The sequence below is a fragment of the Leptosomus discolor genome, chromosome 1, assembly GCF_034619465.1.
Source record: "Leptosomus discolor isolate bLepDis1 chromosome 1, bLepDis1.hap2, whole genome shotgun sequence".
Taxonomy (NCBI): Eukaryota; Metazoa; Chordata; class Aves; order Leptosomiformes; family Leptosomidae; genus Leptosomus; species Leptosomus discolor.
In genome coordinates, this window is record NC_141391.1 from 1988948 (window position 1) to 2129470 (window position 140523).

A 140523-nucleotide genomic window follows, 5' to 3' on the forward strand; every position below is an offset into this window, starting at 1 on the left:
GGAAAAGGGAATGCCCCAGCAAAGCTATTCCTGTTCACCTATCCTAGAAAACCTCGTCCTCGCTCCCAGCAGGGTCTGCTCCTTGGCTTTCTCCTGGCTGTTGTCCCATGAATCCCACGTGTGAGGGGGAGGACCAGCCCTGAGCACTCCTGCCAAGCTGCAGAGTCCCACCGCCCTACGTGAAGTCCCTGCAAGTGCTCGCAGCATCGCCCTGGGGCAGGTGGCAGCACGACTGAAAGTCTCCTGTAAATATTGACTATCTACCTGGGGAAAGCCAACAGAGATTGTTCTTTACTCTGGGGGATTGCTTCTTCTGTTTCTCCCAGGATCTGGATCTCTCCCACAATAACTCGCCCCCTCAGGACATCTGGACGTCGGGAGATTTGTCCCAGCTCAGTCCTTCGCTTGATGGCTGAGGGACTTTGGTCTCTGCCTCCGGACCTGGCAGGCTCGTGGGAGGAAGGGTGTGCAGCTTCTTTACGCTTTATCCAAACCTTTGCTTTATGCTTCTTCACGGTGGGGAGCTGCCGGCGTGCCGGCGGGATGCGCCGGGCAGGGTGATGGAGCGATGGGGCTGGCCAGGCAGCGGTAAGCGGCGAGGGAGGGCAGCCTGGGGTTTATCAGCAGAGCTCTTCCCTTGCAAACTGGAAGACCAAATAACCTAATTGTTGGTGCTGGGTGGCAGGGAAGTGTTATCCCAGCTCAGCCCCACATCCCCCAGGGTTATCTGCTGGCATCAGCAGCTTGAGAGGAACCTCTCGACAGTGAGTCAGCAGCCCCGTCGGGCGGCTGAGCCGTGGGAGTAGGATGCTTTTTATTCAGTCATTTATTAGACCCTTCACATAGAGCTTAGCCACGGTTGCCGTGCCGAGGTATCCACCGTTTGCTGTTGTTGGGAGACGAGATGCTGAGCCAGGGGGTCGTTTGGACCGATTCAACCCAGCTGCTTCCAGGTGGGTACCAGTTGGCTTTGAAAAGAATGAAAACAGCCCCAGTCCCATCTGCTGGCGGAGACATCTACCCGTGGTGACAGCAAATGGGGTGTTTTTCACCTCTCTGTGCTTGAGCGTGTTACTCATGAGCCTCTTTGCATCCACAGCTCTGCTCACGTACCGTTTCCATCTCTGGAGGTCTTGTCGCTGGCTGGCAATCGCCTGCCAGACCCGAGCGTCCTTGCAAGCCTGTCTCGGCTCTGCAGGTAAGGAAGCACCCGGCGGCGGATGGCTCTGGCTTTTGGGGGCTGGCAGCTGCCCCTGTCAGCTGTGGCACAGGAGCAGGCTTGAAATGAAAACCAAAATCTTTGTGATTCACCTGGATGCTTCCCTGTTTAGCCTCTCCAGCATCGAAAAAGAGAGTGAACGGAAGCAAAACAACCTGCTGCAAAGCCCAAGCCAGCCAAACCCAGCAGGTGGCTGGTAACTCAGCTCCTGCCCTGGGTGATCTCCAGGTCTGACTCGAGAAATGACAGTCGCTTTCTCCATTTTATCTTCTTCGCCTCAGATTCGTCGTTATTTCAGTGCAGCAGCGCCAGGAAAAGCTGCGGATCGGCTCCCTCTGTTTCGTGTGGGCTTTCGTGATTCAGCTAGAGAGGAGTCACTAGGAAGGGGGGCAGCTCATGTGCCCCTCAGCTGGGTTGTGCTGGGTTTGGGGACAGTGCAAAAGCCTTCTGATGTTCCCCTGGTGCTTCCAGTGCTGCGAACTGGAGGTGGGAACTGGGTCTGGCTTGTTGGCCAAGACATTCTGGGAGGAAGCTGCACATTTTCCTCAGCATTCATGAGCGAGGAGGGGGAGTGGGTGAGGTTTAGGCATGAGACCGCAGGGCTGGAGCACGGAGGTTTGGGTTTCTGCTCTTCCCTGAGCTATCTCGTGACCTTGGGCAAGCGCTTTGGTGGTGATACGCTCCCGTGGGGAGGTGGAACGTTGTTCGGGAATCCCAGCAAGCCCTCAGCTCATCAGAGCCCTGGGGGGTTGAATGAACTGCCAGGATGTCCCCTCGTCTGTTAAACTCTCACCGAGATACGAGCTTGAGCGAAGTGACCCTTGGGCTGGTGTGAGGGACTGAAGCCCCAGGCTTCAGGGGCGATGCCGGGCTGTGCCAAGGACTGAGCCTCTGGTTGGGATTGGAAGAGGAGGGGGAACGGGGCAGCGAGAGGCAGTTGTTGCGGATGGCTCCGTGGTGCTGCTGGTGGGAAGCCCAGCGAGGAGGCAGGTCAAGGGCCACCTCTCTGCAAATCGTGGAGTTTCTCACCCATTTCCCATTCCCGTAGCCTCAGGGGAGCTGAATCTGGACAGGAACAGGATTTCAGCTGTCCCCTACCCGCACCAAGCAGAGAGCAGGCAGTTCTTCCTCCACCCGGGGACGGCGACAGCTTCAGGGCAGAGTGGGACAAGTCCCCCAGCAGCCTCTGGCAGTGGCCCTGGCCACCACAGCAGGAGGACACGGAGGTGCCAGTAGAGCTGGAAGCGAAGAAAAAGGCAGCTTGACTACGTGGGGCTACAGACCGGCAGGGATCCGGGCAGGACGGGTGAGCAGCGCCTGCCTCTCCCTGCCAGCTCTGAAACCCCGGGGGGGTTTCAGGGGGAGAGGGCTCCATTCTGTCAGCGTGAGGATCTGCTGGGTGTTTACTGGTGAGGGAAGCAGCTCGACAAAATTAAAGCAGTGGGGGAGGGATGCACGGAACCTCAGCTCAACCTGTACAGTCCCACTGTAATTACTGGGAGCTTACTGGACAGGAGTTGCCCTAAAGCAGACAGCTCCCGTCGTTCAGACAGAAATGTCCCTTTCCCTCTTTTGGACTTCTCCAGGGTAGCTTGCTCCAAAGGAGAAATTGCATGCTGTTTGGGAGGAAAACAGGCAAAAATAGGGAAAAAAAATCAGGTTGGGAAGTGGATTACTGTGGATCCTGGGCAGGCAGAGGGCAAGGAGGTTGTGTGAGTAGGCAGCCCAGGCATTCCTGGGGTAGGCAGCTCTCCCCTCTGGACGTCCTTATCGAAGTGTGATGCACACACCACGCTGGGCCACGCGATGGGATGGCTCCAGAGGCTGCCTGGTGTCTCCTGTGTGGACTGGGCTGTGGTGGAAGCTGCTGGTGGGGCTCCTCCAAGCCCTTCTCCTGTCCCCCCAACTCGCTGCAGCAGTCCCTGTCGTTAAGAGTGGAGCAGACAACGGTGCAACTTCTGGTGCTGGCCTGGTGGTAGCAGCACGATGTGGGAAAGGCCTCGTGCTCACAGGCGAGACCCCAACCCAAAATCTGCCTGCAGGGAGCTCCTGGCTGCCCTGAGGCCAGTAGCAGGGTTTCTGCTGTGCTGGAGGGACGTGGACCTCAGCTGGAGCGATGGGGCTGTCAGCAAGCCTGCTACAGTGAGCCTGACCCCCCTCACCTTGGGCATGTCTTGCCATTGAGCCAGATCCTGCCTGATTTCCAGGATAATTCCAGCCTTGCCACGGCGGGGGCTGTCCCAGCGCTCGGCTTCACGTAGAAACCCTCACTTGCTTGGGTTTCGTGGCAGAGGTCGTTTTTAATTCCACCCCTCAGGAACACCCAGTGTTGGTAAGAACCGTTGGCTGATCTGGCGTGTGAGCTCCAAAACTCCCCTTCCCCAAGCCTCTCAGCTGAGTTTCCACAAGCCTGTGGGTGCTGCTGGCGCTCCGGGTGCCCGCAAGGCTTGTGGCGAGTCCCGTCCCTCATCAGGGAGATCAGGAGCCGATTTTCCCATCACCAAGGGACACTGGAGCTTGAATTGGCATCACTCTCAAATTAAAGTTTTCTGGTGACCGTGTGCCCCCCTGCGTGGGGGAAATGTGTTCTGAGGCTCAGGTGGGGCCTGAAGCTCAAGAGCTGGGAGTTTATTCATTTATTCTTAGCCCTGTAATCTTTTCCCCCAGATTTATCTACACGATGCTCTTCAGAATCAGGTGTTTGAAGCCAAAGACCCTGATTTTTTTTGTCACAACTTGAGTAAGGGGCTGAGCTTCAGAGGTGCTGAGCACTTGCAGCATGTTCCAGCATAACACACTGCTGCTTCCCCCTGAGCCCACGCACGTTTTCAGCGCGGAATGATGGAGTTTGGTGCATTTGACGTGACTCTCTCCCACAGTAAAGCAGAGGCCAAACCAAACTGCCACGAGACAACCTCTGAAGTGGGTCTGAACCAAAATCTCTTCCAATTCTAGCTCTGTTTGGGCTCGGGAGGGTGGTATCCTGCTGCTGGAGGTGTCTCCTGCCACTGGAGCCTCTGGAGCCCTGTCTCTGCTCACCCTCTTCCTCCTCTCTTCTAAGGAAGGAGTTCTGCCGGCTCCCTCCACACACAGGGACGTTTGTGCTCCCTTTTCTGAGCCCAAGTGTCTCAGCCTGGACTTCAGCAAGGTGATTTGGGTCCTGTGGCTCTGGGTAAGTGTAAAGACTCAGCTGCTTGAGCCCGGCCTTAGTCCCCTGGGAGACACCCTTGGCCTTTAGCTGCCACTGCAGAAGGGCACAGCTCTCCTGGGCTCCCGTGTCCATCTGCCAGCCCAGGGGAATGTGTCAGATACCCAGGATCTCTCGGGTGGGATAGGACACCTATTTAGGCAGCTGAGTTGCACCCAGCTTGTCTGAATCCTTGCCTATTCAGGGATTTCATCAGAGAATACATGAAGGATGGCTCTCCCCCTGGACTGGTCCTTTGCTGGAGCTGCTGGGTGGATGGTGATGTCTCACCAAGGACTTGGAGCGCCAGGTTATGCCTGTCTGCTGAGCCACATCGGGTTCTCGGTGTGTCCCGGCGGACAAATAACACGCAACCGCATTTAAGCTCCTCTTCCTGGTGCTTTTGGCTCCTGCCCAGGGCCCACCTCACGCTGCTGCCCAGCCAGGTGAGCTGGCGGCGCCCAGGTTACCGCTGCTCGGCCAGGGGCAGCCCCCTGGGACGTGACGGGGCGGCTCTGCTCGCTCGCAAAGCAAGCTCTGCCGCCCTTCCCTGCGTGTCACTGCCCTGGTTTAGGTCACTGCCCTGTCAGTGAGGTGATTTCTGGCCGCCATACTCTGGCCAGGATGTGATTTGGACTGCAGGTTGGAGAGGTGGGACTTTTTTGAGCTGCAGCTCTGGGCAGTCTGAGCAGGAGGAAAGTCCTGCCTCTCTACCTGGCGGCTCTTCCAAGCTTTTGAGGCACCAGTCCTCCGGCTGCAGCGCGCAGGAGGGAGAGCAGAGTGCTGCCTCTATAATCACAGGCAGCAGAGCTGCTGGGCATCCCTGGTTAAGGGATGCCATCTCCCTCCTCCTCCTCCCCACTGCGTGTACCTGCCCTGCAGTGCCAGGGTCCCCACACATTGGAGGGATCGCGCTTCGGTGGGAGGAGTGGGATGAAATTCTGCAGCCTCCGGCATGACTCGGTGCTTAGAGCAAACAGCAGACTATTTTATCTTGTGGATGGCAGACGAGACAGCTCTTCCCCATGGCTTTCTTCCCGTGCCTGAAGGAGCTAACCTTTCACAACCACCCTCTTGCCGCCACCCGGAGCGGTACAGTAGGAGCCCAGCTCTGCGGGGAGCTGCTGCTCTGTCCCTCCGTCACTCTGGGACACGTTGCCTTTCGGTGTTGGGTCACTCCTGCTGTGCTGGCCCAGGCCCAGGGAGGTGCTTTAATCACTGCTCCTCTCTAATAAGCAATTTTTGCAAACGCTGTTAGTGCCCTGCTGCTGCTCCTGGCCCCATCAAAGTCTGTAACAGCCCGTCCACGACCGAGGCAGTGCAGTCTCAGGCTAAGTTTTGCTCCCCAAATGGTGTTTATCCCACAAAAGGCTCACGTGAAGCTGGTCCAGGTTTCCTCCTGCAGCAGCTTGCTGAGCAGGGTGGATAAACCCCGAACGCGCCCGTGGCCTCGATAGGCGACGTTTGGAGGCAGCCACACGGACGCTGATGAAACGCTGCGATGGCGTTGCTCCCTGCGTGTAAACTGGTAAATAAACCCGATCGGAACCGCTCCTCTGGCCTTGGCGACACGTAGCCCAGTCTGGTGCCTGTCCTTAGGGCTAAAGCATCTCCCTACTAAACAAGGTGGCTTCTAGTCAGGTCCCTGGGCAGCGCTGTGCTCTGAGCCGAGCCTGGGCTTAGTTGGCACGGTGTAAGGAGCGGGGGCACGGGCTCTCCTTTGGGGAACCTCTGCTCCCCGAGGCCGCCTGCCTCTGCTGACCTGGCTCCTCCAGCACCATCTGGGAATTAAACTTGTCCGACAGAAGAGCCTAGCCACGGAGAGGTGGCACTTCTCCGTCCCGCTCAAAGCCAGCCGCAAGGTAAGGAGGGATGTGCCGCGGGGTTTTTCCTGCCTAAGGCAGGGATGAAACCCTTGCTGCAAGTCTCAGGGCAGGATTGCCAGGAACTGACCTGCTGGGGAGCATGGGAGGAGCTGGTGGCACACGTGGATCCCAGTGGGGTTGGAAGGATGGAGGGAAGAGTGGGAAGAATTGGAGGTATTTCGCTCAGGATGAGGTTGGGGAGTCCAACCATCCCCTTATTGCTGCCCCAGGCAGGGTTGGTCACCGGGTTTTGGGGTTCAGCCCTGCCCCTCAGCCTTGGCTGAGGGATCCTATGGGAGCAACGATGCTGCCAGAGTGGCCCTGGAGCCAGGCACTCCCTGTCCCGTAAGGATCAGCCTCCAGCTGTCGGACCTGACCCCACGCTGACACTTGTGGCAGCGTGCACGGACGTCCGTTGGGTCCCTCCAGGTTCCCATCGCCTCTCCCCAAAGTCAAGAAGCGGCCGCTGATGCTGGAAGCTCCTGCCAAGACCCTTGTTTGTCAACAGCTCCCGGCTGCGGCGGAGGCTGCGAGAGATGCTGCACCTCCGAGTCCATCCCGGCTGCTGCCCCCCATCAGCTCCGTGACCGCAGCCGGCGGACGGTGCTGGAGGAAGGCGACTCCAGGCCTCCTCCCGGCGCAGCTGAGGACGTTGCACCCTTCTTCGTGAGGCCAGGACGTGAGTTTCCAGGACTTTGGGGCTTGTCACAGATGGATCTTCGTTTCCTGAGTGAATGAACGGTGTGGACGTGCTGTGGACGCCGACGGTTGTGACCCTCCTTCGACTGCAAGGGATTTTAAGGAAGGAAGCACTAGCAAGAAGCATAAATGCAACGCTGTGACCAAGAATGAGTGGCCAGATTTTCTGGCACAGGGCTGTGCTGGCTCCGTGAGTAGCCCTGTGTGGAGGAGCTCATCGGTCCAGTGTTGTCCTTGCAGCATCTGCTGGAAAACTCCCTCTTAGGGCTCACCAGGGCAGCTTTTTGACCTGATTTCCCTAAAAATTTGGGGATTCTCAAGGGAAAAAAAAGTCTTCCCTGGGATGGGGATGGCCCCCCTCTCCTCTGTGCTCGGTCCCGCTGAGCAAGATGGGATGAGGTGGTGACTGTGTGGTTCAGTGCTGCTGGGACAGACACAGCCGGACAGGCTCTGGCTGACTCCACCAGCTTGACTGGTAAGAGAGGGCTGCTGTGAATTCCCTTTTTTTTGCTGCTTTGAGGTGGAGGATGAGTCCAGACCCCTGCCGAAACCCATGGCAGAGGGCAGGCTGGAGAAGAGGAGTGAGCAGAGGAGGGAAAGGAAGCTCCTAGGTGGTTCCAGCGAGATACAAAGGCTACGAGGAGCTGCTCGGTGGGGACACAGACACAGATTTTATCGCGCCAGTTGGTGAGTGATGGGAGCAGAGGGCTCCTGCTTAGAAAAGCCTTGGCAGGCTGATGAGCAGCACGGTCCACTCTGACCAAGAAAGAAGCAACAACGGCTTTTGTTGTCCTGTTTTCTCTCTGGTTCACAGGGAACGTGCAGGCGCTGTACTACAACCTGAAACGCCCTCTGGTTTACTGGGATGCCAAGCCACGACCAGACCGTGTGCCGAAGCCCCACATGCCTCAGGAAAAGGTTAAGAGCCAAAGGGAGACTGGTTGCAGCTGTATCTGGATCAACCCACGTGTTTGGATGGATGCTGAGAGCCTGAGCGCGGCCAGGGCCCCAGCTCCTGATCCCAGCACCTTGCTGTTCCCTCTCCCTCACGGCACGGTGCGTGCAGCCCCCGCGCAAACCAGCCTGCAGGGCTGGGGCAGCTCAGCCCACTGGGGCTGCCCCTGGGCAGGGCGAGGGGAACGGCTGGTCACCGACCCCCTGGAGAAAGCCAGCCCTGTCCCGAGGGAATTGGAGGAAACAGCCTCTGAGCTGGGTCTGCGGGGTGGGTTGTAGTAGAATTACAGTCCCTGAATCCACTGCGCTGCTCTGGGGTTGTGGAAAGCGGACCCAGACTTGCTCAATAATCTTAAACTGGCGTCTAAACCGGACCAGCTTGGTCCAAAAAAAAAAAAAAAGAGACTGGCTCAACCCCCATCGTGCAGAAGCTTGGGCCTGTTTGGGAGAGGGGGCAGGAAAAGGAGGTGGAGGATTATCAGCCTGGAGGGTGGAGGGGAGCACGCTGCAGCCTCCTGGTCTTCCTTGCAGCACGGGAGGATGCCCGATCCTCCTGCCCGGCAAAGCAGAGGTCCTGGAAGGAATCCTGGTCACAGAATCACGGAATGTTCGGGGTTGGAAGGGACCTCAAAAGACCATCTAGTCCAACCCCCCCTGCCAGAGCAGGACCACCCAGAGCAGGTCACCCAGGAACGCGTCCAGGCGGGTTTGAATGTCTCCAGAGAAGGAGACCCCACCACCTCTCTGGGCAGCCTGTGCCAGGGCTCTGCCACCCTCACAGGGAAAAAGTTTTTCCTCATGTTCCTGTGGAACCTCCTGTGCTCCAGCTGGCACCCGTTGCCCCTTGTCCTGTCACCGGCCATCACCGAGAAGAGCCCGGCTCCATCCTCCTGACACTCGCCCGTTACGTGTTGATAACCAGTGGTGAGGTCACCCCTCAGCCTCCTCTTCTCCAAGCTGAACAGACCCAGCTCCCTCAGCCTTTCAGCATAAGGGAGATGTTCCAGCCCCTTCATCACCTTTGTGGCTCTGCACTGGACTCTTCCCAGCAGTTTCCTGTCCTTCTTGAACTGGGGGGCCCAGAACTGGACACACTATTCCAGATGGGGTCTCACCAGGGCAGAGGAGGGGGAGGAGAACCTCTCTGGACCTACTGACCACCCCCTCCCAGTACACCCCAGGATGCTACTGGCCTTCTTGGCCACGAGGGCACCTTGCTGGCTCATGGTCACCCTGCTGCCCACCAGGACCCCCAGGTCGCTCTCCCCTATGCTGCTCTCCAACAGCTCAGTCCCAGCCTAGACTGGGACATGGGGTGGTTCTTGCCCAGATGCCAGACTCCACACTTGCCCTTGTTGCCGTTCATCAAACGTCTCCCCCTCCAGCTCTCCAGCCTGTCCAGCTCTCGCTGGGTGGCAGCACAGCCCGCTGGGGTGGCAGCCACTCCTCCCAGTTTTGTGCCATCAGCAAACCTGCTGACAGGGCACTCTGTTCCCTCGTGCAGGTCATGGATGAATATATTGAACAGTACTGGTCCCAGTGCCGACCCCTGAGGGACTCCACTAGATACAGGCCTCCAACTGGACTCTGTCCCATTGACCACAACTCTCTGACTTCCTTCCTTCAGCCAATCCACAACCCACCTCACTACCCGATCCTCTACACCACTTTTCCTCAGTGTAGCTGCGAGGATGCTGTGGGAGACGCTGTCAAATGCTTTCCTGAAATCAAGATAAACCACAGCCACTGCACTGCCATCATCTGCCCACCTGGTTGTGTCTTCATAAGAGGCTGTCAGGTTGGTCAAACATGACTCCCCCTTGGTGAAGCCATGCTGACTGCTCCTAATGATCCTCTTATCCTTGATATGCCTAGAGACAGCACTCAGGACAAGTTGTTCCATCACCTTTCCAGGGATGGAGGTGAGGCTGACCCGTCTGTAGTTACCCGGGTCCTTCTTCTTGCCCTTTTTGAAGACCGGAGTGACATTTGCTTTCCTCCAGTCCTCAGGCAGCTCTCCTGTTCCTGATGTCCCTGAGAAACACCTCGACCATCAATGAAGTCCCCTTGGGTACATTCCTGCATTCCCAGTCTCTCCCGTTGATGGCACCACAGAGGAAGGGGCAGGATCTGACCATAAATGTGTCCCTGAGCTGGCGGGGCCCCGGGGTGCAGCTGAGTTGGGAATGAGGGTCCCCCCTGTTGCAGCAGCCTCCCCCCACATCCCTGCAGAGAGGACGGGGGCTTCACCTGCTGAACACCCGCAGCCCACCACAGCGTTGGACCCCGATGCTCTGGCTCCTGGTTAACAGAGGGGTAAATGCAATACAGGCACTGCTGGGGTCCCTTGGATCCATGGCGGGAATAACCCCACCCCAAACCCAGCTGTTGGGAGAACGGCCTTGGAGTAAAAGTGGTTTTGCCCCCGAGATGAACCATGACTTGGGTTTCTGAGCACTGGCCACGTTTTATCTCCATCCCAGCCCCGATAGTGGTACAATCCTGAATCGCTAGTGTAAGCAGGACTTGGAACTCCCTGGTGCTGCCTCTTTTTCCCTGCATCAGCTGAGGAAGAGAGGAGAAAAGAGAGGGAAGAAATTAAGCCTGCACTTTTTGCAGTTAAGAGCCACCGCCCAGGCTTAAACCCAGCACATCTGTCTTCACTCTGGAGTTGCTCGAGACCGCTGGTGCCTTTGCTTTGGGGGTCCCGTGTCTCGTGTGGGTGCCAGGCCAGAGCTGCATCCCAGCGACTGCCTTTGTGTCCCTGCCACGGTGACGTCCCCTGCGCTGTGGGGAGAGAGCTGGGGCCACCGGTGGGCAGAGGCAGGGGAGGGAAGATCAAGTATTGCAGCCAAGGAGCCACCCCACCGCTCCGCTCACGCCCCTGGCCTTTTCCAGCCAAAGACGAAATCCAGCCCCAGAGGCACGGAGGCCGATGGAGGAATTCCAGGAGATGTTCGAGATCCTCCCCGCCACTGTCGGCGAGGAGATGGCCAAGACGTCGGATGAGGCGCCGGCGGTCAAAGCCCTTCTCACAGAGCCAACGTGCAAGCAGGGGGGCCCCAAACAGCTACAGCTGCCAAGGCAGAGAGTGGCCAAGAAGGTGCCCAAAGTTTAGTCCGCAGGGGCTGAATAAAGCATCCCACACCTTGGTCCTCTTGGACAAAATGTACATTCTTTCGTAACTTGTTTGGAGCCTTTTTCCCCCCTCCCGAGGCTGGAAAATCCAGCGTGGCGACAAGATTCATCTCAGGCTTCCAGGCAGCGACTTCCAGCTCGAAAGCACCGATACAGCCCCAACGCCGCGATGGCGGCACGTGAAAACCACGTTCCTCTCGCTCTGGTGCCCTGCGGTTCTTGGGAAATAAGGGGAGGGGTCACCCATCCCCGCCCAAAAACCGACTTGGAAGAAAAACTCCTGCACCCTCTGGGAGGTTTTGGCCAGCAACGGGCCGTGAGAGCGCCGTGACCGCCCTGTCCCACGACGAGCACAGCTCACGGCGGGGCTCTGCCGTACATGGAGGGCTCGTGGGCGAGCAGCAGCACCACCACCGTTAAGAGGGGCGATCTAGGACCAGCCGAGCTAGGCACAAAATAATTATTAAACCCCCAAATCCACCCCTTGGTCTGGCACCCCCACAAACAGCTTTGTCAGTGCAACCGGAGGGGTTGGGACAAGCGACGGGGAGTGATGGAGGATGCTCACCTCCCACTGGCTGCTTACCTACGTGAAAAATAGGTCATTATACTCACCTTCACCTTCTTTTTTTTTTTTTTTGTTTTCCCTGCAAAACATTAACCAACAACTTCATTCAGCCAGGGGCATCTGTAACCCGTTGGGGATAGGCAGCAGAAGGATCCTGCTTGTTTCCGAGAGCAGCAACTTCAGCAGAAACAGGTACTTCACTGTCAGAACCTGGTTTTATTCTGTTTTAACCTCGGCCTTTGTCCTGCAGTTAAAAGTCCTCGCTGCTGTTAAAACGGACACGTTACTTGTACACAGTTGGCATATTTCTGGTTTGTGACAATTTTTTTTTCACAAGCGGGATTTACTCTTGTTCCAAACAACAGAAGCCACAACATGACAGACGCCTGCATGTCATTTTACCCACACATTTTACACATGCAAGTCAACAGTCCTCCAGTAACTTCCACCGCTTTTCAAAACATTCAGATGAAGCCACGCTGGTTTAGCCGAGACCCACAATGACCGTAAATCTTTTACCGCCCCGGTGAGAACAAGAAAGCACGACGATTGTAAGCGTTACCGGAAAAAAAAAGGGTAGCAACACCTAGATTCGTTTTAAACAGTTCGACAGCAAACACCAAGGAAACCAGGCGTACGCAAACCCCCTTGGTTTGCTGAAGGTTGTTCTGGTTGCATAGTGAAGAGCTAATTCTAGAGCTGATGCTTCGCGGTGTTTTACAGACACGGGGAAAGAGAAAGGTTTGTGTCAGCTGCGTGCAACACGTGGAATCCTCCCAGCTTCCGCGCTGCGGTTCGCACCGGCATCACGTCCCCGTTGTCACCCGCGGGGACACCCCACGGGGTCTCCGTCGCGGTGCCACGCGAGACCGTCGCGTCCAACAGTCGTTGGTTTTCGCCTCGGGTCCCCCAACGGGCGAGAGGGGCCGGGTTTTCACCTCTCCCGCCGCGCAGGGGACCTTGTCACCCTTTTCGCCGGACGCCCGGGAGACGCCGCGGGGTTGTTGGGAGAGTCCAGGCGGAGCCCTGGGGTCCTGTCCTCGGAGCATTGCTAAAGGCTTGTTTCGAAAATCGGTGATAAGTCTTTAAGGCTTCGACCTCCCCCTTGGCTTTCGTTGAGGAAACACAAAGAAGCGCTCGTTCAAGCTACGCTTTGTGACTACCGTGCACGGCATGTACAACAGCATCTGAAGAAAAATACTGACGATATAGAACAACATTATACAATCATCTGGCACGATCCCTTCTTTTTTGGCACTTTTCCTTCATTTTTCTGACTCCCAAACACGGACCTTTCCGTAGAGCTTTTCCCGGGCAGAGCGCTCCGGAGGATCAGAGAGCAACTTTCCAGAGTCGGTGGCATCTTTGGCAGACACGGTCCTTCTGTCGTCAGACCCCCCCCAGCCCCTCTAGTGCTACTGGCAGTGCAATCTTTTGACCTTTGTTTTGTTTTTTTTTTTTTTTTCTCTCCCACAAGAGAAGACAGCTTCACATTTTGGGAGGATGCTCGCACACCCGTGCCGTCCCAGAGCCAGCAAGGACTGCCTTCATCCCGGGGAGAAGGTGGCTGCAGGAAGGAGGAGGGTTAGAAATGACTTTCAGGTACATGTAAAGAAATACTGGGTTTCACCTTAGGGCCCCTGTGGATCTTGTGCTGCATCCACCGTTCAGCAAGAGGTATGTGTTTTACTTCTCAGCTGGCAAAGGTAGCGTCCTACCCAACTTTTAAGGGTAGAGGCTGGGATATTCCTGCTCTTTTAAGAGTGATTATATACAATTCTTTTCTTTGTGCAAGCTTACACCAACTTACAGAGTGTTAAATTAATAAAACATTCATCCTAGCTTCACATCCCCTCAAGTCTCGAGCCCGACACTGCCTCGGGTGGACTTCAGCTGAGGGCAGGCGCGCTGTGGCTAGCTCGGGAAGAAGGCAAGAGGGTCGAGGCGAGCCGGCTGGAAACCGGCCCCTGTTTTCCTCAGTCCTGAAGCAACGAAACGGAGAAGCGAACGTCGACAGGCAGCCGGATGAAAACCCCCTGCGAGAAAACCTCGCGAGAAAAGACGGATCCCACCCCGACGCTTCGCGGAGAGCTGCTGCCGTCGCAAAACCGTCCACGACACGACCGCGGCGCCACGTCCAAGGGTCTCCCGCAGCGCGGGTGCAACGGGCTGCGGGAGCCGCGCGGTGCTGGTGGGACGTGGGTTCTCTGTTTCGGGGGGAGCCGGCGGCGCTGGTGGGATGTGGGCTCTCCCGTTTCGGGGGGAGCCGGTGGCGCTGGTGGGACGTGGGTGAGACGTTTCAGGGGGGAGCCGGCTGCCCAGTGAAGGCGAGGTTCGGGAAGCCGGGGGTGTGAGGGGTCCTGTTAAGCTTTTCTTTTGGCTGGGGACAAGCTCCAGCTCAGGCATTGCCTCCCGCACTTCTGCCCAGCTCCGATGGAGAAAGAGGAAATTAACACACAAAACCCCTAAATATTTATGCCACCTTTTAAAAAGAAGGTATTTAAGACACTGGCCTGGCGCATGGGACTGCAAAACCTCTTTTAAGAGGTGAAAGAAAGGATACATTCAGCGTGTAAATCTAGTTTTTTGTGGTGCAGGCTTGCTCAGAGGGCGCCCAGCAGCCCAAGCCTGGATGAAACCCACACAAGCGCCGTGAGAAAGGAGGAAACCGTTTCGGGAAGCCCGATCCGGGCTCAAGGGATGAACCGCAGGGAAGGGGCAGGCAGAAGGGGATCTGCAAAAATAATTAACATAGCTAGATGCGCTCGGGAAGCGCGCGCTTTCGCTCAAACCACTGGGGAAAAACCGCCGTGAATTCCGAGGCGAAGCCGCGGGTTTCCCTCCTGAGCTTATTTCACCGCAAAAAGCAGAGCCAGGTCATCGCTGCTTCTCTTTTAGGTCTGGTCAAGGTTCTGATGACTTCCTTTCCTTTCAATTCACAGCTGGGTTGCAGGAGTAGGATTCGGTTTGGGTCCGAAGTGCCTGCTTCCGTCAGCACCTAACGAGGCTGCGGCACGCGAGAGGGGACGGAAAGCCATCGCCCCCCGCGCCGCAGCGGGTAGGCAGAGCAGGCCAGGTCTAGCTGGCCCTAGGTACGACTTTAAACATCCAGTAGTTTGTGTGTTAAGGAGATACAGAGATAGATATATATATTACGGAATCATTGCTATAAGATCTCTCAAAACGAAAGTGTCAATCTGTTGAAATATAGTATTTAAAATATATAAATTTTATCCATTAAAATATAAGATTTCTTTTTTTTTTTTTTTTAAAAAAAAAAAATCCAGTTCAATTAGGAAAAAAAGCGCCAGGGTCCTTGCAGTTATGCAAGTATGTCGGGAGAGAAAAAGAAAACCACGTTTTTGGGGTGGTTTTTTTTTTTTTAACCGTTTAAGACGGAGGGAGAAATTCAACCGTTTTGTAGATGGAGGAAATGGGGCAACGCCTGTTCTCGCAGATCAGATCCCCCCGTTTCAACGCGTTGGCTGCCCTCCCTTCACGCCACGGCTCACGGCAAGTTTGCCCCAGCGCCGTGCTTCCGTTCCGTCCCGAAAATACCCCTCGCCGTCTGGCCCCACGGGGCAGCGAGACGGTTTCACGCCGCAGCCTCCGCCCCGGCCGGGCGCCGAGGGTCCCCAGTGAATACCCTGCAAGGCAGCTTGTCAAGTATCAAGTCGAGCTGCTGGTTTTTTGAGCTTGATTACTGGAAATAACCCACGGGATTATCACGCTGCTAATGGATGGTGGGGAAGAGCGTTAGAAGCGCGAAGAGCTCCGCGCCTGGGCTGCCGCGGAACGGGCAGACGACACCCGCTCTGCCAAGCCCACGCTCCGAGCTAGTTCTGGGTCCAGGCTGCCGTGCCTTGACTTTATGCCTTGAAGTGGAAATTTTTAGTGCATTGCTCACCTGAGCTTTCTTAGTGGTTTGAACCTGAAGACAACCAGCTCGGAGCAGGGGCAGGGCAGGCTCGCGTCGCCCCGAGCGCCCGCGTCCGCGGGCCGGGCTCCTGTCCCGGCTCTACTGCCAACCCGTCGGGTGTCTGGGAGAGGACAGCGATGCATCAGGGAACTCGGGATGCCTCCTCGGGCTGCTCTTGGACGTGTCAGGACAGGTCTTGGGTGCGTTGAGAGATCTCTTAACTGAGCAAGATCCTGCAGGGTACGTCCCAGCAAGAACGTCCTTCCCCAAAGCACCCGGCCAGCGTTTCCCTTTCTAGATTTCAATGTTAGTGGGCAGAACACGAAACCCTCTGGCCTTGGAAGAGGCAGGGACCAGGAGAAAAGCTGCATTTGCTCCTTGGGTCACGGCACGGCTCCCAGCTGCTCTACCCGAGCTCTCTGCTGTGCCGTTCACGTGAATGTGCAAGTTCCTATAAGGCTTTTCAGTAAAATCCTGATTTTACATCTTTCTTCACTGCCTTTGGCTTTCTACTTCAAAGTCACCTATGATCTGTACTGCTGGTGCAGACAGGGAGATACATTCATTTGTAAGTACTACGGGTGGATCTATTTGGTACTTCCTAGCAGGAATCCGGACCAGCCTCCCTCCCCAGCAGCCCCCAAGTCGGGCCACTCGAACAGGGTGACACCGGCAACGGCCTGACCACCACAGCCGGCTGCAGCGTGAGGATGAAACCGGGGCAGGCAGAGAGGAGAAGGCTGTTCCTGGGACAGAAAGAGCCTACTTTCCACGAGCAGAGCTCCGCTTTCTCTTGGCATACTGAAGCAGCAAGGCAAGGAGCGGATCAGGTCCTTACCCCGTACCCCGTGTGCTGCTCACACGACGCTCCTAACCGGGGAACCCGAACGTCACCGACTACCCGTGGTGCGTTGCAGTGTATTCACAGGGACGACCGACGCTTCTTTCAGACCAACGGACCACAAAGCTGGAGGATTTTTTCTCTCTCTCTCTCTCTCTTTCTTTTTTGTTAATCTGAAAGGACTCTGGCTTCACTCTGAACTGGACCGACAAATGTCTTACCACCAAAATGAAAAAAACAATTGTGTGGGTGGAAGTATGACAAAAAATAGTTTTCCTATAAGATAATCTGATAAACCTCATCGTCCTCTAGAAAGGCAACATCGTCCACCAGTGCTACTTAGCACCCAGAGTGCTCTTCGACCGCAGCAGATACCGATCGACTCTGACTTTCCGCCTATCCACTGTCCTATTCTCGCTGTCAAAAATCCGCTGCAGGTGCAGGGCCAACCTCCTGTCCTCCTCCTCTTGCTGGAGCTTCTGCTCCATCTCCCGTACCAAGCGATCCTCCGGAGGCAGGCCCACCTCCCCTGCCGCGTGCCTCAGTCTCTTGACGGAGCCGTTGTGCTCCAAGTGCTTCGTTTTGCAGCGTCTTTTCCGGCCCCGTCTCAGCGACGGGGGCTGTTCCCCGATGATGTTCTCCACGGAGTTGCAGGTGCTGTTCTGCACGTTGATCAACTCGCTGTTGTTCAGGTATTTCAGCTGCTTTTTTCCTGACGTCTTGACGGGGACTCCTAGTGTGCTGTTGTCAGGCAGCGAGGTGCTGACCCCCATGAGTCTTCTGCTCAGCATTTTCGGGCCAAGACTAAGACAGGATTTGTCCATGAACGCGTTCACTTTTAGGTCGGGGACTTCGGACACCCGTGTGTTTTGGAAGGTGACGGCTGATCTCGCATCTGGTTCGGCTGCGCTGTCGTCTGTCGTTAAGGCTTGTGAACCTCTGCTCTTCTCACTCCCTCTCCCCGCCTTCGTTTCACTGATGGAAGGAAAGAAATCCAGCTCGGGGCGAGGGTCTCCCGTTGCGTCAGGTGGAAGGTGGTCATCCTGCATTTGTGGGTGCTCTTTAGTGCAAGTGCTGGAGTTGGTGATGTCGGGAACCGTAACGTCTTCCCCGGGCTCTGAAGCCAAGGACGTAAGGGTCGCTTTAGAGAGAGTCTTTTTGATCTGGCGCTCCTGAAATATCTGCTCCCATTTTTTCAGTATTCTAGGACTGGCCTCGTAGGTGGTCGGCTTCTGCAGGCTCCGGTTCAGGTTTCTTGGGGTGGACTTGATAATGAGGGGGCTCAGGACTCTGCCGTCAGGAAGCCTCTTTGGGGGAGTGCACGGGGAGCAGACGATAGGCTTAAAGTGGTTGAGCTCTTCCGAGATGCTGTCGTTGCTCTCGGGGCTGATGGATCGCTCCGGCTTGTGCAGGGCCGAGAGGGACGAAACGGGGTTGAGAACCAGGCGTTTCTCTGCCGACAGGTCCGGGGCGGAGAGGCAGCGGTTGTTTTGGGTGGACGACAAAACTCCAACCAGCGGCGCTGACGTGCTGGTGATGGGTGGCACCTGCAAGGTAAGGCACCACAGCTCAAAAACACGGTCATTCAGAAGGACACGGACAAGCATGCAAGAGGAGGACAGGAGAACGTGCGGCCATCACGCTCAGCTCCTGCAGCAGACCAGCTGGAGAGCTCTCTGGAACAGCCACGGCGCCTGTCATGGCCAACACACAACATAAGCTGGGGACACCGGTGTCCAGCACGATCTGGGTCTCCAATTTATTTCCGTGCGAGAGCTGTTCTGGCCACAAGTGGCAACGCTCCGATGGCAAAATGCTTGAAGCAAGGCAAGACAAGGAGAAGCTGGGAAGCACCACACCACCCTGGCTGAAGGAAGCCACGCTCTTCAAGGGAAATGATCTCCAAAGGATTTTTTGCTCCCTACCAAGCTGCAGGAGAGAAAGAACAAACACTTGGCCCAAGTTTAACACACTGTGCTGCAAAATGTCACGAGAAGAGGCGTTCACGTGTCTGAGGCAGAACAACCTAGATGGGTGGTCCCAGGCCACACCACGGCCACCTCACTGGACGCTGCCCGAGACAGCCTCTAGGAGAGCTTAAGAGCAACATTTCTTGTCATCTCTGAGACCATCCCCCAACGCTGTAACATTTGGAATGGGACAGAATCCAGCCACAAATGAATCAGAAATAAAAGCTGCACGTACACAACAGCACATGGTATTATTCTTAGCTCTAAGATGGAATGATTTTACCCAGCAGCCAGTTTGAACAATGACAGCCTCGCCCTGCTTAGCCTGAATGGGAGATGTCTCTACTCGCTTATTTTGAGGTCAAAATACCTTTTTGGAACAGCCTTGTGGTACAGCTCCGAATTGGTCAGCTCCATAAGCCATCTACTTTAAAAAAAACAGTCCTGGGAGGGAAGGTCAGTTATAGACCTTTGCTTTGAGCTCAAACCAGCTCCTATCTTAGATGGGAACTCGACCACGGTCTGTGCTCATAACCTCAAAGATGTGTAGGTAATCACTGGGGTCAACTTAGCATGGCCCAGGGGAGATTTTACCATTTTCCAAGTAAATTCCCCCAACCAAACTGACCTTTCAAAGGATTCCAGAGGCTTTTGTTCCTTATGGGATCTCTGGAATTGAACCCTCCCTTTCTGCACCTGGGATGAAACCGAGCCCAAGAAGGAGGGGTGTCAGCAGAAGGAGGTGGAATGTCCCCGCGAGCGGCCCCAGCGGAGCAGCGCTGGAGTCGTTCCAGGCTGAGAACTCCCAGCTCTCATGGTTTAAGCTGCTGCTGCTGCTGCTAGCCACCAGGATCCCACAGGCCAGGGAGGCCCGTTGGAAAGGGGGTGGAGGACGGCCTCAGAGCCAGAGATTAGTCCAAGAGCAAGCGTGCAAAGTTTGCTTCTGCCGGCAGGGCCGACGAGAGGGGTCAGCGGTGCTGCCAGGCACGGCGCAAGGAAAGGCGCTGGCAAAGGTCACCTCCAGGGAGTGGAAGGTGCCGGCAATGACTGCTGCAAGAGCCTGAAAAACCTCCAGCTCAGATTTTCAGTGGTGCTTTGTGACCACCACCGCTCGCTCTGAAGCACTGCGGTGCCCTGAGAGGTCAGATACGGTTCATTCCTTCGGGCTGCTGGATGGGAGGGGAAGCAAGAGCGGGGCCAGCTCTTCCCATAGCGTGGAAGTGTGGAAGAAAGTATCCTGACATCAGGAGAGCAATGAGTTTTGCTCTGTTTAAACAGGTTTGGAAAGAACAGGAGAGAAAGGGGGAGGAAGAGAGGAATTTTTTCTAAACCTCCAAAAGATTTTTCTTTAATTGGCTGGGGATTCAGCCTCGAAAAGAAAATTAATTACAAAACAAAAGCATGATGAGTACCCTTCCAACTTCTAATTATCCTCCAATGCTAACAAACAACCCCGTAAGCTGCCTACTTTCCTGCTTAGCAATTTCTAACCTGGCAGGTTTTCATCGTGAGCTGCGAGGAAGTGATTGACCCCCCGGTGGTAACGCAGCACCAGCAGCACCACAAACACGGTGGTTTGTATCTCCAGATTACCGGCGCTGTGTAACCTCAGACAAGAACATTGACAAACACAAACCCCGTGTTTCCAGACGCAGCCGGTACCTTTGTTTTGTTGGCTGGGGCTGATCTCTGCCTGCTCTTTGATCTCTCCTGAATGGTGTCGTTGCAGCTCCGACTCCTTTCCACCTTGGTGGTTAGGTTCCTGAAAAGCAGATGGGTGAAAACGGGAGATTGGTCACGACCTGAGGAACAACCAGCCCAACAGCCCTGGCAGCATCTACCTGTGGGGGAGGCATCAGCCCTGGCAGCGCCCTGCTGTAAGAGAGGCCTCCTACGCCCTCGGGGTAAAGGGATCCAGGAATTTTGGACCTGCTGAAGAGCCCCGGTCTGTGTTCGAGGGCTCTGCACTAAACCCACTGATGCCTCCACCGACGGCTTAGAACTTATCGAGGTCAGAGCTGTGGAAACCCCTGCGCTTCTCACGTGAAAACACAGTTACTCAGCCACTTCCACTACGTCATGCAACAGCTTTCACTGATAAGCTGTTGGGGGCTGACGCTATCTCTTCATATCTGTGCTGGAGAAGGATCCAGCGCTCTTGAGCTCACCACACAGAATATTGTACTTCAATGACTTCTGTCACTGAAATCTACAGGCAATGGTTTTTCTGCTTCGTGGGATCAACACCAACTTTGTTAAGCCCTGGGATTTTGTAACAGGTAGGAAGCAATCAGACAGATGCTATATTCCACCAATTAGCCTCTTCTAAAATTCCAGAAAAAATTATGACTTGTTTTGGATTAGAACAACCATTTTAATCGACTTTAAAGCATCTCAGGTATGTTTAGAACAACAGTCAAAAGCACATTTGTAACGGACATTAATCAGCTTGAATAAAGTCTCAGCATCTCACCCTGAAAGGAAAGCAAAGGAGTAGGCACTGGTCTTGGAAACAAAAGCCGACCGATGTGTCTGCTTGCCCTGGAACGGTTCTTCGTTCTCTGAATCCGAGAGACGTTCAGGAAACTGAAGTCAATCAAGGAAGAGTTAGCTGACACGTACAACAAAAAGAATCACTTGGAAAATAAAGCTCTTCCTTGCAAAGATATTAAAGATCCCAAAGGCCCCCGTGAGAAAATCCTGAAAGAAAGGCACTACGGGACGCTATGCAGTACCCACGTATCAGCCTATCGGTCTTTTAAGTCTTAAGAGCTTTTCCTCTGGAGTCTCACAACTGATGTGAGGAAGAGGCAAAACTCAGCATGAAGAACCTGCTGGACTACAGTATAGTACACCTGCACCGTAGAAGATTCACGGAGAAATGTTCATGGAAAAGCTTATACGCCTGAAGACCAAGGCTCCTGACAGCAGAGCGGTCACCTCTACGGATTTAACTGGCGTGTTTGGAAAAGCTGCACCTTCAGTCAGGAGTAAAGTGGGTAAAAGGGGGGACAGAAACCTCTAGAAAGAACATCTATAGTCACAACAAACCTTAGAAGATGGATCTTGACAATCATGGAGCTTTACAATCTGTTAGCTCATAGCCTCCAGGGGCTATAAAGAAGTCAATCAAATAATCCTGGAAAGCTCCCCATGTCAAAGGGTGAAAGCTCCCAGTTTCAACGGGCAGGAACAGGAGACACTCAGCTAGTCAAAGTCTTAAAACAACTAGTTCTTGTTCCAGGACAAGGAGCATTTCACCCACCAGTCAGTGACTACGATGTGGATAGGAAGGAGAAGCACAAGCTCACTTACACACTCTTGGTTCACTTTAAGCACTAAAGATTCATCTTTTTTCTGCTGTTCCTCCATTTTTCTTTTTCCTACTTCCATGTCATCTAGAACGAACTTGTGAATCAGATCCTCCGAAGCTTTTTCTTCTTGGAGTTTTTCTTCTCTTAGCTGGAAATAATAAAAAGAGACAGCGCATTTAAAACGTCTTAAGTCCTACACTTGGTTGCCAACAAGCGATTTCCAAGAGTCTGGCCACATAATTTAATTGCTCTGCTCTAGAGTAGAGCCACTGCCTCTCTCTCGCAACAACGTGAAGATCGGTTTGTTTCCACGACGCTTTCACATTCGTGCACTCTACACAAATATCACCAACATTATCATCTTTGCAAAACAGCAAAGGCACCGTTAGGCCCAGGGTTTGACAAAGACTTCTCTGCCACACTAGTTTCTAAAAGAGACAAGAGCTTTTGGCTACTTGTAGATAATCATACTAGAAATAAAAACGTGAAAACCAGTAGTTTCGTGCAAGCTGTGACACTCCAATTTTAGCCTTCAAACGGCCTGCAACACAGCACACACAATTTGGCAGCCATGTAGACAGCATCGCCTAAACTAAAACTGGCTGGAGACAGCAAATCCCACGTTGAACCCTGCACGCTATACGAAATCCTCCTGTTTCATCGGCACGTTGGGATGGAGAAGATCCAGAGAGATCACCTAACCCTCCGACGGCCAACTGGAGGCCCAAAGCCGGATTTCAGTTCACGAGCTGAAGGGCCAACGTGGACGAGAGGTGCAGAGCGAATGCCGGGATCTAGGACACGAGGTACACGGATCCGCGGGGTCCCGCCTGCCACGCATCGAACGGCCGCGGCCTGCGCACCGCGCTGGACGGACTCGCTTTTACCTCCTGGCTTCCTGCTCTGCTCTGCGTAGTCAACCTCTTCTTGAAATCCCTTTGCTTTTTTAACACATTCCTGCAATCTAAGGAGTCGGATCCAATGAAGGGACCGAGGACTTTAGGATTTTTGGTATCCCCTCCTATGAGGAATGCTTCCCCCATGCTTCTTTTTGTTCCCCTCTGCGTTCTTAGATGTTTTCTTGCTACTTTTTACCACCTTGGCCATTCAAAAAGGCCACGATGCAACGTTGTTGGATCCACACGCGCTGCGCCGTGGCGTTTCACAAACCCAAAAGCTGCACAAGAAACCCTGTGAACTGCCAGGGCTGCCCCAAGCCGCGTCTCACTGCACTCCCCATCCTTTTTTCTGCGCCGAAGGCGTTTTTGCTGTGCCTTTTCCATTCACTGCCAGTCCCCATATCCTCCTAGAAGATTCCCTACCCAACCTTGAGCTTGTGGAAGTCCAGTAATAAGAAAAGTGGATTCCAGAGAAGTGCAAACACGTCTCTTCCTTTCCTCCGAAAAGCACAATCCATCACTTCGGGATCCCTTTTAACCAACCAAGGTTGACTTCAGTGTCCACAAGCTCCTCCCAGCCAGGCTCTCCCTGCAGAGATTTCTTTCTTCCCAAACCAAAGGACTATCCCCAGCACAACCCATGACTGATGGGCTGCCTGTCCTGCTGCATTGTTTCACTCCCCCTTACCTAAGGAATCAAACTCTCTATTTCTGCCAGGGCCTCTTTTCTGCAGACTTGCTACTCAAAAGCAACAAACTCCCTTTTCTCCTCCTTTCCACCACCTCTTCCTGAGGAACAGGCTCTGGACACATACTTTGGACAACACCATCCAGTCGTCCCTGCCCAGGACAACATCGCCCAGCTCCCTGCTCACTCCTTACCCAGCCATTCACCCAGCTGGTCTCTCACCTCTTCCCCAACTCCAGGCTTACACATCTGCCATGAATAGTCTACATATATGTACATAGACCAGGTCCTCCCTCCTTCCTCCACCCAACCTCTGTCCATCAGTTATCCTCATCTGGGACAAGCCTGACCTTTGATTGACAGCTCTCCATCACGCTGATGACTCACAGCTATGGCTAAGCACTAGGAATTCTACTACTCCTGCTTATTTCTCCCATTTGCACGTAGGCATCTCAGGTGCTTAAGAAATCGCCCTGTTAGGTTCCCTCCTATCTTCTTACACTCGCCTCCCAGGAGAGCAGCGCTGCGGGACTTGGTGCCCTCCGGAAAAGCTGGAGGCATCCGCAGGCAGCTGAAGCACCGATCTGACAGCCCTGCACATAAAGGCAGCGGGCGACGTTGCAATCACTTCTCAATTCTTCCAAAAATATTTACTATTTTTCTTCCTGGCCGCAGCGGGGGAAAGGAAAAAAGGCAGGGACGTGCGGAGGACAAAGCAAGCGGGAGTTCACGGCGCATTACGGGAAAAGACTGGGAAGGACCCGAATCCTACTGAATCTGAACCCGCAGAGAGGAGGAAGAGAGAGGCAGGGGGAGAGGAGGGGGAAATCAGGAAAAAAGCCCCGCTCTTTGGCTGACTGTGGGCATTTAGCACGTGTTTTCCAAGACTGCTTTGACTCCTCATTTAGAGTTGTCTTAAGAGGTATCTTTAAATTCCTGATCTATTAATAATTTCAAGCAATGATTACATCACAGTGTGTGACTAATATAGATTATGGCCACATGATGCAGACACGATGAATAGCCTGCTGTACGTTTCCTGAACAATATTTCTGCATTTCAAGGAGCCTTCTTTAAGTGTCTGAACAACAAGTTCACACCAAGATTTATCATAAAGATGAATTTTTTTTTTGGCCAGCTGAAACAGTCCCCAACACTTGTGTCCCTTCTCTATTTCTCAGGTGGAAGAAAGCTACATGGAAATCTTCACTTTTTTGTCTAACTTCTAAAATTATACTCATTTCCCAAATCTAAAGCATATGTAACAACGTACAGGAATATTTAAGGATTTTGGGGAGACTCACGGCACAGTTAACGGGAGGTGCGAGCGCAAGCTCAGTGAAAAAAGCAACAACAGGACCCCAATCCTAAATAACAGGATACAAAAAGGAATTTAAGTCCAGAATTCAGGTTGCAAACAAAAGCAAACTCTAATGATAAAATCTGCACTAACCCAAAAAAAAAAATCCCTTTAAGTAGCCGAATGTTAATTATCTCCCAGAGAATTTACTTACAAACGTGGCAATGCTGGACCAGAAACTGAACAAAGCTGCTGTGAAACACCTACCCTGGGAGAAGTATCTCATGTTACCTGAGCAGCATCTTTGAAATCCTGGACGCAGGGCCGGCAGCTGCGATTAGCAGCGTGGTTATCAGAAAATGCCTTTTCACCTGCCTGCAGCCCTTTCGGATACTGGAACCGGAGGCAAAAATGCTGTACAAGCAGTCGCTAGGTTGTTTGCTCAAGAATTGCTCAAGAAAGGACCATTTCAGGAACATCCTTCTTGATCCTAACATGCATTTCCAAAAGTTTGGTAAACTCACGTTTGACATCTTCGCTTCACTCCATAAACGGAGTTGGTTTGCTCGCTCCCCGAGCCTGCTCCGTCTATCCCTGCTGCTGGAAAGCTGCATGTCAGCACATGCCTCAGGTAGGAGTTTCCCTCCTGACTGCGTGTGGTTACAAGCAATAGACTGCTTGTGATAGAAAGACAGTTTAACAGGGTGAGTTGGGGTTTTAGGGCAGAGAAACGACATCCTCCTTTGGAAAAATATAAAACACAAGAGCACCAAGTGCGCTGTGTAAAAGAGGGGAAAAAAAAAAATCTCACTGTCCTGCACAGACAGCAAACATTTCCTCTCATCCTGAAAGCCGGCTGAGAAAACTACACTATGAGACTACCCTCTGCAAATAAAAATTCTTCAGTACATAATTATGGTAACTACTTTGTTGTCAACTGCAAAAGGCTGGGAAGCAGGTCAGGAGCTAGGATTTATAAACCAACTCACATCTGGGAGATGTAAAAGCTTTTGAACGCTCCTCGCCCTTCCTCAGGAGGAAAGCCAGCATGGGGTACCCCTGTTTCAGGGGTGAGGAAGCTGAGATGAAACCTCTTGCCCCGAGACACAGAGGGAAGCCCAGTTATACACAGGCTTTGATTCCCAAATCTGAGCTCTCGTCTCCTCCGGCCTAATTCAGAAGTTTAGAGACACCAAGAAACTCACAAAGCGGCAACAGTCACAATTTTGCCTGGAATAAGGAAAAAGCACGAGTGTATCATCAGTTGTCACCTTGTCAGCAAAATGACATTGCCCTTTCCTCTTAGATGATGATTCAGAGAATCTGCACCACCGCCCCCCCCCACTCCAAGCTCTTTCAGATGAAGTTCATAAAAAGTGAGTTCAAGTCAGCAGGGGAAAGAAACCTATCTCCCATCCGCCAGCGAGCAAACAAAAAAGGGAAGGCAGCAGGAATGAGGCAAAACCATGGCCCAAACGCCACCAACGCTTCCAAGGATTTCCTTTTGGCTGGTGGGGAAGTGAGAAGCGTTGGCACCGGACTGCACGTGGTACCTCTTTGCTGAAGTCAAGCGGTGGATGCAAAAACCTCTTCGGCTGCAGCCTGGCTACGCGTCAAATGGGCTTGACCTTTGCGTCTAATACTTAAAGTCGGTAACGGAGTGATCAGGATTAACGAGCGGTGACAAAGTACCCGCTTCGTCCCGCACGGATGCAACGCTCCTATAAAAGTTTTATGGCCCATGGGAGAGAAGATGGTTTAATCCTTCCAGAAGATCCAGTTACGTGTCAGTCTGGAGGCACTTGGAAGAACTGCAGGGCTAAGATCCCGCCTCGGTGAACTCGGGCAGTTCCTGCTCCTCTGGACACCCGGGAAATTCTGGCCTTGCAGCTGGGTTGAAGACATCAAGCAACAAGTCTGGCGGGATCAATGAGGAGTTAGCTCCAACATCACCAGGAAAGCCTCCCGCTCACTATTACAGAGAGATTTATAAAACCCTAGCAAGGTTTACAGTGAATACCTACACAAAAAGCTTTATTTCTTCTTTAAGCCAAAGACAGCCCGAGTATACCCATCCTTCAGTGAAAAACAACAAAGTGCCAAATACAGCGATGCACATTTAAGTTAATTAACAAACCAGATTTTTATATGACTAAGATTTCTGTGCACTACACTGCTGCTTAAACCAACTGTTTCTCAACAGAGTCTCTCACTGTTGCTAAAAGTCACAAGACTCTACACGCAGAGCGAAAGTCACCTGGACCCGAGTTTGCATCTCTTAAGATCAGTTAACGAAAGCTCGCGGTCAGGCAAAGTTGTTCTACCAACCTGCAGCAACACTGCCCACCAGTGACCCCGCTAATTTCGCACAGGGAGAAGCAGAAGACCTTTCCACACTTTTTAAAGGTCTCCTCGCATATACGCATTTCTCAGACAACTGATTTACCTTCAATACAATCTAAGCAGTTATTTTCCTACTTAGCATCACTCAGTGGACAAGGCTGTTCTTCTAATTAAATATCAGCTTCCCAGCCATTTCCACGGTCGTTGAAATCTTCCTGTGAAAACCCAAATAAAATTCCTCCATGATGAAACACCCCCCCCCCCCCCCCGTTCCTTTTCCCCAGCAGGTAAACTGATCGGTGAGGGGTTGGACCCGCCTCAAAGCAAAACACCACCACGGAGATCAAGGCCCTGAAACTGCGATTAACTCTATTGACAGAGACACCAGGAGCCGGGCAGAGTTCAGCAGGACGGTGCACAGGTCCAGGCAGAGGAAGGGACGACAGGAGCAGGAGCTACGAGTGGCCACGCGAATGTTTTAGCAAGTTACGGCCGACTCTCACGAGAGGGGCTGCCGTGGAAACCATGACCTGCTCGGCTACAGCAGCCATCGCTTTCACCGCAATGTTTCTCACTGAAAAAGCAGCCAGCTTCCACAAATGACTAGCCACTGGATGTACTCCAGTGATGTAGATTAAGAAAAAAATCCCTTTTTAAATGCAGAAAATATTTTCCCAGACTTTTGACTCCAAAACAGCTGAAAAGCTTTTCTTCCCTTCTCAGATTTTTGTCTTTAAATGACATCTTTTTCTTGCCTAAAAATAGCCAGAAAGCTCCAGTTTGGAATAGCTTGTTTCTGAGAAGGATGTTACTGCAGGAGATGCCTCATGCTGCAAAGGCCCTTATGGAATTACATCCACAAACACTGATGCTCCAATAAACCCTGTACAACCGAACAGTCGCTCGAGGTCCACCAAGGAAGGTACATTTCCCTGTTCTGGAAGGCAGCCTAAGACAGCAAAATCTGGCTTCTACATGCTCGATTACTGCCAACAGTCTCCTGAACTGGCTGAGCAGCATAAAGGGAATAAATGACCTTTGTTACAGAGCAGGAATAAAAAGCCCTTCAAGTTTTCTTATAGGTAGGATGGCATTCCTGCAGGAAACCCAAGTTATTCTGGAAGAAAAACCACAATTACACAGAATACCGTACCTTCCTTAGCTGGCTTTCATATTCTTCTCGGAGTTCCCCTGGTTTGCTTAATTTAATGGGTGCTCTGAATATAAAGTCTGGAAAGAGAAGGGAAAAAGAAAAAAAAAAAAAGGAAATACTTTTTAGTGTACGATGGCTGGGGTTGTCCATTATTTCCCAAAAAGGGTAAGCTCTCCACGGACTGCACAAGAGTTCTGCAGCATTTTTTCAAGCACATATGTTTATATTACGACACGGCTATCAAAGCTCTGTTTAATGTACAGAGGCATCGGGAGGAGGATGGCCGAGTTACACCATTCCGCGCTTCTACCGTTTCTTTTGAGATTCTCAAGAGTTCTTGACAAGCAGTTAAGCAATCAGGGCAGTATTAGGAGGATGTAAACACAGAGGTTAAGTAACAGCCCTGAGATGTCACAGGGAATCTGAGCGCTAGATATAAAACCAGGCTTTAGGCGTCTGCTCCAGCCAGACGCCCAAGAAACGCAGGCTGACAGCAGCAGCACAACACCCTGGCTTCACACCCGCGCCCTTCTGCCATTTAAACGAACGCAGCGAGAATGCTCTTTTCTACATAAATGGTGTTTTTCCTCCTCCACGCCCCCTTCACCTTTTTCAGCCGTTTCCAGTGCTGTCCCACCGGTCAGCACCGTTTGCAATGTGCTCCCCGAGGTCAATATTTCAACGCCAGGCGGGCGGGCTGCTCCGTCAGGCAGGAATTCCCCGTCCTGCTCCCGCTTCCTCCCATCCCCGTCGGGAATTCAGAAACCAAAAGCAGATCGGCCCAGGGTTATAGTTTAACCTTCAGCCCTGGAGTTCAGGACGACCCGAACGACTCCCCTCGTTACGTCAGCCTCAAAGCTCCCGCGTGCAGCGCAAGTCTGGGCAAGTCACGCTACAGTCGGATGGCAAATGGAGCAACCGGAATAAAACACCAACCCCTGAACAGCCGTCCTGGCTCAGCCCGTATCAGCGCACCAGGCAGGGTGCAGCACAGCTCAGCATCCCGTGCCACGCTCGGGATGAAACGGGTACGAGCGAGGAGGAAACATCCGTGGTATTTCCTTTCCCCAGCTCACTAAAATGAAGGGATACAGACCGGCAGCGTGTTTTGTTTAGGAAGCGTTTTTATCCCTCAAACACATTGGCCCAAAATGAAAAGTTCACGGCGGGAAAAGCGAATCAAACACTGTAACGGATCTGCCTGAGCTGTGCGGTGGTAGCTGGATAACACAGCAGCGTTCTGACTGCTGCTGAGCCGGGCTCACCCAGCACCAAGGCTGTTTCCCCAACATTTCCCCAGTAGGCTCGGGGTGGGTAAAAACTTGGGAAGGGATAGAGCCAGGACAGCTGACCCAGACTGACCAAAGGGATATTCCATCCCACAGGACGTCTGCTCAGCCATATAAGCTGGGGAAAACAGGACGAAGGGGAGGGACATTCGTTTTGCGTTTGTCATCCGGAGCAACCGCTGCGCGTGCCGGAGCCCCGCTTCCCAGAAAGTGCCTGGACATCTCCTGCTGATGGGAAGCAGAGAATAAGAACTTTTGTTTGGCTTTTGCTTCCGTGCGCGGCTCTTTGCTTCATTAAACTGTCTTGATCTGCCCCACGTGCCTGTTGTGATATTTTCTCTCCCCTGTCCAGCCGAGGGGGTGACAGTGACAGAGCGGCTTGGGTGGGCACCCGGCATCGGGCCAGGGCCGAACCACCACAAACACCCGGCGGCCGACTGCCCCAGCGGGCATTCCTTGGTTCACGGCCGCGTTTGCTGCCTCCCTGGGGACAGGTCACAGCCCGAAATGTGCCGTTTCATCTGTCCTGCTTTCCAGCCGGCTGCTTTTAAAGTTCTTAGAGGAAAGACCCGTAACTTTACTCCCACCCCACCGGTGAGTGCGAGTGCAAACTCCTGCTCGAGGAGCTCTGGAGAGGGAACGCTGCCAACACCAGAGCTGACCAAATCACAAAGTATTTCTTTAATACTTGCTTTGATAAGAGGGAAAAAAAAATTCTCTTGTAATCTAACATCAAGCATATAGATTATAAGGCGCTTTTTTTTTTTTTAAATGCACTGCTATTGTCTTTTCCTCACACGCCTGCGTGAGCCAGGCTTGTTTTTAAAGGAAAACATCCAAAATATCCCAACATGTGCGATAAAAACCCCAAGCAATGGCAATGCTGGGGAGGCCAGGCTGCATTCCTCACTCCTGCTTCTGTGCCTGCAACCGGCCACGCTGGAAACCTTCCACCGGCTTCTCAAAATGTTTTTGCAATTGTGTCCCTGAGCAGCTTCAGTTCTTTGTGAATTTTATCAAGCTGAACTTCCATGGAGACAGTCCCAAGAGCAGCAGCAGTCTGCAACATGCCCGCAGCAAACCTCAATTACTCCTGAATGTTTCAGGCTTGTCTCAGACCTTATCTTCATAGCTAAAAAGGTGTATTTTTTCCCTCCAGGGTAATAGAAGCGTGTGAGCTAACCCGAGGGAAACACGCAGCAGAAAAGACAAGCCACATCAACTGTTGCATGGCTTACATGGGTTCAGCAAGCCAGAAGAGATTCGGAACAACTATAAAGTTGTGCTGGTTTAGCTAAAGTGGCCCAACACCAGGCGAAGGCAATTTTATCTATGTAGTACCTTTGCGCACCAACTTGTGTATTTCACTGATGGGTCAAAAGAGACAAGACCCCAGATTTCTAACCCTGGGTAGAAGAGATGGAAACAAAAATGCACGCCCAACTGTCTATCTACATTTACAACACCCCATTATAGCTTTTGGGTGAGAGCGAGGCTGCGCGGTGGCTGCCCCTGGCCAAGGATGCTCCTATCGACACGGCTGCCGACCGGTCCTCACACCGGGGAGGAGGGCAAGACGATCAGAGCATCCCGTGTGTTCCTCCAGCTCACCTCCCCGAGCTAATTCTGGACGTTCAGGGCCAGGTCGAGGCTGCTCAGCTGTTTCAATGTGCGCTACAGCCTCGGAGAACAACAAAAGGGGTGAAAGGATGGAAGAAAAGGGCTTTTGCTTGTTTTTTGCAGCAAACTCCTGCTTGCTCTTCCTCTCGAGCGAGCTTCAGGTCAACAGAAACGGTTTCTGACCGAAGCTGACTTGGAAGGGCTGTTGGAAAGGCGGGCCCTGGGATGCTGCTTCCGAGCACGGTGATAGCACCAGAACAGCCGCAGCAGCAGAGCAAACCCGGCATCTTGCTCTTTTATGCTAGCAGGCAAGAATTTCACCCTATTGTGCTCAATCTTGGAAAAAACAATTGATTTCTACACTATTTGAGAGGACAAAAGATCTTCTAATTATTTAATGCTGGTTCTCTTTACAAGAGGCATTAGACTTGTAGCCTCAGTCCCCTCGAATGACTCCATCCTTTCGACGTGAGCACGCACAGCAGCGTGCATTACACACCGTCACCGTCAATCCGCACTCCTGACCAGCAGGTTTTCTATTTACTGGCAAAAGATTCAGCATCTGGTAAATCCAGCAACACGGGTGGAATAAAAATAAGTTGAACTCGACTCAGAAACCCTTTGGTTCCCTGCCTGTCGTTCAGAGGCTCCTGGGTTTGGCCAAACCGCTGCCATCCAGCAAGTCAAAGCTCTGCCACCCCCAGCAGCGAATCCCCTTCACCCTCAGCTTCCACGGAAACCTTCAGATGACCGTGTAGCTTCCTTCTCCCCTTTATTCCTGGCAGGGATAATCAAAACCGTGAGGTTTTCACTGTTTCTCCTTTTAACTTCCAGCAGTTAGTGTTTATGCTTGAAGATCAAGACGAGATCTTAATGTTTTCCAAACACAAACCAAGAAGTTTTCTGACTAAGGAGAGGTCTGGAAACAAGTTTTCCAGCAAGAGTAGTTACTCTAGTCCTTTTTAAAGGATGTTAATTACATGAAGATATGCCAATGGCACACTTCATATACATGTATACTTTGTCACTGGTGGATTGGGGCATATTTGGAAACAAGAAATTAAAACTCAACAACATTTTGGCCACAAATCTGCAACTTTTTCCTAAGTGGAAGAATCAGGAAGGCTGGAGCTGTAGGAAGACTTCAGGCTGTCACATACCGGTAGGACAACACGTGGCATCGTCAGCCACCTTCTCCTGCCCTGCCGTGGGCATCTGTGGTCACAGCAAACCAGAGACAGAAACTGAGTCAAGCTAAGACCAATCTACTGAAAAAAAAAAATAAAATGCAACCCTCCAAAAACGTTCTTTCACCCCAAAGCAGCTCCTGTACTACAACAGGCTCCAGACCAGTTCTCAGGCACGGCCAAATGGGACAAAACCAGATATAATCTAGTTCTGAGCCTGGAGTTGAAGCTGAAGCAGGAGACAACAGTAGAAAAACATTCATGTGGTTGACAGCTATCAACATACCGTCATTTCTCCCTCACTTGCTACATCCTAAATAGGCTAGTACCAATAATTTCAGTAATCTCCCTGAGAGAAGTCTTCCCAACAGATTTTCAAAGAGTCACAGAACAGTTTGGGTCGGAAGGGACCTTTGAAGATCATCTAGTCCAACCCCCACTGCCATGAGCACAGACATTCAGTGCTGGACTTGGCAGTGTTAGGTTTACGATTGGACTCGATGATCTTGAAGGTCTTTTCCAACCTAAATGATTCCACGATTCTATGATCTTCCACTAGCCCAGGTTGCTCAAAGCCCCGTCCAACGTGACCTTGAACGCTTCTGATGACGGGTCATCCACAACTTCTCTGGGCAACCTGCTCCAATGTCTCACCACCCTCGTCGTAAAGAATTTCCTCCCCTACGTCCAATCTAAACCTACTCTCTTTCAGTTTAAAGTCATCGCCCCTTGTCCTGCCACAACAGGCCTCGGTAAAAAGGCCACTAGAAGGTCTCTCCAGAGCCTTCCCTTCTCCAGGAAGAACAACCTCAACTCTCTCAGCCTTTCTTCACAGGAGAGGTGTTCTACCTCTCTGAGCATCTTCATGGCCTCCTCTGGACCCGCTCCAGCAGGTCCATGTCTGTCTTGCGCTGGGGACTCCAGAGCTGGACACAGCCCTGCAGGGGGGGGGTCTCACCAGAGCGGAGCAGAGGGGGAGAACTACCTAATTTTGCTTGATTTACATTCCAAACAGAGCGACCCAGCTCCCCTAGCACTGATGCCAGAGCACAGAAAGCACTGCTTTCCCCCACACTTCTTGTTCCTTTTCTTCCTTTTCAAAAGCTTGTCTTGGGGACCTGGGAAAAGGCACACAAAACCACCAAAAAGTGGATATATACACGCACTAAAAGCAAGACAGAAAACAAAAAAGCCCATCAGTTAATGGGAAGAGGGCAGGGAAACAACTGACACAGTGAAAGCTTCAGTGTTCAGAAGAGTGAGGCTTTGGTGTCGACCAAAAATGAACTGTCATCAGGTACTTTAAGAAACAGAAGTAAATGAAGACGGCACAAAAAGTGCAAAGGAAAGGTATTTCGGAAGAACTCTGTTGAAGACTGTTCCTCATCCATATGAAGGATCTGTCTTGCCTGGTTTCTACGGACAGCTACCCGTGAAAGCGGGCTGTAGGCTTCACACGATGCACGTACGGCAAATGGGTCTTACGACAGGATTTATAAAATTTGTGAGTTGCACAGCGGTATAAATAGATGAAAGGCCGTTTAAGCTAAAAGGAATGTACCAAGTTCACGAATACAATAGACTTTAAATGGAAAGACCTCTCGAGGGACGCGGACGAGAACCGGCCGATGCCTCTGCATGGTGTGCTGAGAGCCAGTCTCAGCGAAGATGGGAGTTGTTCGAGCCACACTGGGTATAAATCCAAAAGATGTGTTCCTGCTGGGAGCAACCCCTGGGAAGAGGCTTTGAATAAAGGAAGATGAAGATGCAGAGGCTGCCTGGGGATGCGAGCGGGGAGAGAGAGAAGAGGTGCCTTTAGAAAGCTGGTGAAATCCCCTTTGGTAAGTTCTGAACTGTTTGTGGTTGTCTTCAAGGCTTCCTGGAGCAAAGGGGTTTTCTTTAAGGTCATGGAGAAGTAGGGGAAGGAGAGGGGAAGCAGCTACTTGAAAACTGTAAAACACCAGGCTTAGTTTCAATAGCGAAAGGATACTACAACCAATCGTTAGCTCATTAGCAAGTATCTAGAAGGTCACAGGCAGAGAACAAATTAACACCAACTCTGTAAGAACAACTCGCAGTTATTCAATCCAATCTCCTTCTTCGATGGGATAATTAAGGGATGAGGGAGAAACAAGTAACGATATGAGCTCATCTCTTGGGGGTGAGAGGGTATTTTACCTGCTGTAGAGACCAAGATATCCACAACTTTTCTTTACAGAGAAAGTTCAGGACTAGCAGGATGCGCTGTGTTCGGGGTCACCCGTGTCTTTTTGAGCAGCCCCTGCAGGAGCTGCCTCCTGCACTGTCCAAAACTTGCTCTGGACAGAAACGCGTAAGGAAATAAAGCAAGAAACTACGACGGCAGGAACCACCGCAGAGGAACTCAAAATCTTGCCCTTACGTCTCTGTGGAGAAGGAAGAAGAGCTGGCTGGGGAGGTCGGCGTGTGGTGTGAAGGCATCAGAGGGAGGAAGCTCGGAGTCCTAGATGGAGAAGCTGTAAGGAGTGAGAGGAGGGCAAGGAGCAATAGCTCTTAACCTCAGGAAGATACGTTAAGAAATTTTGCTAGATATGGTTTAGCGCCCACACCCTTTGGGCTCACGGAGACCACTTCAGCTCGGGCGCAGCAGTGCACAAACCCAAAAGCTCGCGTGCTCTCCTGGAGCTGCCGGGGACACTCCCGTGCAACCCTGCAGAGCTGCCAGGCTGGGTACAGCAGGGCCGATCCCAAGACGGTGCTGAAATTCCAGCGGACGCGGGCTTATTCCATGAGGTTTCCCTGCAGGCCGATTCCCAGCTCACCCTCTAGTTCCCGTGTTATCTGGCTATATCCCTGTTTTGCAGGATAACCCCTCAGCACGCCAAAAATACTTTGTGGTTGGTTTTTTTTTTTCATTTCGAAGCACAGTAAAAAAACCCCAACATTCATAGAAGCACAGTGAGAAAACAAAAATAAGCCAGTCTAGGCATAACCGCTAGTCAGATGGCTGCACAATTAGCTGAAAAATTATTTTCCAAGAGTTAACGATCCACTGCCATGCCAGGACAGCCTCTCACATTGGCCACTGGGGCTAGCTGTGGGTCTGGTCCTGACCACTCTCTTCATTAACGACTTGAATGGTAGATTAAAAATAATTTCAGTTATCGTGGATGACTGGAGAGAGGACAGCGAGGGAGGAGACGCTGGCGCAACGGCACAGTTGTTACTGCCCCGGCAGAGCACCCCTACTTTATTTCTTTTCCTGGGCAATCTTAGATTTAACCCATCCTCTCAAACAGCCATGCAACACCAACACGTGAGGAGGAGGAAAAAAAGAGCCAGTGGGGAGCTTGACGCGGGGAGTAAATCACGGCTTTCCACGTAGCAGGGAAAGGCTTCATCGGGATTGCCGTTTGTAAACTCCTAGCGCTGTGGTCCTGAGGCAAAAAACCCTGGTGACAGGCTACAGAACAACAGAAGTGACAGGAAATTAAGGAATCACCAGGAAATGCTCAAGAACTAGACTGGTCTGGTCCAGTGGGGAAAGAGGGAAACCACAGCCAAAAAAAGACTCAGAGGAAGGAGGGGGAAGTCATGTCAGAAGCCTGGCGAAAACACCCCACCCCTCCTCGAAAAGCACCAGTCGCTAATTGTTCCGCACAGCTACCAGGCAGAAGAGAAACAAAAGAAATCAGCTGCGTTTAGAACAAAGGAGATTTTGATCAGATATTAGGCAAAACTCTCCAAGTGTTCAGAGGCTGAAGCAGAGGTGGCCGTGGGATCCCCCCCCCCCCCCCCCCCCGCCATCTGCGTAGGAACTCACAGCTCGGACGTCCGCGAGGAACGGTTTAGGTACCTCAATCCTACCTCGGCGCAGGGGAGCGGACTTCCCCTGTCCCTTCTAAATGCAGCCATTTCTTCCTTCCCTCCCAGACCGCTTTCATGTTAGGAGCTTAAAGTTCTTGACCGGCTTAACGAGCCCTTTTCCTTGGAAAACTGAATTTCTGTTTCCCCATAGCGGAACACTTGTCCTTCAGCAATTTTCCAAGCTCCCTCGAGTCATCTATAATCGGGACCGGTAACATCAGGATGGACAGGCAAAAATCTATCGAGGCGGGCGAGTAGCTGATACCGAAGGTGGGCCTTAAGCCTCAGAAGATAAAGCCACGATCGCATCTGCTTGTCCTTTTTCACAAGATCCTTTCCTTTTGTGTTGATTCACAGGGTTTTCCATCTTTCTCGGGAGAACGTACTTGTTTTTCTTACAAATCAGGCTGACCACCTCACTGTGAACATGTTATCTTCTTCTTGGCTAGCTGAATCCTCAAACACACACCCGCAGTCTCCAAGCCTCCCATCTGCTGTACCTATCTGCCTTCCAAGACTTTCACCAGGCAACTGTTTCAATATAAGAAACCTTACTTAGCGAAGTATCACAGCCAGTACTGCATCTTCTGCTCAAAATTTGGTTTTACACCAGCATTTCCAGGTGCTATAGGGTACTTGGAGCTGCCCACAGAGCAGGCAGAGAGGACATGGGACCTCTGGGCCACCCATACCCTTCTAGAGCAGCCAGGCTGAAGGCCAGGGCAGCTCGAAGGGCATCAGATGCTCAGGGGCAGGCAATCAAACCCAGCCCACGCTAAGGCACCGCACAGGCAGCGAGTGTGTGTTGTCTCCGCTTACCCCCTTCCAGTTTTGCTTGACGAGTGTCATGGCAAGGACTTTGTTTTCATACGTATTTGTACAGCACCTAACGCAGAATCCTCAACCTCAGCCAAGGTCTGAGAGCTCCTGAAGTCCACTATTATCTACAAATCCCAAAGTGAATGACAAAAATTGAGACTTCAAACTGTGATTAATTCGCCAACTTAAGCTGGAATAATCAAGGTATGTCAAGAGGTCATACCAAGATTTTGCAGATTTTAAGTGATTTAATTAAACACATCAGCTTATTCACTGTTTGATAACAGAATCACAGAATAGGTGAGGTTGGCAAAGACCTCTGGAGACTGTCTTTGAGGACGGAGACTCCACCACCTCCTTCAGCAACTTGTGCCAGTGCTTGGTCACCCTCACAGAGAAAGTTTTTTTCCTGACGATAACTGAAACTTCTTGTGTTTCAGTTTGTGCCCATTGCCTCCTGTCCTGTCACTGGGCACCACTGTCAGGGTGGTCAACCACCGGTACAGGTTGCCCAAGGAGGCTGCAGAATCTCTAACGTTGGAGACAGCCAAAATCCAACTGGGTTCTGGGCAACCTGCTCCTGGTGACCCTGCTTTGCGCAGGGGTTGGGTCTCCAGAGGTCCCTGCCAACCTCAGCCATGCTGCGGTTCTCCGATAAGCCTCACTAACGTCAAGATAAACCATGTCCACCGCTCGCTCTCTGCAAGTAGTAGGTTACCCTTTGTTATGGATCAACCACCTTTGATTTCCACACTATTAGCCCAACTTACGACACAAGTGGCCAACCACCTCCACAGCTTTTAGCCCGACGGAGATGTCTGGTGGTGCTTAAGCCGAGCCTAGGCTAGAAACGCAGCGGGAGCGCCGTTCAAGATCACAGCTCATTGAACCCACCTCATCAGCCATCAACTCAACGGCTCTACAGCTTCAAGAGCAATTTTACGGTGGCGAGGTCTACGGTCCCAAACGCGATCAGAGCACGGCGCGAGCCCAGCCTAGCCCGATTTAGAGCGTCCATGTCAAAGCCAGGCTCAAGGTGTACAAGGTGACACTCCGGGGCAGGTGTCCGTCCACATTTGGGGGGCACACTCCACCTTTCTCAGCGCTAAGACCCTCCATGATTCTCTTCAAGACACTTCCAGAGCTTTAGGGAGTTCAGGCAAGGAGAAAAACGACAACCGACACGGCGACCGCGGGCCTTGCTGCGAAACACACGCACCTCAGACCATGCAAGACAGGCAGAGAATGAAAACTAATTTTTTCCTTAAAAAAAACCAACCCAGGCACTACATAAGCATTCCCGCAGCAAGGCTAGGCTGGACCAAGCCGAGTATAGTTAAGCATGACTGACACCACTACCCTGGAGCAGAGGGTGACTCCGGGAGTTTCTGCTGTCCCTCCTCGGGCTGGGCCGGAGCGGAGGAACCGCTCCCCTCCGGACAGCCCGTCTGGTTCATTGATTCAGCAAATCCTTCTGCGCCAAGGCTTCCCAGTTCGCTTCCAGCAAAGGTTAGCGGGGTTAGTTCAAACCACCAATTTAAGCTGTTTAAGCTCATCCTGCCAATTTTTCCCACAGCAAATTAGAGGCTGCTGACACAAGCATGGACCAGGAGACCAGGAGCACACTCGAAAAGGAACAGGTCGGGAGGCTAAAAGGACGTTTATCCATCGCTTAAAGCCTCGTTTGCTCTCCAGGGCTCCTGCGTGGGTGAAGCACTCGTGTAGGCGCAGCGTGGGCGGCCGATCTCTGCCGCCGCTGCCGCATCACCCCTCCAACCAACACGCGGCGCCGGCAGAAGGTCCCAGGAGTTTTGGGGTTCCCGGCGCGCCAGGAGTTTTGACAGCAGCAAGGTGGGCACCTTCCACAGCGCCTCGGCACCGGCTGAAACGAGGATTTATTTTGAAGGAAACGCAGGGGAGCGGTTTTCTAGGAGCTGAGGAAGGTTGACGGCTTTCGGGACGGGGAGGAAACGTGGGACAAAAAGCCACGAACTCGGAAACGATGGACTTATTATTTTTTTATGTCAACAAGGGACTGGGACTTCCCACGGCGCAAAAGCTTTCCTCTCTCGACGCGGCCAAAACCCACCCGATTTTTACCCAATGGGCAGCACCGTCATAACCCTCTGCGTTTTGAGCAACGTTATTATTATAAAAATAATTGGCCGTTTGCTATTTCGGGGTTCAAGCAGGCGCTGGAATGAGCGGCCAGACCTGCCCCACGCGGGGTGTTTTGTTCAAACCCGTGGAGGAGCGTGGGGCTAAAAACCAAGCGAGACGCTGCCGGCAGCCTCTTCCCGCCCAGCCTTCGCACCTCCCCAGCCCACCACCTCGCCTCTACGGAGCGGGGGGGACACACGGGGGACACACCATCCTGCTGCCGCCCCTCTTCCCATCGCTGATGCTGTTGGTGAACCCGCCGGCTGAGCCCGGGCGCACTCGGTGCAGACGCTGCTCCGGGCATGGCGAGGTGGGGTAAAACACCCACCCCCCGCGCTGGGCTACCCCTCCAAGGCCCATCTCCCACCACTGCAAAGGAGGGTGGGCTCAGCCCCGACCCCCCGTCCCGTCCCCCACCCCCCCCCCCCCAGCCCCCCAGGACGGGGCTGAGCCCCCGCAAACTCAGCGCAACCCTCCTGGGCAGGCCAGGCCGGCTCCGCCCCCTCGGCGGGGCTGAGCCCCCGCCGGCTCATCGCACCTCCCGCCGCGCCGGCCCCGCCCCCCTCGGGGCTGAGCCCCCCGCGCCCCCCCCCTCCCCTCCCCAATTCCCCCCCCCCCCCTCCAGCGCCGCCGGCGGTTGGAACCGCGGGGGGGGGGGGGGGGGGGGAGGGGCAGGTGCCCGCCGCCGCCGCCGCCTCCGCCGCACCTTGGTCCGGCGGCCGCTGCTCCCCGCCTCCTCCGGCGGCCGTCGTCGCGGCGGGCTCGGCGCGGGCCTGCTGGCGGCGGGCCCAGGTGGAGAGGCGGCTGCGGCAGAGCGGGCAGCAGAGGCCCGGGCCCTGCAGGCAACGCTGGAAGCAGGCGAGGCAGAGCGAGTGGCGGCAGGGCGGCGTCACCGCCTCTACCAAAGCCTGGCGGCATACCGGGCACTCCGCCACCGTCAGCACCACCTCGTCCTCCTCGGCCGCCGCCCCGGCCCGCCCACGCCGCCGCCTCCCCCGCCGCGCCGGTACCGCGGCCCGGCCGCCGGGGCCCGCCGCCGCCGCCATCTTCTCACACTTTGAAGGGACAGAACGCTGGGGCGGGCGGCCCCGCCCACAAGCCGCATAATTCATGAGGGGGGCGCGGTCGTGTCCGTCCCGTCCATTCCCCCCCCACCCCGGCGTTCATATTCATGACACCGCGCAACGTCCGTCTTCGCAAGCCCCGCCTCCGCGTTGGGCACGCCTTCTCATTGAATATTCATGAGTAGACCATCCGGCTATATAAGGAGCGGGGGCCACCTCTGTGTTCTCTCAGTAGCCTGGAGGCCTCTACCTGCGGCGGACCTTCCCCCTACCCCCCCCCCCCCCCCCCCCCCAGAGCCCAGCCCCGCTGTGAGGGGCTGCGGGGCGGGAGAGGGGCTCCCCGCGGCGGAGCTTCCCCCCCTCACGGCGCCCGGCCCCGCTGTGAGGGGGGAGAGGGGCTCCCCGCGGCGGAGCTTCCCCCCCTCACGGCGCCCGGCCCCGCTGTGAGGGGGGAGAGGGGCTCCCCGCGGCGGAGCTTCCCCCCCTCACGGAGCCCGGCCCCGCTGTGAGGGGGGAGAGGGGCTCCCCGCGGCGGAGCTTCCCCCCCTCACGGCGCCCGGCCCCGCTGTGAGGGGGGAGAGGGGCTCCCCGCGGCGGAGCTTCCCCCCCTCACGGAGCCCGGCCCCGCTGTGAGGGGGGAGAGGGGCTCCCCGCGGCGGAGCTTCCCCCCTCACGGCGCCCGGCCCCGCTGTGAGGGGGGAGAGGGGCTCCCCGTGGCGGAGCTTCCCCCCCTCACGGCGCCCGGCCCCGCTGTGAGGGGCTGCAGGGCGGGAGAGGGGCTCCCCGCAGAGGGGCCCCGGCCCTCCAAGCAGGCCTGTGTCCCCCTCCACCGCCCTGGGGAGGGAGTAGCTCACGGTGGCCGCACTCTCCTTCAGCGAAGTGCTGATCTCCAGGCCGTGGCCCACCATAGGGGAGACCTTCCGTGGTTGGTTGGGGGATGTCTTTTATTTCAGCCTTGCTGGGTGTTTCAGGGAAGGGTGCGGGTTGTTCCCCCTCTCGGCCTGAGGTTCATGGAGCTGTTTCAAATCCCTGTGGCTTCTCAGGGGGTTTAAGACCCTCCCTCTTGGATGGAGGCTCTCGGCAGCCCCAGTGTGTGTCTCTGGGGCACGACATAGCCCTCTGGCTGCCCTCAGTGGGTGCCACCCTCCTCCTCACCCACCTTCCAACAAGATCTAGTGGTGGGTCTCTAAAAACACACCACAAAATCCCCACGTACTAACAATCCTTTTCTATCTTGATTTGCTGTTACTTGCGGCTTTTCTTCCTTCTATCCACAGCACATGCTTGTTTTTGGACTCCTGGATGCTTCTTGAGCACAGGTTGACTCAGACACAACAGGCCGGGCTGTGGAGGACACACCTTTGGCTCTCTGGCTGGCTGTAAAGGTCCAGGAGCTCCACAGATGAGATTAGCAGGTTATAAACTCTCTGCTTTGTTAACTGGCAGGTCACAGGGACCAATACCACACCAACCCTTTAGTTTAACCCTTTCTGGTAATATCTGCTTGTAAGTATTCAGTCAGCATTTTTGCTCGGTGGCCACAGTGCTCAGTTTCATGGCCATGGGGTTTGGAGGAACCCAAACCCCCAATCTGCAGACTCTGATTATAACCTCCTCCTCCTAGCTCCCTACCCATGTCCCAAAACATTCAGGTCACCCTTAACCCCTCATTTTCTATTGCTGTTTGAAGCAGTGACTTAAAATTAAACTCAAGTCTTCCACACCTGCCAAATAACTTACTGAGGAGGGGTAAAAGGGGGGGCAGGTCTTGCCTAATTTAGGCACTGTGGATTCTCTGGTGTCTAGTAGCGTATCCCGTTTGGTGCAGGGCACTAACTGGAATTTCTTTTCTATACTCAGCTCCTATTTGCACAGAATATTTTGATGTGGAATACCTTTGAGATTTCTATCTCTAGCTAAGCGATTAGACCTGCAAGGCCTCCTTAGCCCAAGATAAGATGAGATAAAAAAACTAAGGAAGCTGCCCTGCTACCTACGGTGCTGTGTGAAGCCTCGTGGCTGCAGGGATGGTGCTGCTGTCAGCATTGAGTGATTTAGATTTAGTTGATTATTTCCATTAGGAGCATTTAACAAATACGCCTCAGAAGCTTATTATGAGGAACAGTCGTTTCTCAAGGAAGACCGACAGCTTTTTGGCCTGCAGCATTAAGCGATTAGCAAACGAGGAGGAGAACTTCAGTGCTTGTGGAACAGACTGACTATTTAACAAACAGCTTTTACTGAGAGAGAAAGGCTTTGAACTTATTTTCTTCCTGAGAGGTGCAGCAACCTATGGGGGAGCCTTGGAGGAAGAGATGCAAAATCACCTTTAGTCATTGTGGGGTTTTTCTGGGGGGAAGGGAGGGTGTAGGAAAGAGGTTGTAAACCAGAGCTGGCCTAGAATTGCATCCGGAGCAGGGCGGGCAAGGAAAAGGAGGCAGCCAACAGCCAAGTAAACAGGCTTTGGAAGTGAGACAGCCAGGCATGGACATGAGCAAGGGGCGCTGGCTGCTGGGTGGGATGAGCTCAGTGTGTGCAGCGAACCCCAGCTCCATCCCTGTGGGATCATCAGCTGCCTTAGGACCAGATTGCTGGGATCTGTTTCATGGTGGCTCCTGTTTTCCATCTCCCTGTTTGTTTTTTTTTTTTTTTTGCTGAGGGACACCCTCCCAGGAGGGAAGGATTGAGGAGAGGAGCTGTGGCATCCACACGCACGTGCTTTCCTCGGGAACTGGGAAAACACAAACCTCCCTGCGGTGTTGCTGGTGACAGGGCACTAAGCTTCGGATCCGTGTGATATCATACCCCGGCATTACCCAAGGGGGTGCAGGACTCATGGAAAACGGAGCTGGCAAGATCCTCAAGGGGTTATTCAGTCACCCCCCTCCCCTGCAGCGGGATCAGCTCAGCCCGAGTCATTCCTGAGCAATGCTTGTTCATCCAGTTCTTAAAAGACCTCCAGTGCTGGCAACTCACCTCCCCCCACCCCCTGCGACTGGCTGAGCCTGTCCCTGTCACCAGAAAGCTATTTTTCCATTGTTGGATGTAAATCTTCCTTAATTCTTGTCTTGGGGTCGCTGCTGGCCCTTGTTAACCCACATCCCTTCCTCCTGCCTCAGGCTGGTAACCGAGGAGTCTAGACTAGGAGCTCCTTGGCGCAGCTGCTCCCTGAAGTGCTGCGGTTGGGGGGTGAGTCAGATCTCAGGGAAGGGGTTTGAGTTCCCTGGTGAATTGGTAGGAAGATCCTTGGCACGCTTTTGGTCTCAACAACTAGCCCCATCCTAACCCAGCCCATCCGCAGGCACGGTTTTGGGGTCACTGGGGCTGCGGGTTGCTCTTCAAAAGCAGTTGAGATGCAGCCACCCTGTTTGGGAAGGACGAAAGCACTTAATTGTGTGGCTTTAGCCTGGGGAAGGATTATTTGATCTGTCAGCAGCTCCAGGCTGCATCTGCAGAGCCATGGATTGCTGTGGGACATACCACAAACAGCCTGGCACCCTGGGAAGGCGTCGGAGCGGGTGGGTGGGTGAGGGTGGCCACACTGGGCACCTCGCTGCCACCGCCTCTGTGCTGTCAAAATCCCCCACGGTGCCTGTCTCCCTCTCTGGACGCCTAAATTGTGTCAAAATCTGGGCTCCTTGTGCTGAGTCTGAGGGGGATATCTGCTTGGAAAGCCCACCAGCAGGCCTCCAGGGTCGTGAGGTTGGGCCACGGCTTATCGGGGTGTTGAATGTGAGGAGTGGGAGATGCACAGCACCCCTGCAGGCAGGAGGCCTGGCCATCCTGCCAGATCTTCTGCTTTCCAGGTTATCGAGTACACTGGGTCAGGATGGCGCCTTGTCACTCTCCTTAAGTTGATCCTGGAGCCCTGCTTCGATAGTTGTGTCACCAGGTGCACAGGACACTTGGTGACATCCCACCGCGCTGGGAGATAAGGTAGCGGGGGAGGAAGAGGGCGATGAACGGTCTGGGTCACGTTGCCCTGAAACTTCTCCTGCTGTGAGTTTGCCCTGTCCTGCACAGGCTGTGGGGGCTGAGGTTGGGGTGTTAGGACTCACACGGGGAGCGGGAGAAGGATGTTTCTTCTGCCAGACTAGGGAAGGAGGACATGGGACAATCAGGACGTTGTCAGTCGCCTGCCACAGGTTTGACTGTTCTCCTGCGCCCTGGGAATGAGGGGAAGGTGGGGTTGATCGAGATTTAGGGATTTTTTTTAAGAGATTTGTTCTTTCTTGGTTTTAGGTCACTGTGGCCACCAGATCTTCTCCATCTTTCTGGTAGCTCCAGCGCTTCCTCATCGCTGCCGTGTAGTTGGAGTTTATTTATCTGCAGCTGGGCAGAGAGCTCAGGTTTTGGATCAAGGGTAAGCAGAGCCTCCGGGGATCTCTACTTTGCTGAGACAGTGCTAGTGGGAGAGACCTCCGCTCGTGCAGGGATGTCCAAAAGCTTCACAAAGCCGTTGTGGAGGGGCAGGGCAGAGGGTTCAGGTGGGACCTGCGTGAGGGAGCGGCAAATGCCACCAAACCATCAGCTCATGCACGTGTTTTTGGGGCATCTGCTTGGGGAGTTACTTGTTTTTTCTTGCAAAGCTGCGTGCTGAGCAGGACAGAGCACAGAGAAGCCGTGCCTTGGGTTTGCACATCTGGCTTTCCAACGCCTAACGCCCTTGGCAAGCGGCAGCGAACATCTTTAAGGGAATTTCACCCCCCGTGCAGACAACCAGGGGCGCTGGATTGATTTTTACCCAAACTCCCCGCTGCTTCAGGGCTGCAGGTGCTGGGGAGGTCTTTGAGCTCAGAGGCACTGCCCCGGTGTGTTAAGCTGTTCATGAGGTGCGATGATGGGAGGTGTTTTGTGTCCCAGCGTGGCACGGGGTGTGGGTGCCCTGTTGACCCTCAGACCTAAGGCTCTGCTGCCTGGCAGCCTTCGGTCAGGGGGCTGGACACGGCGATGACCCAGGTTGCTCCTACGCTTCGGGCCGAGGTAGCTCTGCGTACGTCATGGCTAACAGGCGCCTTCAGCAGCTTCCCAAAGATCTCCAGCCGTGGGGAACCCCGAAGCCTTCCCAAATGATCAGTCCCAATCTTACAGTATCTCACTCTTTTACCTGACTTTCTCTTCTTGAAATTTAAGCGAGGGATTTGTCTGGTCCTGCTGGGATGTCTCCCCTCACCTGCCAACCTGCCTGAGCAAGTATTTGTTTTTATTACGTATCTCTGTGATAACTAGAGGAAGAAATCTCAAATGCCGCGCAGCTCAGAAGACATTTCTTCTCAGAGGGCTGCCTCAGCCGTGGTCCTGCTTTGATGCCCCCAGTAGCTGCCCCTCCACTCTCTGCTCTCCAGCCTGGCTGCTTCAGCCCCTTTCCCAGGATACTGTCTTCTACCAGAGTCACCTTCAGGTATGCAAGAACTTCTTTTCGAGCCCTCAGCCTGGACAGGGTGACTTTATGGTTTGGTTTGGGTTTTTTTTTGTTTGTTTGGGGGGTTTTGGTGTGTTTTTTTTTTTTTTTTTTTTTTTCCCCTGGAAAGACCAAAGTTGTATCGAGTCTGTGTCTGGCTTTATTTTAAAACCAAACAGAGGTCTCGCCTTTCTGTGTATTGCCTGAAACGCAGATGTCAGTAGTGCTTGGGTTGGACATCACCACGATGGCAGTTGTACTCAGGGCTCTGAGACCATGACTTTATTGCACGTTTCTGTATTCAGGAGCTTAAATCAGCTTAAAGAACTGGGTTTTTTTGGCATTTTTAAGCAAGCCTTAGGTTCAAAATCCCCCTCCAGAGGAACTTGGTGCTTTCTTTGGCAAAGGAGCCAGTGCAGGGGATTTCGGTCTGCCCAGCTCCATCACGGGCTCACTGCACCTCCTTTAAGGCCGCCCCTTTCCAGCGGGGTCACTGGTCGTACCAGCACCCCTGGATTATCTGTGTGCAGGGAAGGTGCATCAGAGAAAATCGGAGGAGGCAGAGCTTCTGCACTGGTTGCTATGGAAATCTCTTGTGCTTCTCTTCTGCTTTTCATCTATTTACTGGGGCGCTAAAACCGTCTGTCTTTTCACCATATTTTAGTGTCAGGTCCCTCTCTGAGGAAGCCGTTCATCTACCCTAGACATGGGGTTGGCAGCAGAGAAAACGTGGCTGCAGAGATGGAGGCTGAAGCCCTACACCTTTGGGCCTCCTTGAAAGACTCGTGGTTGGAGAGAGGAAGGGAAGATCCAAGCCCAAGGAAGAACTTCTGAATGTGTGCCAGCAACTTGCCAGGGGTTATCATTTGCTTGCCATCTCGCCCACACTTCTATCTTTAGTTGTCTCTAGTTTTGACTCTAGTCAGATGACTAAGAGGATGTCAGCGCATTGATCCTCGCTGTTGTGGGGATCCACAAAATGCCGGTTGACAAAAAAGCGAATTTCCAGGAAACAAAAAAAAATTGTAGTGACTTCGTTGAGATGAATGACGCCGTGAAGGAGGCTGTGGTTCGGCGCTGGGACTGGGCTTAGTCCAGCAGCTCGGGTGGCTGTCCTGTAGATGCTGCTGCTAGACAGAGTCAGATAGGGACCGTTATTCCCACGGGCACCCTGGCCCCCCACAAAGCTGCCCGCTCCTCAGGATCAGCCTGACCTGGAAGCTGGGGCCTGGGGAGCCCTTGGGGAGCGACAGAGAACATGGGAAGAGGAGACAGTTCCCCACCAGAGCCTCTCGTGGGACAAGCTGCTGTGCAGAGCTCTAGCTCTCTGCAGAGGTCCTACTGACAGGGGATTTGGAAACAGATCTCTGCCAGATATTCTCTCCCAAATTACTCCGGCACATCCAGCCCACCCTGGTCAGAACATGGTTTCTGTTGTCTCCAGCTTGTCTTCCAACCCAAACACCTGCGAGGGGCAATGTTTTTAAACTGAAAGAGGGTAGGTTTAGGTTGGACATAAAGACGACATTCTTTACTGTGAGGGTGGTGAGGAACAGGTTGCCCAGAGAAGCTGTGGCTGCCCCATCATTGGAAGTGTCCAAGGCCAGGTTGGATGGGGCTTGGAGAAACCTGGTCTGGTGGAAGGTGTCCCTGCCCGTGGCAGGGTCTTGGACTAGATGATCTTTGAAGGTCCCTTCCACTCCAAACCATTCTGTGATTCTACAATTCGGGACGTGCGGAGCTCAGCGCTGGCCTGCAGAGGGTATCCTAAGCCCGTGCAAGGCTCCAGCCTCGCATCCCGCCAGCCCAAGCCAAAACTTCTGCCTTGCCCAGACCGCCGGGGAGCATTTCTCTGCTTCTCACCTCCCCGGAGGAGCGGGCAGGGTTTTGTCACCACTGTTTCTTTTTGTGCTTCTCCCAGCAATGATGCTGGCCCTGGCCAGACGCTTGCCGTGGGGTGCGGGTGGGGATGTGTCACAGCAGAGATGGGAGATGTGGACAGACCCAGGGCACTGTACTCCTCAGTTTTTTCTCCCTGTCCTTCCTCCTTGTCCTTCCTCCTTGCTTTCCCCAGCCTCCTTTCACCCCCCTTATTTGGTTGCTGATCTCCATCCCTGGAGGGGAACCTCTTGCTCACTGTCCTCTCTATATCACCCAGTATAGACTATTTGCCACGCGGTGGTCTGGTGCTTGGCAATGTGCTCAGATGCTGAAAGAATTACCAGATTTCCCATTCCGAGTTGGACTGCGTGATTCCATTTCAGGCCTCATCAGTCATTGACTGCCTTAAACCCCCAAAAGTGCAGCTTTAGAGCTCTTGGAAGTCCTCCAGCACTCGGATGCACGCAAAAACGACCGCTCCCTGCAGTAGTTATGGCTGTTTGCTTGGGGAACAGAGGTTCTTCGACGCTGGCAACCCAGAGGTGGCACGTGCTCTCACAGGGTTTGACCGGACCCTGTTGCAACTCCACAAAGCCCTTGGGAACACACTTTGTGTTCGAGGTGCTGTAACAAGTTATGTTGCCTCCAGCAAGAGTCCTGCAGGTCATTAGATCGCTGGTGACAGATGTAAAGGATGCTCCTCCTTTTCCCCAGAGCGTGAGTTGGGAGAGGTAGGGTGATGTCCTCAGGAGAGGTAGAAGGATGTCCTCTGTAGACAGTGTTTGCAGCTTGAGGTGTGGTATGAGATGCAATAAAGCCCCTGAGCGAGGCTGAGTTTCACACGTGGTCCGTTGGGCAGAGCAAATCTCCGTGACTGCTCCAGAGTGAACGCTCTGCTTGGATGTCCCCCAAACACAGTTGCCTTCAAGAGACCTTCAAGAGGAGCTCTCGCTGGAGTTCGTCCCACTCACCAGGATGGGAGCAGGAATCAGATACTGGGTAAAGTGGTGTCGGTATTAGAATTGCAGCTGGAGGCAGCTTCCTCGAGCTGCTGCGTCGGGAGGAGGTGCTGGTTGCTCGCAGGCAAGGTGTCTCCTTGCAGCTCCAGCAGACGTTCAGTGCTGACTTCTAGCTGGGAGGCTCACCTCCTGCCATCCCTGAACCAGAGCCAGGCCCTGGGTCAGGGCGGTGCAGGAGACCAGCTGTAGAGGTGACTGCGGTGAACCCAGCGAGGAGTTCGAGGGTTACACCAGCAGTGGTGGGAAGGAGGCAGCTCCTCTCCCGTGCTTTCACTGCTGTGAATTACAGCGTTACTCCACTGCTGGTTTAGTGCAGGAGAAGGAACAGCATAAAAACAGGCCGAGGCTCAGCTTGGAGGATCCTTAACAGCTTTCCTCTTCACACCCTGATGGCAGCTGCAGAGCCAGTGGTGAGAGCAGCTCCTGGGGCATCGTGCAGGGAGGCAAGGTTGACTCTGCAGCTTGGAGAGAGACATCTTGCCTCCCCATCCAACTCTCCATCTCTGCATGGTGTCCAGAGGGACCAGGGGGGAATGCAGCCACCCAAGCCATCAACCCCAACTACCCAAATGTCCCTTTCTACTTCCTAGTGGCTTCTGTGCCTACAGAGAGGAGGGCTGTTGAGGAGGATGGGCCAGGAGTGGGAGTCTTACCCTCCTGCCTGGCCCATGCATGAGCTCAAGGCTTTGAGAAGTGGAGGACACAAACTCCTTTGTGGTGGCCAGTCTTGGGTTTGGAGGAGAATTCATAGCTGCTGCCTGCTGGAAAGGCCAAAAAGAGAGACATATCAGAAAAAGACTGATAAGAAGCATTTCCAGGGTATCCAGCTTGTGGGTGATGCTCTCCAAGCATGACTTTGCAGGACCTCATCCTTCTGCAGGGGAGCACAACAGCAGGACAATGTAGAAGTGACAAAAGTGACAAGAGCCCTCCTTGAGGAGGGCGGTGGGAGGGAGGGATGAAGCCCACCGAAATAAGGTGGTGTGGGAAAGCAGATGGAGATCAGTCAAGACTGTGCCTCAGCCCTCTTTGAACTTTGCAGCAAGGCTCAGGCTGGGCTGCCAGCGTTGGTGGCATGTCTTCTGCTCTTGGGGGCTTCGAAGATACAACTCTTGCTCTCCTGGAAGGCTGGGATGGAGCTGGGGGCTGGGGAGGTACCGTGAGCTTGTGTCTCTGCAGACGTGGCATGAACCAGCCTTCAAATCGCCAGGTGAGGAAAGGAAACCAAACCCGTGTAGGTCTGGGCACAGGATGAGAGTTTTGTGAAGTTGTGGCGCGAAGAAAATTTGGATTTTGCTCTATTTAACCATACCCCTTGGAGTATGGTGGAGAGGCATCATCCAATTTCGTGTCTATGTCACTGAGATGGGACGGCTCCATCATCTCTCTCTCTGCTGACTCTAGCTTGGACCTCTGGCATGCTGATGGGGGATGCATCGAGTCCTCCTCAAACACATGCCAAAAATAAAGGACGTGGTCCTCAGTGGGGACGGAGGAGGACTATGGAGTGACAACAGGAATCTCACCTCTGCTTTGGGCAACCCCAAATTCACCTGCCAGGGCGTCTGTCCTCCTGTCAGCTGCAGCTTCCACGAGATTGTGACGGTTTTGTTCAGGGTCTCGTGCCATAGCCTGTGCTCAAAAAAACCCCCAAAACCACAGAATCCACTCATGGGAGGTGGTTTCCCTCCTTGCTGCAGGGAGGTTGGTGCCAGCTTGGATTTTGCTGCTGGCTGAGGGTCGGTGGGGTGGGCTGGCTGCGGGGCTTCAACGGGGACTGTGGTTTTCACCACGGGATGACTAATAATCAAGATTTACCCCTGTGTTCCCTAGGTTGGGCAGCCTTCATGCCCGAGCAGGAGAAACGACGTGTTTTTGCAGCCCGATGTCAAGTGACGCAGCAGCTCTTCCACCCCCAGGACAGGACTCGCTCCTGCAGCTGGAATTCTTTAGCCCAGCTTGCAACGCTTCACCATCCCTCAGGTTTCCAGCTCTGTCGCCTGTGGCTGGCAGCCCTTGCGGGTGCGTTTCTCCTGGTCTGCAGACGCGCTCTGGATCGAGTGTCGGGGATGTTGGGCTACAAACTTCCAGGGAAAGGTACGGTGTGCAGCCAGCTCCTCCAGCCTGCAGTCTGGCCAGCTCACAATCCTGCCACGAGGCTTGCGTGGTGGGGGATGTTATTGGAGCCCATGCTGTTTATTCAGTAGTTTGTAAGAGAATCTCAGTTTTCATTAAAAAAACAATAAAAAAAAAAAAAAGGAATCGTCTCCTCTTCTCGATTGCCCAGAAAACATGAAGCAAGTTTGACCTGAAGGCTCAGGAACCAGAAGGCAAATAAAAAGGACTCAAGTTTTATTATTTGCAAGCCAATCCCATGGTTTTTGGAGCCTGATTCATGATCGCAGATGGATTGATGTTGGCAGTATCGGACTGTCAGCCGGATTCCTTTGCAGATGAAGATAAAGAGCCTCGTTTTTGCCAAAGGGTGAATGTATTCTTTATGAGACGCAACAGAGATGTAACACAGCACCTTGCTCCTGACAAGGCTGGCCTTTATTTCCTGGGTCTGCGCTTAGGACATGGCTGAACTTTCCCATAAGTTTTAGCCCTGATGTGGGGCCAGGATCTACAGTCCTGAATTCAGCTGTTGCTGTTGCAGCGGAGACGCAAAATAACTTCATTGACTTGAGCTTCGCGTCTCCATTTTTCTAAGCGCTTTCATAACTCGCCCGCAGACCTACGCTACAAACGGGCTTTTCACGTCTGCCCTGCGCAAGGGAAGAGCTGGGAGAGGAGGTACCGGCTGTTCCTGGTGGGAGCTGGAAGGAGCCTGCTGTTTACCCAAACCCCTTTAAGACCTTTATCGAGGCATGAGAAGAAAATAGAAGGGCATTGCTAGCAACGTTTGCAGGGAGCTGGGAATGAGTGGAGCAGTGACACAAGGGAAGCTGGGTTAGACGGTGCGAAGCCGGGACCCTTGGGTGCGTTGAACCTGGCCGATGCGTATCAGCACGGAGCTGTCAGCACACGGATAACACAGCAGGGACAGTGAGATGGGGGAAAAATGTAGGTCCTTCAACCACCACATGGACATCCCCATCCCAGACTTACACGGAGGCTGCAGGACTGCTGACCCGTCAGAGGAGAAGCGGGCAGCGTGGACTGTCCCAGGCTTTGGGTCGCTCTGGCACATCAGGTGCTGTCACCCACAAGGCACGGTGCTGCCTTCTCTAAAAATCAGCTTTGTAGTTTGCCTTGGAGGTGCATGGTCATGTCAGGATTGTTCCAGCTAGCCCTGAAATGCAGCGGTGACGGCACTGCTTGTGCTTTCTGCGGCCGCCGGGTGCCAGACGATGTGCAGAGCAGCCCTGGGTGATGGGCTCCTACGTTCCCCTGTGGTCGGTAAAATTATTTTTAGAGCCCGTAAACAAGCGGACCTGTGACGATCTCCGCAGATGACCCAGCTCCGTTTCCCGCTCGGCGCCCAGGGCTGTGCTCTTGGAGGGTCACCGATATTCCTGCACCGGAGAGTCCAGGTGGGCTGAGGACTCGTCTGCATTTGCTAGCCGTGGTTCAGTGATTGCCGCCACCTTCCCGAAAAAATGCATCCAGCCCTTGTGGGTGCAGAAATGCATCTTGCCTTCTCCTGCTCAGCAGCTTAAAGGGAAAATAACAAAGATGGTGATTTAAGCTGTAGTTAAACTTTCTTATTACAAGGGAGATTTCCCTCTCTCATATCCAACTCCGGGAACAGGCACCTGCAGATGTGGTTTGGTACAGGGGGATGTGTCTGGCTCCTGGGGCAAGGCCAGATGGAAAGAAGAAATAGATGGAAAGAAAAGGTTTTGCTGCAGAAATTCCCCTTGGCTGCTTTCCTCTCTGAGCCAAATGGGGCACACGGCTGATGTGACCAGGATTAGGGGTTTGGGGATGCCTTGGAGCTGTTGGCAGACTGGTGGCTTGGTGCCACTCTCAAGTGGGTTGGCATCGGGCAGAAAGATCTCACACCCTGGAAAGCCTGATGCCACGCTTGAATTAATGGGGGGGAAATAAATAATAACTTGGCTGATGGAGGAGATCTCTGGTCACCTGGTGCCAAAGGGATCACAGGCCTCTCGCTAGCCAGTGGTGCGAGGAAGCTGAAGGAGATGAGGCGAAGAGAGAGGTCCCGTGGTGTAGAGATGAAGCCATTTGCAAAGGAGAAGCCCAGGGCTCTTGCAAGGTCTGGGGCCTTCGTCCAAGCCTGCCCGATGGGGGAACGTGGGGGTGGAGGAGTTCAGCGCTGCGTTAAAGCCTGTGTTTCTGGTGCTAACAAAGTGTCTTGCTCTAAGCACCCCTGAAGTACAAGGTGTGAAGGTGGAGCAGGAAGAATGGGTAAAACCACATGTGAAATCTGGCCTTAGAGGTCTAAGGAAGGTGCAGAAACCCATCTCCATGAGGAATTGGTGACCATGGGTTATTTTAGCCATGGGAAGCAGTGCTGCTGAGTGAAAACGGCTGCTCAGGGAGGATCCAGTGCTGCCCAGCTTCTCCAGGAGGGTCCTGGAGAGCAGAAAGCTGAGCCCCCAGGACAGGCAGAGCAGGGCTGGCAGCCAGAGCTGGACTGCTTCGTGCAAGATTTGGCGAGCGGCAGGAACAGGAGCAGCGCGCGTGGAGCCGAGGTGGCTTCTCCAGGGGCGACTGCGTGACCCGTGGCTTTCCAACTGATGGTGTTTCATGCCTGGCAGCGGAGACGAAGGGCAGCCAAGGTGTGAGTGCTGCCCTCTGCTCTGCTGGGGTGGCGGGAGGAGGATTTGGGGTCGTGGCTGGGGGCCGGGGAGGGGGTGTGGGGGTGTGTCCTGCAGGCAGGGGCTACGCTGGTCATTTAAGATGGCTTTGTGCAGCTGGAGGAATGTCAGGCAGCTGGTGGGGAGAGGGAGCTCGGCTGCTTTGTCTTACTGAAACCTCTGCCCCAGCGTGGTGTGGGTACCGGGTGGGGAATAGCTGCACCCCACTGACCGGGGAAGGAAGGAGCCTGTCCATGGCACTGGGAAAGGAACTGGGCTTTACTGGGAAGGGATTCAGGGCGCTGAAGGGACCTCGGTGGTGGAGCAGAGCCCTGGGAGGGGAGGCTGCAGCCCACATTTCTGCTTTGCCCCACTCAGAGCCCGGGATGCTGAGGGCTGTGCCAGGGCCGACTTCGCCCTGGGATGGGGGTAGGGGCATCTGCGTGGGCTCAGCCCCAGCGTGGGGGTTTAAACCTCTCCCGGGGGGGGGGGTTGTGGGGGCTCAAGCGTCTCAGAGCCAGGTGGGGCTTAACAGGGAGAAGAGGTGCAGCCGGGCCTGGGAGGGGGGGGTATGTGATATGTCCCATCAGTGTCACCTCCCGGCTCGTAGCACCCCAGGACGGGGTTCAGCCCGGCAGGTCCTTCCAGCCTCCCCCTGCACCCCCCTCCCGGGCTGTGCCCCCCCCCCCTCAGCCGCCCCGCGGAGCCCCGGCCAGGCTGCAGGGAGGCAGGGGTTAAACCTCCGGCTCCCGCACCCCCTCCCCGCCCGCCCGCCCTCCCTCCGCCCTCCCGCCGCCGAGGAATTTCCTAAAACACCCAAAAAGAGTGGGAAAATAATAATAATTAAAAAAAAAAAAACCCACCACCACCCTGCGGAGCCCCCCCCCCCCCCCCCCCCCCATCTCCGCCTTTAATACCAACAAACAAACTCCTCGGTTCTCCCTAAAGGAGGCGCCTTTGATCGGAGCGAGACGAGCCCCGCCGGGCACCGGCACCGCGGCACCCCCGACACCGGCATCCCCCGGCACCGGCATCCCCCGGTACCGACATCTCGGCACTCCCCGGGCACCGGCATCCTCCGGTACCGGCATCTCGGCACTCCCCGGCACCGGCATCCCCGGGCATCGCACCGGCATCGCGGCACCCGACACCGGGACCGAGACAGCGGCACCGCCCGGCACCGACAGCGGGAGCGAAGCCCCCCCGGGACCGAGACATCACCGGGCAACTGCACGGGGATCAACACCGGGACATCGGGCAGCGGCAGCCCCGGGCACCGGGAACCGCTGCACCCCCGGGTACCGGGACCGAAGCCCCCGGGGCGCCGATCGCCGAGCTGCGATGCTTCCCGGGGCGGGTCCCCTCGCCTTCCTCCTCCGGTGCCTGTTGCTTCTCTTCGCCTCCGAGAGCCGAGCCCGGGCTCGTAAGTCATCCCCCCCCCACCGCTCACCCCTCCCGGCTGCGCTGGGTCCCTCCGTGCCTCAGTTTCCCCATCGCCGGGATCCCCAAGAATTTGCAGAGGGGCGTTGCGGGCATGGCTAAGGACACAGGAAGGCTCCTCGCCGTGGCAGGTGCCGGTCCTCGGTGGCCAGCATGTCCCAGGCCACGCAGCAAGCCGAGTCCCCCGTCCCGCGCTGTTGGGGACATGGCTGTGTCCCCCTCCACCCGCTGCTGTCCCCGGCTGTTTTGCGGGGACGTGCAGCGCCAAGCGCGCTGCTGCTGCGTGCTGGTGAGGGGGGCTGTGGGGTTTTGTGGGCTGGCAGGGATGGGCTGAAGGTGTGGGACCCCCCCCCCCCCCCCGTTCCCGTGGGCTAGAAATGGCACAAGGCAGGGGGGTGAATTACAGCCCTTCCCTTGCACGGTTCCCACCCTGCGCGGGTGCAATCTCCCCTTTGAGGGTGGATGGGGACAGGGGCAGTTTGGGGAAATGACCCCTCCAGACCAAAGCTGGGGGCTTTTCTCCGTGTCCGTCTCTTGTCCATCCCTTGTTCTTTCCTCGCTCCTGCTCCCAGCTGGCCGACTGGCGAGATAAGATTTGGGATGGGGAAGGGACGGGAGGTTCAGCACTGCCTTGTACAAAAAGGCTCGAAGGACTTGGCCAGGGCTGTTTAGCAGCTTGGAGGGTGCTGGAGGTGTTAATCAGGGCCAGGAGGTGGATTTGGCTTGATCAAAGCACTGGGACCCCGCTAGCGGGTGCTGGGCACCCCTAGAACATCTCAAAGCCACCCAAGCGCCGAGCAAACCAGAGCAGGACCCATTGTGTCCCTACATTTGTTCTCCCCTTTAATGTCCCGAAATCCCAGCAGGGTCTGTCAGTGGCTGCATTAGGGTGATTTATGACCTGCCCCCTGCCAGCCCTTGGCAAATAATGGTCCTCCCGGAGCGCCGACCCAACGTGTGAGCACAGGACGGCTTTACCCGGTGCTGGGGGGTGCTGAGGGGGAAAGGCAGGTGGATGGATGGGGCTGTGCAGAGCCCTGGGGAGCAAAATTTGGGTGAGTTTGGCTACTTTCCCTCATCAAAAGCCACCGAGCTCAGACCACAACATGTGTTTCTTACACAAGGGCTGTGGGTCTGACTCCCTGTCTCTGCCAGGGCTGCGTTAACTGCGGTACCCAGGTTAGGAGGAGGATGGAGACATCTCCAGGAGGTGAAACAGATGCTAGGTGATGTGTTTGCTCTTCAGAGGTGCCTGCTGATGGTAGCAGAGCCCCTAAATTGGGCAAAACCCGTGATGAATGGGGGCAGTAGGGGTTTGTCTGCTTTGGTAGGAAGCGCTGGGGTCCGTTTGTGGGACATCTAATGGTGATCAAGGTCTGGGCACTGTGGGAGAGGGGCAGGATTGGAGCACGGAGCTCCAGGATCGCTCCCCAGCTCCGCATCGCTTTGGCTCTGCTGCGGGGCACATCCCGTGGTGCGAGGGGCTTGGCTGGGGTTCCAGGTGCCCTGTAGCTGAAGGCAGCGGGATCTTGGTGACAGGGTCCTCATCAAATTGTGGACTTTTCTCCACCGTCCACCTCTGCAGCTCGCTGCCTCACATTTTTCTCGGGGCCGAGCGCTCAGGGAGAATGAAAACAGGAATAAATTAGTTACGAGCAGGCTCATCAGCCAAGAGACCTACAGTGTCGTGGCTAAAAATAGGTGACGGGCTTGAAGGCAAGTCAGAAAAGAAGAATTTGCCCACAGAAACAGGCTATTTTAGGGGATTTACACTCTCAGCTAAAAAAATATCAGCAGCACAGGTTACTGGGCCGAATGTGCTGCAGCCCGGCTGCTATGAGTAATTCAGCGGCGATAGTTGAACGCAATGATGTTTTGGCTGGAGGCATTTAAACACCAGCATCTCTGGAGAGTGTGGGGCAGTGGTTTTCCCCAGGAGCTTGGAAGTTGCCTTTTCATTTCTTTTTAACGTGGTTCCCGGAGAAAAGGGCACTTGTGGGCTCCATCTGTCCTACGAGTTCAGATCCAGCGTGACGAGGGACCGAGCGGTCCAAGAGAGGAAGGACTGGGATGAAAAGCAAACCCTGCTGGTGGCCGTGGTAAGGGAGAGGTGGGGGCTGCACGCCCTGCTTTAGACAGCGGAGCATCCCCTTGGGAAGGAGGGAGGGGAAACAGGGCCCCCTCTGCTGCTCGCAGAGCCCATGGGAATGCTCTGGGTGCAGGACTTCGCTTGGCTTCTCCACCCTGGAGAGCCTGGGGATCCTTCAGGAGGCTGTGTTTGCAGAGCGGCAGAGTTTTCCAACGTCCTGAAGTTCCAAGAAGAAATTCCCAGCCCAGGACTGAGCGAGACAAGTGCATGGGAAGCGATCTGGATGTGAGCGGAGTCGTTAGGATGCCGCACGTCAAGGGCCCGGTGTGTTTTAGCCAGTCCCTTCTCAGCTAAGTTGCATTTTAAGCCCTTCATAAATACAGGGCTGTCACAGGAGCGCCTGGACTTTCTGTACCAGACAGTGCTTTTTACGTTTTATTTATGGCCGCTCTTAAAACTTGCAAAATGGTTTGCATAAACACACCCCCGCACGCCCGGCGCGGCGCTGGCTGGCAGGTGTGTGACCTCCGAAGAAGCTGTCAGGGCTGGGAGCCTGGCTCCAGACGTGCCCTGCACGGGGGAGAGCTGCGGGGGGGATCGCCCGGGGATGCAGAGGCGGGAGAAACCCCTGTGCCATGAGGTGAAATGAGGGAGTATTGAGGTGAGACCCACGGGACGTTTCGGTAGCATCCTTGTAGGAGCCAGTTTGGTACCCGGAGTGGAAGTCCCTGCTAGGGAAACTGAGGCACAGGGCTGGTGGAGGCTTTCTGTGGCGAGCAAGTAAATTGGGAGAGGTTGTTACCTTCGTTTTCTGCGCTTTGGGGTCTTGTAGGTGCATCTCTAGCCACGGATCAAGGCTTTACCTGCAGCAGGGCCTTACCTCTGGGGATTCCTCAGTGTCCTGTAGCGTAGAGAAGCTCCAGTGTAAGTCAGGATTGATGCATGGTGATCCCACCCATGCAGAGACCCAGCTGGGTCATGGGTGTGTGAGTGGGAGACCTTCCCCGGACTGATGGAGCAGTGGTGTAAAAGCAGCTTAAAACCAACCATGAGCCATCAGGACCCTCAGGTCTGGGAGACCCTGACGTGGGAGTGGGGGATGGAGGGGCAGGGTCTTGCATGTGTGCCTGTGGCTTGTCTTTGTTGAGCATCGGTCCCTGTATCCAGAGGGAGGTGACGTGAGGGCGGCTCAGCCTGAGCCAGAGGAGGATTTGGCAGCAGAACATGGGATTTCAGTAGCCATCACGTGTGCAAGTTTAGTAGCTCACCTTGGTTCCTGCTGCCATGCTCGGGGTTGGTGCAGGAGACCATCTGACCTGTTTTGGCCCCTGGTTCAGCCATGGTTGAAGTGCCCAGGCAGTGGGATGAGTCACACCACGTTGGGAAACCCATGGGGACGTCCTTGTCCACTGTGAATGTGGAGGGGTGCAAGGAACTGGCTCGAACGGGCTGTGCCAGTGGTGGGAGAGCTTCGAGGGACAGGTCTCATGGACCTGCTGGCCCGAGGGGACTTGTCTGTGTCTGAGGTCAGGAGATGTCCAGGAGTGGTCTGGCCAACCAGTGTGATGGTTCAACAAGGAGGCTGTGGGGTCTTGCTTGTTTCCCCTCATTTCACGGTCTCTCACTGGGATCTAGAGCAGGTCATGAAGACGTGGGATGGCATCTCATTGGTGGCTGGTGTATGAAGCTGTTGAGATACATCCTGAAGAGGTGTTGGGGCCATTCTGATGGCGTGAGAGAGACGTCAGCAGTCACTGAATGCAGCGCAGGACGTGTGCTCTCCACACCATTCAGTTTGTCACCCTAGATTGTGGTCTCTAGACCATCTTGTGAAGATGCTGCTCAGTGGGTTCATAGAGTGTCTCAGAGCCTCCGTGAGAACTTCTTCTGATCTTTCGGTCTCCTGGGAGCTGGAAAACTTCCTGCAATACCCATCCTAAATATCCCAGGCTTTGCCCCAAGCTGATTGCTTCTTCTTGTCCCTGCCGTGGCCAGAGATCAGCTTTTTCTTGGTAACAGCCCTCTCTTGCCTTGCCCTCACTGTCCTACTTTCCATCTTGTATTACCTACCTTCCTTGCCACCCAGGATGCAATTAATGATAATTAATGACAACTAATGATAATCAAAGTAAACCAGGGCCTGGGCATAGCCTCAAGCATTGACTGGGGGTGCCCAGACTCTTGCTGCGGGTGTACTGCCCACCATGGTGTCGGCTGGTGCCACCTTGGGCTTTGCCAAATGCCTGGGGACAGCTGGGTCAAGGCGATTCCAGCAGGTGGGTGTGGACATGAGCAGGGCCAGGCCACTGGCCCTGGACCCTGGCCTGGGTTATTCAATGATTTGGACGTAACCAGGTGGTCCTCACCCAAGAAAAGTGGTCCTCACCCAGGAAAAGTGGTCCTCACCCAAGAAAACACCGGAGCCACAGCAGAAAATGGCTGTTGGATGGGGAGGCGGGGAGAAACCTTCCTCCTCCATGATGTCCCCAGCAGAGCCCTTCAGGGTGGGCAACGCAGAGCAGCTCCCAGGTGGAGGAGTCACTCTCTGCAGCATCTCCCACCCTCCCTCTGGGCATGAGGCCACAGGACTTGCTGCTGGGGAGCAGAGGAACAATTTCCATGGCTTTCAGTTTTTCTGGTTCATACAACCCATAATGGTACTCTCAAGAGTGGGGCCTTGTGCTGGGGCCTCCTTGCATTTGAGGAGATACTGGTTAGATGGGACCTGTTCTTGGAGGTGTTTGCAATGGGGAGCTCACTCTTTTCCACCTCTGCTCCTGCTTCCAGGTTCCGTAGGGCCACCTCCAAGCGCGGAGCCTCTGGCTTGCAATCAGCAAACTTTAGTTGTGTCTCCAAGGTGGCGTGGACCAGACTGGCCCACTGTCTTCTCCTGCTGGGGGATGGCATGGTCCTCAGGAACAGGGCGATGGCTTCATCTGCATTTCTGGTACTGCAGCCTTGAAAATGCTCCGTAGCTCAGGAGCCCTCTCTGGAAAATGAGCCGTAAAACAACGTGACTTTTGTGAGTGTGCTGTTGCTGAAGACGCAATAAATAAGGAGACTGAACGGCACGGGAGCAATTTACTGCCACAAATGGCTTTTCACTCTGAGTGAATTGGGAAGATATCCAAAGTTTGACCTCTGAAAATGAAATTATTAGCCTGGCATGGGAAAAAATGATCCAGAGCCTCTAGCTTTTAGGCCTCCTCCTTCCATCCGTCCCCAGCTTGCTTTTAACCAAACATGCCGGCGCCTCTTGCCAAATACGCGGCATAGTGCTATTGAGATGTGGACAAGTGTCTGCTGCTGCCCGGCGCTGCCAGTCGGCTTTAATTTTACCAGTGGGCCCTTTGCAGAAATGAATCAGGCTGCTTTCGAGGGCTGGACCCAAACCAGGGCTCCACTGGTGATTGAATGTTTGAACGAAGCAGCCAACTGGCATGGGAGCCTGCAAGCTGAGCAGGGCCGCGTCACACGAAGGCGACTTGATTTCTTCACCCTCAGCGTAATTCATGAAGATGCTGCAAGCAAGGAAAAATGAAGTCATTCTTCTCACCCTTTTGCAAAATGATGATTTTGTTTTAGTTTGGGGGGGGGGGGGAGGGGGGGGGTGATCCCTTTCTTCTGGGTTTCTGCATTTTCCAGCCACATGCTCCCCATTCTTGTGTGGTTTGCTGTAAACTCGTGTGGTGCATGGCCAGGAATATAGCTTTGCTGACTTGTCAAGAGGTTTGAAGCAAGCTATCGGGACAATGTGAAGACCTGAGTAGGGAAAAGGAAGGAAAATGCCTCTGCCTGTCCCTCTGATGGCATCCACCCCAAAATTCCGTCAGATACAACGCTGGCCTTACACCACTGTGCTTAGGCCAGGTGGTCTGGAGAGCTGGTGGCCACCTCCTTTGAAAGTCCAACTTGGAGAATCATGTGTTTGAAACAATGAGGAGCTCAGGGCTGCTGGCGGCCCCGTAGGGCTTCAGTCGAAATGGACCCATAAGGATCATCATAGACCTGTAGGGCTGCCCTTCCTGGTGGCCACAGGGTCTAGCTATGGTAGAACATCCTTGGATTCATCCTGAGGATGGTCAGGAGCTGTAGGAGAGATGGCAGCCCACCACAGCATATTTGTATGAGTTTTGCCTGCTTGGTGGGAGAAAGGCATTTAGCAGGTGGCACCTCCAGGTTTAGCAAGGTGGGACAACACCAGCCGGGCTCTCTAAACCACTGCTTTGCCCCAGGTGACAGAGTAGAGAAATGGGGTAACTTTTAGCATCGTTGGGGCAGTGAAGGCCACCGAGCTTCTTTTGGGGACCCTCTGCTGTTCATTGAGGGGTCCTTCCAGCAGCCTAGCAGGGACAGCACCTGCTAGCTTGCCTGACTTCACGTGACGGGAGCTGGGCACCATGCCTCGGAAAACAGCTCTCTCCCCTCTCCCTGCGTCCCCGGGGCGCCGCAAGGTTTTAAGAGACCCATAAATGCTTCAGGGACCATAAATGTCTCCGCTGCCTTCGAGCAATGTAATCACCCAAACTGCCTCCAATCCCCGTGATGACATAACGTTTTAAATCACCTTCAGTTTTTAGTAGGGCTGTAAGCACTGAAACCACTAAGAACGCACGTGGGCAGGTATGTGCTTATTCACGGAAGAGCTCAAGCCCCAGCACATCCCTCCAGCTGGTCAGGGCTTGGGGACATACCATGGGAGAGCAGGAGCAGCTGTGGTGGGAGTTACCGGGTCCAGGTTCCTGCAGGTCCGACTGGGGTCAGAGCTTGGTCCTGCAGGACCAGGCAATGTTTTTTGATGTGAACATTGAGGATGACTGAACTGGGCTTTCTGGCCAAAGCCCTGTGGGTTTTGGTGGTGATTATGGCCCACGGTTTGTCCCACAGGTCCTGCTGCAGGCTGGCCTCGTCCTGACAAAGGGTTGGTGTGTAACCAAGGGCTTGGAGATGGAGAGGGCTGATAGGGACACGCTAAAATCCAGGGAGAGGGGAGATCTCCTTCACCAGTCGTGCTCGGGACCATCTCATCCCTCTCCCTGTGCCGTGGCAAGGTTAAACCCATGCCAGCGTAGGCAGGGCTGGACTGTTTCTGGGATAGACCCCTCCAGTTCAGGAGCACGGCTGGAAACCAGCTCTTCTCAGGATGATAGGATCAGGGAGGAATAGAAGAATACATGGTTTGGGACTTTTGGGGGCAAAAAGTGGATGAGGTGGACTTGCTGTCCCCATGGACAGCCCCATAATTGAAGAGCATGGTTCAACCCACTCCAGCCAGACCAGTGCCGTGTTGAGCCCGATAACGCCAAGGAGCTGAGCCTGGTGGGATGGGGCAGGCCAGCATGGTCTTGGGCCTTAGGGCTGATGCTCATCTGATAGTGCTTGTCTAGGAATCCTTGAGAGAATGAGCTGAACCTCTTATGGGGAGCAAAAGGTTTTCCTTCAGAATGTGTTTTTACCCCAAAATGCCTTTTTTTCTTCTTCTTCTTGTTTTTTTGACTAACACTGAAAAGGCCTCCTAAATTTAGGCTCTCCTATCTCCCCCACCATTCCCAGCCCTTCTGGTCTCCTTGGGGGAAACTCAGTCCTGAAATCACTTGTCCATCTTCCAGTGGGCACTTCTACCGACCTATTTTAGAGTGACTACTCTAATTTTTGCCTCAAACCCCCCCATTCTGTTCCTTGCTTGCAAAGGGAGTCCAGCTTGCTCAGAGGAGTTGCCATTTGGGTCATATGGGTCCCAGCTAAAAGAACCAACCATGGCCAAAAAAAGGCTTTTGGGGAATGTATCCCGTCTGGGGTTTGGTGAATGGGATGTGGCCGTCAGCTACTCATGGGAAACGGCGTGGTACAGAGCTGTCCTCGTGCTTCTCATCGCGGAGGGAGGAGAGCTCTCCCAAGGCCCGTCCCTTTCTCTCACGCAGCTTCTCCTGGTTGGCTTTCAGGGCCGGATATGTTCTGTGACTTCAACGGCAAGAAGTACAGCCCGGGCGAGAGCTGGCACCCCTACCTGGAGCCGCAGGGGCTGATGTACTGCATCCGCTGCAGCTGCTCCGAGGCACGTCCCCCGCGAGGTGCTGCGGGGGGTGGTGGGGGTGCTGCTGCGTTGGGGCACCGCTTTGGCAGCTTTTAAGCAGATGGCTTCTGGTGTCTAATTTGACCAGATAAGCCCTTTCCAGTCCCATAGGGGTGTTGGATTAATCTCTTTCCTTTTGAAAAAGCCCCCCCCCCCGTGCCCTGTCCCCCTGGGGGTGTTGGGTTGACCTCGTGAGGGAGCTGCCTCAGTCGCATTGGTGGGCTGTGGGTGGAGGTGGCTCAGGGCTGCTGTGGGACCACGAGTGGTCTTTGATGATGAGAGATGAAACCATGAGCTGGCTGGCAACGGGATCTGACCCAGGGATGGAGACGTCCTTGGCTGGCTGAGCTACACCAGCACAATCTGTCATGACGTTGTCGCCATCATCCAGCATCTTCTTCCTCAGGCAGGGGTGAACGTGTAGCTGACCAAACCATCTTGCTCTCTCTGTCTCTCCGCAGAACGCCAACATCAGGTGCTACCGGATCCAGTGCCCAGCTCTGCAGTGTGCCAGCCCCGTCACAGACCCCCAGCAGTGCTGCCCACGGTGTCTTGGTAGGTGGACATCCCACAGGGAGGGGGTGACCCAGGGCATGCCTCAACTGCAGTCACGGGCGCGCTCACGCGTGGGGCAGCGCAGCGGTGCTGGGTCTGGCCCTGCTGATGGAATCACGGTAGCAATGGTAGCTCAGGCTGCCCATGTTGCTCTTTCCCCCCCAAAATATCACTTTGATGGACAAGGGCTCTCCACCAAACCACTTTCTCCAACTCCCCCCGCTGCATCCCGAGAGCCTTGTAGGGACAAAATGTCAGTTCGCAGTTCAGTGACAAACCAGAAGCCGGCATTTTGTTCAGATCATTTGACAGCAAGGTGTGCTGGATACAGGAAAAAAATTAATTTTGAAGATTTTAACAAAATTCTTGAAGTTTCCCCTCTCCTGCATGTGAAGACCTCCAACTGGTCAGATCAAAAGGGCTTCTCCCATGGGTAATGAGCTGAAGTCAGATCTAAAGGGCTTCTCCCATGGGTCATTAGCTAAAAATTAAAAATAGGGTTTTTAAAATTTTTTTTATTTTTTTTTTTTCCCTAACTTCCCAAATCACATGGGTTTTGTCTAGCTTTGCCACCGCTCTGGCACAGTGGGGGACAAGACCATGGGAGGCCAAATTTCCAGGTTTTACTTCCGTGATGAGCTCAGCGTGATCAGGGCAGCCTCATTCTCCAACAGCTTTTGGGCGTGTAAATCCCCACGGGCCATGCAGTGATAACTGTGGTGTGTAAAGGGCCCCTTGTCCTTTTGGGTTGGGCTGGTGGGGACTCTGCTGAGCATCTCTGCTCTATCGGGGCCAGGCAAGGGCTGGCTCTCATCCTGTTGCTTTCTCATCTTCTTTTCCAGAGCCACATTCCCCTTCTGGCCTCCGGGCACCCATCAAGTCCTGCCAGTACAACGGGACGACCTACCAGCAAGGCGAGATGTTCACCACCAGCGAGCTTTTTCCCAGCCGCCAGCCAAACCAGTGTGTGCAGTGCAGCTGCTCTGTAAGCTACTTGTGAGCCCGCGGGAGGCGGGGAGGGCTCAGGGTCTGCTTCTGCACCCCAACCAGGTCAAAAACCTCATGAGGACCATTGGGTGGTACCAGCCCATGGTGGGATGGTTTATCATCAGGATCCGGTTATCATTGCAGGAGATTGAGCTTCCTCCGAGCTTCCTCTGAAATGGTGCTGGGTTCTCTCTGCCTGGTGACTAAGGACCACCATGGAATTGGGTGATTCCCCCTCTGCCTGGGTGCGTTGTCTGGCCTCCACCCAGTCCGCTGGGCCCTTGGGTCGAGCACAAAGCACTTGCCTGCATCTCCTCCCCAGTGGGAACAGCATGAACAAGCTGCTCCGAGGGTGGGTTATTCACTGGAGATCTCCAGTTCTGGGTGGCCCCCACTGGGGCTCCTTGGCATGGACAGGGGGACAAGCACCGAGGCACCGTATGGCAGATGGCTGGCGGAGAGGACAACCGGGAGCCTTTCTTTGTATGTGCTTGCTGCGAAGCAGATGGGGTTTGTAGCCAGGGGGATCTGGGGGAGCTCAGCATACCTGTGAGGCCACACAGGCGCGAGGTGCCAGCTCTTGGGCTTCAGAAGTTCTTCAGGTGCTGAGCCCAGTGTTGAGCTGGTGCGATCAAGTGGAGCTCCAGAAAGGATTTGGTGGTTCCCAACCACTGCTGGGTGCCTGGGTCTTGCGGTGCTTCCAGCAGCCAGCTCCTGCCCTACGTGGCTGGAGCTCACCCCCTGACGCAGCCAGGAGATGACCGCAGAGAGATGGGGGCAGTGAAGCCTGGCAGACAGGGATGGCACTGTGCAGGCATCTGGCAATCTTCACCCCCTTGCTTGGGTTTAAGTGGAAGCTGAAGCCAGGGCTGAGATGGGCTTGAGCACCAGGAACTGGCCACCTCTGGAAACTCCCGCGGCGTGTTCAGCAGCCCCCTGGGCTGTTGTGTGCAGAGCTGTGCCCTGGAGACGGGCTGTGCCCTGGAGAAGAGCTGTGCAAGTGCTTTCCAGGCTGGCTACAAAAAGCATTTTCAGGAAGGGTCTGCCTCTCACGCTGAGTTGCAATGACCTTTACAGGACCATGGCATGCTCATCTTCCTTGAAGGTCCTGATTGCACTACCTGGGGGCTGTGACCGTGCCCGGACGCTGTGTGGTCCATCCACCACCCCTTGCCAGCACCGGTGGGATGTTCCTTCTCTGTGAGCCTCCAGCAATGCCCTGAGACAGGGCTGGGCTCCTCTCTGCCCAGCTCTCTCCCATAGACTGGGATCCTGCAAAAAAAAAAACAAAAAACCCATCAAAAAGCCAGTCCTGATGCTTTGCTCGGGAGGCATGAGGCAGCCTGGCCAGCAGCGGTGGGGAAGGTGTGTGCAGCGTGGGGCTGCACGTGCCAGGAGGAGCTGAGTGTCGGGAGATAAATGGAGCAGCTCCTTCTCCTTGAGAGGGAGCAAGGAAAGGGGGATTGAAAGTGCTGCCGCTGGACTTGGGCGCTGTGGGGAACTGCTCATACCGGCTGCAGCCTCTGCCATAAAAAAAAACCAAGAGGGTTGCAGACGTGGCTTTCACTGCCCGTCATACAGAGCCCTTGGATGGGACCAGGCTCCACTGGTCTGTGCTTTACTTGCAGCAAATAATTGGACTAAGCTGGACCAGGAAAGAAGAAGGGGTGAAAGAGCCCAAACCACCTCCCTCTCTCATGCCCAGAGCGTGCACATCAGCTGATGCTTGACCATCAGCTGGTTACCATCAGCTGATGCTTGACACTGAAGTATCCGTGATACCAGAATAGCTGCTCTGAGGCTTGGGTGCTTGTGCCTCGGAGCTAGATGGCTTGGAGCTAGGTGGCAAGAGGAATAGCTTCGATGTAGAAATCATTCAGCTTTCGGGGATGGTTCCCGTCTCCTGACCCCAGCTGGATGCCAGCCCACCGGGCTGGGGACGAACGCTGGGAAGCAGCCCTCGAAGCCGACCGTATGTACCCACCTGGCCCTGCTTTCCCACCCCATCTGCCACCGTCCCCCGGAGCCTGTGGAGCTCCGTGTCCCTCTCGGAGGCACTGGCACTCGCTCAGGCTCTGTTTATTCGGCAGGATAATGCCTTGGATACGAAGGGGAAAATAAAAGGATGGCCGTGGAGCCTCGCAGCGGCGGGGTCTCGCCGGGCTGTGTCTGATGTTCTCAGCTGCTAGAACAGCTGCGTGAACAGCTGGTCTCAACCTCTTTGAAAACCGCCTCGAGACCAGAGCCTCCGGGATAAATCCTGCTTTTTATGACATTTGCTCTTTCCCGCCTGAGGCAGGTCTTTGCCGTGAGCTGCCTGTCAGAAGGAGAAAGAAGGCAGAGGCTGCGTGGCCAAACCCTGCTCCCTGCAGGTCTGGATCCTGTGGAGGTCCCTGAAGCGAAGAGCAGGGTTTGGTCTGCAGCAGCCTCCACCAGCTCCTCTCATTTACCAAACTTTCTTCCTCTTCTTCACGTCCCTTGCACAGCGCCTTGGCTTCCTGATGGTAGAAGAAGCTTCTGTGGTTTGGTTTTCTAAGGATATCCTTGGTTAACCTCTTGGTTTCGGTTGACTGAGAGCTTGTGGATACCCCAGAGAAAATTGCTGCGTGGAGGAGAGGACCCTGCTCTTGAGGTCTGGCTGCTGCTGGGCTGCTGAACATCCTTTTTTACCCTTCTGCAAAGCAGCAAAAACTCAGCCCTGCAGCAAACAAGTGCAAATCCGTTTGACTGGGATGCCCTGAGGTCAAGACTGGCCTTGACATGTGGTTTTCAGTTTGAATCACTACAGCAATGATGTTTTCCAAACTAACCACCAAGCCAGTGGAAAGAAGGTCTACACCTCAACTTCCATCCACAGCTCTCAACCCAGTGTCTTTGTGTGCTTGGCTCTGGTGCTATCGAATAACCCAAGACAGAGTTGTGGTGTGGACTTAGGTCTGGGTTCAGCATTGTGCTTCCCCTTTCCACCTGCCTCCTCCAGGTTCTTGTCCCAGGAAGTGCCAGAGAAAAGGTTCTTATGCCGCTTCGAATGGGTGGAGGCAGAGTTTATGGGTGTGTGGTGGCTCCTTCAGACCTGGTAGCACTAATGCTGCCTGAGAGGAAGGCACTGCCTCCCCCATTTTAGACAAGACCACTCCACTCACGGGCATGAGGACTAGCAATCAGTGGACCAGCCATGCCAGGAGAGGACACCACCCACCACGCTATACTCTGCAAGATGGGGAGTGCAGCAGGGGCAGATCTCCAGCTTTCATCAGTTGCTAGACGATTGGTGATACCTGAGGATAGACTATTGGGGGGCTTTTGATTTATGCTAGATCTGCAGTTTGAGGTGCTGCCACCCCAACACGGGGGACATACAGCCCTGGCCAGACCTTTATAATGCTGACAATGCTTTTTCTTCCCCTTGCTGTCCTAGGAAGGCCAGATTTACTGCGGCTTGGTGACCTGCCCGGAGCTGTTGTGCTCCTCTCCCCTAACCGTGCCGGATTCCTGCTGCCAGGTCTGCAAAGGTAATGAGGGGCCCAGGAGCTGCTCCTGAGGGAGGGCTGGGAGACCCCAGCTGGTTGCCACGAGCTGGCAGGAGCTGTTTCAAGCCACTTTAGCAGGATTTTGGAAGCCTGTGCTGTAAATCAGGCCACTCCCTGTGTCTTGGTTGCACCAGGAAACAAAAGATGAGGACTCAGGTTTTTTCTTGCCTGCTTCCCCTCCCACATCTAGTTGTGTCCTGCCTCCCTGCGGCCCGTATGCTGGCTAGGGCTGAGCTTTTTGCCCCGCCACTGGCACATTGTGCATGAGATGTGACCTGCACAGAGGGCAAAATCCTCTGGACCAGGATGGAGGTGGTTGTATGAACTCCATAAAGATGGTGCGTGCTAGTGTTGCTCCAGGGAAGTTTCCAGGACAGTCAGGGAAAACCCCCTTCCAGCCCACTGCAGCATGGCTGGATTTCAGTCCCACAGCTCTCTGTGGGGAGAAACTCTTGAATTTGCTGCTGTTTCCCCCAACTCACACCTGGGAGTGTGAGGAGAGAATCAAGCACCACACCTCCAGATAAGACAGACTCAAGAGTGAATGGGCAGGTTCACACCCTGCTGACGCTGAAGTCACAGCATAAAACGACTCTTTAATACGAGAAATATTTATGAAGCTGGAAGGCCAATGTGATCTCCTGGCCATGGACACAGAGTCACCTCCTCCAGATGCCTCCTCCAAACGCTGCCCTTCTGCAAGTCGTGTTCCTCTGTCCTAGTTCTCTTTGGTGCAGCTGGGGCATGTCACTGACTCGGTGAGAAATGTCTTTGAGTTTCTTTTTAAGGATCCCCACCACCTCATACTCTGCCTCTGGGGTGTTTTCATGCCACCTAACTTCACAAGCTACAAGACTGTGGCTTTCTCGGAGCTGACCTGTTGTTAATAGTCAGTGGGGATGAAAGGGGTTTTGGGGTATGGTTCCCATTTGCTTTGGGTGATGTGAATTGCATATTCAAAGCTCCCCTCTCTCCAGACATCGAAGGTGGGCCAGCACTGTGAAGAGAGCTGGTTTCAGAGAGAGAGCAAGTCTTCATCCAGCCCTGCAGCATTTCACAGGAGGATGTTTTTTCCTTGCAGATGGCTCCTACGAGAAGTCCACGGAAGAGGAACCCCTGCAGTTAAACAGAGGTGTTGTACGTGACATTTGCATTTTAAAACTCAGATTATTGCTTCCAGCTCAGCCCCATTAAACGGCTCAAAGAAAGCCATTTGCCCTTGGGCATTTCTTTTACAAAGAAATGACCTACAGCAGCTCTGGGAGGGCAGTCAGTCCCTTGGACAGCAGAACCGGGGACACCTGGTTTGCAGATGAATCATGTCTTGGAATTGACTCTAGGTGAGGGCTATCAGCATAGTCTGAGACCTCAGACCACCAGGGAAAGACTCTTGTCCTTTTCCTCTGAAGCATCTCTGATGTCTTTGGAAGAGCAAAAGACTGTGGGAACTGGAAATCTTGGGCACTTCTCCTCCTTGTTGGCTAACCTGGCTGAGGTTGGCCAGTAGGTTAACACAGCTGAGGAACATGGACAGAGCAGACTCAGAGGTGACCCACAGGTAGATGTGACCCTTGCCCATAGAGTCAGATGGCCCAAATCTCTCTTTGGGGGCTTTTGCTTCAGGAGATGGTGTTTCCTCTCCACCTTGGGCACAAAGATGTCCTGCCTCCCAGTCATAACTCCCCCAGAGCAGCCAGCGCTGGAGCTGGCCACCAGCGTGCTTTCCCCAGGCTGTTTCTATCGACAGCCCCAGCAAGGAAAAAGTGACTCCTTGGCTGCTGAGGGTTGATTCACAGTGACATTTCAGAGCTGGGTGGCCCATGCCAGGTCTGTGGGATTAGGTCACTTACAGCTCCTGGCCCTGCCCTTTTCCATACTGCTGGGTGAAGCGCCAGCATCACACCTTCACCACCTATAAAACCTCCAAAATAGACACAAGGGGACCCTTTGTGCTGCATGTCTTGTCCCAGCAGTTCGCTCTTGGAAGCCTGGGATGTTCCTGGGATTTCAGTCCTGCTGGCTGGCAGCCCACACCAACCCTCCTGGTGCCAGCCAGGTGAGAGAGCAGCGTACGGCCCGTCCTTACCTCTCTGATCCTGGTTGGGTTGCACAGTGCTGGTCATCAGTTTCCCAGCAGCCATCTAGAAAAGACCAGCCCATTTCCCAGCCCGTGTTCATGATGTAGTTCATCATGTAGGATCTCATCTGAGGGCATTGGGTTGAGTGTGGGGTGAGAAGGGTGCTGCCCCAATGAGGGTGACCCACATGCAGCATAGGGCGGATATCAGTGTGGGGCATTGACACAAACTGCTCAGCACCCCTTGAGCAGTTGCAGGCACCGAGATGGCTCCTGGGTCATTGATCATCCCTGTGGCCTCTCAACCTTCCACTCCTGATGGAAGGTGTGCAGGACACTGCATGGCTTTTTCCAGCATGCTTTGGTGTGAGAACAACCCAACTGCCTTGTCTGAAAAAGTCTTCTTTCCTCTGACTGCTCACAGAGGCACTCGCAGGACCAGTGCTTGGGGGAAGCGATGGGCAGGAAGCCACCCGGAGCCACGGTGTCCACTGTTCTCACTTCATCCCTGGAGTTCATTCCCAGGAGCTTCAAACCCAAAGGAGGAGGTGGCACCACCGTGAAGATCGTCTTGAAAGAGAAGCACAAGAAAGGTAAGGGATGGAGGGGCCAGGCAGTCTGTACGTGGCCTGAGGTGACGTCTCCAGCACTTTGAATTCTCCAGGGAATCTGTTTCAGCAGCAGGTTTCCACCACCAAGTCCTACTTCCCACTCCTCCACAGCCAGCTATCTCAGCCCTGGTGGCCCACAGCCTCTTGACTGCATGAATTTACCACTTTCCAAATAGGATTGGAAGAAGATTGTTCCTTGGGGTGTTTTGGAGATCTGGGACCTCGGAAGGGAGGTGCTTGCTGGAAGACTCCATGTGGTCCTTCCAGGACAATGCCACAGAGGGACAGGATGTTCCTCCTTGCACCTACCTGCCACGTGCTGGGTCTGTCCCAGCGCTGTGGTCTTCCTCCTGGAGGACAGAGTAGGAAAGTGAGATGAGGAGGCAACCCCGTGGAGCCAAAGGGGAAAAGCCAGGTCCCTTCTCCTCTTAGGGGCTCTCCTACCACTGCGTCTCCAAAAGGGCTCTTTCCAGACCTTGGAGATGAAGCCTTGGAGGGAATTTTGGGACCTCCAAAAATTTTCATGGAGGAGTCAGCAGGTGGCACTCTTCACTGTGCTTCATGCCTGTGACAGCCTCGGAGAGACCCTGGGCTTGCAGAGGCTTGGAGGCAGGTGAGGTCCTGCCCACACTCACTGCTCGACCCTACCAGGGTGGTTGACCACAGAAGCCTCCATCTCCTGGAGCTGATCCCCCTGCCCCATGGCACCTCCTGAGTGGGATGGCTGCAATATCCCCGTGTCGGCTGCTGCTGGACGTGCTGCCAGAGGACTATGTTCCTCAAGACGGCAGGGCCACCGATTTCCAAGGTAGTGAAATGTCCTGAGCTCCACCAAGCCTTGGGTGTACAAAGAAGAGGAGGATTTATTTCCACCAGCAACTTTTTTCTCTCTCTCTCCTCCAGCTTGTGTTTACAACGGGAAGACCTACTCCCATGGGGAAGTGTGGCACCCCGTCTTCCGGCTCTATGGCCTCCTGCCCTGCATCCTCTGCACTTGCAGGGATGGTGTCCAGGACTGCCAGAAGATCACATGCCCCAAGGAATATCCTTGTGACTATCCAGAGAAAGTAGATGGGAAATGCTGTAAAATATGCCCAGGTAGGTGAGATCCCACCTGCTCCTGCAGCTGCCTTCCAGTTCCTTCCTTTAGCCTTGATTTAAAACCCCAGACAGACAGAGGTGAAGGGGCTCATGTCACTGGTGACTTGAATTCACACCAGGTGAGTGAAGCAGGCCAAGCGCTGACGTTAAGGGTTGGCCTGTCTTGGAGAGCAGCAGGGCTGATGCAGGGTGGGAAAACTGCACTGGTGCCAAAAGGTTGCATCTGTTGGGTGGGCGTAGTCTGGAGAAAGATGCCCAAGGAGGGACATGCTAAGAGCCTTCAGACAGCTAGAAGGTGCTTTCTGGCGAGAGGGTACGGTCTGTTCTCCAGACAAGAACTCATAGGGTTAAACTGTGGCAGCTGAAATGGAGGTTTGAAATTCGGAGGACACTTCCCAGGTGCAAGGTTTTCCGTGGCACCCGTGGTTTGGTTTGAATTTGAGTTGAGGTTCCTGTCCCTGGAAGGGGAGGGTTAGGCACAGCAGCTATTGGGGTGGGCCAGGTAGAACTGGGCTGGTACTGGGGCTGGGACATGGTGGAGAGGATGCTTTTTTTTTTTTTTTCCATGTTCAATGGGTTTTGGGTCTCTCAGCTGCTTCTTGGTCTTTGGAAAGCTGCTTACCTTAAACCACAGACCTGGCAAAGATGTGGCAGGGCATGAGATCTCCTGTTCCCACTGGAGAACGTTTTCTAGGTTATAGCTCCCTGTACTGTGGTTCAGAGGTAGATGTTTAGATGATGGACCACCCACTGCTTCTCTAGAGAGATTAGAGATGCCTGAGTGTCTTTGAGCCTGACTGCAGATGCAGCAGTTTTGGGATGATCTCTGATGTGCACCTTCAAGGTGGTTTCGTGGAGGGATCTCACCAGGGAGAACAAGCCAGGAGCATCGCCACATCTAGGGATGGGGGCAAACAGGCTGCAAGATAATTTCAGCTGAGATTTTCAAGGTTTTCCAGCCTCTGAACAGGGAGGTTCTGGGCTGGCCTCCCTGGGGGAGTGAAGGGCAGAAGCTCAGCTTGTTTTAATAAGGTTTCTGATATGTTTATGAGCAGGATTTATGATGTGGTGCCTGCTGGGAACGGGATGTGATGACTAGGCAGAGCCCTTCCAGTCTTGCATTCTCATTACAGTGGGTCTTTCTGGTTTAAAGTCTACAACTTTCTCTGCTGGGATCTCTTGTCTGCTCTTCAGTCTTCATTTATTTCCAGTTAGACACTCTGACCCAGCCAAAATGATTTTCTTCTTGCTTTCCAGTACTCGTAGATAGCAATCACACACACATCGCTCAGCCAAATTACATGCTTGTCCTTTGCTTCACTGCACGGAGGTTTCTCCCATCTTCTTTTTCCAGGCAGTTTCCATGACTGTCCTCCTTTTCCTCCCTCGTACCCAGTAGCTTGGAGAGAAATGCTTAATGGTTTCTATTTGCAAAACGGATCCCAAACGAAGGGGAATTGCTGCAATGCGTTGGTTGGATGAGGAGACCGGCGTGGCTGCTGGGGGCAGGGCTAGTGGCCAGGACCCCTGGGTCCCTGCTCCTCCTGCCCCACACTGTTGGCCATCGAGTGCCTCCAGCGTGAAGCTCTGAGGCTGTTAAATACCTGTCGTACCTGCGAGGATGGGTGTCCTCCTGTCGTGAAGGTGGGGCTGCCTCGATGGATGCAAAGAGCAGCCCTGGAGGGGGTGAATTTTAATGGTTTGGGATGGAAGTTTCCCTGCACCCGGACACCGCGGTGGCAGGGGTGAGGGTGGTGGGCTGTGGTCACCCCCCTTCACGTCTCGCTGAGCCTCCAGAGCCCAACACTCATCTTCCCGTTGCTGAAAAAGCCCTGCTTTGCACCCCTTTAAACTGGGATTTCCACCCCCTGCTATGAGAAGAGTAGCTCAGGACCACCCCAGAAATCACGGGGGAGAGCAGAATCAGGCCTAAAATAACTGTCCTGCTAAAATAAACCCCACGCATCTATTTATAGCCAAACTTTCTTTCGAGTAGTGTAAAAAGCTTCAGCATCCAAAATGACTGGGAGAACAAGGCTAAATTCAGGAGAGCCGGGCTCCTCTGCGTTCCAAGGACCACAACCAAAGGCAATAAATCTCCTTCCAAAACCATGGGGGATTCTTAATTACTCCAGATACACTAGAAAAAAATCAAAAAGAAGCAGCGTTTTCTGTAACAAAGACGTTGAAAAAGTCACATCGGGTCCTGGCGGTGCCCCTGGTGTGGGTGTCCCCGCTGTTGCATCCCATGTGGGGAAGGGGCTTGGGCTGCGGCTAAGCCCACCCGCAGGGCTGAGCCGGGCGTGCTGCCCAGGCAGCCCAGCCCTGGCGCTGGCTCCCGTGCTGTGGGCTCATCCCTTCGCTTCGCTGACGTTGCTCCTCTGGGACAGCAACAAGAGCGAGCTGGGCAGCAGGGAATCCAGCCTGGGCTTTGCAGGGATGATGGCACCAAGGTCCTTGCAGCGGGTGCAGGGGATCCAGGTGGAGAAGAGTCCCCCTTCCCCACACGTGCTGGCGTAGAGGCTGCCAAAATCAAGGGGAATGGAAAATATGGGGATGAGCAGGTCCATAGATCCTTCATCAACATCTCCCTTTGCTGCTGATCTCAGTGCTGGGGGTTGGACTCTGGGAGCCAAGGTCCCGTTCAGCTGTGCCCCATGGCATCAAACCCAACGAGACGCTTTTCCCTTGACCCGAGTGCTGAGGTGGCTCCTCCGAGCCCCTTCCTGCCCCTGTATAACGAACTCTGTCCTTGTTTTTGCCCAGAAACCAGAGTCAAACCCACGGATGAAATAGTCACCACCCAGTGTGGCAAGAACCCCAACCGTGTCCTGGTGTACATGTTTGTGCCTCCGAGCTCGGAGAGCTCCAAGGAGATCCTCAGGACGATCGCGATCGAGAAGGAGCCGGCGGAGGAGGTGGAAATCTACAACTGGAAGCTGATCAAAGGTGAGTACCGTAACGAAACCAGCCAGCAACGGAGGAGGTGTGTGTGGAAACCTAGTGCCTTCCAAGCTTTGTTCAATTCTTCAGGCTTTTCTAGTGGTGCTCCAGACCTTTGTATGGTGAGTCCAAACCTGCTGACAGCGGGCTGGCTTTTCTGACTCCCCCATCCTTTCACACTCTTCTGCTGCAGTTGCATGCAGACCAGAGGCTGGAAACTACTTTTGGCCCCAGTGTACCCGGCCACGAGCTGCAACAGCGTCTGAAGGCACAGCACATGGGCAAACAAGGCAAGGGCCGTGGGGCTGTTCCTCCAAACCTGCCCACTTCCATGCCAAACACACACGGAAAACAAAACAAATCAAACGTTCTGGTCACTCATTATTTTTGCCTTTTTTTTTTTTTTTTTTTTCCCTGGTCCACCCATCACTGGGAGCAAAGTTTGCAGAGCTGCTGCCAAGGGGATGAACTGCCCCCCAGCTCACTTTTTGGATGGGTGGATTTGGATGCTGTGGTTGGTGTGTCTCCCAGAGCTCAAACCACAGCAAATACACCGTCAAATGACACCAACCTCTTGCTCTGTCCCCATACCTTTAGCTCTGCAACACTCTCATGGACCAGAGGAGCCTGTCTCTACTGGGGGTGCTTGGTCCAGTAGGTGTTGTGTTCCCTTGTGTCCAGGAAAGTACCGCAGTGCCCCAACCCCGCGTCTCTCTTGGACATACTCTACCCCTTGCAAAAACTTGTGCCTTGAGCAGTTGAGGTTGGTCACACCCTACCTAGGGATACAGTGACCCCCAGCCCCTGTAGCTGGGTGTCTTCTGGACTTGTGTAGGCAGCTATTCTCGTCTCCTGGGTATGCTCGTGTCTCACCTCACTCCCTAAGGAAACCTCAGCCCTCCTGGGGCCGGCTCTTCCCAGCCACTGAGGGTGGGCGCACGCGGATAGTAGCTGGAGAAATTAACTCCAGAGATGGAGCCCTGGATGTCACCATGTTTCCATCCTCCCCCTGCCATCCTCCGTCCTCCACGGTGCCCCTCTCCCCGTCCTCCCCCTGCCTCGGCAAAGCCTCCCTCACAATGGCACCTTGTAGCTGGAGGACAGCTCTGAGCCTGCACTGTCTGGGCCCCACCGTTTCCTCTCCTCGCTCCTTGGCAGAGGTTGCCACCCAAACCTTCTTGCCACCTTCTGAGGCCAAAAGCTTCACGTCTGCACGGAGCTCCCGAGCCCTGCCAGCCAAGGACAGGGGAGGCCCTTGTCCCCGAGGCCAACACAGCTCTTTTGCTTGGCAGAGCGAAGTGTTACTATTGGGAAAGAGCATGAGCTCAGTCACATATGGATTCCACTTCTCCATGGTCCATCACTCTACCAACAGAGCAGCGTGTGTGGAGAAAAGAGGCTGCAAGTTGCGCCTGGAGCCCGTCCATCTGCCTTTGTATGGGCTTGTGATACCTACGTGGCCTCATCTATTTCTGTGCCGGGACGGTTTCCTCCACGAGGCAGGAATTGAGAGGAGAAACCGGCGCCAACATCCAGCCGAAAACTTTACCCAGCTCGCTGGTGGTGCACGACCAGCCCCAGATGAGTGGCACTGGGGGCTTCCCCATGTTTTTAGGGGTCTGAACGCCTCAGGAGTTTTGAAATGTGTGTGACTTTCTGGTGTTTTGGAGCAGGAATTATCGCTGGGAGTGAGGACAGAAAAAGGAACAGGCGGGATCAGAGAGGGACCAGCACAGTTTGAAGGCTCTGTTGTTGACTCCTGCCCTCCACCCTGCCTCACTGGAAGCTTGGGCTGTATGGGAGGTGCATGGACCTCTTTCCCACATTTACTCTGCCAGGCTGTTGATTAGACATTGACCAAAATATTCCTTTCTGTCCTGAAAACCTGCAGCTCTGGGACCTTCAGCGATCTCCAGTGTTTCACCATGCTGGTGTACCCTCACACCCGGGCTGGAGGTGATCTGCAGGGTCCAGACTAGCCATTCCCATGCTCTTCTGGCACGTGCTTGAGGATCTCCTGCCACGAAGACTCTATGGCCCATGGAATCTCTTCCAGAGCCAAAACCCCCTTCCTAAGGGAAGACTCTTCCCAATGTGCACTCCCTGCAGCTGAAGCTCATGCCTTCTCATACTCTCCACCATGGGTGTGAAGAGCAGACTCCCTTCCTCTGATGCATCTGAAGATGCCATCACCTCCGGCCACTGCCCCCTCTTACACAGTTTGAGCAGTTGGGTTTTTTCAGTCTTTCCTTGACGTTAGAAATTTCTGGTCCTTTGGTCCTTCCCATAGGTTTGCTCTGGACTTTCTCTATGTCCTTCTTGAAGTGCGGAGCCCAAAATGAGGTGTGGGGCTCTGGTCAAAGGTTGTGTCCTGCTGGGATGGGTCTCATACACCCACACTTCTGTCTCCATCCACCCACCGAGGCTTTGTTTTGCAGGCGATTTAGCAAGTCCTGAGACCAGTTTCTGGAATTAGACTCTTTTCGCTCCCCATCCCAGCGTTAAGTACCACGTTTAAAGAGTCATATTTGGTCCCCGTGTAGTCAGCAGAGAGTGGCAGTCATGATATGTCCCGTCCATGCGTTTTAGGATGGGTAGAATGGCACTGTGGAAGAGCCCGTCTCTCCCTTGTCTCTCCCAAAGCAGGAAAGATGAATTGCTCCCTTGGAGACGGGGCTGGTCCTCAATTCATTCCTTGTGCTCTGCTGAACTCCGCTTGTTTTTTGGTCCTGAGGCAGTGCCTAAAATACAGAATCACCGAATGGGTTGGGTTGGAAGGGACCTCTCAAGGCCATCTAGTCCCACCGCCCTGCAGGGAGCAGGGACACCTTCAGCTGGATCAGGGTGCTCAGAGCCCCGTCCAACCTGGCCTTGAGTGTTCCCAGGGATGGGGCTTCCACCACCTCTCTGGGCAGCCTGTGCCAGAGTTTCACCACTCACTGCAAAACATTTCTTCCTTAGATCTGGTCTGAATTTCCCCTCTTTTAGTTTAAAGCTGTTACCCCTTGTCCTATGGCAACAGGCTCTACTAAAAGTCCTGTCCCCGTCTTTCTTCTAAGCACACTTTAAAGCACCGAGAAAGGTGGTAAGTGCCCGACAGCCCTGCCACCTCCCTCCATCTCATCCTAAACCACAAAGAACGATCCCGTCTGTTGGGCAGGATCCGCTCGCTGGGAAATGGCGTCACCCTTTACCGGCTCCGTCCCGTAACGCCTCTTGGGCGGACGGCAGGCACTGGGCTATTCTTATCGGCGCCGCCTCGCGCTCTCCTCGTGCGGGCTGGAGCATCGTCTGCATTCCTCCGCTGCTCCCCAGCTCCTGGCATCTGTCAGAAATGACCATCCAGGGGGCCAAAGGTCTCAGCCAGCTCTCCGAGGGCTCTTGGGTGAACATTATCTAGGTCGGCTGATTAAAAGATGTTTATCTCTCGTAGCTCTTGTTTAAAATACCCTCTTGGTTACTAATGTACTGGAAAGTGCTTCATCAGCCACGGGGACTATAAGCACACCCTCCTGCTCCTTTCTAAGTATAGACCAGAAGGATTTATTGAACACTTGTGCCTTTCTTGCGTCATTAACAGTTTTATCTCCATCCAGTATCTTCTTTTGTTACTGGTAGGACTTCTTTTCCTGACCCACTTGAAGGACTTATTAATAGTCCAAATATCCACATATTTCTGCGGACGTCTTTGGCTTCCTGTATTAATTCTCCGCAGTCCATAACATCTCGTTTACGCTCTTTTTATGTGTAATTGCTGCTGGGAATCAGGGAAAGTCTCTTCACTGAGTAAGGGGGACCCCGTTGCCTCTGACATCCTCCGGCTGCGAGAGGCTGGACGCCTGGGGAGCCCTGGTGAGAGGTGGGGAAGGATATGCCAGGCATACCTGCCCGGTTTGTCATGCCTCGCAGGCGAATGTGAGTATCGTAACCCCTAATCCCACAGAAAGGTCGCTTCCGTTGCTAAAAGCAGATTCTGGTTTTCTTGGGTCACATGTCTGAGTCAGGCACCTCCGCTAACGGGACGATGCTGGCACAGGCAGAAATATCAATCTCTGCTGAGGTCATTCCCCTTTTTTTTTTTTTATTTTCCTCTCTCCTGGAGGAGTTTCAGGTCTGGGGGCAGAGAGATGGAAAACTTTGGTCCCTGCCTGCTTCCGAGGATGGAGGGGCCTCTGCCGTTGGGGGAGATAGGCGGTCGAGAGTGAGCAGAGAGGACAGGGGTCCCAGGATCCCGGTGGTCTCCCCTTTATTTCTTTTATGGGTTTAGGGGAGATCGGACCTCCTCCAGTGTGAGATGGTTTTTGGAGCAACAAAATCTTGTTGCTTTCACCTGCTTCGTGGTGGTGTCCCTGCCACGTTCTGATTTAACGAGCAGTTACTGTTTTCAAATGAGATCTCCCCTGGTCTTTGGCCAGCCCTGGATTCACTCCCAAACTCCCACCAGGCTTTGGCAGCAGGTCCTGCACCGAACCAGGACCCCAGAGCATCCAGTGCAGGCAGTGTCCCTTTTGCATCTCAGGAGGGGACAGAAAGGTTGTCCCTCCAAACCTGGCTGAGCCTTACATGGAGTGTGGCCGAGTCTGACGCCCTGCGTTTCCCTCTGCAGGAATCTTTCATCTGATACAGACCAAAAAGATCAGCAAACAAGAATTTAAGCAAGAAGCACAGAACTTCAGGCTGATCACCAGGACGAACGAAGGTAGGGAGACCAAAACCCCATTTCCCCACTCCTCTGGCAGACCCTGCCCCAAACAACCCCCTGTGTTCTGCTGCCTGTTCCACAGAGGCTGCATAAACCCCGGCGCGGCGTGGGGAGCTGAACTGTAGGGAGAAGGTTTGTGCAAACATCGCTGGGTTGGGGCTGACCTCTCTTCACACACATGAGCAACACCCCCGGTTAAGCAGTCACATTTTCACTTTATGGTATCGGAAAGGGCAGCCAGCTTTCTAAAAGTGGATGCACGCTTGTGAAATCCAAAGGCTTTGTCTCTCCAAAGCCCGTAAAACTTTTGATTTTTATATTTAATCCATCTGGCGTTACGGGGGTGGGGGAAGAAAAAGTGATGCAAGGGATTTGAAAAAAAAAAAAAAACAACACCAAAACTCTTGAAATATTTTTAAAAATCATTCTTAGTGTTGTTGGATGTGCATCAATGCTACAGAGAGCAGGAATGCCGGTGCACGTGCCGAGAGTGCCTGCGCAGAGCGAAACTGCCGTGCCATGGCCCTCTGGCTGCCTCTTCGCCCGGGCTGGGTTGGGGTTTCACGGGTTAGGTTCGGATCGGAGCCATTCCCGTATTGTCCAGCACTCACGGGTCATCGGGTCAGCTGGGAACGGTGCTGCTGCCCAGCGCATACCAGCACACCCAGTGCCCCAGGGAGGGTGGAGGTTTGTTTTCACCTCCAATCCGTTTGAGACAACATCTCTTGACCGAACCCTGCGGGATTATCCTGCTCCCGGGTTGGGCTTGGCACCCTGGTGGGGTCTCTGGCACATGCCCCCTTCTTCTTGCCTCAGTTTCCCCTGACAAATAACCCTGTTGTGAAACCATCCCTCTGCCGTTGCTGCAAGTTCTAGGAAAGCATTGGCTGGTGATTTCTTCACAACAGGAGGTTAATTCAGCTAGAAAATATGCCCCCCCTGGGGATGACGACATTAGGGCTGCATAATCCTTGCTGGGATTACGGGGGAAGCGACCACCTAGAGGGAAAGCACTTCCAGCCACCTCCTGCGTGTACGGGGATGCTGGTATTCGGGGCGGGGGGGGGGTCGAGGACAGTGGTTGGGGAGCTTTGTGCCCATTTTTGGGGTGTTGCCCAGCTGCCTCCGGTGCATTTGCTTTGCAGGGAGTCTGCAGCTCGCCGGTGAGGCTGGGGGGGGGGAGGCCTGGAGGGGGTTTCTTTTCCTCCTGCAGCAGGACCTTCTCCAACTGGAGGTGATTGTAAAGCCCCGCACGAAGAGCCAAGGCTGGGGCAGCAGCAGAAAAAAACGAGTATAAATGGGGTGGCTTTGAGCAACCCACCCCAAAGAAACGGGGCTGGCAGAAGGGAAGAGAGAAGCCAGAGGAGTCAGAGGACAAGCAAAACGCTTCTCCCCTCCGGGAGAGACAGGGAGTCGGCCCAAACCCCAGACGTGCTGGGGAGGAGGTGGCCCTAAGAGCTCCTGTTAAAGCACTCTCTGAAGAGGCAGAGAAGGGGCTTTAGCCCTGTTTCAGAGCGAGCTCCTTTTCTTTTAAGAGCTTTCCAGTGGTTTCCAGGGAATGCATCGGAAAGGCCGTTGAGTGTGTGGTTAATTCCATTGCAGGAGGTATGTAAGGCCTCTCTTGACCTCAAATACCATTTTGATTGCAAGATGGCGAAGTCTCGGGGCAGATTACGGGGCCACTGCTGAGCTGCTCTGGCCATGGCCAGTGTCACGGGTAGACCTCGCTCCCCACCGCCCTCCCTGCACGGTCCTTGTGGGTCCTCCAGTGCGGAGGGTGCTACGTGTGGGGTAAACTGTGCTTTCCTGAGCCAAGGTTTTGCTAACGAGCGTCTGCCTCTGCTCACCCAGGTCACTGGAACATCTTCCGAGCCCAGACATCAGAGCTGAGGATGACAGAGAGCCCAGAGAAAGAAACAAAGAACTTGTAAAGAGAAAAACTTTAACTTAGCTATTGATTTATCTACACACACACACACACACACACATACACACATACACGTATATAGGAAAACCAGAGTTGCATTATTAAATAGACTGGCACAGCAATAACGGATACACTAGTGTAAACGACAGGAACTCCAGCCAACCAACCGAACCGAACCGCGTTGAAGCCACAGCCGCGGAGGTGCCTCTCTCCAGCGGGAGAGCGCGAGAGGCCGGTCGTCATCTCCTGCTGCCGGAGACGCTGGGTGTGCAGAGGGAGGAGATGTGGGACCGGGTGCGACGTGAAGACTGGGGCTACGTCCCTGGCAGCGCAGCATTCCTGAAGAGCCTCAGGAGCTAGCAGCAAAGCAGAACATAACCGTGCTTTCTACCAACCGCCAGCGTCAAGATGACCTGCAAGGAGAGAAAAGTCATCCTTAGTTCTTTTCTTGGAGCCCCTGTGGCCTGCAAAGGGTTTCTTTGGCCGAATATCCTCCAAAGGGCGTTTCTTGAAAAATCTTGGGTCTTTTCTCCTCGGCTTCAGCTCGGAGGAGTCTTTTCCCTTCATTGCAGGTCGCTTGAAGATGTAGTTTTTGGGAGGACCCACCTGCTGACAGGGTCTGAGACCCCAAACGCTGCACCTAAGGTCACTACTAAGCATGTTATTATGCTATATATTTATATATATCCTACATAATATCTACTGGGCTGTATTCACAGGAGGGGCATCTCCCAAAGGGTGAACAGGACCATTTCTGCAGCGTGGGGAGGAGGGCACGCAGCAGCATCGCCCTCCCCCTGTCTGGAAATAGCTTTGGGGGATTTTCAGGTCGTTTTGATACATGTATTTATCCCTCATTTCTCGTTTTATTCTGTTTTGATAAATCTATTTATTTGGAGATCCAGATCTGTCTGATAAATCTGATTAAAGAGTCTTCTTGATTCAGCCGCCTGTGCCGGCTCTCCTTTCCCCTTGGGATCTGTGTTAGGACTTGAGGGGCCCCGTTGGATGGTTCCCCATCCTCATGCTGTGGGACCCCCATCCTGGTGGGCTTTGAGCCCCTTGCAGTCGCTCAGGCAACGTCCTCAGGGTTGGGATGCGGGATCGAGGCAGGCAGAGAGCATCCCACGACCGCTTTGCTCTTCAGTGGGGGGATCATCCCACCCCAGTCCATGGCCAGTTTGGGGCTGAAAGCAGAGCTCTGGGCTGGCGGGGGGCATGGGGATCAGGAGAAGGCTGGGGGCAAACCCAGGCCAGGAAACGGGAGGTCCTGGCGTGCTGGATGGATGCCCGAGCAAGCTGCTAAGCGAGTGCAGGTGGTTTCTCTTGGACAGGCAACTGCTCACGTGGGGCTATAAAAGGATCAATGTGAGCAGCTCCCACCCCGGGGACGGCCGTGCCTTCCCCTTCTCCCTTTGTTACGCTCCCAAAAACCAGCGGTGGCTGCCACGCACTTGGGATGCCGATGGAAACCGCGTCTGCGCGCGGCCAAAGGACAGAGAAGCCAGAGAGCGAAGCGGCTGCGGCTCCAGCGGACCTACAGCCAGGAGCAACCGGGGATAACTGGAGCAGCCGGCAGGCACCGAGCCGGCACCGCTCACCGGAGCCGTGCGATGATCCAGGCGACAGGGTCAATTTGGGTAAATTGAGCCAGGAAAAAAAAAAAATAAATCCCAGCGATGCTCTGGGCATCGGGAGTGTCCCCCATGGCATGGGGCAAAGGGAGAGCGGCGAAGCCACCCTCTCGCTCCCCCCAGCCACGTACATGACTGGAGCAGGGAGGATGCTGCCAGTCCCCGGGCAGAGCCTGAGCCCTCGCTCGTCAGCCTAATTAACTCTCTTTTGCGTGCCCTAATTGAGGCAGAGGTGGGGCCCAATTTAGGCTCATTAACCAGAAGCGGCAAACGTTTGACACGAAGCTGCCCAGTTGGGTTCCTAGGGTTGGTCACCACAAACCCTGCGCTGCCTGGCCCAGATGAGGTTTCCTGCGGGTATTGATAGGTCACCGAGCCCAGGATAGGTTATACTGAGCCCAGGATAGGTTATACTGAGCCCAGGATAGGTTATACTGAGCCCAGACACAAGCAGGAGACCTCTTGGGTGCAAGGAGACCTCTTGGGTGCAAATCAGCCGAGCGCCATGCGCACGGAGCTCCTCTACCATCCCCAGGAGGGTGGTGGGTGCTGTCGGCCGCTCCACGGCCAGGAGAAACCCTTTGGTGAGCAGCAGCAGAGGAACCTGCATGGAATGAGGTCCCTGCCATCCCCCACCAAGTAATCTCGACCCAGAGCATGGTGAGTTATATTTCTTCTAAAAAGCACCATGTGGGTGAAGTAACCACGGAGCTTCGTCACCCCTGGGCTGTATCGCCCTGGACCCCTGGCTGGGCTTTGCTTTGGGCAGATTTGGAGCTTAACAGCAACGTGCAAGAAGGAGTTTCTTTGGAGAGAGAGCTCATGGAGACGCAAGGTGGACCTGGAGAAGCAGTCTCGTCCCAAGGAGCTTCCCACCAAGAGGTGACGCTGCTGCCCTGGTCCCTTCCAGGAACACACAGATGGCATTGCCCTCTTGCAGACGCTCTGAGGTGGACTGGGTACGCTCTGTTCTTGCTCCTGCCATTTGTCCTTGCACTGAAGCTGGTCCCAGCAAACAGGGTTTGGTGCTGAGTGTACCCACCACGAAAGGAAGACGTGGAAGTCTCCAAAGATGCCATTTGCATGATGGGACTGTCCCATCCTCCCGTAACTTTCTTTATCTCCCAGACCCCTTGCACCTCCCGGCTCTGGCTGCCTCTGAGCAGCATCTCGTCTCCGGCGTCATCTTCTCCTCCACCATCAGGCGTTACGCCACTGCCAGCTCTCTGTTGTTGCCAGTTGGGCTTTCTGCTGCCTTTTAGTTATCCTTTTTGCTGGAGCCCTGCTTTGGGACGCTGTCATAAAAGGCACCCCATAAATTTTATATTGAACAGTAAAACATTTTCATCTTGGCTGCTGTTCCCCCTCACTCGCTGCAGCAACACAGACCAGAGGGGCGAGCTCCAGTCAGGCAGGAGCCAAGCGCCGCATCTCGACTCCTAGCAGAGAAAACTGGGATGACATGGATTTTTGCTGGTTTGGTTGGAGGAAGAAGCCTGGAGGATCCTTGCCTTGCACTGGTCCTGGAGCAGCACTGATGTCTGCTTTCCAAGGGACACAGCTGCAGGTGGCACAGGGCAGCCTGTCTGCACCCAGGGAGCTCCAAAAACCTCCCCTCTGCTCTCTAGGGTGAGGCAGGAAGGGCTCTTACCCATCTGAAGTGACCCCTGAGCCAACAGGGATATGAGGGGTGGGCTCAGCTCTCCCTTCAGATGGCAGAGCTGCCACCATGGGTTTCTTGAGTGAGTTTCTCACCGTTCCCCGTCCATCTGTACCCATCTGTCTGTTCATCCCTTCACCTCGGGGTAAGGGGAGCAAATACAGTCATCAGTGAATGTTCATGGACACTTGGCTGCAGGCAAGGCATGGCAGGGTGGCCTCAGTCCTGCACACGGTGCACCCAGGACACCATCCATCCATTCATCCTTTCCCATCCATCCATCCTTCCCCATCCACCCTTCCCCATGCACTCTTCTCTATCCATCCATCCATCCATCCATCCATCCATCCATCCATCCATCCATCCATCCATCCATCGATCCATCCTTCCATCCATCGATCCATCCTTCCTCATCCACCCTTTCCCATCCATCCTTCCCCATCCACCCTTCCCCATGCACTCTTCTCCATCCATCCTTCTCCATCCATCCATCCATCCATCCATCCATCCATCCATCCTTCCTCATCCACCCTTTCCCATCCATCCTTCCCCATGCACTCTTCTCCATCCATCCTTATCCATCCATCCATCCATCCATCCATCCATCCATCCATCCATCCATCCTTCCCCATCCATAACCTTTTGAACCCTCTGGCTTTTCCTTCCCTGCAGTGGCATGGAAGGGAGAAGACATCAGCTTCACCCTGAATGCTGGCCAGTGCCAGAGACCTTCATTTCTCCCAGCACTGTCTAAAAGCGTCCCAGGGGAGCGCTGGGGACGTGCACGGGGGCCACATGGGCTCATGACCAACTTCCACATGGAGCACTGCCTGGCGGCCCGTGGCCGAGGACGGGCAGAGGAATTTGCTGCGGGGCTGGATGGGGCGGCAAGCGGTGGGTAATCGTGTCAGTGACACGCCGGACCCGTCTGTCCCAGGAGCCTGCCCTAACGACCGTACCTCCCCATGGCGGGGACCGCTTAGAGGCTGCTTTCCCGGTGGGGGCATCTCTGGGGATTAACCCTTGTAATTGGATCAGCAGCCACAGAGCAGAAGCCAACATTTCGCGGTCGGTGGCATCGCCTCCCTCGCCCTGCTCCTCCTCCCTGCGTCCGTTTGCCTCCGCAGGAATCGCCCCGTTTCCACCCCGAGCCGTGAAGACGGGGTTGATTCGGGGGCAGAGCCGGCACAGCGCCGTGGGAGTTTTCATCTCGTGCAGTACCGAGTTTGCAGGGCAGGACCAGGCTTTCTGCAGAGGGTTTGAGCGGGCTGCTCCCACGGTCTGCAGGTCCCTGGGGACATCCCATGTGTCTCACTGTCACCTCCACTGCAGCCCTGACCACACTGGGCTGAGGGGCCAGCAGGGATGGGGTCCTTCCTGGGGTCTGTAGGGCTAAGACCACCCTGCCCTGCCATGCCTGCAGCCAAGTGTCCGTGAACCCTCACTGACGATCACATTTGTGCCCCTTACCCCGGGGTAGCTCTGCGCCTTCGTAGACTTTCTTTACAGCTGGGCCACTTCTTAACAGGGTTTGCAGCCCTCTGTCCTGTTGAGCTGGTTGTGGCTCATTTCTGCTCTGGGTTGGGAACAAACCCTTATAAACCTGCCCGTGTTTGCACATCAACGAGCAAGGAGAAACCTCAGCTTGTGATTGCAGAGGTGATGCGTGGCTTGGGAGAAACGGAGCTCTCCAAGACCCCTGGTGGCCCCCTGCTCTGGGCTGCCTTCCCCGTGTTTCTCTGGAATTAGCCACAGAGCATCATGAGAAGGAGTTTCAGCCAACTCGGTCCTTTGCTGACGTTGACAAAACCCACGAGCAGAAAGCCAGCACCCGTTGGTGGCACCCCTGAGCTGGAGGAGCAGCACGGGCCTTGATGCCGTCACGCAGAGGTTGTCTGCTGTCTCGAGAGCAAAGAACTCGAAGGCAGCTTGTACGAGACCTCCACCAGCATGTGGGTTAAAGGCAGCTAATTCCGAGCACCGCGGGGTAGCTGCTCCGTTGAGCTCACTGCGGGCTCCTCGGGGTACTTGCGGGGATATCCATCCAGTTGGATCTCAGCAGCATCTCTGCCATTGGAAGGGATTTGGCCCCATGGGGCAACAGCCGCACACAGGGGTGTTCAGTGCAGCCTCCTTGGCTGGAGCAGTTGTCCCCCCACCACAGTCCCTTTGTGACCCTCAGGCAGAAGATGTTGTGATTTAATTGTGTGCTGCTGCTGCTTTTGCAGGACCCACATCTCCTGCCACTTCTTCTGCGGGACCCACATCTGCCAGTTCATCTGCAGGACCCACATCTCCTGCCACTTCTTCTGCGGGACCCACATCTGCCAGTTCATCTGCAGGACCCACGTCTCCTGCCACTTCATCTGCAGGACCCACATCTCCTGCTGCTTCATCTGCAGGACCCACATCTCCTGCCACTTCATCTGCAGGACCCACATCTCTTGCTGCTTCTTCTGCAGGATCCACATCTCCTGCCGCTTCATCTGCAGGACCCACATCTGCCAGTTCACCTGCAGGACCCACATCTCCTGACACTTCTTCTCCAGGACCCACGTCTCCTGCCGCTGCTTCTGCAGGACCCACATCTCCTGCTGCTTCTACAGCACCTGTACCTCCTGTCAGCCCTCCTGCAATCCCTCTCTTGTCTTGCTGTGATCTGTTCTGTGTGCATTAAGTGCATCAGCCATGGCCGGTACAACCTCTGCTGAGACACCTTTGGTCTCTGCAGAGACCATTTGGGCATTGGGTCCAGTTTGGGTGACCAGTACCAGGCAGGCAGTGACAGGCTGGACCTAGTCCAGCTGGAAGATATGCCAAAAAAGTTTTCACCTTCAGGCTGATCAAACACTGGCACAGGGACCAAGGGAAGGAGGGGCATCCCATCCTTGGAGAAACTCAGCCCTCGCCTGGACACCGCCCCGAGCAACCTGCTGTAGCTTCAAAGCTATCCCTGCTTGGAGCCAGAGGTTGGCCCAGGGACCTCCTGGCATCCCGTCCAACCTGAATTACCCCGTGGCTGTGTGCTCCGGGATGGATGGCAAGTCACCATCCGAAATCTTGGCTCTACCTCTGGGGTCTTAGGGTTTTCTTACGTCAGAGCCGTGCTATTTCATGCTCTGTTATCAGGTTAGTCAAAACACTCCTCTAAACTATATGTCTATATAATTGCCAGCCACACTCACTTCCTTGGCTCCTGCTGTTTTCCATTGCCTCGGATTTTCAGTCATGCAAAATATCTACTTTCACCTTAATCTGCATGAAACCCCCCTTCCCCACAGGCAGCTCAGGAGCGAAGGAGAAGCCAACACCTCTCGGTTATGTTCGCTGGAGCCTCCTTCCCCACCGGGCAAGACAGGGGAGCCGGTGCTGGTGACATGCTCTGAGCCATTTGGGGTGTCACTGCACCATCAGGGCCCCGCCATGGGGAAATTCAGTCACGTAAGAGAAAGTTTTGTTGGGTTTAGCCCTGCCCTGACAGCCCTGTGTGAAGCTCAGGAGATGGTTTGAATTTTTGCCTCGTAGCTGAAGCATCCCCCGATGAATTGGTTCTCGTATCGCCCCAGCCAAAGTAGGGGTATTTCTCCCCAAAGGAATGGGATTTCTCTTAAAATGGTGCTTGCAGCTCTCCGTACGTGCCAGGTGAGCGTTTCCCCTGCATCCGCTCTCCTCTGCCCGCGCCTTTGTTTTTCGGCAATGAGAACTGGAGAAAGCGGAGGATCGCTCGTGCTGCACGCCTCACGGGCTGTTCTCCTGCCACTGCGGACCTGTCTCCTCTCCAGACTAAACAGTCCTAATGCTTCCTGTCTCTTCTCACACAGAAATGTGCCTGTAATCACTCTTTTCTCCTGTTTCTGCATCTTTTTGGATGCTGGAGCGGCTCAGGGTGTACCTAATCTGGCAGGTTGTCCGAGCCGCTGGGGAAACGAGATTGCATTTCGCTGCCTCCAGCTTCATCAAAGCTTGACGCCCCCAAAACCGGGAGACAAAAAAAAAGCCCCGCAGAGAAAAGCTTTGCCAGCAAGTCAGGATTATCTGGACACTGGAAAAAGCCCCCGGCTGCCTGGAAGACGGGTGCCGGGAAAGGGGTGATGAGAAAACCAGGGAAATCCTCGGAGGCTGCGGCTGGGAGGTGGAGGAAAGGGGACCGGTGCAGCAGGACCACAGCCCCAAGGGCTCTTTCCTCTGGTGTGATGCTTGCCCTCTCTGCCCTGTCTGTGCTACGCGACCATCCCGATGGCACGAAGGAGCCAGTGGAACATCCCGTGGTCCCCTTGCCTGGTGGGATGCAGGAGACCTGCCCGTGCCTTCTCTGGCTCACCGGCATGGTGTTTCTTGCTCTCCTATTTTTTGCCCATGGGAGCACACAGCCCCCGGCAGAGAGTCCTGTTTGCGTGGGCCGGATAAATCCGAAGGAAGCTGCTCATGAGTCCTTCTCACCAGCGCTGCCAAAAGACCATGATTCAGTGCTTTTTTTTTTTTTTTTTTGGGTAGAAATTAATTAGTTCGGGCCCATCACAATTATCTAACTCAATGAGCACAACAATAACCCACTGTTTAAAGGTTGTTCACGGCCATTTAGCACCATCTGGGTCGTCTGATCAGGGGCTTTGAAAACAGTTGAAAATGAAGTAAGAAGGATTGCTTGGCCCGGACACCCCTTTTTGCCTCCCAGCTGCACGGACAATGAAAATAATCCTGATGGACCCATTAGACACAGGGAGAGGGACCGTGGAGCAAACATCACCCCATATCTCACCATGCCCCTCTGAGCTGCGGGTTGGTGTCCTCAGATGGGAAGATGGTGGCCTTGGAAGGAGCAGGGGAGAAGAGCTTGGCCGCATGTCCAAACGGCAAATAATTCTGCTCCGGACACGCTCTTCCCCAAGCTTTGGGGGTTGACTTTCAGTGGGTGAAGCTTGAGCCATCCCCGTGGAAAGGCTGGGGTTTGCAGAAGTCTCCGCTGCTGCTGAGAAGGACTTGGATCGCTTTGGAGCTTGGGTGGTTTCTTATGCGTGCTGGAAGATGGATTCGAGGCTTTGCCAACTTGGGCTTCCCTGAAACTGGGAGGGCAGCGAAGAGCACTGTTGATTTTTACGAGCAAACGGCTGCTCACCGTGTCCAAATTTGCCCCAAGAGGGACTGGGAGCCTGCTGGGAATTCAGGACAGTCATCTATAGTCCATCTCAGGGGTGGCCACCTGAAAAGCGAGGCTCCCCATGTTGTGTAAGTTAGGAGATGCCACGCCTGGTAGCCCACATACACCCTGCACGGCCTTCCCAGCAGCCAACCTCCAGGTCCTGCGGTGTCTCCAGCAGCTTGGACCTCCCAGTCCCACCAGTTCCAGCTCGCAGCCCCCCCAAGTCTCTCCAATATCCATCCCAGACTGACAACTTCTCCAACACCCGGCCGTGACCTGTGGTTTCACTGTGTGGCTGGCACCCACACCCCCAAATACACGTCCACAAACAAGAAAGAGCCCCTCAACCAGGAAAACATTTAGAAATGGAACTCAATGAGGAAACGGAGTCTAATTAATGAGACAAAGTGCACTGACTGATGGCCAAGTGTGGTGGCCATCCACCTGCTGAGAGAGAACCAGCCCTTTTATCCCCTTATCCCTCTATTTTCACGTGCTTGTTCCTCCCCAGACCTCCTTCACCCCTCCCATTGCCCACCGTTGGTCCTTCCCCTCAACATTGTCTTCTACAGTCCCCAAAGGTTCTTCCCTTGGGGCCCCAGCACCTTCCCCCATTCTCACGCCTGGGCACACATCCCCAGGGCCCACCGACCCCTTCCTATATCGTGGAAGGAGCAGTGGTGGCACCGTGGGCTTCTGTGTCCCCATCACCACCACCTTGCACCATCCGTGTGAGATGCACTGTCCCCCATCTCCCCCAGGCTGGGGGGGGGCTCTGGGTGTGGATGGGGTCTTGGGTAGGAGCAACACATGGATTTATAAGCCTGGTTTTGGTGCAACCACCAAAGCACAAGGTGCTCGCCGTGCCCATGGGAGCTGGGTGCCTGGGGTGGGCCGTGCCAAGCACGGACAACACCGTGTCTCCTGCAGAGAGGGCACCCAGCTTTCTACACCCTGACGTAGCCACGGGAGCACAGATTTGGGGCATATCTTCCTCCATGGTGGACCATCATGGTCACTGCAACTTCCACCGGGAGCTTTGCCAGCTGAATGCATCAACCTCCTCTCGTCAACGGGGCAATCGACCAGACAGCAGCATGACTCCTGCTCAGATCTGATCCTACACCCATACATCTCCTCAGGATAGACCGGACATCCCTGAAATGTGGTTGTGTGACAGATCTTTTTTGGTCTGAAGGCCCAGAGGGCTGGATTTTGGGTGGGCGGAGGAAGACAGCTCACCTTCTCTGCCCTGGGAAGGTGCAGGTTCCAGCCAGGCTGGAGTGGTGAGGTTCAACCCATGGGCTGGAATAGGCACCGTGGCTTGTTGCGATGACCAAGAACATAGATATGAGTTCAAAACGGGACAGAGATGAAGTGATGGAAGGGACTGCTGTGACATGTGGCCGTCCAGTGGCATGAGCTCTGCCCTGGCAGCGCCGTTTCTCCCCGTGGGTCACTAGGGGAAGCCAGTGTGACCAGCCTGGGAGGGGACATTGCATTTTGGTGTGCTTTTTGGCTGGATGACCCCACTCATGGTGTCCCAGGCCATGTGGCGAGGCAGGGGACCCACACCTCCAGGGTCTTCGCAGGTCCTGAGCAGCAGGGCAGATGCTGCAGTGTGCATTGGACGCTGATTTGTGGTGCGGCCGTCCCGACGGCTTCCTTCCCCCGTAGCACCACATCTCACCAGCCTCATGCAGCAGACCTGAGATGAGCTTTTTGTCCTCCACAGAAGGATGAACGACCTTGTTCCCAACCCCTCGTCCCTCTTGTGCCATCTTGGAGCTGCCCTGCAGCACAAGAGAGTTCTTCTCCTCCTGTGGGATGGAAAAAATTGCCTTTTAAGAGAGTGGCCACGCTGAGGACACGTGTCTGTGAGCAATCCACATCAGCAGGAGTCCTGCTTGTGCTGGGAAGGGGTGCCTCCATCTCCAAAATGATGTCTGTGAACCCTCCTTGCCACAGAAAATGAGAAGTGTCTTGGGTGTTTGTGGTTCTCCCGAGCACTGCTAGGGGTTGGAGCGAGCTATGCTCTTGGCATGGGTTCCCATCAAGCAGCGCGATGACTGCTGAAGACTAGGTAGGAGATGTTTCTTCATCAGTTGGTCCTGTTGCTGCTACACCACACATCTTTCATTTTTGCATGGCATGAAGACCCACATTTTAGGAAGGATCTGGTCCAGTTGCCCTCCAGGACTTGCTCTTGCTTGGAGAAAGCTGGACGTGTCACCGTGGGCTTGCATACTGGCTCCCATCAGGTGGGAACCCATCGCCTGCTCCCAGTCCCAACCACAAGCCCAGCTTTCATCCCAGGGGAGGAAGGTCTTGAGACCCCGCCCCTATGGTTGGCAGCTCTTTCTTGCCTGTCTCCGCGTCTCTCCCGCACTGGGTTGCACAGTCATGGGCTGCAGGAGACCCAGGGCGGTTATTCCCCCTGTGATGGCTGTGGTGAGATGGGTCGGGGTGTGGGAAGGGCTAAACTCCAGGACAACCTCAGCATCCAGCCCTCTGACCTCCAGGCATTTGCACAAACGAAGGGAACCACAAGATATTAAACCCTCAGGTCCAGCGTGGGATGGACGTGCAGGTCTCCAAGAAACCTATCTAGACGGGAAGTAGGCAAGTGTCCCCCACCCGCATCATGCCCCACCACCACCTACCATGTCAGTGTCCATCCAAACCGGCCGTTTTTAGGGATTTTTTAATTTTTTTTTCCCCTACCTGTTTCTATGGCTGTTTTTTTCTTGGTGCTGAGTGCTCCAGGCTGCAGTTTGAGCAGAAAAAACTGGTAAAAGAGAGTTTCACCCACCGGTGGGCTGCCCGAGACAGCGGTTTGCACGTGGGGTTTGGCAGGGGGCTGCAAAGGGACCCACTGAGGTTCCTCCAGACCTTGTCAGGCTTCCGGCTCCTGTTCCGTGGCGGGAGGATCGGCACTAAATAATGAACTGAATCGTTGATCCCCTTCCAGGCTGCTTTTAGCATGTCCCGAGAAGTTACGCAGACACCGGTGTGGGCTCCTTCTCCTCCTCAGCAGAGCGAGGGAAACTGGAGCCTACTGACGTAGCAGCCCAGACGTGACACAGAGGAGAGCTGCACGTTGTCCTTCCCTCGATGACCTTCCCTGGAAGTCAGGAAGACCCAGTTGCACAACGGGCCAAGGCTTTCAATACGTGATGTGGCTATTAGCGCTCGCTACCTGGGCCAAGATGTTCCCAGGGGAAAACTGCGAATTACTCTGCTGACTTCCCGTGATGGGTTATTGGCATTTGAAGCTGAATGTGAATAACCAAAACCAACAAAAAAGGTTGGTTAGAGGTGACTATAACTTGGCCCTTCATCTAAGTGACCACCAGCCTGTGATAGATAACGCAAATTTACTAGAACAAACTCTCCAGACAGTGTTGGTCTGCTAATAGAGATTGTACGACTGGCGCTGGGTTTCCAGATCAGCCTCACTGACCACTGGCCCAAGGTGACCAGATCCCCAAAGGCATTTGGGCACCTCTTGCACTTGAACCTGCCCTGCAGATCTGAGCAGCTCCGGTGAAAATCGGGACGCGCTGGAATCAGAGGGAGTTTTGTCCCTCACGTTGGCATGGCCAGGGTTCAACCCTACGCATCCAAAAGGATTTTGAGGGAGGTTTTGTCTTCGAAATGGCAATTTAACCCTTTTTAGCTGGTTGTTGCCTTGGAGGAAACATCTTCCCATAGCACAAAACTTGAGTTTTACCTCTCTTCCTCAGCCAGGCAGCATGTGTGCTGGTTGGGACGGGGATGTCTGGGTTGACTTGGCTGCTGGTTAGCTTCCAAGGGACTTCGGTGCACCTTGGGGTCATGGTGCAGGTCCTTGGAGAAGACAGATGATGGGCTGCATGTGGAGCTGGGTGGGAGCTGGGATTTGCAGCCGTAGCTCGTTTGTAGCTCATTGCTTTTTCTTTTGGTGAGACCAGCAGTAGAGTAGCCCAATCTCTGCATGGGGCTCCAAAACAAGCCTTGGGTGATGTTCTTACCAGCCCCGAGCTCCCCATTCCTGGTGGGGATGGTCCCTCCTCCCCCATGAAGTTCTGCAGCCCCCGGGGAGCAGCCGTGCTCCCCACACCTGGCCTGGGGAAGAGGGAATAACGTCATCCGCCGTTCCTTGGCACAAAAGCGATTGCAAAACACCAGCCAGCAGGCCAGAAGAGAGGCCAGCTGGGGGAAAACTTAGGGGTGAGCCCAGCGCCAAGTCTCCCAGCCGGGAATGGGTGGGGAGGGCTCAGGGCTCGGCTTTTCACAGAGCCCGTGGTTTCATTCCCTTTACACCAAGATAAGGGGAGGGAGAAGGCAGCTCTTGCAACCAAAACAGAACACCCCTGGGGTTTTGTTCTTCAAACATCTTGGTTTGGGACGGCGCAGCGGGGCACGTCAGTGGAAGACTTTCAGGAGATGACATCCCGGTGTCCCCATGGGATAGACTCAGCAGGGCTGGGGTGCCCCACAGCTCTATGCATGCTCCTCTCCCTTGTCCTCCTCTTCTTCCCTCTCTCTCTCCTCTGTTTTTTTAGATATCCTAGAGCTTTTTTAGAGGCCCAACAGAAGGTTGGGATGGTTCATGAAGCTCTCCAGGCTTTGATGTGGGCTACAGCCCTTGCTTGGATGCTGGCAGGGCAGCCTCTGCTCTCCTTTCCAGCCCGTGATCCCTGCTGGGAGGGTTGGGATCTTGGGGAGCAGATGCTACTTTGTTGGGGTTTTTTTCCCCTGCAATGAGTTTTGAAGTTGCCAGTGCCGTGGCACTGCTTAGCCTGCTGGAGGGGAGCATGCAGACCCCTGCCCCCCCTTCCCCAGCCTTGTCTCCTCAAATGAAGGAAAACCCACAAGAAACAGGGTGGGTGGGAGATGCCCTTTCCTTGGGAGATGCCCTCCCTGGTTCCTGGCAGGAGATGGGTCAGGACTTGGAGGTGGATGTCACACCCAAAACCATCATGCTCAATAGCCACCAGCAGCTCCACACAGTCATCTGGTCCCTATTTGAACCCATCCATGATTTTGGCCTCCACAAGATCTTGCAGAAGGTCTGAATTCACTGCTGCAGCCCTTGAGGAAGACCTTTGGCCCCTGATTACTCCTGATTTGCACCCAAGTGGGTGAGACTCCCAGCATTTGGGGATTTGGCTGAAAATGCTGCTTTTTTTTTTTACAGTGTTTCTGAGTTTCCACCTCAGCAAGTGTTTAGAGGCTTTCTCCAGCCCGGTGGGGCATCATGGCAGGATGTCCCACCAGCCCAGGAGACCAAACCACTGCTCAGCACCCCGCAGGAACCAAATTTTCTCTCCATCACTCAACTCTGGCCCAGAATCCAGCCAGTCCTGGTGTGACAAAGCTTTCTTCCAGGGTTAGAGCAGCTTTATCCACCCAACTGGCAATGCTGGTGTGGGATGGACTCGGGACTGTGGTGGGCAGCACTGCAGTGCCAGCGGGAACGGGCACATCCCCGCCTTTGGTGGTAGCAAGGATTTGTGTGCCCCCAAACGCACACATCAACACCCCTTTTCTGCCTCACCCCTGGGCAGGGCAGAAGGTTTGCATTTGGGGCCCAAGAACCGAAGATCCCAATTCTGCCACCGTTGTTTTATCCCAGCTGGAGAACGTCACCTCCAGGCAAAAGATGAGGAGAAGATGGGGACAGCCAGCGTGGGTCAGGACCAACCCAACCTCCAGCTGCATGTACAGGGTGTGAGCCAGGGATGGGATACACTGGGATTTTGGCGAAGCTTTTGGCAACATCTCCACTAGCAACCTCATGGCCAAAACCGGGGTGACAGGGACACCCCTACAGCAGGTCTCCCTGGGACATAAGGCTGGGAGCAAGTGAGAGTGGCCATGGGTGATATTGTCGGGCTCCTTTGAGCATGTCTGCCAGCTCAGCCTGGTCCCATCCCACCCAAATTTCCTCCCGAAGTCCTTTCAGAAGCACAGCCCTGTGCTGAGCACCAGGGAACGCGTTGAGTGTGGGTAAAGGGCTGGAGAGACGCAGTCCCTTGGCCTTGCGCGTGGCCGTGGGGGATGGGAGGAATGCCAGAAATCCATCATTATAAGAATGATCTTATATTTGAATATTATTATTTAAAACATACAGCGAGGCTGGCCACCTGAACAGAAGACATTGTGGTGGTGGGCGAGCAGCAGCAGCAACGGAGGAGGAGGAGAAGGGTGATGAGGAGATGGAGGAGGAGGGTCAGATCTGCTCTTGGATAAACAGGTTCAAAGTTTTCAAGATCCCAAGTTTAGCAGGCTGGGTGACCCCAAATTGAGGAGGACACAGGCGAGCAGGCGCCGTGGTGGTTGTGTGGTGGCGTGTCCTGTCAGCGAATGCCACTGGCTGCTGGCTACAGCCCCCAAACCCACGGAAACAACTCCCCAAAACCTGCAACCGGCCCCCCTGGCACCTGCAACATGAAAGGAGGCGGGGAACATTTCCTTCCCTGGGGGCGATAACGCCGTGTCCCAGCTCCATCACGCTCCAGCATCTCTCGGCGGGTGCAGCATCCCAGTTCAGCCCCGTTCCTAGGGAGGGTGAGGCTGGGAGCGTGGGGTGGGTTTTTTGTTGCTGCTGGAGTTACAACACCACCCCCGCGAGTTAATTCCTGGCATCTCGCGCCTTGGCACGGGGCAGGCACCTCGTGGCGCCGAGCCAGACCCTCTGCCCGCGGCGAAGGACGAGGAGGGAGCTGCACAGGCAATGGCCGCGCTGGAGACCCCAGCCAGGGGCTGCGTCCCCTCCTTGGGGGTGGCTTGGCAGGGGGTGGCCTGGGGACACTGGAGGGGCCGTTGGGGTCCGTAGCTGGGGTGAGGGGGGATTAGGGCGGGTGTAGGGCTGAGACCCTGGATTGGGGGAGGGCAGTTCTCCCCATTAATGCCTCTGCCTGCATCGCTGCCCGTGCTGGGGTGTTTCAAGGGCCATGGACAGGCCTTGGGATGGGGATGGGGCTTAGCTCCAGAGGCACTTTCGTGGCTGTCCCTTGCACCGCAGGGGACCTGGGAAAAGCAGGGATGACCCTGGGGTGTCTGGGACCTCACAGCCAGTCCCTGCGCCCCCTCCAGAGACACCGGTCTCCAAACTGAGGGGACCACGACCATCCCTGTCACTGGGGATGACACAACGGTCCATCCGCAGCTGGCATCGAGTTTTGCCATCCCCAGCCTCCAGCATCCCCCTTCTGGGTGCGGGGCAGGGTGACAGCCTTATGCCAGGACCCCAAAGCCACCCCAAGGCCATGGGGCTGACCGGTGCCCCGCACCAGGGTGCTCCCCAGCAGCCTGCACCCGCCTCTCGCAGCAGGGCCGGTAGCCGGGAACCTGCGCTGGGACCAGAAGCCTGGTTCATACAGCCGGGGAATATAATAAAATTAAAGCTCATTAAGCACTTAGAGAAGGGTTTGCATTGAGGGGGTGTGGGCAGGGGGCCGGGAGGGGGGGGGGGGGGGCTGTGCATCTCAATACTGGGCTATTTAGAAGGGAGAATTTAATAACAGGGGGGTTGGTTTTTATGGCAATAGATTTATTCCACCTGGGCTAAGAAATACATTCCACATCTGCCGAGCCGTGTAACCAGACTCTAATTAAAATCGTATGCCAAGCGAGGGCCTGGCTGTAAAACACAAAGCTGGCTTTTAGAGCGGCTGGGAACCGCGGCTCGCGCCGAGCCCCGGGCCTGGGGCCAGGCGGCCGCGGGGCGGCGGAGGAGGCAGGCGGTGGTGGCCGGCAGGACGGGCACGGGGCTGGCGGGGAGGCTTTTGGGTGGCTCGGTTTTTTTCCTCCCCCCACAGCGGGGCAGGAGGGTCGCGTGGGTGCGGAGGTGGAGGGTGGCGTCCGTGCGTGGGCGCGCAGGGACCCCGGGAGAAGGGGAGGCGCGTGTGGGCGCAGAGCGGTCGCGGGGACGGGTGGGCGTCGTGGTGGGCACGGCGGCGGTGACAAGCCGTGGGTTGGGCGATGCCCACGGGTGCGTAGCGGGCACAGAGACAGGGTGCTGTCCGTGCGTAAGCGGTGACACAGGGACGGGGCGATGTCCGCCTGTACGCAGTCACCGTGGGGACGGGGTGACGTCTGTGGGGGTGGGGCGACATCCACGCACTTGTAGTGACCGCGGGACGGGGTGATGGCCACGCACCGGTGACATGGGGACAGGGTGATGTCCACGTGTCTGTTGTGACCCTGGGGACGAGGTGACGACTGTGTGTGCCTAGTGATGGTGACGCCCATCCATGGGATGGACCATGGGACGGCCGATGTCCACGCACCGCCATGGGGATGGGGTGACATTCACGTGCGTGTAGCAACAGCAGGATGGTGTGACATCCCTGCGTGTCTGCAGTGACAACAGCGAGAGGGTGACATCCCCGTGTCCACGGTGCCCACGAGGACAGGGTGACATCTTTGTGCATAGCACCACGGGGACAAAGTGACACCCATGCATCTGCAACGACCGCGGGATGGGGTGACGACCACGCTCTAGTGACACGGGGGAACCGAGGGGACCGTGCGTGCGTAGTGCCCGTGTCACCCACGGGCATGTCGTGACCGTGGGATGAGAGGGTGACATCCCTGGATGGGGTGACATCCACGTCCACCCAGCAGCCAGCGCCGGAGCGGCCGGTTCCCGGGGCTGAAAGGCTGCCCTGTGCGCGCCGTCGCGGGACACCCGCGCTGCAGTTTTACGGTCCCGCGAAGTCAAGCCTAATATTTACCGAACAAACAGCGGTTCTGTCTCGGGTTTAATAGCCCGGTCCTCCAGACAGCAGCAAAAAGCTCCAGTTCTGATGGAGAAACTAATGAGACCTTCGAAATAGTTTGTACGGGAGCAGCGAAGAAAAAAAACAACCCCAACGCGCTTGATGCCAAGGAAAATACACTTACCTAGTAAAGCATGAGTAATAAGTGGCACTTTTTACAGTGTGAAGATATAACTTTTCATGAAAATACCAAATAAGGCTCCGTGCGAAAGGTGGATGGCCTTTCTATGGCTTTTTTTCTTCTCTTTTCCCTTTCTTTTCCTTCGCAAGACGCACGTGTGTTTTCCCCAGCGCCCGTTTCGCAGGAGCCTGTTTACGGGGCTGGGCTCCCACCACCCCCCGGCGCAGCCCGGCTCGGGTTCCTTTGCCGTAAGATGAAATGAGAAGGGAATGGAAAAACAGGAGCCGCTGTTCTGCGAGACTTTCTATTTTTAAAAGGTTAAAAATATCTATTTTCAGACACCAGCCCAGGAAGCGCTGGGGTGAAGCGACGCGGCGGGATGTGAGGAGTAAACAAGCGCCGGGACGTGCCGGGCGGCGCAGGAGCCGCTGCTCGGAGGATGCTCGTGGGGACGGGGACATCACAGGCCACCACGAGCCCTGTGGCCAGAAGAAAACGAAGCACATAAGGGCTGTGGGGCTCAGCACCAGCGGGGATGCTCAGCCCCAAGGAGGGAAGGGGGTGCGCATCAAGGGAGATGCTCAGCACCAAGGTGGGATGTTCAGCGCCAAGGCCGGGTGATGCTCAGCCCTGAGGAAGGGTGCTCAGCCCCCATGGAGAACGCTCAGCCTCGAGGAAGGGTGCTCAGCCCTGAGGATGCTCAGCCCCCAGGGGGGATCCTCAGCCCCGAGGGTGCTCAGCAGTGGGGCTGGGGGATGCTCAGCACCCAAGGCAGCACGGTTTATCTCCCCCAGCATCGTGGCCCTGGTGCCGTCCTGTCTCAACGCGAGGGATGGGAGGCTTGGCTATTGCGTGGGGTACCCACCGTGGGAGGAGGACGCGGGAAAAACATCTCCAAACCCCCACAGATGCTTTTTCTCCTCGCGTTTTTGCAGCTTCTCTCCTCTCTGCCAACTTGAAGGTCCTGGTGATGCTCTCTGGGCTGGCTCTGGCAGGGGCTGTGCCCTTGTACTTGTCCCTCAGCCCCATCTGGGCACCGTTTGCTGCCTTCTTCTGTTGCAGATGTCCACCATGTCACACCGCCGCCCAACAGAGTGGCTTTTCAGCAGACAACCCGCAAGGAAAAGTCCCACCTCGGAGAACATCACGTTGGGGCTTAAATAGCATTGCCATGATTTTTATTTAATTTTATTTAATTTAAATAATACTGCACCGCTCCCAGTTTCATTGCCAGGCTCGAGGATGCTGGATGGGACCCCTCGAGGTCTGCGGTCCGAGCCCCAAAGCAGGGCCAGCTCTGATGTTGAGATCCAGCTCCAAAATTAGAGCAGAGGCTTGGGGTTCTCACAGGTAAGTTGTCCCGGTGCGCTGCCAGTTTCCAAACTGGGAGCTTTTGGGGATGCTCCAGGCATCCACACCCTCTTTGCCACCCTGCAGAAGATGTGGTTTAAGATGGGAAACCTCTTAAAAAAAAAATATATCAAGTAATGAATTAAGACATGCAATTTGTGCAGTTGTTCCTGGTAGGACATGAGCTGAAAACATCAAATAACGGCACCAGCAACCCTGGAAGAAGTTCTGCTGAAACTCAGCATCTCTGGTGTCCTGCAGCCAGGGGACATGAACATGGGCAGAACCACCCATCACCTTCCTTAAAATAGTCAAAAACCAGGGATGGTTGATGAACCAGACCTTGTCAGAGGTCAGCATGGCCCATCTTGGTCCAGGCTCTTCCTTGCCCCGGTGTGAGACCTGGAGCTGAGACAAGGATTAAGAGTACCCTATGGAGGGGTCTCCAAAGCTCACTTGGGACTTCAGCCCCACTGCCTGGCCTTTAACCCAGTCCCTGCCCATCGGCCAAACGGGATCAGCAGAACCATCTCCATCTTCTCAAAAGAAACCACCGAAATACCCGAAACAGCGCCAAGTTGTAACCCTGAATGGATCTCAGCCACCTGCTTTTACCCTCAAAAGTTGTTGGATCATGAATGGGGCAGCTCGTGGTGCTGGGAAGGATGTTTCAAAGCATCGTAAGCCCTAAGGGGCTGGAAATGGTGGTTCCTCAGGAGTGCTCTGAGCTCTCCCTGCCGCCAGGGCTTTTCTTCCACTGGCTCTGGCCACGAGCGGCTTCGCTATTTGCTCGGGCAGGGGACGGGTGAAACCCTTCCACCAGCAGGGAGGGACTGGCTTCGGGGGAGCGGAGCAGAAGAGACGTGGGGTCTTGTCTTCTTCCCTTTTCCCTTCAGCTCTGCGTGCCTTTGAAAGAACCCCCCAGCGAGACAAAGCCAGCGGGGGGCTGGTTTGAACCACGGACTTTAAAACCCTCTCAATCCTTCCCCGGCTGAAGCGGGCACCGCGTAGGGCAGCTCTCAGGAGGGACAGATGGGGCAAGAACCACCGTCGAGCTTCCACGGGGATCTCGGCATCGAGGGCTGCGGCCACCGCGACGTGCCGCCACCGCACGTGGCAGGAGGTCCCCCAAATCCAGCGCAGCAGCACCCACACCTCGTAGGCACCCCCCAGGGTGCTGCAGCCCCGTTCCTCACGGCCGGGGCGAAGCGAGGCGCTGACGTACGGCCCTGGCAAGCACCCGCTCTCCCCTCCACCGGCGTTCGGCCTCACCGAGCTGCGCTTTGCTTCCTTATAAGGCCCTGCTGCTCCGCTCTCCCCTCTCCGGTATCTGTGGCCGAGCTGGCATCGCCTGTTGGGAGAGCAAAACAATTCCCCCCACGCCGCCAGGACACCCTCCTGCCCGGCTGGGCCGTGCCGCTCGCCGTTTGTCATCCCAGGTCAGCACCCAGCGGTGCTCCCTTGGATCCCTCCTCTGTTTTCCTTTAACCAGATCAAGGCCAGGCAGCCCCCAGGCAAGCGGGAAAGGCAGAGGGTTGTTGGTTTTTTTTTCCGAGCAGGCTCTGCCCTGCAGGAAGGAGGGTTGTAAATCAGCTCGGCTGACTCCCGAACGAGGGGTTTTTCCATGTTTTCAGCCCCTTCCCAGGGCACACGCTGTTGCTGGTTCAGAGGCGCAGTGTCCGACAGGAGCATCAAGAGAACCTGATGGTGGAACTTCTTCAGCTTCTCGCCCCACCAGGAAAACAAGGATGAAGCTCCCTCTGTCTGAAAACAAGACTTTCAGGGAGCCCGAGCAAAGAAACCCCGTGAAACGCGCTATTGAGCGGAGAATATTAAACGAACAAACACCCTCTTCCCACTGCCTCTTCTGAGGCATCGCCCTTCTGAGGGTGTAAACGTGGCTGGGAGGGAGATGCAGGGTGCAGAGGAGATGCAGGGTGCAGAGGAGATGCAGGGTGCAGAGGAGATGCAGGGTGCAGAGGAGATGCAGGGTGCAGAGGAGATGCAGGGTGCAGAGGAGATGCAGGGTGCAGAGGAGATGCAGGGTGCAGAGGAGATGCAGGGTGCAGAGGAGATGCAGGGTGCAGAGGAGATGCAGGGTGAAGAGGAGATGCAGGGTGAAGAGGAGATGCAGGGTGAAGAGGAGATGCAGGGTGAAGAGGAGGGGAAATCCCCAACAGCTTTCTGTTTTGGATCCCGAGCACCATCCACCCCGAGCCTTGAGGCCAACATGAGGCGGGAGATGTGCTCCTCGCTCCGAGAGCCGGTGCCTGGCTCCGAGCTGCACAGACCTGCCACCTCCTCCCGGACATTTCACCACCACCTCCCTCCCCCCCCCCCCCCCCCAGCCCCTCGGATGCCAAAGGGGTGTCATCTGCCCACAGCAGCAAGAGGGAACCTTTTCCCTTTAACCAGCAGTTGGGGGACCCGGCCCCATTCCTCGCTCCCACACAGCGCCTGGGGAACGCTCCAGCCTCACCAAAGGGGGCATCCAGGGAGCTGAGGCCCCCCTGGGGCTGGCAGCCCATGAAGTGCAGGAGTGGGGAGTATTAGATCATGATTTTTGGAAGTCTGAAGTTCGCCATGTCCTGCTTCTTCAGACATTAAGTCATTTTCCTGAGGAAGTCGCCTATGACGTTGTTCTGGTTATAGAGGGAGCTGGGGTGGAGCGGTAAAGGTGAGGTGCAAGAGCACGGGGACACCCTGTCCTGTCAACATCTGCCACAGAAATAAGACTCCAGGGATCAATCCAACGCAGATCCTGATAGTTTGAGATGTTCTCACCCGCATTTCAGATGCCCTAAAATGCTCAGTTGAATGCTGCCAGCCCTGGTTTCAACGGAAGAACTCTTTAGCCACTTCACCAGGGATATCCTTCCACGCATTCAAATGTCACAGCAACCACTGGTAATCAGGATGTAGCACATCTTTTAATCAATACAAAAGAAAAAAAAATAAAAATCTGTATTTAATGGGTTTTGTTACTTATCGTGACTTTTCAAAACACACCCCCAATTCTACCGAGAAAACCAGGAACACCACTGCAGTGGGTTGTTTTTCTTGAAGTTAAATTTTCTTCATAAGTCAGAACAAGGTTGTGCGTTCTTTCCCCATGGACCTCTGCTGCCCACGTCACTCCCAACACACCACGAGAGCATGAAACCTTTTCCAGCGCGCGCAGCGTGTGTCCGGATGCCTGGGACCACCCTGCCAATCCTGCCTTCCCTCACCCACCTTCCCACTGTTTTCCCTACAAGTTTCCAATTCAGAAAGTCCAGAGTTCGAGCTCTTAATGCGTCCCAGGAGCTACACGGGGAGATGCCAAGCGACGAGGTTACCCTTGGAGAGCCCTGCAGCAGCAATCCATGCAGTGAGCAGCAGCACCCACCGAGCCAGGACACAAGCGAGGGCACAAACCCAGAGGCAGCGATGGGTTTAAGGGCCTCTCGCATCGGCTGAGGGCGCAAGGCGCCCGGGGTGAGACGTGACTTCAATCGAGTCAACTGCTGGTCGGTCACTTTTAGGTGCGTATTCAAACTTCTCAAGTCACCAACCTGATCTCCTGGTCAGCACGACTGTGGAAAGACACTCAGTTGGCCTTTTTACTGGCCACGGGTCGGAATATTTTCGGCTGGGTGCCCGAAGACACTTCTTCCTCGGTCACACTCTTCAGACTTTACCTTTCTGCCAACCACAAACACTTTATAAACCAATACATACTCACATATCCACTCAGATACTTACACACCACTCAGAAACAACCACCGGTGACATCAGTTGCCCATTTGGGAGTCCTCACCTGGCCAAGCTTCAGAAATGCTCAGCACCCACTCGCTGGAAAATCTGGCCTTTTACATCTGTCTATCAAATTTAGCACCAGAAACCCAGAAGGCATCCAAAACTACAGCTCATTTCTGATGAACGGGACTGCAGTGTTTTATCCCTCTCCAATAACCGGTTCTTCAGGACCATTTGCTGTGACACGCTTCCTTCGGCAGCCAGATGACGAGATGTCCTACAAAACAACTCTGCTGTGGTCTGGTTTACGCCTGTAAAAGGACTCCAGGCAAACCCAAACCTACAAAACCAAGAAGCAGCATGCGATTCCTCACAGCCCACAGCAGCAGGTACCCGACTGGTGTTATCAGAAGTGCCCTCTGACTCGTTAACTTTCAAGGTTAACGAGGCAGTTGCTTTCCCAATTAACAGCCAAGCCTTCCCCCAGTTACACCGGAGCCAATTGTGTGGGAAGCCTCAAAGATGTTTTTGCAAAGACAGGGCACCAGCAGCGTCCCCGGCTATAATTAGGCATCTGGGCAATTTACAGAGGATACGTTCAAGGAAGAAAAGAGTAAGAGAATTTTAGACGCGCTGCTTTGTCCAAAAAAAGATTATGAAAGGCAGAGCAAAAACTATTTACCAGTCTTGGGGGGAAAATTAAGTTCTTTTCATTCAGTTAAAGCTGAAGCAGATGTTCAGGAGCTGTGTGTATGCCTGAAGACCTGCTGCATTACAGCTTCTCACCAACGGGAACACTTAGATCTATCTGGAGAGCTGGGGGTGTGAAAAGGGGCGGGGGGGGGGAAAACTGCCACAACTCAACTCCTAATTTAGTCCATCTACCCCTGGTGGAAGAGGCCTTCAGCACTGAACAGGTGAAAGGCCATATTAAAAAAAAAAATTAGATTTCATGTGAATAGACTGACAGTCTTTCAGGAGTTCCTCTAAATTTTCCTTCTAGCTGGCGATTCCCTTAGTAAAGGCAACTGAAATTATTGCTGTAACAAAATTTTTCTCCGATACAACACCTAGTCCAGAGGGCTTACTTACACAGTAAGCAAGGTCCCTTACGTAGCTGAAGATTGCGTGGTGTTCTCCTCCAACGAAGCAGCTTGCAGAAAGCCACCCAGAAAAAAAAAAAAAAAAGCAATGCTCCCAAGCTGCCAAGAGGACCGGGAGAAAGACCCAGTTCATTTCTTCTGAAAAAACCCCACGATGGAGACCTGTTTGTTGGCCCTGTTGGCAGTAGCTGCCCCTTTCTTCAGGTTCTTCCTTTCTTCCTTTGGTTCTTTCTTGGTCGGCAGCGCGGGCTGTTTGGGGGCAGGTGGTGGCTTGGACTTGGCGAAGTCATCCTCGCTATCTGTACAGGATTCACTCTCGTAAACCTTCTCAGTCACTGGTTTAGGGAAAAGAAGAACAGATGATGATGGTTAGAGCCTGTGTACCAAAGAGCAGAGACCTCCCCACTGTGGCCTTCCCACTGCAATTCTGGAAGTGAGCGTTGTGGGCTCCAGGAGTACATCCCAGATGCAGGAATTCATGTTGCTCAAGGTTATGCCAGAGATCCAGACGACTGGACTGGCTTTCCATACACTGGGTCAAACTGCCTCTCCTCTTTCTTCAGTGTAAGGTGGCAGGTTAATGACTCAGGAGCTTTAATGCCACCCACCTCCTCTGAAATGGCTTCGTGTCACCGCACACATTCACTCACGGGCCATATGCACGTCTAAAACTGCAGGAGCCCAAGGCTCCCCCCTGGGAAGGGCCCTTGGGAGGACAGTTTCCTCTCCAAACCTATCCCAGCGCCGCCCTCTTCTAGAAACAAGGGCAAACTGTGCTGAAAACCACCCATTCCTCTCGCAGAGGCTGACACGTGGCCATCAGAAAGTGATGAATCTGAAGGAGATCAGAATCCGAGGTTTAGCATTAGATGACAGAACATCTATTTTACAGTTAAACACCACCATTCTGGCTTGGTCTGATTTCCAAGCTCAGCTTGTCCTGAAATCCAGACCAAGACAACCCAGAGACAGACCCAGCCTTCCCTCACCAGCACCACGCACATCAGTCAGGGAAGAGCGAAGCCAACGTAGCGCAGAGATGAGAGAGAAGCACAAAACCTCGGGGGCAGCTTCTTTCTATACAGCAAGCAGGGCAAATATAAAGAAATCCCTTAAAAAAAAAAAAAACCAAACCAAAAAACAACCCCCCAAAAAAACCCCAAACCAAAAGTGTGGCTGAAATCAAGGACTAGGATGGAATGGGATTGCCAGCTCACTGCTGTCAGCGCCCAGTGATGGAAAGCTACGGGATGTAAAACAACGCTCACGGAAATTAAACTGGAGTCAGTGATGTAAGCCATCGTTAGATACTAGTAAATGTTGTTATATCAGCTTTCCCAGCAGTGCTCTGGTATTCTTCTAGTAAGCCATTTTGCTTTAGCAACCGTATTCTTTTAAACAGATGTCCTAACTTCCCTTCTTCTGGGAAACTGGCTTTCGCTTGCATTAATGCATCAAATTAAATAAGGTTTTCTACGTAACCAGAGACCGGGAAGAGGAACGGTATGGAGTCCTGCTCGGCAGTGCCAGCGGATGCTCAAACAGGGACAGTAAACCCAAGCTCACCTCCCTTTGGAGGTGACTGGCTTTCCAGTGAGCAGCTTTAACAGACCACCGGCTGCTTCCCGAGCTTTAGAAAGTTACCGCGTTGTCACCCCTGTCAGTAAGTGCTGGCAACTCCAAAAGCGTGCGCTTAATCCCCTCCCACTGCAAGATAACAGAGTTTAGACCAACTTTGTTTTACCGAGATCTCAGCTGAACTTTAAAACGCTGTATTTGCGGCAGCTACGGGCACACAGATGCTGCTCACCTCACAGCCAGACTTGCCAACTCACGGTAACTCAAGTTACATGAGCTCTAACTCAAACCACTGCCTTAAGACGAATTTACCTACACAAATATTCCAGCCCACGTGCATCCTCTCAAGCTTTAGGAGGTAGAAATGCAGCAGCTTAAACCTCAGTAACTCCCTTTTGCTAAAGACTAAGGGCAGGCACTCAAGCGAGTCCCAGCTGATGCGTGGTAACATGCCCTGTGCTCAACTCCACAGATACTTTAATTGCTCAGTTTCCCTCAGGGCTAATCCCTAAATCAGTTTTGCTTTTTGACACCAGTTCCTTGCTGTTGCAGCTATTGTGAAAATGATCACTTAAAATCATGGAGAAATATCAAGTACAGCCTAATCCTAAGGTTAGGGTTTAACAAAACCTAGTCCTTGTTTAAAGAAAAAAAAAAAGACGACAGCAGGGAGAGGGGAAAAATGTATTTCAAAGAATTAACAACAATTTACACTAGCCTGGGAGATTGGCAAGTTATTAGCCTTCAGATCACTAGGCCTGTGCGTGGAGAGGGTGAGGAAGGGAGGAGAGGAACTGGACAACAACCAGATGGCAAGTTCTGTGCAACAGCCAGCCTTGCAGGTTTTCAGCACGGAAAGCAGCATCTCCTTCCCACCCAGTTCCTCAGTAGCCCAGCTCCATCCCTCCCTCCTTCCTAGAGGATCCGTCTCCCAAAGGCACAATAGGGGGTTGCATTTCCCTCTTTGTAAACTGGTAGTGGGTACGAACTGTAGAACCAAAGGTCTGGATTTCACAAGAGACCATTAAACCCCTTGGGGGTGGGGAGAAGAGAAAGAAGGGCAATCGTCCCAGCCCCAGTACGTTTGGAAAAGGCTGAACGGAAAGCGAAGAGCTCTCTTTGCTGGAAGCTGAACCCGGAACAATCATTCCTGCGAGTTCTGGACGCAGACCTTGTTCAACTCAACTCCCCAGCTAACGCTTTTGTGTTCCATTTTCCTTCCAAGTGCTTTAATGGTTCTATCAGCGATGGGAGAGCAAAACACCCCGTCACGAGACTCGCCAAAGCAGTCCATAACTTTGTGCAAGTCCAATTCCTTGACAATAATCCAGTACTGAAGGTTTCAGTTACCAGCACAGCCCGTTGCTGAGTGCGAGCTTTAGATTGCATGAAAGGGGACACACAAAGTTAATAGAAAACAGAAGATACAACTACACAGACAGGTGCAAACAAGCTCACTCACATCCAGGCAGCTCCAAATCTGGGCCAGGGAAGTCTCTACCTACGCTTAGGCACAAGGACAAACCTGTACAACGGCAACAGATCTTCTCCTAGAACTGGCTGAGCTCCCTCGACATCTATTCTGATCTGATCCAGAGAGGCTGGAGAACCTTAAACATCCCATACAACTGGGCTGACCACAGCGCTACAAAAACCACACTGCACCCTCTTAAATGTTTAAAACCTTTTTAAAAAAAAAAAAAAGAAAAAGATTCTGAGCTCCTGCAGCTCTACTTCAACGTCAGGATGCAGAGGAGGAAACAGGTACAGTGGTGTTGTGCCGTTTTCTCCAGGTCACAGGAGGCGGCCAACGTCCAGTCAGGCTGGAATTCAAAGCCTTTGGCTCTCAGTACTCCTGTAGAGACTCTCTTCCCTCCTGAAAGCAGAGCCATCCTTATCAGACACAGAAACCTTCTCAAGCATTTAAGCCCCAACTTATTTCTTGTTTATTTGGGATACTTAAAAGTTTACATTAACGTATAATCCAGCTCTGCTGCACAGCTCTGGATTTATCCCCAAAAGAAAAAAACCAAACCAAACTTATCCCAGCCAGAATGTATCCCTAAACCTAGGGCTCTCTCTGCACCACCTTTAAAAGCTTGTAGCTTCGGAGAGAAGAGCAAATGAAGGAGCTGCTCATGCTGGCAGGAGGGAAGGGAGAAGAACTGAAAGAAAACCTGTGAATAATCAAAAAAGAACAAAGATTCAGCTACAGCTCCGTCACTCCCTACCCAGGCCTTCACCACAGGGGCAGTCACCTCAGCCTGGGAGCACGAGGTTGAAGGGGAATAACAAAGTGACTTGGTGAACCTCTTTCAAAGCCTGGGAGAGGCTGGCCTGTAAGGATCTTCAACACATCTTCCATAAAGTTAGTCCCACTGAGGTGTCTTACCCATGCAGCCTTCTTCTTCGTCAATAAACATTTTGGATTTCAGCACACGCTTCCGTTTCCTCTTCCTCCCTCCAGCTGAAACCTGCAGGACACGGCAGTACGGTGAGAAATGAAGAATTAGGGCCCTGGGATTGTACACAGGTCACGAAAGCATCGGCCCCACGAGTGAAATCTAGTTAACAAAGCCAAGCATAATTCCAGAACTAATTCTGTCCCTTCCCAGGAAATCCTGTCTCACTTTTTGCTAATGCCATAATTCTCCCCATCCTACTGGGACAAATTTCAGAAGGACAAACTACGACTTCAACGAGACGGCCAGCTTTCCCGTCTGCCAGCACAGGGGACACCTTCCTCCTCCGGGGCACGTGACATTCGGAAATGCGTTTCGCTCTGTGAGGAGGTGGCACCGGCGTTGTCCCATCACACCTCTGAAGAACGAGGCAATGACGAGGGGTGTCAGACACCAGAACTCCCGCTGGGACAAACAGCGGCACTTTCAGTAAACCTGCGTGTTATTTTCTCAGCGCGGAGGTAAACTTCTTGCCCATCGCCGCCCACCTCCCTCACGCAGCAGCTTCCCTGCGATACAAGGCTGAGCACCAAGAGTCTCTGGTTTCACTTCTGGCCCTGCCTTGACTCCCGAGGCCAAGACTCAGAGGGGAGAGCGTTCCAACACGAGCCACAGCTCACAGAACCATTAGGAGGGAAAAAGAAAAGCAAGCAGAAAACTGCGCTACGTCAGCAGAAAAGCTGGAGTTTAATTAACGGTCTAGAAACTTAATGAACTCGTGAACATCGTGGATTCTTGCAAGCAGGATGACGTGATGGACTCGACAGGCCAACAGGACCTCTCCCTCAGCATCAGAAAAGCGGTTGGGCAATCCCCATTGAGGTGGAAAAAGGCAGCAGTTAATCACCCTAATATGCTCTTACCTCCGTGGACGCAGGCTTCAGTTCAGCTTTCAGAGGAGGTATCGGAGGTGGAGAGGGAGCCTTCTCTTCCTCAGGTGGGGGAGAGGGTGGGACATCTGCTAAGAAGACGAGCATCTTGTTAGTAGGTGGGTCTAATGCCCCCTTTTGTCTCAGAGAGCTTCATGTAACTGAGCAATTGCTTGTAACCGGCATTCAGATCAAGGCTGACAGTTTTGTTGCATTCAAGTCAGGACAAAGCAGCCGAAGCGGTCAGCCGCCGGCCAGACGGGTCACCCTGCGCTAAGGTTCCTGTGCCACACTTCCCAAAGGAAGGAGGGTGGAGGGTGGCATAGGATGGGAGAAGCGCGTTTGGGATTTTTGGGAAGCCAAAAATCAGACCCACCGAATGAAACTTTAACCACAGGCACAGAAACTGGCATGTTTTAGCCATATATTTCACTTGCTCGTTAAAATGAGGGACCGTGATTTGTTTAGAAATTGAAAGAGTCAGGGTTTGAGACTACCTGTTCCCAAATCACCGGATGACCTTAGCTTCTCCACCTCTCCCCCGCCGGTGAAACAGTCATCGCTTCACAGGAGGTGCTACACACCCCCAAAATCCCTGCTATTAGCTTGGAGCTACCTTAATGCAAGAATTAAGTGCCATATACTATTACCCATCCTAAAAGATCGTTGAGGGACACCACAACCTTTCGTTTGAAAAACAAACCAGAAACCAAACCAAACTAAGCCCGTTCTCTCATCTGCCATCACCTACGCTCTCCTCCAGGTGCAAGGACAGAGAGCGTGGAATCCTTTCAACGCCAACACCGACCCAAAGAGTCAAGGCCGCCTTCACAAATTTGTACAGGGCAAAACCAGCCCTGGAGCCTCTACCAGCAACGTCAAACAGGGTTGTAGCAAGACTAGCAGGGCTCACAGACAAAGGAGAAAGCCAGGGTCACTCTTCTGTGGGGCTGGCAGAAGGGGCAGAGCCGTGACGGTGAAGAAAAATCAGTGCAGGGCAAGAGGGGAAGGAGCAGCACCTCGCACTCCGCAGCAGCGACCGTGACTAATCTAAATGGCTTTAAGGAATCCTCTCCGAATCCAAGTGAGAAAACGCTGCCACGCAAGTCCTCCAACGCGGGGGAGAGCTCGGAACGCGGGGGAAGAAACTCCTCATCTGACCTATTGCTTAAGAACAACAACGCTGCCGCGGGACGGGAGGACAGAGCGCCTGCTTGGCTTCTCCTCCCGGCCCTGCTGGCCGCAGCGCTGCGCTCAGCCTGTCGTCGTAACGCCAGTTCTGGATCCGCGGCTGTCCCAAGCGATTAGGTCAGTGTGAAGAGTTACGACTGTGCCAGGCACTCGGCCAACTGACCTTCATAGGTTAAGAAGGGCTCAAGTGAAACAGCGCTTGGCTGCCAAGGCTAAATAATAAATTACGTTCTTCAAACAAGGCCTCGGCCTCCTGACTACTTCAGTGAGCGAGGCCCAGAAATGCAAACAGAGCGGGAGAACATGACTCGGTATTTCACCTTGCTCCAAAGAGCTGGGGCTGGCAGATCAAACCAAACCACGGATCTTGCTCTAAGGTGCTAACGGCAGGCGGGACCGCCGGCGAGGAGCTGCGGGGAACTCAAAATTCTCAATATTTATCACCGCCTCACAGCAACTGCAGGCTGAAGCACCCACACCCTGCACAGCACCAAACCCGCTTCGCAGCCTACCCCGGCTGGCCACATCGGTTTGAAAATATTTTTAAGAGAACACAGGCTAAGAGGGCTGAAAACCAGCCTAGAGAAAAAACTGCCGCCCCTGTCGCGCTCGAGCAGAGGCTGCTGAAGGTATTTGCGGCGTGTCAGCTCCACTTGATGGGGGAAATTTGGGTTGTTTTGTTTGTTTTTTTTTTTTTTTTAACCTCTTTCAAACGAATTCCCTCAGCTTTTGGCAGGCAGAAGGCACCTTCTCCCCACGTCAGAGCGTTTCGGACTACCGTCGAGCTGCGCCTCTATCACTTTATTACCCTCTTCTAGCCAACACGGCCCTCTGACATGTGATAACTCCTGAGTCAACCTCTAGCTGCTGCCCACAGTTTACTCAACAGCAACAGCTGCATGAAATGGATACAAGTTGGGCAATTGGATGTACCAAAGATGTAAATCCTGGCTTTGTTCAGTTTGCTCTGACCCTGCCTGGAAAAACTGTGAGAGGCTTTAGTGCTTCTGCTGCGGCTCGCCGAAACCGATAGAGTTTGTAGGTTACAGTGCCACTGAAATCACCCTCCAAAGTGGCTGTAAAACACTTGTCAACACTGTGAAACGCTGCCTGTGTTGGTATAGCTGGAGCTGCCAAAACCTCCTGTCCTCTGTGGACACACTTGTGTAGTTTATTCTGGCACTGGGAGCAAAACAACCTGCAGTGACTAAGGCACCCTCGTACCAATATAACTTTTTAATGAAAAATCATTTAAATGGAGAGGATTGTGCCTTATGCCCTCTCTGTGTTTTCAACCAGGTACAATGTGCTGACGCTCGTGTAAGAGCAGCTTATTTTGGGCTAATTTCAGTACATTAAGAGCAGACGAACGCAGACCAACGCAGAAGCCCTGCCCTGCCATAAAAGCGCCCATACAGCGCTTCGCATCCGTCGCACGGACCTGGTTTCAACCCCACAAAACGCTGCTAAGTCTGCCTGAAAAAGGGCAGGGGTTTTTACCAGCGGTTACACAGGTGGAGCCCTGTCTGAAAGCCCTTCAATCCCGGCCAAGCGTCCCCCTCGGATCTCCAGCTGCCCCCGCAGCAGAGGTTAGCCCCCCTGCCAGAGGCCGTGCCCCCTCGAGCGGCGCAGAGGGCAGCCAGGTTAGCGCGGCACGTCAGCCCTGGATCACCTGCTCTGGGGGGGGGGGCAGGGGGGGCAGCTTCCCATCTTGCATTGGGCAGATTGAAAACTTACCCCCTCGAGCGCCGGCGGGGGAAGGACGGAGCGTCTGCCCTGCCTGGCAGCGATTTCCAAACGCTGGGCGGCACACGGCGCCTTCCGCCCCCGCTCCCACAGGGACGCGGCGTGGAACAACGTCGCTCCAGGCCCCATTTTGCTCACTGACGGTGCTGATTGAAATTGCCCCCGCTCTCCGGAGGAACCTGTGGCCCACCTTTCCAAGGATAAACGCTCTCCAAAGGCCCGCTGCTGTATGTTTTGTGGTTTTTTTTTTTTTTTAATTATTTGTTTCATCCAACTTACGTTCTTATACTTGAGCACCAAACGTAATGTTGCCTACATCACCAGTTTGGATTCAGGAGGAGTATTTCAGAGGATTCAAATCCATCCTCTTCCATTCGGTTGGATTGAGAAGGGGAAGCAGTAGAACCAAATGGCTGAACCCAGGCCTCATCATGGTGGTTTAGACAGCCATTCGCTTAAAAAGGAAGAACCAAAAAGCTCTCTTGGTTCTCATCTTGCCCTTTTGAAAGAGGCAACAGCACTAAGCTAACCTGAGTAATATACAAACCCGTATACACGAACCATAATTTGCATAAATTTACAATTCTAATACACCACACAAAGCCGACTCTCGACATAACGTGGAGAACAAAGAGGACTACGACGCCGAGGCAGCAACGGCAGCGACAAGAAAACTCTCCAAAGGGAAAGGCAAACTTTCCGCACGCATCTCCAGCAGATGACGTAGGGGTAAACCAACAGCCAACCCTCCCCACAGGGTAGGGAGCCTTGTACTGGTTTTAGTGTCTCATGCTACTGAGAACGAGGTTAAGAAGACAACTGGGCCCCCAACCTGACCAGAGCCACCGTTTCTAATCGCAAAGCCAGTTAACTCACACTTAAGAACACAAACCAAGGCAGAACCACTAAACAGACCTACTGAGGTAGGAGAATACTCACAGCCTGCGGCCCACAGCTTGGAATAAAGGAGAAAGCACCACATCTGAGGCCTTAACGATTCAGCACATGCTAAGGTAACACAAGTATTCAACAAGAGACCAGAGAGCTCCACTATTCAAACCCAAAAGTGGACACTGCAGCAAGCAGGACTTTGCAGTACTCTCTACAGGAATTGCTCCTCAGTTTGTGACAGTTGTGGCACCGCTCTCGCTCTCAGGAGATAAAGAGAGTTCTAAGAGAAAACAGACTGCAGTCACCTCTCAGCTTGCTGTGTGCTCGGAGCACCGTCATGAAGCTGGGGGTCCCCAACTCCCAGCGGCGCCAGGAAGACTGAACCAACGAGGCCTTCGGGCTCCCAAGAGCGGCTTCCCCGCACAGCCCTACCGCGGGCCCGAAACACGGGGCTCGTTTCTGCCCGCTCTCACCAGCGGAGAAAGGACGAGCAGAGGGATTCCAGTCCAACACGGAGCAGCACTTCAAGTGGCTCAACAGCCTGATTTCAATCTTCAGAGCTTGTCAGTAGGCTGAGTGATGAGGAAATGGAAAGACCAGATAATGGCTTACAAATATTTAAAGAAATAAATACCAAAGAGCGTGGGCCTATATATTTTTTTATGGCCAAACAAGGAGCTGCACACAGGAATGTGATGAAATTAAGGCTGATCATGAAGAACAGCTTCCTGAGAGATTTATCATCCTGCGGAATAGTCTGAGTAGAAGTGATGGATGCCTGATGACAGAGATCACTTGAAATTACGCTGGGCAGAAGACAAGCCATGAAAATAGGCCTAAGGTGGCACGGAGACGGCGAAGATCTCCGACAGCATTCGCCCCTCTAACTTGTATTGCAGATTCTCTTCATTTCGGGGTTGTTTCCCCATGTGCTAGCCACCCTAAGGAAGCAAACAGCTTCAGCTCGCCTGCTGCAGTCCACCTCCTCGCTAATCCAACCTATTTGCTGCTTCACCTTCTTTTACTGGAGCTGTAGGCCGAACTGGTGGTTTCAATTATTTGTCCATAATGATCCCCGAGTTCTTTTCCTGATCAGCTTGTTGGATGACTGTTCCATTTAGCACACACTCCCTAGCTCAATCCCAACTTATTTTCCAGTTATCTATATTGAACGGCATTTGTCACCTCAATTATCCAAATTCTTTGGAATCCGGCCCTGCTGTTCCTCATTATAAGCCCGAATCTTGCGACGTTCTGGGCACCCTACTCCTATCAAAGCCAACAGCCACCGAGGAGACACGGAGTCGCATCGGATATGGCTCAACTGTTTCGCCTCCAGTTTCTCTATTAACTTTTTCTTTTTTTTTCTTGGAAGTCTCGCTTCCAACGCTGTCTTCCAAAGGATTTCTATAAACAGACAGAATAAAGATACTAAAAATGACCCTGGGAGGGGGGAGGTCACTCTGCGAGTGTTTACTCACCAAATAAAACTGGCTAGGACCAGTCCTACAATTCTGGAAGGCGTGATATCTTTCACAAGAGATTTGAGAACCTCCTTCCCCCACGTCAGTGTGACTGGCAGCACACTTGGTGAGGAGACAGCCAGATCTGAGCTAAGCTAAAACAAAGACTGAATGACTGAGGCATCTCAACTGTATGCCCAAGTGCCTGCAGCACAGGATAAACAGAAAGTTCAAGCTACAGCCATTTGCACGGTCTTTAGTCTCCTAAACGATTCCCTCAGTCGTTGACCAACAGCCTTGGATAGCAATATTGTTGAAATCGGGCCCCTGACCTCCGTGTCTGGTTGTTTATGGATCTTTTTACCTTCCTCGTCACTGCTGTCAGACAGAAGTTGTTTGATTCGCTTCCTCTTCTTCTTTAGATTTTCGGGATCTCTTTCTTCCTCATTATCTGACTTGTCCGCTCTCTTCATTTTACTGCCACAAAAAGAAAAGGAATTAAAGGAACGAACACGCGTTATCCCTTGTGTGTGCACGAAAGCAGCAGGCGTGTTTAGAGGTGCCCGTTCCCGACAGAAGTACTGCTAGCAAGGAAACCAAATACCTCTTAAAAACACGAGCACCACATACGCCGAAGCGCACTCCCCTACACAATCAGGCATAGGCGCACGAGCACTTCCAAGCCTCTCGTCCTCACCCATACCCAGCTCTCCAAAACAAGGAGGATTTCTTCAGCCCCTCTGCAGTTCAACGTCCTGCCCAGTACCTCCCCTAGCTTGGCCACAGCAGCCTGGCAAGAGGGCACTTCTGATCTTGTCTCTATAGCTCAGGCTCCCAAACACTAATGTCCCCAACAGCATCGCTCAGAAGCTCTTTTGACAGAGTGCTTGCCACTGACTGACTATGAGGTAGTGTCTCAGAATCCTGGAGCCATTTTTAAAGACTACTGGAAAAATAAAAGAGCTTCTTTCTTTTTAATGTTGGCGAGACGCGTCAGACTAACAAGCCTGGAGGCTAAAGGCCCACGTAGCCTCATAGAGCTGGTACAGCCCAAGCGGCCTTCCCAGCCCCACACTGCCAACAGGCAGTTTCCAGGCCCTTGGCTTTTTGCAGAAGACGATCAATAAGCCGACCAGTTTGCACCAACTGCGATGGTGGGCTGGGCAGCGTGCTTTCCCTGTTTAGCTAGAAAAGGCTTGAGACCACCAATTAATTACTCATAGGCCACCAGAGAGCCATCAGACTGTAATGATTTTTTGTCTCTGTCAGTTTGGGTTGGATTAAACACAAAGGGCTGAACTTCAAATTGACTTGGAGCCTCAGCCCAAAGTAAACCAGCGGCATTGAAAGCAGCACTACAGGAGCTATGGAAAGCCACAAGCAGAACTTTGTGTGCTGGAAGCTGTGTACATATAAGCTGGGGAATCTACTACCTTCCCTGCAGGACAGGTGCTCCTGCCAGCCCCCACAGATCGCCTGCGGGGTCTCCACTAAAGGCTGCTCACAGCGGGAGGTTGTCTCGTGGAAAGCCACCCCCTCCCACTGAAGACGACCTGGACCGTGTCCCTTCCCATTTGCAACGGCACAAATGGCCCTGAGGCACCTACAGCACTAAACGGAAAAGAAATATTAGGAAAGAATTCTAAGGGAGATAATTTTAGCCAGGTTTAATGCAATTTAGTAGCTGGAAACAGGAGGGGAGCCAGCATTGTACGACCAGCCAGCTCCATGCAGGCCATCAGCGAGCGGGTTAAGAGATCACGGGGACCCTGAATGGCACGGCCCACCTTTTTTTGTCCTTTTGTTGAATTCTAAAAGCTTCTGTTTTCTTCCCAGGTTTCTCTGCTACAGCATTAGGGGATGACTCTGGTTCTGCTACAGGAACCGAAGGCTTGATCGCTTCTTTTTCCTCCTTTGGCTGCTCAGGCACAGAGTTGACTTTGAGTTTATCTGTGAATAAACCATCAAAAAAAGAACAACCTCTGGGCACTCAGTACGAACGACAACTTACAAAGGAGCTGGCCAAACAAATCACTGCGCACCAAGAATACAGCAAACACTACAGAGGATGTACAAAAGCACCAACGCATCTAGAGGGACCGGGCTGTGTGGCCCTGGGCACGCTTAAATTTCTAGCTGATTTACCAGTTTGGTTCTGCTCCTGGTGGCCCAGCCCAAGCACGGTGCAAGCTGGGAGGGCTGCAGCAGTTAAACCCTGCAGAGGAGGGCTAGGAGGCAGGGGCAGAAGCCCTGACAGACACCAGGACCTACGGCACTGCAGAAGGGTTGGGAGCCCCTCTTCTAGACAAGCCCTGGGGCATAACACCACATCCATCTTTACAGTCAGTTGATTCCTTTGAATTTAGGGTTTCAGTCAAGCACGAAAGTGCCCAGAAACAGGAGAATTGGGACTGATAAAGAGCAAGGAGAGGCGGGTGCAGTCTCCATCCTGCGTAACACGAGAGCCCACGATCAGTATTTTCAGCAACATCGTGGCTTCTCGTCCCACCCCAACCCCAGTGTGACCAAGCACCAGCCTCTTCTGCCTACACAGCACCACGTACAAGGACAATTCTGCTTCAAAAGGCTTAATCTAGTGCCAGAGAAGAGACAGCAGGCGGGAGTGGACAGCAAAGTAATATTTCTCCGCCTGACAGGCGGTGCTGTTAGCACACTAGCACCTCACGACCGTCTGTGAGCTTCATTCGGCAGCTTTACGCACTCCCCACCAGAAGAGAGGAGCAGAGGACTTAGAAACCTGTATCATCCCAAGCACAAGATGCCCGAGTGAAGAAAAAATATTCAACACAGAGATCAACTACGCTGTCAACAGGAACAGAGGCTGCCGAGAGGGCTAAGAGGTCACGTCAACGCCTTTCTGACACTGCTGGGAACCCAGGTTGGCTGTTTCATTGAGCAAGGGAAAACATCTCGCACATAAGAACTTGAATGACAGCTCCCTCGTTTACAATCAACAGCAGAGAGCCAAAGGACCCAATTATTGTTAACTCAGGACTTTCTGGCGACGGCGAAATCCCTGAAGCCAGGAGGGACGTACAACACGTAGGGAATAAATCTTACTCCTGGAACCACCCTCTCTCTTCTACACACATAATCATTTCCAGTTCTGCTCGGTTTGCTCCTTCCCTGCAGCCACCTCACAAGTTTCCCTGAAGTGCTCCCTGACAGGACTCAGCAGAGTAGCAAACCCCATTGGAAATGGTGGAAATATATCTGAGTTAAACCCCTGACAATCCCTGACTAAGATCCGTAAAAACTTTACTTGCCTTTTTCCTGAGTTTTTCTTCCCCTGCAAGGATGGTTTTAGCTCTTTGCTGAGCAAAGCTGATAAACAGATAACATCTTGCCTGACATCAAGGAGACAAAGCTCCAGCCATCGAGGAGACGCCTCTAGTACACAACTGATTGTTACAAGAGGTGGCATCAGAAAAGGGGCCCTGGCTTGTGCTCCAGAAGGAGGATTCAACTAGTGGACAGGTGAGGAAGACTATGAACTCTGGGAACTCATCACCCTAAGACTGCCCTTCTCAGGAAATCTGATGAATATGGATAATTTTTGTGTATGTGAACTGATGAGTTTTGCTAGCCTGTTGGAGCACGGATGGAAGGAGCCATCCCCCGTGCTGCCTGGCGCATAATAAAGAATCCCTGCCTGATAACACCGAGTTATTGTTGAGTTTTCTTTGATTCACATCCACAAAGCTTCTCCACCACCACTGCGTTATCTTTCCCACGTAATTTCAACTCCTCGGGTTTTTGGCACAGGAGTTTCGGCCTAGGGCTCTTCTCGGATCTTCAGAATTTCCTTGAATTCGGCTCGGGAGGCTTCGGCTCAAGCATCCTCAGCCACCTCAGTCTCACAAAACCAGGAACTCCAAGGTGCCCAACAGTGCTGTGCCTTGTGTGTTCAGGGCTGGAACTGGACCCTGCAAACTCTGACAGATGTCTGTTGGAGAGTGAACTCTGCTGTTTACTCTCTCCCAGAACTCTTCTTTGAATCCTCTTGTACTCGTTATTCTAAGGGCATCTTTGAAGACAGTCCTACAGTCCTTTTCCAATGTCTATTTATAAAAGCTTCAGCCTATTTTTGTTAGACTCGGATAATTTAGGTCAGAAGGGACCTCCAGGGGCCACCTAGTCCAAACCCCTGCTCAAAGGAGAAGCCCACTCCTCACTTTTATCCTCCAATTATTAGCTCTTCAGTTTTCAGTAAAGAAATTAACTGTAAATCTCACTACAGACTCCTCAGTGATTCGTGATGAAAAGCAAGCATCACTAACACGCCCTGCAGAACAGGTTTTGGCAAACATTTCCCCAAGAGCTAATCTTCCAGCCAGAAGTACTCACTTTAAATCAGATTTCTTCTGCACTAAAAACCCTTCCTGGGTTAGTCCGCACAAATATGTCATTTTAATTGATCTCCATCCAGCAAGCTTTTTGTCTGAAAAAATTCCACTTACAACTTTTAATTTGTGCCTTAAGAGCAGCATGCAAACACATTAACCCCTCTGAGGCCGAAGGAGCAGCAGAACAGTATGCAAAACTGTAAGGAAAGAGAGGATATAACAAAAATCCAACAAGTTTGGCAGGGCTGGGGCGGGAAGGAAGAGTTTTGCTCCTTTCTATTCATGCCTCCCATCCCAGCTGTATAGACAACACCTGATATCACTGATTTTTTTTTTTTAATTGCTACTTAGCAAAAAATAATAATAATAAAAAGAGATATTTCCAATATCCCTCAGGATTTTTACATTTTTTTTCCCAACTAGAGCAGGCTGCTGCCTGACCACGATGGTTTCTGGAAACAGATGCATGTTATAAAGCACTTACTCATGGCAGCTTTTCCAAAGAAGTTGTTCATTATGTTGCTCTTTGCTGGTGGTTTGCTGCTTACTGCAGACACCTAGAAGCAAACAGAGGAGTAACCACAGGAATTATTCAGGCAACACAGCCCTCAAAATGCACAGTACTGCTTCTGGACAAGCAAAATACATAGGTATGATTTGCTGACTAGTCAGTGTGGTAGATTGCAGTCTCTGTTTAGGAGGATTTGAAGATATGAGATAGTACGTGCATCGAAGGGTTGAGAGTGACTCATGACTCCTTAGCTACGCCTTCAAATCTAAGTTGGGTCACATTCCCATCTGATGGCTGACAGCGTTACTGAAAGAAGTGGTTGGGACTTGGGTCAGTTCCCAGCAAAGAACTGGTCTTTTTGCAAACTATCAGTGCCTCAATTCACAGTAACCAGCAGAGGAAAGAACGCAGATTGGCCAAGCCTTGAAGACTTTGTCCAGCTCCGCTGGCACGTAGGCTGCTCTGCTCTGCTCCATTAACACCGCCACCACCAAAGTGAAAAAATCACACGCAGACAAAAAACCCACCTCAGGAAGCTTGGCCTCCTAATCCCATTTATTTTCACACACACACAAAAAAAAGGCACCAGACACTAAAATTCCCCAAACACTCAGGCACACATATTTCCCCACTTCTAAACTCACTCTAAAAAAATCAGAAAAAATGAACCAAAATGTACTCGGCTGTTATAACAAAGCCAAACCATACGCAGGGAACATTACCATTTTAATACCCATTTACTGGCCACATCGCTTTCAAAACAATTAGACTAATTAAAATTAAGATGTAATCCTATCCTGGAAAAAAACCAGCAGTTGAGAAGATAAACTATTTAGTCTTGCACAGGTCAAGCTCTGAAGCTTCCCTCACAGACCAAGTTTAAACACCTTGATAGTTTTAAGACCTGGACTTCTCACATTTCACTTACGGCTCAAAACAAATCCTTTTAAGCGCAGGGGAGAGAGAAAAGATCCCCCCACCGGTGTCTATCATGGCATAACTGGAGACAATGGAACAATTGTCTCAACAATGAAGCTCTGCTGGTTTATACTCGCTGGAGATCTGGCTCGAGGAGGAACGTCGAAGCGTCGAAGTTACAGCAAGTACACTTTTGTGGGTAGATACTTGGGTGGCACAACGCATTTTTGCCCAAGCTGACTGACAGAAGGCCTGTCTGTACTTGACTGACAGAAGGCCCAGCTGTACTATATGGATCAACACCAACCAAAGAGTGACCGAGCATTCCCAGGGGACAGCAAGTCCAGTGCTAGAAGCAGGGGACGAGGCTGCACCACGGTGGTTAAGGCCACGGAGGTCGAGTAAGAGCGATTCATTAAAGCTCTTAACCCAGAGGGCAGCCAAAGGGTCTGAGGGAACTTACACCTGGGGCCTCCTTCGCCTCGGCTTTCGCTTCTTTGTTGGTGTCCTGGGGTTTGGAAGCGGCTTTCGCTGCGAACATTCCCATGATCCCTTTGGGCTGCTGCGAGGCCTGTTTGGCGGTCGAGGGGCCGTGGCCGTTAAGGGCGGGTGTGCTGGCGGCGCTCGTGCCACTCGGTGCCTGGGCACCGGCCTGCGCCGACGTCTGCGCTTGAGGAACGTCAGCCACAGTCCTGGGGACCGCAGCAGCGCAATGAATGGCACTAAACCTGTGTGAGGGAGTGAAAAATTTCATTAACTTTTTTAACTTCTTCTTTTTCACCTTGGTTTCCTCCCTGGCAGCAGCTTGCTTCTCTGGTCCTGTGTTCTCCCGTTATGGGGAACAAAAAAAAAACCAAAATAAAGAGTCATTTAATTTGTGCATGGGACGAGAAAGAAAGGCTGGCCCAGAAGGAGAGCAATGGAGACCTCTACTGAAAAGATCAGCTGAACCCGACAGCGGGAGCCAGAGCATTCAAACGCTAAACAAGCTGTTCAGATTTCATGGAGGGGAAAAAAGCCGTCTCCCCACCCAGGGTGGAAATGGAGCGGACTGCATTTTATTCCTAAACGGGTCAGGCTCTCTAAAGGTTGCAGCATAAATTGTGTGGCTGTCCAATGACCTAAAACATTTACAACTTTCAGATGCTTTGACAGAGTCCACTACTGCTGCAACAAGCAGCCACAATCGCACCAGCCAGGTAAGCAGACGACAACTGAAGCTAAACGAATCAGAAGATATCCACAGCATTCCAACTTAACTATATAAAGTCATTTCCACGCAATCACTAGTAGACAGAGACACATCTCAGCTTGTAACAGTCTGAAACGTGATTGTTTGGGGATATGGAGATGTAAGAACTAAACGATGTGCTCACAGTTACAGTACAATTCCCTGACAGTCAGGAACAGCAGTATCCAAAAATAACTGAACTCTGCACCCCACTGCGCAAATCACAAGCGAGGCTTTCCAGATTTCCTCCAGAAATGCCACAAAAGAGCACAGACTCACGCCTTCTAATCCACCGAATTACACAGCATATTTTTATTTGCATAAGAAAGAAACCAGTCGTCTGCCAATTCATTTCTGTGCCTCAGCATTAGCAGCTCACGTGCACAGCCCACTTCTGCTCCGATCTGTAACGTTTGAACAACACAACACCGTCTCTACGGCATTTCTAGGCTGCAGCAGCAACCTCTGACACTCAAAACCTTTAAAGGAAGGAAAAAAGACATTGAAGAAAAAATATTCCTACTTTCTTTTCTAGTTTCAGTCTCTTTTCAACAGGGTCAACACCACTCTCTGGACAGCTTCCACACCTGCTCCACTTTTACCCGCACCCAACACCACCAACCCTCCAGATTCCAAACCATGTTTAACCATCAGCGGGTATATTGACCACAGCAAGCACATCTGAACCTCACACTGCCCAGGTGCTGGGGAAGTTTGTTTGCCTTAATGCTGCTGCGTGACTATAGTTTATAGGCTTGATCCAAAATTCACTAAATAATCACTGAAAAAAACAAGCAATGCTTGGACTACGCTCTGCAAGCAAGGAGGTGCCTCCGCTTGGAAAGCTGACATGAGCAACATGCATTAAATCCAGGTAGTTACGTTAGCACAACATCCAGCCACCTTCAGAGTCTTCACAGCGTAACGGGTTCTGCACAAACACAGAAAAGAATAAAGATCCTTGTCCCAGAGCTTGTGAGATACATGGCCTGAGAGGGAAGCGTAAGAAACCAGGAGGTTCTGCTTGCTACAAATACGTAGTTAAACCTCCGCGTTTCCAAGGTACTGCAGGAATCTTGTCTCACACCTAAGAGACAATTCATGGAGTTGACAAGGGAGAGGGAACATGGTCGGTCTGAATTTAGTTCAGCCAGGTCACAGATGAAGCAGCTGAATTTTTCATAGTTTGCTTGGGAAATTCGGCTCCAAAGCCAGGCTGGAATTTACACAAAGGCTTCAGAAAGCTGATTTCAGAACCTGAATCGTCTAAACCTTCTGGATGTACACACCTGAAAGGCAGGCTCCTCTAAGACTCAGGTGCCACCACGCAGGGGAGCCTGAGAGTAAACACACTGGAACAAGGCAACCGCAGCCAAACTTAGGGCGCACATCTTCACTGAAGCAGGGTTTTCTAGCACCTCCTGGGGTATTGACATTCACAGCTGAAACATGCAGCTTCTAGGACACGATTTTCTCAGCCACTCTCACCAAATTTTGAAGTCAGCTACGTTTCTACTTTCAAATTCTATACTCTTTCTATGACACAATGTTCAGGCATTCCCCCTTCTCAACCAGATTGGTCATGGCACTGTACATCCTGATTACATCAAGCTGAAGCTGTCGTGGTGGAAACAACATATAAATGAAAAGCCACAGCTGCCAGGCACTGTGCAGGGGGAGAGACAATGAGCCCTGGAGACTGAAGTCCCTCTGAAGTCTAGGACAACCTTTCTCTAGTTCAAGCTGAAGGACACTTGTGCTGCTTGGTCTGTTTTGCATGCTTCCCCTACGCCCCAGTCTCTCATCTTCTCTATGGAGAATGAGCTCCTGCAAGACAGCTTCGGAGAGGCGGAGGAGGCCAGCGGATGAAAACAGTCTCACAAAACAGAAGGCAAGCTCATGGTAGTGCTTTGCTGAGCACATCACTCATGGGTTTTGTAAGTCTGTTTCAATTTACTCTTCCTGTGTGACTGAAACTGGAGAAAAATGGTCATGATGAAGTGTGGCCTGGAAATGAGAAAAAGATTTCAAGCCATCAGAGAAGAAAGGTACTGGAACTGTCTGCCCGCTGGAGCAACGGAGCAAGTGAACCAGCTGGAAGCTGGAAATAGCTCGGTTTAGGAAACAATCATCCAACGTGCCCTCTGGGGACTGGTCTGGCATGACCTAGAAGATATCTTTTTCTAGCTTTCTAAAAATCCAGGCCTATCTGGTAACCATTGGGTTCTGCTGAAGTGCACTATGTAGCAACCTCTCGTCAGCCTGAAACCCCACAGCATAAGGAGAAAACCCAAGACGCCACTCACTTGCTGCAGTTGTGCAGGTTTGTTTTGACAATATCATAGTCGGTGTTGTAGAGGGGCCCACTGTCCTTGAGCAAGGCTTTCTGAATGCTGTAGACGTGCACACTCGCAATCGTGGCTAGTTTCGACTTCATGGCTGGGGGGGAAAAAAAAAAGTCCTCTGTTAGCACAGCCTTGAATCAGGGGGCAACTTTAAGTATCAGGCTCTGCCAAGGATGGAGAAAGACTGACAGACCACTAGACAGCAAGAGCCTGAAAATAAAAACGTGTAATTGTACCTTCTCCCAGTGCTCGCTAACTAAGGTAACACACTCCACAAGCCTCTCAAACATGTTTTCCACTATATGCTCTTGGTTCTTACACGACTGAATTAAGAGCAATCTCTCTGTGTTTACCTTCAAAATACCCAGTGTTTGGGGTCCAGGATATCTACCTGACTACCTAAAGCTAAGGAAGAAAATAGATGGTCATAACCACCCTGCTGGAAGCGCTCTCTGCCATTAGGGTAGCATCTGCTGTACCAACTAGCGTCACAGTGTCTTCTCTAGAAGTCTGCTGGAATCAATGTTTTGTCTCTTCTGTGCTATTTAGACTGTCACCCCCTTGAGACAAGGGCTGGTTTTCAGGAATTCTTTGTTCATTGCTTATATTGTTCTTTCCACACAGTCCCGGTTTGAGACAGAGCTTCTAGGCACTGTAAAAATACACACAGTAATCATTTCTTGGGGCCAGTCCGAGCCTGTGCAAGCCCTGCTGCCATCACAAATCTCAGCCTCTTCCAAATGTAAGTCATACCTTTGGCCTGTCTTCTAATGCAAACAGCATGAACACCCCTTTCCTCCACAGCAAACCAGACCATGACGCAGCAGACATAATTCAACCAACAGGACAGACAGTAGTTGCGCTGCTTGACAGCCGACTGCCCTGACAAAGACAACCGTGGCTAGAAATCCACTTCGGATGGCTAAAAGGAAAATGGCTCAAGTCTTTTGAACAAAGTTAGATCATTAGGACGGATATTTAAGGTCACAGATGCCACAGTACGTTCTCAGATGCCAAAGGTGTTATTTGAAAGCGATGAAGAGCCTGCAGTCGTGTTTCAATCGCTACGGATCAGGTCTCACCCGCAGGCCCAGACCTGGAAAGACGGTAAGATGACTGACAGCGCCTGGAGAGCGGCTGCAGGAAGCAGCGTTATAGTGGTGGTGGTGGGGGTTTCCACCTTTTACTGCAAAAGATACCCCAGACAAGCGAGAACGTTCTCGTGGGACATTTAACCAATACCCACATCACTCAGGGCAGAAACTGCAACTGCATTTAACCAATAACTAGAATTATCTGCTTCAGCATCCTTGCGAGCCTGAAGGCCCATGATTGTTCCAAAACACCGTGAGACACTGCCGTACACTACTCGGGTATTGTTGCCTTTAAGGAGGAGCCGTCTGTCGGTGGCAGGGAGGTGGAAAAGGCTTGCTGACTAAATGTTGAACATTAAAAAAACCCCCCAAAACCAGGCCCAAGTCACAAGTCTGTGAAGTCACACAGCTGTTGGCTCAGACATTCAAAATCCTGAGAAAAAGCTGGTGCACCAAGTACACACCTGAACCCAACAGCCCAGCTAGGCACTTACGTGCAGATGGCGAGTTCTGAGCTTTACTCACTTCGCTGTTCTTTCAACGAAAAGAACCACAAGAATTTTCACGATCTGCTTACCTTCCAGTTTATCCTCTCTCACTACTGCAACCTTGTGGCACTGCAACAAAGAAATAAACGGCAATCTTAAAATTTGAAAAGATCTGTTGTACGTAAGACCGATATTTTCAGTGATTTATTAAGGTTATAGGTGCAGCTTTAGAGCTGCCAACGCCTTTAAACAGCCATCGGCCACTCGCTTTTAAAGCCCTGTCGTCCTACTTTTCTAACAGGCTGTTTCACAGGTCACTACAACCCTAAAGAAATCCTCTGTCCTCCACCCCTGACACCAGGAGATGAGACACGGATGAAAGGAGACCTAAACAACTGCAGAGCACGGCGGAGAAAAGCAAACTAACGCAGCTGATGACCCGGCTGCTAGAAGTCCGCCGCGCTAGCCCACCCACCCGGGCGTATTTAGGTGGCCAGTAAACTCTAACAGAACAAGCCGTAGCACAGACACGGCACCAGAGATGCAAAACACCGTGAGAAATCAAGCATTCATTTAAAAGCCAGAAATTGGTGTTTCTGGAAACGTGCTGTACAGCCAGTCTTCAAGGACTATACCTGCTCTGTGACATTTAACAGGCTGCAGTTAATACACAGAGCGTCCAAACAGACAAGACTGGGCAAAACCCAACCATGAATTTTGTGTTTAACTGCTCCCACAGGCTGGCCAGCAAAAGAGTAAGAGGCAAGACAACGTAGACAACCTGAAAGGGTAAATAAAGGACCAAGAGTCTCGGTCCCTCGCTGAGGCTGACAAAAAGCAGCAAGTAAAGAGCACGCAGAGCTTAAGACATGCTGAGAATTCTTTGTGACTGTTTTCTATCCCTGACTCCCTTCAGAGGAGCCTTGAGCTTGAATCCACAGCCTTGGGGCTACACCTACTGACAGCAGAGAGTAGTGCAGGGCTACCAGCAAGCACAGGGCTGCAGCTGAAGGGCTCGCAGCCCTCCTACCCAAAAGTGACTTGTGCCAGGTACTACCCAGCAGCTACTCCAACGCCTGCACATCTTCTGCGAGTATCCTCCAGATCTGCCCTCTTCTCCCACCTGCTCCGGCTAGCCCTCAGGCACCCAGCCTGAAGGGCTTTAACCTCCTCCTGTGTGGCATTCCTAACCCTGGTGTTGCTTCACCTCTGCCCCCAACAACAACTTTCTGCACCTGCAGGGCAGTATTCAAAAATAAAGAGATTTCAAAACAAGAAAAAAAGAGTGGCCTCGATATGTTTATCCTTGGTAGATGTTGTTTTAAAAATATGTAAGCTGCTAAGACGGAGTTTTATAAAAACATTATTTGTTCCTGTGTCAGAATTCCCTGGTTTGTTTTAAATACATTATGGCAAATTTAAAAATAATAGAACGCGTTGACAAACATCTGGGCAGTTCTAGTGAGCCAAGAGGTGCTACCTTGTCATTTCCAACAGAAATCAGGGGAAAGCCTGTTAAACTCAGGCTATAAACGTGACACTATCTGTACAGCTATAAATAAATAAATTAGACAGAACTAATGTAATAAACAATTACCTTCAATTTCAGCAGATTTGGAGATTTAAAGAGAATACTCTATGCATGTGAACCAGTTTAGGAAAACAAAAGAAGGTTTGTTGGGGTTTTTTCCAATCTACAAATAAAAGCCAGGACACCTTGAGATGTACTAATTCTAAATGAAGACTGTGGATTGTATTGTAAGAGATATTTGAGTATCTGAATACACAAATAAACACCTAGTGGAATGTCAAAGGCGGTTAGTGTCCAGCTATTGAATTCTTCTGTTGGCAAAGGGAAACAGGCACTCAGTTTGCTCATCTTCTTTCAAAAACCTCTGGGGTACCTGTCTGAAATTTTAGACAACGTTCTTGAAAAATCTAACAAGCAGCAATGAGAAAAAATAAACCCATGAAGTAGTGATTCCTTTGCTTAAAAAGTCAAAGCATTTTGAATACAAAATATGGTTAATAAATCTATGTTTCTCTTGTAAACCAGGATACAAAAGTTGCTTTATTTAACAAGACAACTTCAACTACTGATTTATTATTCTCCTTATTATTTATTATTACTCTAATCTAACGGAATTCCAAGCTCTCTCCACACTTGCACCCCACAGCAGATCCTGGGAAATGGTTTAGCCGATCTCACAAAGGCCCCTCCAGACTGGTTTATAATCTTCGACGTGCAAGAACAGCGGTAGGATTGAGAGATGACTGGTAACAGGATTGAAGTTAATTAAATAAAAACCCCTGGTGCGTTATTCAGCACTGTATTACCAAATCCTTATGAATTGATCTTTCCTCCCCATCGTTTGTATGCTGGGACAGAGATAGGGCCTTATTTTGTACATGCACAGAAGACCTAGCACACCGTGCCTGGAAACGGAGAGTAAGTTCAGCTTTTGACCCAAAGATTACAAAACAAGCTGGAAGGGACAAGAACAAAGAGCTCAGAGACACCTTTGAGAAACAAAACACTCACAACGTGTCCATTCTGGATGAGGTTTCCTGCTACTAAGTAGGTGACGTGAAGCTGAGCTCCTGAATTCTCCTTCCGTTTCCTCTCTACATAATCATACAGCATCCTGCACAAAAAAAACCCCAGTGTTAATCACCTGGAAATGAAAGAGCCCATCACCACCCCTTCTGTGAAGCTTTTATTAGAAAAAAAAAAAAAAAAGAGCATAGCCAGCCTGACACAGAAACATTTCACATAAGCACAGTTATTTTAACCAGGATTAAATGAATCTTACTGAGACACCTTCCTCCTCTGCCACTGGGGAGAATCTCTGTCCAACAGCGACACAAACCAAAGGTGACGTGAACAGAAGCTCTTTCACAGTGGGGTTGCAGATGGTCTCACATCCTCTGGGCAGCCTGTTCCAGTCTCCCCTCAAGAAAGGCTGTTTCCCTCATTACAACCCAGCGGTTCTGAACCACCTGACAAGAGGAACCGGCGAGTTTTGGTGCACGATCCCATGGCCAGGTGTACAGGTACAGTCCCAGCTACACCCACTGCCCCAGTGACCAGACTCAGGAGGAAAGAGGATGACTAGTGATGAGGAGATTGAGCTGGGAGTCAAGCTTTCAGCTCCTACTTACACCACCGGTTTATGGAGGAGAGGCACTACTGCACACTCCATGAGGATGGGATCTGCTAAAGATACTCGAAGATCCTCATGGCCACAGAGACAATTACTCCAATTACCACGCTGCCACAGCCAGCACAACTCCCTGAAGTAATTTGTTTGTGTTATCAGGCACTTCTCCAGCTTCTGGGAGAGAGTTTTAAGCACAAAGATGCCACAGGCATTCTCCATCTCCAGGCTGCTTTCAAGGGTATGAGAAGGTGCCTCCATTTCACCTGGGCCACCTTCTCTATGGCAAAAAGTTCTCGGCTCCTTCTAGTTTACTGGATGACCAGAACTGCTCTGAGCAGAGCTCTCCAGTCAGGTCTACACCATCACTGAAGCACACTCAGATTTACCCATCACCTAAACTGTTCACACGCACACAGAGGAAAGAGACCAAACAATCTCTTCATAACGTTAGATGCCCAAGTTGATATTCTAGCAGTTTGGACGAGACAGGTGAAGCTGGGCTCAGTACAACGCAGCTGAGTCCCCAGCAAACGCCCCTTTGGGTCCAAGCTATAGCCAGAAACAAGGTGAGAAAATATTTGTATTACAGGACTTGACACTCTTACAGAGCCTTCACATCTTGTGCTTAGCTTTACCTTGCTGTGTAGCAACAGCCCTGGCATTCCCGAGAGCTCATTCTTTTGTTTTATAGAATATTTAAAAGGTTACAGTAATTGTTATTCTTCAAAATACACCAAGATAAGGTGACACGTTTATGCTAAGTTTGGAGAGGCAAAACCATTCTGACAGCACAGCTGACTTCCCCACGGTTCAAACATGGACCTGTGCCCGTTGAGCCTGGTAAGCAGATATTTCTAAGTGGTCACACGCTGCGCAGGAGGGTGATCAGGGCAGACCAGCACTGTTTCGCATTTTCCCGACTCTGCTCCCAGTAATATTCATGGATAACGCAGAGCATCCTAAGCTGGGTGTATTGGGTTGGCGTGGCAAGGTTTTTGCAGTGGGGGGGGGGGCTACAGGGGTGGCTTCTGGGAGAAGCTGCTAGAAGCTTCCGCCATGTCCGACAGAGCCAATGCCAGTGGGCTCCGAGACAGACCCGCCGCTGGCCGAGACCACCAGCGACAGTGGTAGTGCCTCAGGGAGAACGGGGTTAAGAAGAGTGGGGAGAAACTGCTGTGGAAAAGAGCAGTGAGACAGAGAAGGGAGAATGTGGGAGAGAAACACCCTGCAGACACCCAGGGCAGGGCAGAAGGAGGGGCAGGAGGTGCTGCAGGCGCCGGAGCAGCGATTCCCCTGCGGCCTGTGGGGAAGACCACGGTGAGGCAGGCTGTGCCCCTGCAGCCCGTGGGCGGGGGAGCAGAGGACTGCCTGCACCCCGGGGAGGACCCCACGCCGGAGGAGGTGGGTGCCTGAAGGAGGCTGTGACCCCGTGGGAAGCCTGCACCGGAGCAGGCTCCTGGCAGGACCTGTGGCCCGTGGGGAGAGGGGCCCAGGCTGGAGCAGGTTTGCTGGCAGGACTTGTGACCCCGCAGGGGGACCCACGCTGGAGCAGTCGGTCCCTGAGGGACTGCACCCCGTGGGAGGGACCCACACTGGAGCAGTTCATGAAGAACTGAACCCGTGGGGAGGACTCACGCTGGAGAAGTTCATTGAGAACCACCTCCCGTGGCAGGGACCCCACGCTGGAGCAGGGGAAGAGGGTGAGGAGTCCCCTCCCTGCAGAGGAAGGAGCAGCAGAAATAACGTGTGATGAACTGACCCCAACCCCCATTTTCTACACCCCTGTGCCACTGGTGCGGGGGGAGGTAGAGAAATCAGGAGTAAAGCTAAGCCCGGGAAGAAGGGAGGGCTGGGGGAAAGGGGTTTTTAAGATTTGGTTTTATTTCTCGTTATCCTACTCTGATTTCATTGGTAATAAATTAAATCCATTTTTCCCCAAGTCAAGCCTGTTCTGCCCATGATGGTTATTGCCGAATGCTCTCCCTGTCCTTATCTCGACCCACCAGCTTTTCCTCTATATTTTCTCTCCTCTGTCCAGCTGAGGAGGGGAGGGATTGAGCAGCTTTGGTGGGCAGAGTGGGATATGCAGGGGCAGATTCTCACAGAGGCACAGCTCTGTTTGCAGGACTGGAGCCAAGTTCAGAACACACATTTCAGGATGAAAGGAGCTACAAACGTCTATCCTGAGCAAAGTATTTATGATATAAAGCATAAGGTGTCCAGCTGAGGCGCTGCTCTCTAAAGCACAACTCCCATCAAAGTCAAGGCAAGACCTGCCCACAGGGGGAACAAGGCACTCTGAATAACATAACCGCTGTCCCTGAGGAGACAGGCAGGATTTTTAAATATTTCCCGAGAGAACAACTTTAACACACTAACCACAATCATGAAAGCAGTAATTAACACAGCTTTGCCACAAAACAAAACGTTTGTGGGATGTGCCAATACCTACTGTTTAGCCTGGTTGACGTGAACTCCCAGAGTATAGCTTAGCCATTTGTAGGTTACCTGTGCAAGAAAAAAAATAGTTTAGTAAGAAAAACTCTCTTGATTTGTTAAACCACCCTGTTTTGCTCGTTTTCATGGGTAAACCAAACACTTTTGACCCACCCCCTCCAAGAAACCCACAGAAAAGCCTGTTAGAAGTGAGAGCCCAGGACACCCACCTGCCTGTGCTTTAATGAGTAAACTGAATTCCTAAACTACCCTAAAAGGTGTGGTTTTGTGAACATCTTCTTGAAATGGCATTGTATACATAAAAGCCCTTCAAAATGCCCGCACTGCTTTGCTTCACAATGAAAAAAAAAAAAAAATTAAACAGCACAATTTTTAATTGTGAGAAGCTCTTACTGCTCTCCCAAACAACTACTGAGGATTCCTTGGATTCTGCCACCCTCACCTGTCATGCGAACATGGGGATCTCCAGCTGCATCACGGCATGCTGAATCTCAGGAGATGACAGCTCTAAACCCAGCCCTGCCACTGACTTGCTCTATTACTTAGGCAGGGCATGTCTTTTGTACCTGCTTCTCCCCCTGCTCTGCCTTTTTAAACCAATCCTCAGGCTAGGGCCTCTCCTGTCTCAAATACAACAGTTAAATTGTGATTAGTCTGGCGGTTTACTGAAATCAGCTATATCAACATAGGCAGCTCATGTTAATACAACTGCTGTGACAGACAAGACGCACCAACTTTATCACTTTCTAGGCCAATATCTTTATTTTAAGGGAAACAGACACACATGCTTACCATTTTTCTGAACTGCCCTGAAAAAAGCAAGACTTCAAGAGGTTGCAGACAATAAGTAGCAATTTTACTTTTAAGCTGAAAGAGTGGCCTAGACTGCCTCAGCCTTTCATGGAAAAAACCAACGTTGTGGACACTCCTGTTGCTTACACCTCAAGCTAAAACAGTGCTGTCACTACAGTGGATTTTTCATTTCTTTTTTAAGGAAAACCAGCTCCTGTATTAGGGAGCATAAGCAGCGCGGGGAGAGCTGCTGTTCCTGCGATATAAATGCTGCCATTACCAACTCTGTTCAGCGATATTAAATAAGTCAAAGGGATTAAAAAAACCCTGCCCAGCCTGACGGAAAGCCTGTATGAACTCCACGTTGCAACCTGTGGAAAAGCAAACGCTGCGAACGCAACCATGCACCGCACGGACACCCCCAAATTATGATGAAAACCGGAGCCAAGAGCCCTGAGGGGGAAGGCGGCTACAGGTGCGGAGGCCTCCTTCCTCCTGCGCCTGCCGAGAGGCGGCTGGGCACCCACGCGTGTCCCGCAGGGGGGTGCGATGGCGGGGCGGGGGGGGAAGCACTGCCTTCGCCTCACTTCACCTTCCGGCTGCCAACGGAAAGCAGCAGCTCCCGGGGGGGGGGGGGCTGGGGTGGTTGAACCGAGACTGAGGCGGGTACGGGGGGAAAAGGGGGGGGGGGGCCCACACTGGTGTCACCTCAGGCGCTGCCACGCTGCGAGGCCTTACAGGCCCCCCCCGCCCCTATTTCCAACACTGGTTTGGGACTCAGGGTGAGGGCGTCCCCCAAACGTGCAGGCTGCCCCCACCCCCATCGGCAGCCATGCTGGGGGGGGGGGGGGGTGTAAAAAGGGGGGGGGGGGGGGTGAGGGGTCGCTCCCTTCTGAGGGGGTCGCGCAACGGCGGCGGCCTCCCGCTCCTGCCCCCCCCCCCCCCCCCCCCCTCCTCCTTCTCCTTCTCCCCCCCTCCTCCCAGGCCCCGCCGGCGGGACTCACGATGCGGTTCTGATCGGTGACGAACTCGTCGATGTTCTCGAGGTAGAGCTCGTCCTCCATGGCGGGGCGGGGCGGGCAGGGCCCGGCCGGGAGCCTTCCCGCGCAGCTCAGGGCCGCGGCCACCTGCCCGCCGCCATGGCAACCCCGAGAGAGGCGGGCGGGGACGGGGGGGGGCGACGGCGGCCGCGGGGGGACAAAAAGGATCGCGCCTGGGCGAAGCGGCGCCGCGGGGTCCCTGTGCCCGCCCGGGCCAGGCCCTTCACGGGCCCGCTGTGTCCCCTCACAGACCCGTGTCCCCACGCCGTTCCCTCACAGACCCGTGTCCCCACGCCGTCCCCTCACAGACCCGTGTCCCCACGCCGTCCCCCACCCACGGCCTTCCCGCCATCCCGCTCCTCCTCCCCTCAATCCCCCCGGCCGCAGGCTTCCCCCCCCCCCCCCCCCCCCCCCCCCCCCCCAGCACCCTGTCCCCAACAGGACAAGCCATGGCGCCGAGCGAGGGAGGGGGTAAACCACCCTCTGGTTGGGAATCACCGATTTCCCCCATTTCCCCATTTTCCAGCCCTGCCTGATCCTCGCCGGAATGGCGGAGGCAAACCCGGCGCTGGGGTCTTGCCGCTCTCCCGCCCAAACCAACGCTGTTGTTGTTAAAGGCAGGGTGAGGTGTGAATTAAACCCGTTCTTAGTTAAACTGTCCCCGTATTTCCACCGGTGACCGCTTGCAGCACTTCTCACAGCACCTGCTAAATATTTCTCCATAGGTTTGTTTTTATTTTTTTGAGATAAATAGCAAACGCTGGAACACAAGATGCCGGATCTTTTAATTCCCAATCCCATCCCGTTTGCATTCCATTTTTCATACAGCTTCACAATAAGCTGAGGACTTCATTGATACATTGTTTTCTAAGTGCTTCTCTATGATAAAGTTAATTAAAATCTGTTAACAACTATGAGTTTATATCGAGGTAGGTTGTTTTTTTCCCTTTCAGTGTGGATTATCCTACATTTTATTTGCCATGGTTCTTATTTACGTGTCCTGGCTGGTTCATAGCACGGTCCAACGCAGGGGCTGGCTGGGTCTGGGAAATTGCCTCTGCGGGGAGAGGGATGTCTGGCATCTCCCACACTCCCCAGGCCTCATCGGCCCGAATCTCTCTGTCTCCGCCACGTTTACCAGCTTGTTTTAGCTCAGTGAATTGCTTTTCTCCACATACCAGCTAGTTAGGTTAGCAAAGCGTCGCCGGCAAATCGAGCCTAAGATTTAAATGGGTGGGAATAGTCTATAAGAGATGAAAATGCCCTGAATCAATTCCATAGAGCTCTCCTTTCACCGGGAAAATAAAACTGTTACAGCGGGGACCTGTTCCGCTGACACTGCTTGCAGATGGCTTCATTTTACTGAGAGTTAGGTACAAATAATACGAAATAAATAAGTTCTTGGTGTCAAACACTGCCATGACATCTGTTTCTGCAGGAAAGAACTGATGTTTGTGTGCTCTGCTCTCTGCATTTTCAGGTGGGCCACAGTGCTGAGCTGCAAAATGTGCTTTTAGGGCCAGAAGAGAGTTCCTCTGAGAAAGAGATGACTGAAACATTACCTTTATGATCATTAGGTCTTTTCCTGATTTAGATATTGTCTCTAGGAGTGGTGGCTGCAGGAAATTGAGAGGTCGAAATGGAGCGCCATGGCTTATGGGACTGAACCACTTGTCAGGAGAACCTCAAATGAAATGTGGGTGGGTGAGATGAATGCGTTCCTGTGTTGGTCCTGAGAGCGGTAACAGCACAGGAATAGAAAGACAGACTGCTGTTGGCAAGGAAAGATCACAAAAACTTCCTCTGGGTACCTGAGGTCAGGACACCAGCCTTAACATTCGTGGTGCTGCAAAGTATACGTTTAATTAGCAAGTGCTGAGCAAGAACCTTTCACTCCGTGAAGTCAGAGATTTTCTTTCTGATTCGAAAATGAGCAGGAGAGCGGTCAAAATCATCATGCACATACGGCTCTTTGTCACAAAAAGGCAATGATTTTTTTTTTTTTCTTTCAGATTCTGGGACTCTCTGGTTGTTCTTGTCACTAGCTTGAGATATCTCCAGTTGTGCCCACAGCTAGTGAAGAGTCATTATATGATGTCGTCTCGTGAATCAAGTCCTTGGGCAAGAATGATCCTGTCCAACAGTGCTTGAAACACAGTAGCTGGTAAATGAAGAAAAAAACCCCTACAACCCCTGACCAAAACACGGAGCAGTTTAATATTAATGTCCTTTTACTTTTTTCTTACAGTTAAACTAAAAAGGGTGATGTGACAGACAGAACCACCTAAACTCCTGAAACAGCCCCACCAAGAGGGATACAGAGAGACTTGGGGTAAGTTAGGAGATTTCCCCGAGGCTGTACATCAGGTCAGGATGGAGGAGGAGCAGAGCCAAGGTGCGCTGATCCCATTTGGGACTTTATGCTCTGAACACATGGATTCCCATACAGATATCGCAGCCATCGGCTGCCATAAGCTCAAGTGGGCCTGTGTGATCCTCACGAGGTTCAACAAGGCCAAGTGCAAGGTCCTGCACCTGGGTGGGAGCAACCCCTGGTATCCACACAGGCTGGGGGGTGAGGGGATGGAGAGCAGCCCTGCGGAGAAGGACTTGGGGGTGCTGGTGGATGAAAAGCTGGACATGAGCTGGCAATGGGTGCTTGCAGCCCAGAAAGCCAACCACGGCCGGCAGGTTGAGGGAGGGGATTCTTCCCCTCTACTCTGCTCTGGGGAGACCCCCCTGCAGGGCTGCATCCAGCTTTGGGGTCCTCAGCACAGGAAAGATACGGACCTGCTGGAGCGGGTCCAGAGGAGGCCACGAAGATGCTGAGGGGCTGGAGCAGCTCCCTGTGAGGACAGGCTGAGAGTTGGGGGTGTTCAGCCTGGAGGAGAGAAGGCTCCGGGGAGACCTTAGAGCGGCCTTTTAATATATCAAGGGGCTTCTGAGAAAGATGGGGACAGACTTTTTAATACAGCCTGCAGTGACAGGACGAGGGTAATGGTTTTAAACTAAAAGCAGGGAGATTCAGACCAGATATAAGGAAGGCATTTTTTATGATGAGGGTGGTAAAACTGGCACAGTCTGCCCAGAGAGGTGGTAGAAGCCCCATCCGTGGAAACACTCAAGGTCAGGCTGGACGGGGCTCTGAGCACCCTGATCCAGCTGAAGGTGTCCCTGCAGGGGGGCTGGAATAGATGGCCTTGAGAGGTCCCTTCCAACCCAAACCGTGATTCTGTGACCAGCAGAGCTCAAACAGCTTGCTAACTGAACACTCAAGGACCTTATACTCCAGCTAAACTAACCAGGGATGTCTGTGATAACCTGCCTTGTTGTTTGTGATCTTTTCAGGTTGTACATGCTAGATCCAAGGTGTAAACCAGGTGCATCTTGCTGATATCACTGTAGACAGCAGCAGTCTCGTTGTAAATTAATTAGGTCTCTTCTCAGCCCTGGTGGTTTTGGGAGTCCCATTTTATTCTCTGAGAATCTGGGGTTTCTTTTTCTTTTCTTTTTCTTTTACCTTGAGAGTATTCCCTTATAAGGTCTGATAATACTCTTTTGTGTAGGATTTGCATATGAGGCCCCGAAAAAAGTACCTTAAACGTACATTCCTCTTTGAAGAAGCAGAGAAGTGTTATCCCCATTTCAAAGATGACAACACTGAGACACAGAGAAGTTGTGTGATTTGTCCAAGAATCTTTCAATACTCCCAGGTGTAAAGCCCAAGTATCCTGACTCCCAAACGTTTTTTCTCAAAGCACTATAAAGGATTCTTTCAAAGATCACTTGTTAGTAAGAAAATGTCTTGTACGTACAGCTTCCCACAGCCAAAACCACCAGCACCAGCAGAAACTGAGCCCGAGGACTCCTAATAATGGTTGTTTCACAAATGCTTTCCAAAAAACCAAAAAAGAATGGGCAGAGTCTCTGGAAATTTATTATATGTAGCTGCTGGCAAGCATCTGCGGGAAGAGCAGTTTGAGTGAAAGGAGTTCTGTTGGAGTTTTAATTAATGCCGTATGAGGGGGGACTTCCTTGAGCCACCAAGCAATGCTGAAGGCAGGACAGAAATGTAGAGATCCCAGTCTCAAGGCACAGTTAACTGAATCTGTCCAGATGGGTCCTGGCACCCATTTTTCCTTTTGGAGCTCATAAAAGATACTAGAGGCTTCTGAAGATCCAGGTTTTGGGGAGTAATGTGTGGCATCTGAGCAGAAGCGGAGGATTTCAGTTGCGAAACGGAAGTTGTAAGACAGATATATAAGGAGATACAGAGCCTGACCCTCCTCCTTTCTTCCGCGAAGATGAATTAGAAATAACCAGGTAGCATTAGTGGGGTCTTCTCAGTAGGAAACCTGTGTCATGCGTGAGTCAAAGCTAAGGAAGGAGGCAGGAAGGAGGCAAGAGGGAGGTGATGACTCCTTCCTTAACTATACAGAAGCACACAGACTCACGGAATGGTAGGAGTTGGAAGGGACCTCTGGAGATCATCTAGTCCAACTCCTCCACCAAAGCAGGTTCACCCACAGCAGGTCACACAAGAATGCGTCCAGATGGGTTTTGAACATCTCTGGGGAAGGAGACTCCACAACCTCCCTGGGCAGCCTGTTCCAGGGCTCTGTCACCCTCAGAGTGAAGAAGTTCCTCCTCATGTTCAAGTGGAACTGCCTGTGCTCCGGTTTGTGCCCGTTGTACCTTGTCCTGTCACTGGGCACCACTGAGAAGAGCCTGGCCCTGTCCTCCTGACACCCACCCTTTAGATATTGATAAGCATTGATAAGGTCCCCTCTCAGCCTTCTCTTCTCCAGGCTAAAGAGCCCCAAGTCCCTCAGCCTTTCCTCACAGGAGAGATGCTCCAGTCCCCTCATCATCTTAGCAGCCCTCCACTGGACTCTCTCCAGTAGCTCCCTGTCCTTCTTGAACTGGGGTGGCCCAGAACTGGACACAGCACTCCAGGTGTGGCCTCACCAGGGCACAGTAGAGGGGGAGGAGAATCTCCCTCAACCTGCTGGCCACACTCTTCTTCATGCACCCCAGGATACCATTGGCCTTCTTGACCACAAGGGCACACTGCTGGCTCATGGTCATCCCATTATCCACCAAAACTCCCAGGTTTTCTGCAGAGCTAGTCTCCAGCAGGTTGACCCCCAGCCTGTACTGGTGCACAGGGTTATTCAACCCCCCAGGTGCAGGAACCTACACTTGTCCCTGTTAAACCCCATTACGTTCCTCTCCGCCCAGCTCTCCAGCCTGTCCAGATCTCGCTGAATGGCAGCACAGCCTTCTGCTGGATCTGCCACTCTCCTCAGCTTCGTATCGTCAGCAAATTTGCTGAGGATAGACTCTTGTACAAAAAGGAAAAGCATAGCTGGAAGACTTAGGATCAAACACCATCAGAAAAAAGCAGGAATTCCTATCGTAGAATCATTGAGGTTGGGAAAGACCTTTAAGATCATCAAGTCCAACCATAAACCTAATGCAATTAATTTGCTTCTAGGCTTGCAAGGGTCAGAACCAGTACAGACAACTCCATAAACTAGAACAGAAATCGGTATCGCAGGAGACAGCTACATTTGGGACAGATCCATACGTTTGCATGGCTTGATCATCTTTTCTATGTTTTTTTCTCTGTGTGTGCTCACAATAAAAAAAAAAATCTTGAGGTGCTCAAAGAATGAGGCAGCAATCATGCTGACAAGCGAGAGGCATCTAAGAAACTGCTAAGATAAGTTTCAGGGGGAAGAAGAATATAGGAGAAGGAATTCATCTCCCCTCTGACAACCAGCAGAGAACAGCAGCATGGCTGCTGACAGCCGGTTGCTGTCTGTCTTGGCCAAATCACTCCTGGCACCGCCGACAGTACTGACTGCTGTCTCCGCTAGCGACACGGCGAGTTTTAGACACCCAGCATACGTGGAGACACCTCAATTTAAGTGTCTTCATCTGGAGCTGGTTCCCAGTCCGCTCACATGTTTTGCGGTGCGTCACACTGCCACTTGCCTTCACGAAGAGAAATGTTCACGGTACGAGCAGATGGGTTTACTCGTGTACTTTGTACAGTCTTTTGTGCCAAGATTTCTCGTGCTTTTGTACTAAGTGCCTTCTCGAAAAATAAAAACGCAAGGTTTAAGCATTGTAGTAGTGTCCTGGGTTACAGTGTAAAATGTGCCAAAAGGAAAAAAAAAAAAAGTACTCTATTACCGTCTTCAGGAGCTGTTGAGACCAGGTGGGGCGGTGCTCCCTGCCTCCCCCCTCTGGCCTATCTCCTGTTCATGGGCACAACAATGCCTTATCGCCTGACCCATCGGTAACTCGCTCCTGGGCTATCTCCTGTTCATGGCCCATCAAGGAACTGCCTCACGACTCCCCATCCCATGGTGAGATGCTCCGCCCGGGGGGAAGGAGCCAAACAGTCCATGCCAAATAAAAACGGAGATCTCCAACACCCTAGCAGCCTTTCTTCCACTGGATTCCCAGAGGAGTTTTTTTCCCCCACTGGAGTTCCAGAGGACAAGAGCTACCTGCCGACCACTGGACCTTCGGAGGAAGACCAGACTCTTTTACCTGATCGCTGCTTCCACAGAACTACACCCATCGCTTCAGGAGGACTGCAGCCAGCATCTTATCGGACTGCTACTGCCACCCTAACAGGGGGTCAGGTTGTATTCCTGACTCTGTCAGTGTAAACCAGGGGGTTGTTTGTTTTTTCCCTGCCTTGTGTTATATATATATATTAGTAAAGAACTGTTATTCCTATTCCCCATATCTTTGCCTGAAGGCCCGTTAATTTCAAAATTATAATAATTTGGAGGGAAGGGGGTTGCATTTTCCATTTAAAGGGAGGCTCCTGCCTTCCTCCACAGACACCTGTCTTTCAAACCAAGACAAGTAGAAAAAGGCACCTGTAGCCATCTGGGGACGTATCAGCCAGAACATAATTTCTGCTACCACCAAGCACCTGTTATCACGTCTGATGAAGATGACTGACGTGGATGTCTTCACAAGCAGCATGACAAATTCCCATGCTGAGTCACATTAGTAGCTGGCGTTTCTGACTTCAGGTTATTAACTAATACCCACATCTCATTCCAAGCATGTTCTCGGGGCTGTTTGCATGGGAAGATTGATGGAATAGTTCCCCTATGGACTCCTGTTCTTGATGTCTTTTATTTCGGTGTGCCTCAGCATGGAGTATTTGACATCTATTCAACCGTAGGACGGGCAAAGAAGGAGCTGTGGCAGAACAGCTTGTTTTCTA

General features: G+C 53.1%; 3 protein-coding genes across 4 annotated transcripts; 1 reads left to right on the top strand and 2 right to left on the bottom strand.

Annotated features, from left to right (window-relative positions):
• Window positions 1–16613: 16613 nt before the first annotated feature.
• On the bottom strand, window positions 16614–40090 carry RNF169 (ring finger protein 169). The gene is made up of 6 exons (XM_086481611.1): window positions 39685–40090; window positions 28058–28134; window positions 21676–21822; window positions 20834–20946; window positions 20023–20122; window positions 16614–17937 (listed from the first exon to the last, which is right to left on the bottom strand). The coding sequence occupies exons 1-6, from the start codon at window positions 40088–40090 to the stop codon at window positions 16726–16728; spliced, it is 2055 nt and encodes a 684-aa protein (XP_086337737.1). The 3' UTR covers window positions 16614–16725.
• A 14360-nt stretch (window positions 40091–54450) lies between these two features.
• Window positions 54451–81148, top strand: CHRDL2 (chordin like 2). The gene is made up of 11 exons (XM_086481612.1): window positions 54451–54532; window positions 62581–62693; window positions 63173–63266; window positions 64109–64251; window positions 67672–67765; window positions 68865–68920; window positions 70285–70453; window positions 71375–71569; window positions 74339–74521; window positions 79122–79214; window positions 81069–81148. Exons 1-11 carry the CDS (start codon window positions 54451–54453, stop codon window positions 81146–81148), a joined length of 1302 nt encoding a protein of 433 aa, XP_086337738.1.
• A 23588-nt stretch (window positions 81149–104736) lies between these two features.
• On the bottom strand, window positions 104737–133289 carry POLD3 (DNA polymerase delta 3, accessory subunit). 2 transcript variants are annotated; one of them, XM_086481615.1, is made up of 12 exons: window positions 133230–133289; window positions 131429–131484; window positions 128358–128460; window positions 125905–125944; window positions 124195–124327; window positions 121121–121385; window positions 119713–119785; window positions 116649–116811; window positions 115226–115338; window positions 109565–109659; window positions 108632–108713; window positions 104737–104996 (listed from the first exon to the last, which is right to left on the bottom strand). In XM_086481615.1, exons 1-12 carry the CDS (start codon window positions 133287–133289, stop codon window positions 104791–104793), a joined length of 1389 nt encoding a protein of 462 aa, XP_086337741.1. In that variant the 3' UTR covers window positions 104737–104790. The 2 variants fall into 2 exon arrangements, with proteins under 2 accessions (XP_086337741.1, XP_086337739.1); XM_086481613.1 differs by having other exon boundaries at window positions 109565–109662.
• Window positions 133290–140523: the final 7234 nt, after the last annotated feature.

Excerpts from the sequence above, each read along its gene's own strand:
- RNF169 (XM_086481611.1), bottom strand. The coding sequence starts at position 40,090 with ATGAATTATGCGGCTTGTGGGCGGGGCCGCCCGCCCCAGCGTTCTGTC. Across the intron at positions 20,123-20,833 it reads TCCTTTGCTTTCCTTTCAGG|GAACCTAACCACCAAGGTGG; the intron begins GTGAGATGCTGA and ends TCTGCTTTTCAG. Across the intron at positions 17,938-20,022 it reads CCCCAGCCAACAAAACAAAG|GTGCCACCCATCACCAGCAC; the intron begins GTACCGGCTGCG and ends CTTACCTTGCAG.
- CHRDL2 (XM_086481612.1), top strand. The coding sequence starts at position 54,451 with ATGCTTCCCGGGGCGGGTCCCCTCGCCTTCCTCCTCCGGTGCCTGTTG. Across the intron at positions 54,533-62,580 it reads CGAGAGCCGAGCCCGGGCTC|GGCCGGATATGTTCTGTGAC; the intron begins GTAAGTCATCCC and ends GTTGGCTTTCAG. Across the intron at positions 70,454-71,374 it reads GAAAGAGAAGCACAAGAAAG|CTTGTGTTTACAACGGGAAG; the intron begins GTAAGGGATGGA and ends TCTCTCCTCCAG.
- POLD3 (XM_086481613.1), bottom strand. The coding sequence starts at position 133,289 with ATGGAGGACGAGCTCTACCTCGAGAACATCGACGAGTTCGTCACCGAT. Across the intron at positions 121,386-124,194 it reads AACCTGCACAACTGCAGCAA|GTTTAGTGCCATTCATTGCG; the intron begins GTGAGTGGCGTC and ends TCCCTCACACAG. Across the intron at positions 109,663-115,225 it reads TGACAGCAGTGACGAGGAAG|CAGATGTCCCACCCTCTCCC; the intron begins GTAAAAAGATCC and ends TCGTCTTCTTAG.